This window comes from Dendropsophus ebraccatus, chromosome 5, assembly GCF_027789765.1.
Source record: "Dendropsophus ebraccatus isolate aDenEbr1 chromosome 5, aDenEbr1.pat, whole genome shotgun sequence".
Lineage (NCBI taxonomy): Eukaryota > Metazoa > Chordata > Amphibia > Anura > Hylidae > Dendropsophus > Dendropsophus ebraccatus.
In genome coordinates, this window is record NC_091458.1 from 26111338 (window position 1) to 26255516 (window position 144179).

At 43.2% G+C, this 144179-nt stretch overlaps 3 protein-coding genes across 3 annotated transcripts in view; 2 read left to right on the top strand and 1 right to left on the bottom strand.

The window, feature by feature from the left end:
- The first annotated feature begins 17440 nt into the window (after positions 1-17440).
- RAB30 (RAB30, member RAS oncogene family) lies at positions 17441-92406 on the top strand. Its single transcript, XM_069969715.1, has 5 exons — positions 17441-17606; positions 85359-85459; positions 86377-86460; positions 90308-90491; positions 91242-92406. The coding sequence occupies exons 2-5, from the start codon at positions 85367-85369 to the stop codon at positions 91490-91492; spliced, it is 612 nt and encodes a 203-aa protein (XP_069825816.1). The 5' UTR covers positions 17441-17606; positions 85359-85366; the 3' UTR covers positions 91493-92406.
- Positions 92407-115519: 23113 nt separating this feature from the next.
- On the bottom strand, positions 115520-126500 carry DDIAS (DNA damage induced apoptosis suppressor). Its single transcript, XM_069972010.1, has 5 exons — positions 126435-126500; positions 124845-124973; positions 124373-124528; positions 120068-120170; positions 115520-117593 (listed from the first exon to the last, which is right to left on the bottom strand). Exons 2-5 carry the CDS (start codon positions 124955-124957, stop codon positions 115587-115589), a joined length of 2379 nt encoding a protein of 792 aa, XP_069828111.1. The 5' UTR covers positions 124958-124973; positions 126435-126500; the 3' UTR covers positions 115520-115586.
- A 7485-nt stretch (positions 126501-133985) lies between these two features.
- Positions 133986-144179, top strand: part of PRCP (prolylcarboxypeptidase) — a 23886-nt gene continuing 13692 nt past the window's right edge. Inside the window, exon 1 of the mRNA XM_069969716.1 lies at positions 133986-134152. Coding sequence (XP_069825817.1) covers positions 134045-134152 — 108 coding nt within the window. The 5' untranslated portion in view covers positions 133986-134044. The remainder of the gene's footprint in view (positions 134153-144179) is intronic.

Genomic DNA, 144179 nt, shown 5'->3' on the forward strand with positions numbered 1-144179 from the left:
CATACCACCCCACCAGCGGAAACATATACCACAGCGCAGCACAACATACCACCCCACCAGCGGAAACATATACCACAGTGCAGCACAACATACCACCCCACCAGAGGAAACATATACCACAGTGCAGCACAACATACCACCCCCAGGGGCGGTCTTGGCATTTCTGGGGCCCCAAGCGAAGTTATGTCTGGGCCCCCCCCTCGACACGTGTTCCAAAACAATAGACCGCTGTGTGTTGCCCCCAGTAGTATATACCCCTTGTGCGCTGCCGCCAGTAATATATACTCCTTGTGTGCTCCCCCCAATCGTATATACCCCTTGTGTCCTGCCCCCAGCAAAATATACCCCTTGTTTGCTTCCCCCAGTAGTATATAGACCCCTGTGTGGTCCCCCAGTTATATATAGCCCCCCCGTGAGCTCCCCCAGAAGTATATAGACCTCCTGTGTGCTGCCCCAGTTGTATATAGACCCCCTGTGTGCTGCCCCCAGTTGTATATACCCCCTGTGTGCTCCCCCCACTAGTATATAGGCCCCCTGTGTGCTCCCTCAGGGGTCTTTAGCCCCCCCCCCCTGTAGTATACAGACCCCTGTGTGCTCCCCCAGTTATATATAGACCACCTGTGTGCCTCACAAGTGGTATATAGACCCCCTGTATGTTCCCCCAGTAGTATATAGACCCCCTGTGTGCCCCACCAGTAGTATATAGACCCCTGTGTGCTCCCCCAGTAGTATATAGCCCCCCTGTGTGCTCCCCCACTTGGATATAGACCTCCTGTGTGCTCTCCAAGTTGTATATAGACCCCATTCTGCTTCCCCAAGTAGTCTATAGCCCCCCTGTGTGCTCCCCCAGTTATATATAGTCCCCTGTGTCTTCCCCGATATATAGCCCCCCTGTGTGCTCCCCCCATTTATATAGACCCCCGATGTGCGCTCCCCCAGTTAAACAGACCCCTGTGTGCTCCCCCTCCCATATAGTATATAACACAATAAAACAAACACTTATACTCACCTGGGTCCTGGCGTCTCCTCTTCTTTTCACTCTTGTGGCCGCAGGAAGGGTTTTCCCTGTGATCACAAGAGGCCGCACTCCCCTTGTCCTGGCGCCGATGCTCCGGTGATGTCACTGGAGCGCCGGCACCACAAGGACAAAGCTGCCACTTGTGACCGCAGGGAAAACCCTTTCTGTAGCCACAAGAGTGACTGACAGGAAGGGAGCCAATGTCTCCCGCCCTGTCAGTGCTGCTGCATGTAACCATGAGCGCTCATTATGAGTGCTCATAGTTACAGTTCAGATGGCAGCAGCGAGCGGGGCAGCGGCCCTGTCCAGCAGTCTTGAGCACAAGAGCGGGGCGGGGGGCCCCCCTGGATGTTGGGGGCCCCAATCGATCGCTTGGGGTGCTTGGTGCCAAAGACCGCCACTGACCCCACCAGAGGAAACATATACCACAGTGCAGCACAGCATACCACCCCACCAGAGGAAACATATACTACAGTGCAGCACAGCATACCACCCCACCAGAGGAAACATATACCACAGTGCAGCACAACATACCACCCCACCATAGGAAACATATACCACAGTGCAGCACAATGTACCTCCCCACCAGAGGAAACATATACCACAGTGCAGCACAATGTACCTCCCCACCAGAGGAAACATATACCACAGTGCAGCACAGCATACCACCCCACCAGAGGAAACTTATACCACAGTGCAGCACAGCATACCACCCCACCAGAGGAAACATATACCACAGTGCAGCACAATGTACCTCCCCACCAGAGGAAACATATACCACAGTGCAGCACAACATACCACCCCACCAGAGGAAACATATACCACAGTGCAGCACAACATACCACCCCACCAGCGGAAACATATACCACAGTGCAGCACAATGTACCTCCCCACCAGAGGAAACATATACCACAGTGCAGCACAATGTACCTCCCCACCAGAGGAAACATATACCACAGTGCAGCACAACATACCACCCCACCAGCGGAAACATATACCACAGTGCAGCACAATGTACCACCCCACCAGAGGCACCATATATCCCAGTGCAGCACAACATACCACCCCACCAGAGGAAACATATACCACAGTGCAGCACAACATACCACCCCACCAGAGGAAACATATACCACGGTGCAGCATAATGTACCACCCCACCAGAGGAAACATATACCACAGTGCAGCACAATGTACCTCTCCACATTTCATCTCTACATATTCAGGACTTGTAATTTTCGGTATGACCACCGTGGGGCAGGCTAGGCCTAGATGTAGCGCAGTCAGCTGGTGCTATGCAGGGTACATTCCTTCATCTCATTCTGCTTCGCTCTCAGACGCTTTGATACGTTTGTGTATTTAATGCGTGTTTGTTTTTAAGAGTTATTTTGCCGGAGGCGTCGTGGCACCACCGCTCAGCAAGTGATCAAAAATACACAAGAGCAATGCTGCTTTCCTCTGAGGAGAGAGAGAACCTCCGGCTTGCTGGATTATACCAATTCCCAATCCTCACAGGTCTGTAGTTCTGAAAGTGCATTATGCATAGAATACCCATGCCGTACAGTATACAGCGTGCGCCTGTCACCATGTCTACTACTAGGTCTATGGGACTGCAGGGTGGGGTAGATAGCACGGTAGGAAGCTACTACCCCCAGCAGGATAATGTATAGTATGGCGTATTGCTGAGCCCTTGTCTTGGTAGGACCCTGATACATCCCTACAATACCTGTAACCTGAAGCTTCTGGGCCCCAATGTCAAATTAGTGACCGGGCCTTGACAAGGAACTTATGTTTGGGACCTCAGCCCACCATAACTATAAGCTGCAATGTTCCTCCTGTAAGTTGTCTAGCTAGTGAGCGGCCAGTTAGGGACCTAAACAACAAATACATATTAATATACAGCACTATAAACCAGACATGTGGAGCCATATAGCAAGTAATGAAGGGATAACTGACTGTAATTGGTGGTTTAGGGCAGTGGAGGGGTTAAAGGGGTACTCCGGAGGGGGGAATGCTTTCAAATCAACTGGTGTCAGAAAGTTATACAGATTTGTAGATTATTTTTATTTAAAAATCTCCAGCCTTCCAGTACTTATCAGTAGTGATGAGCGGAACTTTCGGACTTTCGGTCCGAAAGCCGCTCACTCCAGAGCGATGCCTGCGATCCCGGGTGCATAGTTGTGCTCCCGGGAATCTGCGGCCGGGATCTTCCAGGGAATGTATCTTGAATTCCCTGAAAGATCCTGCCCGCAGATTCCCGGGAGCACAACTATGCCCTTGGGATCACAGGCATCACAGGCATAGTAACCGGCATCGGACCAAAAGTCCGGCGGTTAGCTCATTCCTACTTATCAGCTGCTGTATGTGCTGCAGGAAGTGGTGTATTCTTTCCAGTCTGACACAGTGCTCTCTGCTGCCTCCTCTGTCCATGTCAGGAACTGTCCAGAGCAGCAGCAAATCCCCATAGAAAACCACTCCTGCTTTGGACAGTTCCTCAAATGGACAGAGGTGGCAGCAGAGAGCACTGTGTCAAACTGGAGAGAATACACCACTTCCTGCAGGACATACAGCTTGTGAGCAAGGTCCTCACTCCTCTTGTGTCACTTCTCAGTGGCCCAACATAGCACCTTGTTGTTTCTAAACTGACTATAGTGTTAACATTGTAACATTGTAAACTAACGTAACCTTCTACACTACCCAATGATACAGCCATCTAGCAGCAACGTCCTCTGGTAACTTACCCCAGAACAGCATCCTGTAATAACCTATCCAGCAGCAACGTCCTCTGGTAACTTACCCCAGAACAGCATCCTGTAATAACCTATCCAGCAGCAACGTCCTCTGGTAACTTACCCCAGAACAGCATCCTGTAATAACCTATCCAGCTGCAACGTCCTTTGGTAACCTACCCCATCATAGCATCCTGTAATAACCTATCCAGCTGCAACGTCCTCTGGTAACCTACCCCATCATAGCATCCTGTAATAACCTATCCAGCTGCAACGTCCTCTGGTAACCTACCCCAGTATAACATCCTGTAATAACCTATCCAGCTGCAACGTCCTCTGGTAACCTACCCCAGTATAGCATCCTGTAATAACCTATCCAGCTGCAACGTCCTCTGGTAACCTACCCCAGTATAGCATCCTGTAATAACCTATCCAGCTGCAACGTCCTCTGGTAACCTACCCCATCATAGCATCCTGTAATAACCTATCCAGCTGCAACGTCCTCTGGTAACCTACCCCAGTATAGCATCCTGTAATAACCTATCCAGCTGCAACGTCCTCTGGTAACCTACCCCATCATAGCATCCTGTAATAACCTATCCAGCAGCAACGTCCTCTGGTAACCTACCCCAGAACAGCATCCTGTAATAACCTATCCAGCTGCAACGTCCTTTGGTAACCTACCCCATCATAGCATCCTGTAATAACCTATCCAGCTGCAACGTCATCTGGTAACCTACCCCAGTATAGCATCCTGTAATAACCTATCCAGCTGCAACGTCCTCTGGTAACCTACCCCAGTATAGCATCCTGTAATAACCTATCCAGCTGCAACGTCCTCTGGTAACCTACCCCATCATAGCATCCTGTAATAACCTATCCAGCAGCAACGTCCTCTGGTAACCTACCCTATCATAGCATCCTGTAATAACCTATCCAGCTGCAATGTCCTATGGTAACCTACCCTATCATAGCATCCTGTAATAACCTATCCAGCTGCAATGTCCTATGGTAACCTAGCCCAGTATAGCATCCTGTAACAACCTATCCAGCTGCAACGTCCTTTGGTAACCTAGCCCAGAATAGCATCCTATAATAACTTATTCCAGGTACGTTGCATTTAGTTACCTACCCCAGTATAGGATTCTATAATATGCTATCCAGCTGCAACGTCCTTTGGTAACCTACCGCAGTACAGCATCCTGTAACACCTTATTCCAGGCACATTGCCTTTGGTACCTTCCCCAGTATAAGATCCTATAATACGCTATCTAGCTGCAACGTCCTTTGGTAACCTACCGCAGTACAGCATCCTGTAATACCTTATTCCAGGCACATTGTTTTTGGTACCTTCCCCAGTATAGCAGCATCCTGTAATAACTTTTGCAGGTACAGAGTCCTCTTGTAACCTGACCGCACTTTGTAGACATTATTCACATATCAGATACAGAATAATTTTGTTGCTTCCATTTTTTATGCCACATTTTGAGATATCAATGTCATCATCATTCCATCAGAAAAAAAAGAAGACCGAATTATCATCTTTTGGATAAAAAAAGAATAATCACCTCATCTAAATTCTGTTCATACGCGTCCTGCTCCAGGCTACTGGGGAGAAGCTGATAAACTTACTTATTAACAATGAGATGATCTGGGATTAGTCACGAGTAACGAGATCTCCCGCTTTTCCAGAGGCAATTTAGATAAGTGTCCTCCGCAATGCAGCGATGGAGTACACACTGTCATATGCACTTGACCAGAACTATAAAGTAATCTTACTGTAAAGTGGATAAAAAGAACTTTTAAAAATACACCCCCCCCCTTATTTCTGGATACAATTTAACACTAAGGTGGAGCACGGAGGGAGCCACTGTCCCCTTGCCCCGTAATTCTTTCTTGAATGCCATAGGTCTTGAGCCTTCCAAATGCCACCAGTGCCATGTTGTTGACAGCACAGGCCAGGAGAGGCTTCAAGTGACTGTACCCACAATCTGCCCTCCCCAAACCGCTTGTGCCTTCAGGTAGCAGCTTTTAATCCAAGATCTGTCCTGGGGTCCATTTGGCAGGTGATGCAGTTATTGTCCTAAAAAACAACTTTAACCCCTTAACGACCGTGGGCATACATTTATGCCCCCACTGCCTGGGCCTTAACGCAGGAGGGCGTAAATGCACATGTACATGTGCAGGGAACAAGTGATGATTAGGAGAAATCCTGCCTGGGGCAATCCTAATGATGCACAGGATGGGGAGGAGGGACGGAGAGGCGTCACAGGCCTAGGGCACAGACACTCTAGGCCACGCCAATTGGACACAGGGCTGCAAGTTTAAAAGTAGTTTTTTAGGACAATAACTACATCACCTGCCGAACGGACCCCAGGACAGATCTTCGATTAAAAGCAGCTATCTGAAGGTACGAGTGGTTTATGGGGGGGGGGTCAGATTGTGGGTACAGAGTCTCTTTCAAACTTCTTGTAATAGGGAACAGGGAGGGGTGAATATAAGTTTTATATGATCAGGTCAAAGATGTCTGGGCAGCAAACTCTGCAGTGGGTCATTCATTAGGAGAAGTTTTATGGTGACCTGGCTTTTATAAAAAAAGAAAAGAGTGACGGAGGTGATTACAATTGTTTTTTTATTTATTTTAAGGGGTTGTCCATTTTCATACATTATATATAAATATATATATATATATATTCAGGGTGGAGAGGAGCTACAAAGAGCATCTCTCACTCTGAAAGACCTGATCTGTCCTGCATTACATGGATAGCCCACAGAGCCGCGTCATGCCCCGGTCATGCGGCATGGGGACAGGTGAGAATACTTTCTTTTTTATTTCCCCCCACCCCCGTAATGATTTTTGACCCCCACCCCACCGGACTTGCTTTGTTTTCTCTGTAGTGGCACTGCAGGAAGATGAAACCCTCACCTCTAGGATATTCACAGATTACAGCTTACTGCTTGGGGTCTCATCTGGGATGCCATGTGATAGTTGTCTCAAGGCCCTTCTAACAAGCAGAGATGATCCAACATGGATGGAGAACCCTTCAACTTAATGTGTAGACATTGGAAGCCAAAAACATAGTTCAGCAAGAGGGTGCTTGCTTGAAACCTTTGCAATGAGAACAACAGTGTATTAAGATGCCCCTGAATGACCCAACATAGCGCTGTCTGATTTTTATCTTTTTCCAAAGTTGAACAAACACCTTAAAGGGGTTAAAATATATGTTGAATAATCCCGCCTACTGGAGAGCAACAATTCCTTCCACACTTGTTATTATCTATTCAGTCTCCTTTCCCCAGTTCTAAGCTGCTGCTTTCTGCTGAAGACACAGAAAACTGTGTGTGAACTTTTCTCTCTGTCTCCTCTCCTCGTCTGTCCCTTCTGAGATGGCTCACGTAAACAGGGTCCCTGGCCAGCGCACTCTGTGATACAGGCAGGATTAACTACAGTAAGGTCACAAGAAATTTGACCTTAGATTAACCCTCCTGGCATTATAGAGTGCAGAGACAGACAGACAGGGACACTGTTTACATGAGGGAGGAGGGGCTTGAGAGCAGAAATAACAGCTCACACACAGTTTTCTGTGTATTCAGTGCAGTGCAATGCAATGCAGCTCAGAACTGGGGGAAGGAGACTGAAAAGGTAATGCCATGTTTAGTATAGAATGAATTGTTAATCTCTAGGAGAAGGATGCTTCAATATGTATTTTACCTAACCGGATAACCCTTTTAAAGACTTGGGGTTCCAGTTTGAGGACCATATAGGAAGAAACATCTAACAATGGCTTCTTGGGAAGGATACATGTTTTATGTTCCATGAATAGAATCTACAGAATATCAATTAGATATGTGTCTGATTGGTGAAAATCATGAGAATGAAGGAACCGCTGCACACCTTTTGAGTAACCACTTGTTTGGGCCATATTGGTCAGGAATGGAATGGGAAGAAACCGGGGGCAGCATCACCTTCTATATTGGGATCATAGTCCCAGTGGTCAACCCTTACAGATCACTTGTGGTCCCAATGGTCTAACCCCCACTGATCACTTGTGGTCACAATGGTACAACCCCCACTGATCATTGGTGGTCCCAGTGGTCTAATCCCCTGTTCAGATAGTTATATAGTTAAGGAAAAACTCTTTTACAACGTGGATTCCATTTCTTGGTCTACGAGCTCTCATTAGAGAAGACAGGCTAGTTGAATAATGATGAGCGAGTACTAAAATGCTTGGGTCAACCTCAAGAAAATAGTGCTGTCGGTAGTGGTTGTCGTTGTCGTAGTCTTTGTGTAAGTGGTGCTATATGATGCATGCCACCTCTTACACAGGACAATGAGCAGTGAGGTTGGATATGGCTGCACTAAAAAAGAAAGCAACCCAGTAGACTGGCTGCAGATGACAACAGATATTGGTCAGACTAGTTTTTGGAGGTTGTCGTATAGAGTCTGTGTGTAAGTGGTGCTATATGGTGTATGCCACCTCCTACACCAGACAATGGGCAGTGAGGTTCTATGCAGCTGTACTACAAATCACAGCAATACAATGTACAACAGCAGCAGCACCAGCCACAAAAAATTAATAGTACTGAGGACTTCTTTGGGGTCTGTATGCAACACCTGCTGTCCCCTTTCTGCCAGCAGTCGATCACCACAGTGTGCAGCGAAGATCGTGGTAGTCCCAGCCAGCAGTCTGGAGTATTTTAAAAAAATAAATAAAGATTTTAAGCCCTTACAAGGGCTGTTGGGTTCTTTGTCTAGTATCCCTGCCTACTGGAACGCTAATTCCCTCCCTAACGCTCTCCCTGACAATCAGCAGCTCTCCCCCTATTCTCTTCCAGCATGCATGTGAGGCGAGCACCGCCGGCCCAGATTGCAGGATGTACCAAAGAATCTCCTGCATGTTGATTGGCTGAGAAATTGCGCCCAAACTTGCAGGAAAAGGATGATGCCATTTTCTCGAGTATCGCGAGATGCTCATCCGAGTAACGAGTACCATTGAGTACACTAATACTCGAACAAGTACCAAGCTCGGACGAGCATGCTCGCTCATCACTAAAGTTGAACAATAGATGAGTTTCAAGATCTTCTCTGCAATATAGATCCCCGTATTCTTCTGTACAGAAATAACTTTAGCCCGCCAGCATTAATTACATAGCAAGAGCTGAATTTGCTTTCTGTTGTCTTCTCTGGCATTTAGGAAGCTTTGTCCTTGCGTCTCGTTGCCATGTTCCTCGCAGGATATGAGCGGCTGAAATGTGAAATGGTCAGGAGGTTAAACTGTTGTTTCTCCCCAGAGTCGGGTGCAGCCTGAGGTTATGACTGTAAACTCGGACATCTGAGACTTGTTCTGAAAAAAAGGAAGACGTCTGCAGGATTCCTCACATATGTTTGTCTGCAGCATGTATGGATTAGCATAAAAGTAACATTTCTCGGGCCTACCAGCTAGGAGTAGGCAGTTTCCTATAGGTACCCAACAAATCTCACTTGTATATCCACTCTATATATCTATAAGAGGACCTCACCCACTATTTGTCTTTTATAATACAGGGGTCTTCTCATAGGGCAGATGAGCCTTTGGGCTTTTCAGACACCATAGCCCAGGTGCATCCCTTATAGCTTTACAACTGTAGATACTCTCAGACATCATATCTGATACTCTATTCAGCTGGTTTTGGTTAGAAGAGGAGATAGGAGACATGAATCATGACACAAACCGGACTGGTGAGGTTAGGCAGGGCCTAGAGATACCCCTTTGTTATGACAAGTCCCTATGTTTGAAATTGGGGCGAGGGGGGGGAGAGACTATCATGATATTGTACATAGTCACTGGGTAAATTAAAGGGGTACTCCGTGTGGGGGGTTATTTTTAGTATATGGCCGGGGAAGGGGTGGATATAGAAGCCAGCGGTCACTTACCTCCCCGATTCCAGGCTCGGGTCCCGGATCGCGTCACCCCGTTCTCCCATCCGGCCGCCGCTTCCTGGTCTGAGCTGCGGCTTGAGATGTGACGTCTTAGGGCAGCTCAGCTATTAAGTGGCCGAGGCGGGACTCCAATCTGACCGCTGAATGGCTGAGCTGCCTTGAGACGTCACGTCTCAAGCTGCAGCTCAGACCAGGAATCCGGGACCCGGCGCTGGAACCGGGGAGGTAAGTTACTGGTGGCCTCTATTTCCACTCCTTCCCCGGCCATACCCTAGAAATAACCCCCGCCCGGAGTACCCTTTTAATTAGGATGCAAGATGAAGGAAATTTAAATGGTATTGATGGAAACAAGGGTTTCCTGTCCTATTAGGGTGACACAAGCCAGAGACCTTGTTACCTGAGTTGAGCAAGGTAGCCAAATTACTTGGTTACACCTGCGCTGCGAGATAGAGTACATAGGCTTGTAGCAACTTTGCTCTATTCGGATCAGTTCCTCTTGTTTCAGGTTACTGTCCTGCACTTTTAGAGATGTTCATGATGTGGGTTGGGGTGATCTCTAACTTGTCCTCTCTCAAGTAGTTTAGCACTGCATAATTGGACCAAAGATAGTGTCTAAAAGAAAAGTCTCTCCGTCTCCCATGTGTGTCTGTCCACTACCACACTCCTGACTAGACTACACTGGATACTGACTGGAGGGGGGACCTGACAAAGCCAGGGCCCAGCTGGACCACAGCAGGGACCATCTTGTCTTGTGTCCTCTCTCTACCAAAACTTGGGTAAGACTCACTAAGTGTGGGCGCGCACTTCCTCTCCCCGTGTGACAACTTCCTACAGGAGGTGTAATGTCCTCTGTGAGTGGTGGAGAAGAAGCGTGAAGAGAAGAAGGAAAATAGAGATAGGTGAAGAAGAGAAGAGAGCTCATATTGGTGCACAGATCATAAACAAGCAATAACCCCTTGTTCACTACAGCTGTGCAATCAGGGCCGTATTTACCACTAGGCACCCGTGGTCCGGTGCCTAGGGCAGCACCTTGATGGCGGGCAGCACCAGAGAGCAAGGGGAAGGAAACAACTTTTTTGTTTGTTTTTATTTTTTTAGTCTCACACCTCCCGTTCAGACTTGTCAGTAAATCTGGTGTCTTTTCGAGGGGGGGAGGGGGTGTACGGTGGTTAGACTGATCAGGTATCAATATGATGTTCAGAAACTAGAAAATCATGATGCTAATGGGTGAAGGAAGATGGGGCGTCTTCAGGTTTAGTGCCTAGGGCAGCAGCAGCTGTTAATATGGCCCTGTGTGCAATATCAAGTGCATATACAGATAATAGTGACATCTAGTGGTAAAACTTAAGTATCACTTCATTACCATGCTAACTTGTAGTACAGGCTTTTGCGAGGGGTGTATAAAGTAATAACACCCGTGGTGGGATACCACACCCTCTCATCTCAGCAGCTGAAGGGCTTAGTGTAACTCCTTCCTTCCTTTCTGCTGATAACACCTGCAAAAATTAATAATTTCTTCCCCTCCCACCCATCATCTACAGTAGTAACTGTAGTAATCTAATCACAGTACAGTGCAGCCTGTTCATTATTTAGGGAAAGCCTTGCTGTCCTGGAATTTTTCCACTTCTGCCTACAATGCACATTGCAAAAACCTAGTGCATCAGTAACCCATTCTCCTGCACATGCCATCTATAGTAGTGCCCTGTCAGTCCAGCACAATGCAAGCCTCTTCAGTGCCTTTTCACTAGTGCTATGTCATAGCGTAGCAGAGAGGACAATGTGATGGCATGATGTTATATAGCTTTGTAACAGTAGTCCAGCCATACACTAAGTAACACAGCTTCACATCAACGTCTTGTTCTTCTACAATAAATCTCCAATTACGTTTCCTCAGCTGCCGACATAAGGAAATACAGTACGTGTAATCCTCAGGAAGTCTTACGGCTTCGGTGTCCCATGCTTCAAGAATTTCGCTGCTCGCTTCACGAGACAAACACAGTTACCAGCAAATCCACTAATTGGAGAACATTGGCTTCTAAGATGAAGGAACGTCAATGTATCAAAGAGAATTAATCCCCGTTTACTTTTATACTTTTTATTTTTAGACGCGCAAAGGACGGGGCTGTCGATCCCTCTCGACAAACAATCACCCATGGTGGGAACGCTGCTTACATACTGCAGTCACTTCTGTCGGTCCTGCCATAATCCCATGTACTGCAGCCAGGATTCAGATGGGTAGAAATTATAGCCAAGCTCATCCAAATCTTCCTGGTTCATGAATGCATTATAAGTTAGGTTTACTGTGGCACAGGAGGCGTAGTCGCAGATCGGTGTCTTCGTGGATCGACATGATAAATAGTAGTTATATTGTGTGCAGGGTGAGTTCTAGCTTTCTCAGGGATTTTGCAGCTTTCTCTTTGTTCTCACTGTCTTTGAGCGGACAACAGGTTTACTAAATCACCGGCCATGAGGTGCTCTGAGACGCTCTAATTACATCCATTGTCGCTGGCTAGACATGTGCACTCATTCATTGTTTAATCACATGGTTAATCCCGCTGTTCACAAAGAGAAGAATCCAGAGGGGTGTTGTGATGTTCTGAATACGGAGATGTGCAGTGTATTGTCTCCCACAAGCTTAGTTGCACAGCTTTCCTGAAATACTCTGCACTGCTGGGGCTCCTACTTTTTTTTTTTCTATGTATGGATTTCAGTCAATATGAGCACTAATCTACAATCATATGAGTACTGGGCATCCAGTTCCTATATTTATAACCACACACTTACCCCCACTGTCCTCACATGCAGGCCCTGTCCTTGCCTACACCATCACATATGACAGGTCACTGCCCCGACAAGATCAACTAACTCCTCTCTTGCTGCTGTCTATATTCTCTTGACCTCCCCATTAATGGCTATAGCAACATTGTGGAGCAGCGATTGGCCACAGAGATCCCATGACATAACCTTAGGAAGAGCAACACGGCATTGCTTCAGAAATGACATAAAGAAGACTCTAAATACAGTGTAGGAAGCAGCTTGTGTAGTGAAAACTTTACCTGCTTGGCATTGCAATAACAATACAGTATGTGCATATGATCGGCTTCATCATAACCCTAAATTATTACAGACCCCAGACTAAACCACTAATAAATACAGACCCCAGACTAGACCACTAATAAATACAGACCCCAGACTAGACCACTAATAAATACAGACCCCAGACTAAACCACTAATAAATATGGACCCCAGACTAGACCACTAATAAATACAGACCCCAGACTAGACCACTAATAAATACAGACCCCAGACTAGACCTCTAATAAATAGAGACCCCAGACTAGAGCTCTAATAAATACAGACCCCAGACTAGACCACTAATAAATACAGACCCCAGACTAGACCACTAATAAATACAGATCCCAGACTAGACCTCTAATAGAGACCCCAGACTAGACCTCTAATAAATACAGACCCCAGACTAGACCACTAATAAATACAGACCCCAGACTAGACCACTAATAAATACAGACAATAAACCAGACCACAAATAAATACAGACACCAGACTAGACCACTAATAAATACAGACCCCAGACTAGACCACTAATAAATACAGACAATAAACCAGACCACAAATAAATACAGACACCAGACTAGACCACTAATAAATACAGACAATAAACCAGACCACAAATAAATACAGACCCCAGACTAGACCACTAATAAATACAGACAATAGACCAGACCACAAATAAATGTAGACACCAGACTAGACCACTTATAACTACAGACAATACACCAGATCATCAATAAATATAGACACCAGACTAGACCACTGATAAATACATACCCCAGAGTAGACCATCAATAAATACAAACCCTAGACTAGACCATCAATATATACAGACACCAGACTAGACCACTAATAAATACAGACATCAGACTAGACCATCAATAAATACAGACCCCAGATTAGACCAATAATAAATACATACCCCAGACTAGACAGTACACTTGGAGTGGTGTGTTGTGCAGCAGTAGCGGTGTGTCAGTGGCAATACCCGATCAGTTCCCACCACAGAGGTTTGTGGCAGACAGGCCCATATCTCCCCCTACCGCTGCCACTCAACATATAATAGTAGATAAATAGAAAATGATGCATTTAGTTTAATGTAATATAAGTTTATTAGAATTTTTTTTTTTAGTATTACACTCCAGACTACCCCTTTAACCCTTAATAATCTGAGATATTTTCCCTTTAAGAAAGTGTAACATGGACGTGACACTACTCCTTTTACACAGATGGACGGTGGGATGATAACAGCTTAATCAATTGCAGGTCGGGCCCTTAGAGTTTGGTACCAATAGGTGGCGCTAGAGAGACAGCTTTCTCCTTTTCAGAGAACATCTATTTTACGTGCTAGGAAGAAGAAAGCCTTAATTCAACATTAAAACAAATATGTGTAATTTTACAACACAGAACTGAGGAGAGAAACTTTCAGATAATAAATCTGCCATAATACGTCTCGATTCAGATAAAACAAATAGTTCAGTTAATGTGACTTGGGGCGTTTTCTCAGGATTCCTATTAATTTCCTTGATGTTCAGATCTGGCTGTCTTCAGACGCTTCACAGATGAATATCACCACGTTCTATTAGAATAACATCATTAGATAAGAACTTCCATCGCACATTGGATTTTGTCTATTTGAAATATTGCAGACGTCAGCCGTGTTAGATCAGATGTCTTCCCACTTTACACAGTATTTATTGTCCTCCGCGCTAATTTCTTTGACTCCTTTAACTCCTTGACGAACTTCTTAAAGGGGTAGTCACACGACGGTTATCTGTAAAGACTAAAGATGAGCAAATTTTGAGCACGCTAGGGTCCGTCTGAACCAGAGCGTGCGACATTTGATTACCAGTGGCTGAAAAAGTTGGATGTAGCCCTAAGGAGTCCTGTATAATTTGGATACAGTCTATGGCCTATGGCTGCATCAATGTTTTTCAGGCAGGCCTAGGGCTGCAACCAACTTCTGCCGTTCCCTAAATGATTCAGTAAGATCCTGTTTAGTGTCACAGATATCTGGAGCCATGATGTCTGCAAAGCATATTCCAGCTGCTGGGGGCAGTGTCAGACTGGCCCACCAGAAGACGGTAGGGTCCTCCGTTGGGCCCCCAGCTTCAGTCCATAGAGAGAAGGTGGTCCCATAGTCTTTGTCATGCTCTTCCTACCAACGTCAGACATTTTTAGTCATGTGTCATGCTGTGTCTTGCTGGAAGAACTCATCCGCCCCCAGTGGAGACAATCAGCATGTATGGTTGTATGATGCATGTATTCATACCCAGGTCAGCTGAGAACACCTCCACATGGATGAGTGACCAGGAGAACATCCCGCAGAGAATAACGCTGCCCCCACCAGCTTATGTTCTTCAACCAGTAACTGCAGGGTGTTCGTTCTCTGATGGTTTTTGCCTAACATACTCATTGGAGAAGGCAACACCCTGCCTATAAGCGGAGGTGTTAGACACATCTGGTAGCCCCCTGGTTCATATCAGTGGAGAGCTGCTCTACTGTAGGGGGTCGATCTGCCCCCATGCACCTTGGTATCCTGTTCACCTCTCACACATGGTTTCCATGCCACTTACTCACAATGGTGCCATTTGTCCATACACTGGCACCACAGCAGCACAAACACAGATCATAAATTCTACAATGTCAGAAATACCGCCACCCTTGGCGCAGAAGGCAATAATCATTGCTTACTGCAGCTATGATAAATTGCCCCTTTTACCCCTAACAGCGATGAGGGATATGAGTACTATCTATTATACCCCTCATATACCCACCAACCACATGACTAGAAATGAGTGAAACTCGAGCATGCTCAAGTTTGTCTGAACCCAGAAGTCTTAACCCAACTTCTTCAGCCAAAAGCTCCCTAGGGCTGCATCCAACTTCTTTAGCCACTGGTAATCAATAGAGTTGATCAAACCGGTCCGTGGAGAAGGAGGAGACTTCCCGGGTACCGCCTAGAATTCCGGGATTCAGCCTACTACCTAGGCTGAATCCCAGAATTCCAGGCGGTACCTGGGCAGTCTCCACCTTTCCCACGGAACGGGAAGGCATCGGGAATCAAATAGAGAAGGGTTTGTGAATGTTCGAGTTCGATCGGACCTAGGATTTCCCGAGGTTCGATCAACTCTAGTAATCCAATTCCGAGCGATCGGACTTTAGCATGCTGGAGTGCTGCACTGCTTCTAGTAAGGATAAATTACAGCCCTTATTGGAGTTTTCCTGTTCCCAGCCATAGTCATTGTCACTCAGACTTCCTACAAACATTTTGATAATTATGCAAATACCCCAGATCAAAATCTGTATAAGGGCCCAACTATCACATTTAATGTATTGGTATTGGTCCCCTCATAGGGATAAGGAACCTTTAGGGCCTCCTTAGGCTACAGGGCACAGGTTTCGACTTTAAAGGAGAACTCCAGGCTTGGGTGATTTTTGACAGAGTGCTGGGGAGGATGAAGGACGTAATATGCTCTCACCTCCTCCGCTCCAGCACTGGTGCGGGTATCCCACAGCTCCGGTTCCCCGATCCCGGACGCTTCTAGGTCTGAGTGGGGACCTGGGACGTGACACGTAGGGCTTGCTCAGCCAGTCATTGGCTGTAAAGGGGTCCTTATAGTTGTACTGCAATGGAGGCCATACTTATTGTCACAAAGCTCTTCCAGAAACAGATACAACTAAGAGACCACTGAATGGCTTATTGATACTGGATGGCGAATCTGTGGAAGGCCATGTTTTCACATCGTTTTTGTGTATTGTAAGGCATAAAATGCCCATTTACACCTCAGATAACACCTATTTCACGTCAATTTTTTTCTCATTGAACTGCATTATATTCAATCTTGTAACCACCCGACAGTTCATACATTGGTTCATTTTACGGCCGTAATTAAACCAGCCACAAATGGATTTGTTCTATGTCTGAATTTCTCTTTTGGAAATTGTAGATGAAAGACCTTATTAGCAAAAAAAAAAACAACATGTTAGACGCGCAACAATATGCTAAAAAAAGGGCTTCATGAAATAAAAATAGGTGTAAAAATGCTCAAAAACAATAAAATAAAAGCTTAAAAATTCGAGACTTTCTATTCAATTTTGCTACTAAACAAGCTTAGTCTTCACACCGGTGGGAACGCAGCTTATTATGTGTGTGGGGGGGTTATTAATGGAAAGTTACATCAGAGCTGTAAGATGCCAAGAACACATTTAACTATAGAATTGCTGAATACATTCTTTTTGCAAATTTAAGAAAAGCAAATCTGCATGGCGGATAAAGTGATCCAGTCACCCAGCTTTCCCAGGAACAGATGGAACGCTTTTACTGGATGATTTAATTTCTTTTATTATTATTATTTTTTTTTTTATTCTTAATTTAAAGGGCATGTCTTTCACTCTTAATTACAACCACGCGTCCTTTGCTCCTCCACATTATTCCATATGAGGAAACTTCTCAGCTTTTCCTTTGGCTCCGCTCAGCCTCCTAGTTCAAAATGTGTGAGCCTCCTCCTGCTGTCAGGATGCTGAATGCAGCCTCTCCTGGGAGGTGTAGTCTTCCCGCAGCCATCCCCCATTATGCCAGACTAGGAATTCCAGCCAGCTGCACTACACCTCCCACAATGCTATGCAGCAGGCTTCTCCCTCAGCACATTGATTGGCTTGTGGTCCTGAGGAATGATGTCATTACAAGAAAGCAGAGAGAGAGAGAACTCCAGTGCATTCATTGTGCATGGAGCAGAGGACAGGGCTTGATCTGCATTGACAATACAGCATTGTCCCTATAGCCAGGAGCCTCCTTGTCACCCCATGACCTGCTGATCCCATCTTTTTCCGCCCTGTTCTTCTCGTCGTGTATGCATCCCACTCCAGGTGAGTCATGCATGGCTTTGTCTTGGAGCATTTTGCATGCAATGATGCTGCTAAGTTGCCCTTGCAAGGCTTGTCATTCTGGTCAGTGAGATGCCTGGCAACTTCCATGAGCCAGCTGCTTCTCTCTGCAATGCTGTGGGAGCCCCTGCCTGGGCATTAAAGGGGTCTCACTGCCTTTCCCTTCACCAGGCAGAGAAATATTTGGCTGCAGGATCCTTGCCAGGCAGGAGGAGTGCAGCATCTGGATATCCTTAGGCTGTCACATTGTTATTATTGGTGTAGTAATAGGCAGCTCCCTGGTACCCAGTGCTATGATCAGGGGGGTACTTACTTATTGCTGGGCTGCGTATCACGTGTCATAGACTTAATACAGAATATATAGTATTTTTGAGGTCGGCGGATCCATGGAGGCTGAGCTGCATGTGGTACATGATAGATAGACAGCTGTCATTACATGTGCAGGAGTTAAAGGGGGATTCTGGACCCACACATGGACGGAGGTGGAATTATATGATTATTATGACTTGGGTTCTGTTCACACTAGTGTTATGATTCACGACTAGTATGATTTGTTTTCATACGTATCATGACGAATCCCATCAACGGGCCAATGGGGTCCATTATGTTTCCATTTGGGGGGGTGCTGGTAGTTTTGACACTGCGCCAATATAAACAAGAAACCCCAATGGACTGGCAAGAATGCTTAACAGAGGAGGATTCCTATTATTATTATTATTATTAGCATTATTATATGTATATGTATTATTATTGTTATTATTATTATTTTATTTTTGTGTTATATGTTATTATTGTTATATGTAATTGATGTAACTGTGTGATTTAGATTTTGGCTTATTGTTACTTTAATTATATATATTTTTTCTTTTTGTACTTTTTCAAATAATATTTTAATATAATTATTTTGTCTTATATATTTTTTTCATAATGTGTTATATTATTATTGTTGTTGTTATTATTATTATTATATTATTATTTTGGCTTATTTTTTATAATTATTATTTTGGTTTGTTTATTAGTAATATACTTTTTTATATTCTTATTTAGTTTTTTTTTAAATCATTTTATTTATTTCATTATTGTCACTTGCAATTGTGTTTTTATATTTTTTTACTAATTGTTTTTGTTTTTTGTAGCATTTAACTTATTCACATTTTATTTACTCGTCAAGTTATCGAGGTATTTATTAATTTTATTGAGTTTTTTTGCCATACTTGCATTAAAAATATTGCCGTTTAGTCAGAAGGCCATAGTTGTCAAACCCCTGACTTCCTTTTTGTGACACCTGCAAAGAGTTGGAAAAAGGGGACACACGTGGCTACATGGCGACTTACGATGCAGTCACATTCACTATCATTTGTTGCAGTGTAGCTTCTATAACAATCTATCTTATGTACGGTAGTCCTGACTGTATTGGAGCCTATTAGATGTCTGGTATTCATCCATTATTTTATACTCATTCTAATATTTTGTCTTTTATTATGTATGTTTTCATCGTAATCTGTATTATTATTTTGACTCATTCTTATCATTAGTTTTATTATTCTCGCCATTGTTTTGACTTCTTGGGTATCATCTCCGTAGTGTGTTGTCTTCTGTTTTCAACCTCAGGTTTCTCACTGACTTAAAGGGCTGTACCACTCTTACTCAATGATGTGAGGGGGATATAAGGTTTCCTATAGCATTCAGAAACGGTAACTTAGCTCCATAACTTTGAGTGCCAAACATGCATGTGGCATCTTATAGGTCAGGCAGTGAAACATATGCAAAGTAGCTTTCCCCCACAAGAAGAGAACTTGCTCTCTGGTGCCATTTATTGGAAGCAGCATCCAACTTACTTTTGGATGAGATACTGGCTTTTTCTTTTGGAGAAGTTTCCGGCTTGCCTACTAATCCCCAGTCATGTTTTAAGGCTCTTGAAGGGGCTGGCTGAGCATTGACCTGCAGGAATGCTGCTTCCAACAGGTGGCGCCAGAGAGCAGACTCTTCCTTCTTCCTTCCTTCCACTGGAGACAGCACAAGTTTTGTCTCCAGTTCAGGTTTGGTTTGAAATCAAAGTGAATCCGTACTCACCCACCAAACCCTTGGTACCATTTGATTACTGACAATCCTTCCAATCCAGTCAATCCTTCCCAGTCGTGTGACTGAAAATTTGCCTGGTGCCATGGTTGGGGTGAAAAACCTTTATTTATGAGTAGTGGTGTCAATGAGGTGTGGCTTATCCTGTCCGTGCCCTAGGCCTGCTACGCCTGTTCAATTCCTTCCTCCCGACCCCCTCATCTATAGTTCTGCACCTGGCTATAATTCTTCTATTCGGCCCTGGTTACAATACTGCGCATGCACCGAAGCAATTGGAAGCGGCACAGGCGCACTGCCGCAGCAAAGCTTCTTGTTGTAGGCTAACATGTCTAGTGGGCCTGTGCCGTCTTCACCAGCATCAGAATCAGTCATTTGTGAAACGCTGTGACTGCAAAGTGGAGTCCGTACCTCTCACAGCGATTTTGAGTCACATGACCAGGAAGGATTTACTGTTCGCATCGAACATTACCAATGGTTTGGGGTGGGTGGGTTGGTGAGTATAGATTTGCTTTAAGCTCCATTGACTTCAATGGAACTGAGTCGCAAAACCCCACTCAAATTGGAGACAAGAGTGGTGCTGTTTTATGCTGGATAACCCCTTTAAATCTTTTTGTATTGTCATTTTTTATTTCCAGTACATCATTATTAGGACAGCCTCATCTGTTTTAAACAGCAGATAGTCACATGCTTTATGGCAAGCCTCATAGACATAGACACAGTGAATATCTCCAGACCCTATTCTTTGTATAGGACACATTTGTAAGCATGCTCTGTAACCCCTGTGACCTGTGCAAAGGTCATTCAACAAGGTGGGGAGACTGACCTGTGAACATCATCTATTGTCTCTGCTATCTACTAGTGTCACCTTTTGCTGTAATTCTGTGCAGATCGCTTTACAGTACCCCCCAACTTATCATCACAGACAAAACAGGAAGTCTCAGCTTAGTTTTAAGCCTAGTGGACAGAAAGAAAACTGCCTGATTTCAGGATTGAAAAAATCACTTTACACCTATCTCATAGGTGAGAGTATACACACAGAGGTAGATTTATCAAATATGGTTTAAAGTGAAACTGGCTCAGTCGCCCCTAGCAACCAATCAGATTCCACCTCTCATTCCTCACAGACTCTTTGGAAAATGAAAGGTGGAATCTGATTGGTTGCTAGGGGCGACTGAGCCAGTTTCACTTTACACCATGTTTGATAAATCTCCCCCACAGTGCTTGAGTCAGTTCTTTGGGCCAATGGCGGATTAAGCTTAAGAAATTCATTAAGTCAATGGGACAGGCGGAAATTCGCTTAAAATTTCCGTGCGGCCTTAGTTTGTAATTTCCTCGAGTATTCCGTAGTGTGAACATACCCTAAAGCTGATCTCAAGGTTCACAGTTGCAGAGTATGGGAATTTATACAATTACATACAGATGTAGTAGAGCTGAGAATGCTGTTTGGCTTTGATTTTACATGTTGGTAAACCTTATACATTATCATTAACAAAGTGCATAAAGGAAGCCAACAAATTCAGCTCTGCTACACAATCTCCGTGCATGCTGTGTGTTCTTATGCAGATGTGGATAAATAAACATTGAACTGCCCATCCCCCTTCTCTCAAGCTGCGCCCCCCGAGATCTGATTTTATTTTTAACTGAGTTTACATTGCATTGTTCGAATGCTTGCGAGCCGAAAGGGGGAAAAAAAACACTTCCATATCATGGTTCACATGAAAATAGTTATTACTACATAATTAGATGTAGCTGAGCTAAATATATCTATGGTATAAGGCTGTGTTCACACACATTGCAGTTTCATGGCAGTATGGTCGTAGTACTGCAGCATTTTAACTGAAATGGCGCAGTACCGCGACTGTACTGCGATGTGTGATGAAGCTTAGGGCTGAGATGACAAACTCTTCTTTACTCTGCTCTGTCAAATACGTTTCCAAAATATTCCGGACTGTTGTATTGCTTGAGGGTGGAATGTTATATGGAGTAAAGTCTACTCAGGGTTGTGAGTAAAATATGTCTCTTTGCTTCTCTGTTACTCGGGGGTTACTTTTTAAATACTTAACTAGTTTTGAACTGATTTAAAAATATTTCAGGTTGTTTATCTCTATTCACATCCAAAGCTGTATTCAGAAATCTTTTGGTTGCCCTTGGAAACAGACAGCAGCTTAGTCCCACTGCGTTGTCAGACATGTGACTTAACAGTGTAGCTGTGTGCTGTCATCTTAGCTCTCACAATGCACTGCCATCTGGGTAACAGGAAACTAGGACTGCTGAAACTGTTAGATGGCTAGCTGTTGGGTCAAGGAGACACATCATACCTTTCATATATCTGTTATAGTGCAAAGAGTCATAAAATGTCTGTTTTTCAATGTGTTTTGTGCTGTTTTCATATTGCATATTGCATAACAGCATCTGCTGTTGTGAGAAAAAAAATAATATAATAAACATTTGAAAAAAAAACATTTCAGAAGAAAATAAAAAAATTCAGCCTTTTTTTTTATAAAGCTGTTTTTGAAAATATAGACAAAAACAATTTGTGGGAACATGGTCTGACTCATCATTGGTTTGATTCTAGTCTTTTTTTTCTTCAAAAAAAAAAACTATATGAGCAGGATAAAAAAACAAAACAAAATATAAAATTAAATTCATATGACCTAAAGGGGGTTATCATAAGATCGTAAAGTATCTCCCATCCACATGATGATTGGTGGTGGTCCAACTACAAATCCTGAGAGTTTCGGGCGTCCTCTGATCGTTGTGGGGAGCAACGCTCTGCTGCCGTCACCCCGGTTAATAGGAGCAGCAGCAGCGTGTAATAGCGCCAGCAGCGAGCAGGGAATGAGTAGCAAGCGAGCACCTGACCTGACACATTGGCGCCTGCATGCTCCCAGAGATTGCCCCGGTAATATGGGCTTTAGGATCGACAATCAATGTTAGATTGGTGGGGGTCCGCCCTTCAGGGCCGTAGGAGATCATCACAATGAGTGGTGCTGAGTACGGATGAGCGAACCTGGAGCATGCTCGAGTCCATCCAAACCCGAACTTTCGGCATTTGATTAGCGGTGGCTGCTGAACTTGGATAAAGCCCTAAGGCTATGTGGAAAACCTTTCAGCAGCCCCCGCTAATCAAATGCCGAACGTTCAGATTCGGATTGACTCGAACCCGAACCCGGTTCGCTCATCTCTAGTGCTGAGCTAAGGTACCAAACATACCCAAGAACATGGGTAAACACTTAAGCCCCTATTAAACGAGGCGATCTCTGGGAGCAAGCAAGCGCCGACCTGTCAGGTCAGCACTTGCTTGCTTCTTGTTCCCCGCTCGCTGCCAGCGCTATTACACCCACCAACAGTGAGTGGGTAAGTGCAGGGGGGGGGGGGCCACGGGGAGCTGCGGGGCGGGGGGCTCCCTGGAAGATTTTCATATCGATCAAGGAGTTCATAGGAGATAGCGGCAGCTTGCTCCCGCTGCTCCCGACGGCAGCGGATCGTTGCTCTCCACGTTGTTTATCTTTTAACATGTTAAAAGACAATGAAAGACAACGATCAGCCGACATTATTTATATCGGCTGATCATTGCCTTTAGGGATGGTCCCAATCCGCCGAGGTTCGGGTTCGGATGAACCCGAACGCTCGGCATCGGATTCCCGCTGTCTGCCCGGGAGGACCGCCTGGATCCGCCCGCTGCACGGAGACAGCGGGAATCATTACCGAGGGTTCAGTTTCATACGAACCCGAACCGAACTCGGTTCGTACCATCCCTAATTGCCTTTTATTTCACAAAGCAATTATCGGCTGTAATGGCCGTTAATCAGCCAAATATGGCCGATATTAATGTGTAATAGGACCTTTAGTAAGCTCTGCTGTCCTTTAGTTCTGATAATTAATAGGGGGTCTCATTTGTCGGACCCCCAAAGAGCATAAACCAGAAGAGCCCATAATCCACCACCTATCAGGTCACACTGATGCTGAATAAGGGAATTTTCTCTCCTCTGCATTAGTCTAGAGTGAGCAGTCACATCTCTGGCTGTATTTGGAATATTTCTGTAGACGGCCCAAAAATCTGCAACCAATTAACCCCCTGAAGGCTGTGCTGTGGAGTAGTCTCCCTCTCCCCAGCCATATGGTGGGAGGTCTTCAGCTTAATGAAGCTTGTGGTCCCCTCAAAAGTCACATTCCACAGAAATTGCTGAATCTTTATGAGACTGAGAGGTACATGGCGACCGAGGAACAATACATGGTCCTTTTCTTCTCCATTTCCTTCTAAAGCTAAAAATACAAAACCAGAATATTTTTAACTCCCTAAAGGGATAGTCCTGGAAAAAATAATTGATAGACTTTTCACAGAATAGGCTATGGTTGACACCCAGCACCCCCACTGATCTGTTGTTCGGCACCAGTACTCCTTGTAGTGGTGGCGTCAGGATACCGCAGCATTGGCTGAATGTATCCAGTCTACTCTTTTCCATTGCTGTCTATGTCCCTGAGGCTTGCTGTAAAGTATATCACTATATGCTGTTAAAAATAGCTCAGGCAAGATGGCTTCTCCCATAAAAATGACTAAACAAGTAATTTAAGTTAAATTAAACAAAATCTAGGTGATACATTCCCTTTAAATTCCCTTCAAATATCTAGAGGTAGCGTCAGTGGAATTTTAATGTAAAGCTTTCAGCAAATCACCTGGCAGTGTTATTATAAGGAGGATGTCTCGCCAGGACGTGTGGAGGACATTTAGATGTTTGGAACCTGAAATATGTGATACTTTCCTGTATACACAGTACGGTTCAGGAATGTAAGAGATGCAGGAGGAGAGGCCATTTTGATTTAATCTGTTGCATTCTTTTTTGGAATATTTAGCATGAAGAAAAAAGGTAGCGTTCACTTTATGTATTCACAAGAATTCATATAAGATTGTTTTTTTAAAGGGGTTGTGTATAGGAATAGCCCTAGGAGTATATTAGTATGCTTTAATATAAGAGCAGCTTCTGCTTTGGAAGACCCATTTATGACCATTCATGTAAATACAATGTAATACCACATTTCTCCTATAGTGGCCGCTGCAGGAGAACCATACAGCCACTGCAGCTGTCCAGCTGATCACTTAGATAATCAGCAGTGATCCTCTGATTATCAGTTAATCCTAATTCTCACAAAGTGTTGTTAAAGGGGTTTTGCAGCCTGTAAACTTGTCCAAGCCTAAAAACTAGATTGGTGTTGGTCTGACTCCTAACTCCCGTGGCGATCAGTTGTTTGAAGGGGTTGCACCAGGTCCTTGCATCACTGTACTATTTGTACTATTCCTGTTGACTTCCCCTTTAAAGGCATATTCCCATCTGACACAGTTATCTCTAGACATGAGCATGCTCGAGTCCGATCATTAGGCATTCAGATGCCTGTGGCTAAAGAAGTTGGATGCAACCATAGGGAATACGGAAAAAACAAGGATACAACCTATGGCTATGTTCACACACCCTATATTTCGTAAAACTGTGATTGGTCACTGTGGGCAGTTTGCACCAGTCTAAATTTTACACCCTTTGATAAATCTCCCCCATAGTGTACAGTGTATTCATTAAATAGCGACCGCAGAAAACCATGCCAGTGCACACTGTGGAGAGAACGGCTCCGGCTGCAGGCTCCATAGTGTGCTGTGGGGAGTTCTGATGCGGGCGCGCACGGATGCGTCTGCATCAGAACACTACGGTCGAAAAGATCATCTGCAGTACCGGCCAGGATGATCTTTTCAGAGACCGGCCGTTCCGTGACCAGGCCGGGTCACGGAATGGCCGGTCTCTTACACTGTATGAGCATAGCCTATGACTGTATCCATGTTTTTTTTCAGTACCCCCTAGGGCTGCATCCAACTTTTTCAGCCACTGGTATTCAACTTCTGGATGATCGGACTCTAGCATGCTTGAGTCACCTTCATCCCTAGTTATCGCCTATTCGCAGGATCGGGGATAACTAGCTGATCGCAGGATGTCTCACCAATGGGTCTCCCGTGATCTTGAAAATTGTGGTTCAGTCTCCCATTTGAATTTGTTCTCTATGGGAGCGACAGAAAGAGATGAGTACAGTGTTTGGTAGTTTTTAGCAACGGCCATAGGGAATGTGTAGAGAGTTCTAACGTAAGACTGGGGTCCTTTTCTCGAGATTGCAGGGGTTGGAGGTCACAGTGGTCTGTGATGTGATATATAAGAGCCAATATAGGAATACGTTGATTCATACAGTCAAATATCATTCGGTGTCTCGAGTTGTAAGACGGAGCAGATAAATATTCATCTACTTGAGATGCTGGTCATGTGACCTAAGTGTCCAGCGCTACATTGTAAAGTTCCCGTCCAACATGTTTCCTGCTTTCTAATTGTAGCTCCTCAGGAAACTCCTCTGTGATTAGTGGGTGCTTTAGTGGGAAACCTCAGACAACATTAAGACAACCTCTGGAAACTTGTGGTAAACCAGCGGCGGAGATGACACTGGAGGTGCGGAACCTGTGCCCTCCAGCCAAATAAAACACTACAGTCTGTGTTACTTAAAGATTGTTAACAAAGATGTTAACCCCAGTATAATCCCATCCAATGTCACACTTACAGGGTCCTAGAAAGCTGAGATATGAATAACTGCTTATTTTGGTCCCCACTATTTTAGCCACGGTCTAGACATGGAGGCAACAGTAAGGTCACGGTTTAAATATCCACATATGTGCCCATTTTTCTTAAAGGAGAAGTCCGGCGAAAGTTTTTATTTAAGTATTGTATTGCCCTCCAAAATTTATACAAATGACCAATATACACTTATTACGGAAAATGCACATAAAGGGGGACATTTATGAAAGATACGCCCGAGGCATACGCCAGGGAGAAGGGGCAAATCAGGGAGATGGGCGGGCTGGGGGAGCTTGGGGGGCATGATAAGGCGGGGAGGAGGCGTAAATCATGATCCAAATTTAGTACGCTGGGCGCCCGGCCTGCTGGATTCACTAAGAGGCGTGCGCCTCTTAGTGAATCCTGCCGGGGGAAAGGGGGCGGGGCCTAATATAAGACCAGCGTACTTGTACATCGGTCATCATCAATCCCCCCAAAGTGTTTTTTTCCCTGCACTTACTACTACATCAAGGCTTCAGTACCTGGATAAAATGGGGATGTCACGACCCGACTCCCAGAGCTGTGCGGGCTGTGGCTGCTGGAGAGGATGATGGCAGGGGGACACTGAGGGACACAGGGCACTGGAGGGACACTAAGCATCCCCCTGCCATTATCCTCTCCAGCAGCCACAGCCCCCACAGCTCTGGGAGTCGGGTCATGACATCAACATGTTATCCAGGAAGTGACATCACCATGTTGTCCAGGAAGTGACATCACCATGTTATCCAGGAAGTGACATCACCATGTTTTCCAGGAAGTGAAGCCTTGATGCAGGGAAAAAAAAGCTTTATCTGCATTTCCCGTAATAAGTGTATGTTGGTGATTTGTATAAACTTTGGGGGACAATACAATACTTTAATAAAAATTGAACTTAACTGAAACAGATGACCTCAGAAGGTGAATTTTGGTTAGAAACACTATGGTGACTATGATAGAGACCTCAGGAACCAAGTAGGTTGGTTTCATGTGGCCATAATATGTCCCCCCCTCTTTTAAGGTGGTACCATGACACGACCATGGACACTACACAGGGTTTTCATGAGATGCTTTGATGGGTGGGGGCATTGAATGGCAGACATTGTACAATGGCCTCAGGTAGCTGGCATTACCTATGTCAAACCTGAGTTTTCCTACCACATCTTAATTCTTACACAGTGTTTACTTGAGTGCTCCCAATAGGTCACATGAGTAACTACAGCTTTCCTCTCTACAAGATACCTTCTAATCATGACCAAATGAGTGTCTGTGTGGACTGTAATGGAGAAACCCTGCTCTTGAAGAAGAAAGGATGTCAGTATAACTTGGGTATACATGGGCATAACCATGCCATAGCAGCCACAGTGGAGCCTTGAGGTTGATGGGGCCTATTTGGGTGCAAGAACATTGTACTTTTGTGTAGGGAAGTTGGTGGGTCATGTTATATAGCAGTACTGTAGGGGTTTTCAGATACATGGCACTATTATTTATACCTTTAATTATTGCTACTCACACTGCTGTTAGGTGGTGGGGACCATCTTATTTATCAGAATTCTAATTCAGCCCCTGAGAACGTTTAATTAGATATAGCATCAATCTCTGGTTGATCGGAGGTTCAACCATCACAACCACCACCATGGCCAAGAAGGAGCTATGATGTCTTTTGTGTTGGTAACAGTGCTTGTATAGTTTTCAATTCATGGCCTTGGTGGCCTCGTGGTGGGACCCACTCATAATTTTGTAAGAGATTAACCCCGCATCTCCTTCTGCCATCTTTTGATGCCAACCAAACCTATAGAAGTTTAGTAGCAATGTAAAGATAATATGTATGCATTAGGAGAGTAAATTGAATTCCCCTTTAAGATTTCCGTAGTTGAAAAGCAAAATACTAAAAGTTTGGCTCAGTATTTTGTTGGATGTCTTGAAGCACTTTGTGGTATGAGATTTATGCACGTTGTAGCAGGTGACAGCATGGATCTGAGAGATAGGATGTTAGAAGAGTTAGAAGCCTTTGCTGAGCTTGTTGCGTCCCGCCAGTTTGTAATGTAACCTGCCTGCATTTTATGTATAATTAAATGATACAATGTCATGTGGGCGCGTTACGAAGCTCCTCAGCGTGCTCACAACTGACAATAGGCTTTGAAGAGCGTGCTGTGATTTCTAAAAAGACTTCAGATCCATCCAGGGGAATATGATTCAATGCGTTCACATATGCAGCTTTTTTTTTATCTTTGGTCCACACGTCACTGTGCTGGGCTGATGGGCCACCAGGGGAACCAAAGATGCTTCTATGGGCCCAAGTTAGCACAACAGGGTCTATCAGGTCATCAAAAAGATTGGACTGGCCCATCCAAAGACTGTAGGATCCTCCGATAGCCTCAGGTTCCAAAATGATAGAGGTAGTTGTCCAGTCTGACTAGGGGCTTAGAGGACCATCAGTGGTCATTTAAGGTAGAACTGGGTTACCAGAGAACCTAAGGATCCTCTTAGGGCTCTATTCCACCGGACGATTATCGTTTGCATAATCTTTAACGATTAACGATCTTAAACGACCGCTATTGCGAAAGACCTGAAAACGCTCACTCATTTCCATTGAACGATAATCGTTATTTATGATCGTAATTGCGATTTTTCTTCGCTATTTCTTCGCTATTGCGTTTGTATCTATTGCCAACGACCGAACGATGTCTTATTCAATGCGAACGTTTTGCGAACGAGCAACGATAAAAATAGGTCCAGGTCTTATAAAGCGATCAACGATTTCTCGTTCGGTCGTTAATCGTTAACTGCATTTCAAACGAGCGATCATCGTTTAGATTCGAACAATTTAACGATTATCTGAACGATAATCGTCCGGTGAAATAGGGCCCTTAAGGTCTGAAGGTCTGATGTGATAATGGGACTTGTCCAAGCACGGCTGAGTCAATCAGGTCCTGCATTGATCGAGCAAAATTGGACTGGTCCATCCAAAGACCCTTGGAACCTCCATGGAACCTCCATATGTTCAATGTTCTTACGTGACGAGGACTCATTCAGCTAATACGTGGCTCACCAGAAGATCAGTCAAGAATTGATTTGTTACATACACATTTACCTCTCAACAGACCCTTTATTTAATGGATGGATGGTAGTCCGCCCTCCTAATGTAAACAGGCTCAAATACAGTTCACTTTTGGAGCACGTTAGAACCCCCCAATCCCCCGCTCCCGCCTTCCTGGCTACCGGGGTCTAGAAAGAAATGAAGAAACGACAACTGACTCTCCGGCTTGATAAACAAAACTTCTTACATCTTTATTGAAACATAGATAAGCCGCCGTGTTTCGAATCTACTGACCCTTAATCATGTCTGTATTGAAAATTACTTTGCAGTGATTTTCGCATACATGCATATGCCTGACTTTGTTTCTATACAATGCAGGTTGAGGGGACCTGATCCCCAATTGTGAACCATGTGCTGCTGCCACTGGCATGTATAGGAGCAAGATCAGCCGTATGCATGTATGCGACGTTGGCTGAGAAGTGACTTTTACTAGAGCCAGGATTACAGGTCAGTAGACTCGAAACGCGTTGGCTTATCTATATTCCAATAAAGATGTAAGAAGTCCCATTTGTCGAGCCAGAGAGTCAGTTGTCGTTTCTTCAGAACTTTATATGTCGCTAATAGTTGCCATTAGTAGTTGCTACCTATAGAAATGAAGAGGAAACAAGACACTTGACTGAACAGGAAGGAGATTCAGGAGAATGTATTCAATAAGAAGGTGAAGAAGGTAAAGTTTACCAAGAAAATTATCATGTGTCACCCACACAACCACTGGTTACTTCAACTATCTTATGTCATCTAAGAGTGTGAGGTACATACACATATTATACAATATGGTTAGTGTGTAATGCAGTCTTATGAAAATGCATCTATACACAGAAGGCCGGCGGGTTAGTAAGGGGATGCTGAGCCATAATGTGCTTGTATTATAGTAGTTATATTCTTGTATATAGGAGCAGTATTATAGTAGTTATATTCTTGTATATAGGAGCAGTATTATAGTAGTTATATTCTTGTATACAGTATAGGGAGCAGTATTATAGTAGTTATATTCTTGTATATAGGAGCAGTATTATAGTAGTTATATTATTGTATAAAGGAGGCAATATTATAGTAGTTATATTCTTGTATATAGGAGCAGTATTATAGTAGTTATATTCCTGTATATAGGAGGCAGTATTATAGTAGTTATATTCTTGTATATAGGAGCAGTATTATAGTAGTTATATTCTTGTATACAGTATAGGGAGCAGTATTATAGTAGTTATATTCTTGTATATAGGAGCAGTATTATAGTAGTTATATTATTGTATAAAGGAGGCAATATTATAGTAGTTATATTCTTGTACATAGGGGGCAGTATTATAGTAGTTATATTCCTGTATATAGGAGCAGTATTATAGTAGTTATATTCTTGTATATAGGAGCAGTATTATAGTAATTATATTATTGTATATAGGAGGCAGTATTATAGTAGTTATATGCACAAGCCAAAAAGACAGAAATGGCTGCACATCGTACCCATGGCTGACACGAAAGCTTATTCAGCTGCATTTAAAATCAACATCAGAAGTTAGTATATAATTTGGCCAAACCATATTGCCTCATGTACCACGTGCAGGTCTTCTGATACACATTTTGGTTAGGGACTCATGTGTATCAGAAGACCTGCACGTGGTTCATGAGGCAATATGGTTTGGCCAAATTATATACTAACTTCTGATGTTGATTTTAAATGCAGCTGAATAAGCTTTCGTGTCAGCCATGGGTACGATGTGCAGCCATTTCTGTCTTTTTGGCTTGTGCATATTATAGTCGTTATATTCTTGTATATAGGAGAAGTATTATAGTAGTTATATTCTTGTACATAGGAGCAGTATTATAGTAGTTATATTCTTGTATGTAGGAGCAGTATTATAGTAGTTATAGTCTCGTATATAGGAGGCAGTATTATAGTAGTTATATTCTTGTATATAGGGGGCAGTATTATAGCAGTTATATTCTTGTATATAGGAGAAGTATTATAGTAGTTATATTCTTGTACATAAGAGCAGTATTATAGTAGTTATATTCTTTTATATAGGAGGCAGTATTATAGTAATTAAATTATTGTACATAGGAGCAGTGTTATAGTAATTGTATTCTTTAAAGTGGTATATAAGTCATCCCCTTCTCTATATTACAATGGGTATAATCTGCAGTATATTAATCCTTTAAGTGAAATGTATTTTAAATATTCCTTACCGTGTAGTTTATAACACATTATAGCTTAGCTGTTAATAATACTGATAACCAGTGACTAGAGTTATTCTTTAGGACACTGGGTGAGTGGCCCCTCATGTCACACACTACAGAGCTGAGCTGTGATAACTGTTTATCCGACTTCCGCTGGGGCTCATAAACAGGACTGGGACAGTGTTATGAAACCTTCTGGCAATGTACAGTAGTTCAGGAACCTCTGTGTGCAGTGGAGGTGACAGATTGCAGCACTTCATGGATCAGTGTTGGGGGTTGAGATGAAGGGAAATCACTATTCATACATAGACTGGATAAACAGCGGCTGCAGGCAACCTTCCATTCATACAGACATCCCCAGTTCCTTCCCTTCCTAGTTATACAAAACACCAGAAAGTAACCCTGTGTCTTATGGGGTCTCATTTCCTTTATGTGACCCTTGACTTTGTTTTCTTTTGTTTTGTTTGAAACTTCATAATTGTAAATAAAACATTAGAATGGAACGTGACATTTAAAGGGACGGTAAAGTCAGGGGGGTATTACACAGAATGATTATTGTTCAAAAAATCGTTAAATCATTCACATTTGAACGATAATCGTTTAGTGTAATAGTAGACAACGATTAAACGACCAACGAGAAAACGTTGGTCGATCAATAGAATATGGACCTATTTTTATCGTTTATCATTTGCAAATCGTTCGCATGTAATAAGACATCATTTGGTCGCTCGCAGTAGCGGCGAACGCAGTGTCGATGACATGACGAACGCAATAACCAATAACCAAGTAATGATCATCGTTCTGTGTAATTGGGTGAACAATTTCAGGTTGTTCGCCATAGCGGTCGTTTGAGTTCGTTTATCATTAATTGTTGATCGTTGAAAAATCTCTTCATGTAATAGTACCCTTAAGGATTTGAATCTGTATAATCTGGAGGAAAGAAGAGAAAGGTGGGACATGATTGAAATCTATATATATGAGACAGGAGTGGATAAGGTTCAGGAGGGAAGGGTTTCTAGAAAAAAAATGAAGCCAAGAACAAGAGGATAGAGTGAGAGGTTAGCTGGGGAAAGATCAAAGCAAGAAGCAACGTGAAAAAATATTACTTTACTGAAAGAGTAGTAGATGCTTGGAATAAACTTCCAGCAGATGTGGTTGGTAAATCTACAATAACTGGACATAAACCTATCTGGGAAAAACATATATCTATCCTAAGATAATAAGAAGGGAAATACTACTAGGTCAGACTAGGGGGGCTTTTTCCGCCAATAATCTTCTATGGGGGAGATTTATCAAACATGGTGTAAAGTGAAACTGGCTCAGTTGCCCCTAGCAACCAATCAGATTCCACCTTTCATTTTCCAAAGAGTCTGTGAGGAACGAAAGGTGGAATCTGATTGGTTGCTAGGGGCGACTGAGCCAGTTTCACTTTACACCATGTTTGATAACTCTCCCCCATAGTATGTTTCTATGTTTTAAAATAAAGGAGGCGGTGTGCTGCTCCTTGAAGAAAGATGTTGTATCTTTCCATCCCTTAAAAGCTAGTACGAAATAATATACACACATATGGAATATTATTCTTTTTAACACATACAACGAATTTATCGTACAGTTTATACCTGTAGCGTTAAGGGGCAGCCTTAGGGCTTAATAAGGCCCCTGAGCATCTAGCGAATCTTCACACTTCTTTGTGACACTAGCCTTAAAGTGAAACATTACCCCTTTGGTCCCATGCAGGTAGGCCTCTCTGAAGCCAGGCAGCATTTTGCTCTATACTGATATGGGACAATAGCCAGATATCTATAGATAGGTGACCTCTCCTTCTAGAGACTTTTCTGGCTTGGCTTAAATCCAAAGTCATATTCTAAGGCTTCTTATCTCACAGACTTAAAAAAGATTTGAAATCCTTGCTGATAAAAACTGTATAAGGGTACAAACCCACACACCGTATACGCAGCAAATACGCAACAAATACGCAGCAAATACGCAGCAGTTTGATGGTGAAGATTTAATGCTGAGTTCAGTTATTTAGATCTAATCTGCTGCGTTTTTGTTGCGTATTTGTTGCGTTTATGCTGCGTATCGCAGCAGTAAATACGCTGTGTATACGGTGTGTGGGTTTATACCCTAAAAAAGAGTCTTCACATAGTAGTGAATTACCTATGGACATCAACACCTTTAAATTGGATTTTATGTAGATTCCGGCCCAGAATAAACATTTAAATCTAAGCGGAATCCATTTAAAAAAACAGTGTAAACATACCCTTAAAGGGTTTGGCCACCTTATAGTAAAATTGCTCAGTATACAGTATTAGTAAGTGTACTCACTGTATATACTGACAGCAGCTCACTGTGTACCTCATAGAGCTAATATCAGACTCCTCTCCTCCAGGCTGTGCTGTCCTGCTCTGTGGTGTTTCTGTCCATAAGATGGCCGACATGGAGGAGCATGTGACCATGCTCCGCCCCCAGTGTCCACCACTGAGCCTGTATACGCCTGTGGAGAACCCTGGGGGCGTGGTATCGTCACATGCTTCTCCATGTCGGACATCTTTTGGACAGAATCACCACAGAGCAGTGCAGAACAGCCTGAAGGAGGGGAGTCTGATTTTAGCTCTATGAGGTACACAGGGAGCTGCTGTCAGTAAGTAATGTGAGTAGAGTTACTTATAAGGGTGAAAGCAGCTAGGATTTGGAATTCTCTAGGGTTTGTCCACGATTTGACAAGCATGGATCTTTTCTTCCAGAAACAGCGCCACATCTGTCTATGGGTTGTGTCTGGTATTACAGTTTAGTCCCATCAAAGTAATAGCTCAATTGCAGTACCATTCCCTTCCTGCTATTTTTTGGAAGGAATCAGCCATGTTGTTCTTATCCTGGCCAGTCCATTACATCCAGAACCAGTGGCGTAGCTATAGGTGTCGCAGGGGTCGCCATGGCGACCGGGCCCCTACGCTAGGGGGGCCCGCACGGCCCCCCTTGCCACTTCCTCCTGGCCCGGTCCCCACCGTGCAGTTAAATAGCCGCGGCCGCCGGACCTCTTTCAGTTCGGTGAGCTTCCGGGATGCCGGCCCTGGCCGGAAGCTCACTGATGCAGGACCGCGGCGCCGGGACTTCTCCTCCTCCTCGGCAGCTGACGTGGGTCTATACTGGGTGGGGGGCTGCACAAGGGGTCTATACTGGGTGGGGGGGGGGCTGCACAAGGGGTCTATACTGGGTGGGGGGCTGCACAAGGGGTCTATACTGGGGGGGCTGCACAAGGGGTCTATACTGGGTGGGGCTGCACAAGGGGTCTATACTGGGTGGGGGGCTGCACAAGGGGTCTATACTGGGGAGGGGGCTGCACAAGGGGTCTATACTGGGGAGGGGGGCTGCACAAGGGGTCTATACTGGGTGGGGGGCTGCACAAGGGGTCTATACTGGGGGGGGGCTGCACAAGGGGTCTATACTGGGTGGGGGGCTGCACAAGGGGTCTATACTGGGGGGGGGCTGCACAAGGGGTCTATACTGGGTGGGGGGCTGCAGAAGGGGTCTATGCTGGGGAGGGGGGCTGCACAAGGGGTCTATACTGGGGGGGGCTGCACAAGGGGTTTATACTGGGGGGGGCTGCACAAGGGGTCTATACTGGGGGGGCTGCACAAGGGGTCTATACTGGGGGGGCTGCACAAGGGGTCTATACTAGGGGGGCTGCACAAGGGGTCTATACTGGGGGGGGCTGCACAAGGGGTCAATACTGGGTGGGGGGCTGCACAAGGGGTCTATACTGGGGGGGGCTGCACAAGGGGTCTATACTGGGTGGGGGGCTGCACAAGGGGTCTATACTGGGGAGGGGGGCTGCACAAGGGGTCTATACTGGGGAGGGGGGCTGCACAAGGGGTCTATACTGGGGGGGGGCTGCACAAGGGGTCTATACTGGGGGGGGCTGCACAAGGGGTCTATACTGGGGGGGGCTGCACAAGGGGTCTATACTGGGGGGGCTGCACAAGGGGTCTATACTGGGGGGGGGCTGCTTAAGGGGTCTATACTATGAGGGGGGGGCTGCACAAGGGGTCTATACTATGGGAGGGGGGCTACACAGGGGGTCTATACTAGGAGAGGGTTACACAGGGGGTCTGTACTGTGGGGGATCTACACAGGGGGTCTATACTGTGGAGTTTTGCAGCATTTGGCTCTTCAGGTTGCAGCACTACAACCCCCATCATATCCAACTGGCAGTTCATGATGAGAGTTGTAGTTTTTTAGCTGGAGAGTCAAAGATTGGAATACAATGATGAGACAATGACACAGTACAGTCCATTAATTATAGGGGGCAGTAGTGCAGTACATGAGGTGGAGGCAGTGACAGGGCATTAGAACATGGTGGCACATTAGAGTAATTGGATATAACGTTAGATAGGACTTCGCCTGATCGGGTGAGATGGGGGGCCCCAAGCTAACATTTTGCACCAGGGCCCATCAGCCTTTAGCTACGCCCCTGTCCAGAACATTATAGCCTTTTAACCCTAGGTCTGCCATATTTGTGGATCTTGTTTGTTGCCTGACTGTAAGAACCCATCATCCTAGGCAAATACAGTTTCACCTTTTTCTCTTCTTCAGAATGGTCCATAATGCTTCAGAATATAAAGATCCCCATGGAGTCATTTTACCATCCGGTATCTGCCGTCAGCCTATACGATGGCCCCGTCCTCAGTTGCCTGTAGACATGGGCCTTTTATCAAAGAGCTGCAGACAAATTACTGTTGCTCGAAAACGAATGAAGACCCCCGGGAGCAACTCTCTGTAATTTTCCTTTAATTTGATCTAGGGGGTTTGTTGCTGAAAATGATCCAATTTAGCTGAAAATTGGCTGTACAAAAACAAGCAGGAAACTTTCATTGACTTCCAATCAGAGTAAAGTAAACATTAACCATTTGTGATACACACACCTTTAAATACAATGTAAGGCTATGTTCACACGTTGTAAGACAACGCCTGTTCCGGGTGGGTCACGGAACGACCGGTGTCAGAAAAGATCATGCCGGCCGGTACTGCAGTACCGGACGGATGATCTTTACTGCCGCTGAATTCGGATTCGGATTTCCCACTGCTGACAATGAAGCGTGCGGCCGGTGCCGCACGCTCCATTGTGTGAACTGACAGGGTTTTCTGCGTCCGCCATTCCGCTAGGGATCCCAGCCGGAGTGTATACCATATGTATACAGGCCAGACGGGATTTCTTAGAAGGCAGCACTACATAAGTTTCGTAGCAATCATGGCCGTTGTTACGAAACGTACACAGTGGGAACATGGCCTAATGCTAAAGGCCCTTTTACATGGTTTGGATATCGGCAACGAGTGTTCCTAAAAAAGCTCATTTAGACAATTGTAAAAGTGCCAGCGATCAGCCAACGAGCAAGTGCTTTCTGGCCTTTGACTGCAGGTTAAATCTATTGTTATTGGCACTTGGATAGCCAAAGATCGCTACAGGTAAAAGGACCCTTAAAGGGAAAATATTGGCTGGTTAGAAACATCTCACCTACTGATATGTCCCTAAAGCACAAGGGGAACGGAGGATATAGGTGACCGTCTTACCTTCATCTTCAGCACCATTTTTGGGATATTTGAAGTTTACTTCATATGCTAATGAGGTGTTTGGTGTCCTGGGGGCGGGGCTACTGCTCTTAAGCTATAGGGACATATTAACAGGTTACATGCTTCTCATGCTTTACCTTTAAAGGAGAAGTCCGGCGAAAATTTTTACTAAAGTATTGTATTGCCCCCCAAAAGTTATACAAATCACCAATATACACTTTTTACAGGAAACGCTTATAAAGTGCTTTTTCCCCTGCACTTACTACTGCATCAAGGCTTCACTTCCTGGATAACATGGTGATGTCACTTCCTGGATAACATGGTGATGTCACTTCCTGGATAACATGGTGATGTCCCTTCCTGGATAACATGGTGATGTCACTCCCAGAGCTGTGCGGGTTGTGGCTGCTGGAGAGGATGATGGCAGAGGGATGCTCAGTGTCCCTCCAGTGCCCTCCAGACACAGCCCGCACAGCTCTGGGAGTCGGGTCGTGACATCACCATTTTATCCAGGAAGTGACATCCCCATGTTATCCAGGAAGTGACATCACCATGTTATCCAGGAAGTGAAGCCTTGATGCAGTAGTAAGTGCAGGGAAAAAAGCACTTTATAAGCGTTTCCTGTAATAACTGTATATTGGGGATTTGTATAACTTTTGGGGGGCAATAAAGTACTTTTGCTGGACTTCTCCTTTAGGGTCGCCTTACAGTTTAATCTATCTAAGCTATCTAAAGTATATGGAGATATAGAGCCTCCTGGCTCTAAGGGCAATTATCGTGCAAACAATCGTTATATTGGTCACATCTAAGTGAGAATCTTTCCAAGAAGGGATCGCTGGGAGATTTCAGCTTTGCAGCCTGAAGAATTGTGATTGCTGCTCTGGAGTACAACCCAGGATATAACTCAGGATCAGTGCTGGATAACAAATGTAATGTATGTACACAGTGATCCCACTAGCAGAATAGTGAGTGCAGCTCTGGAGTATAATACAGTTAGTTACTTAGGAACAGTACAGGATAAGTAATATAATGTATGTACACAGTGAAGTGACCTCACCAGCAGAATAGTGAATGCAGCTCTAGAGTATAATACACAATATAACTGAGGATCAGTACAGGATAAGTAATGTAATGTATGTACACAGTGACCCCACCAGCAGAATACTGAGTGCAGCTCTGAAGTATAATACAGGATGTAACTCAGGATCAGTACAGCATAAGTAATATAATGTATGTACACAGTGACCCCACCAGCAGAATAGTGAGTGAGTGCAGCTCTGGAGTATAATACAGTTAGTCAATTAGGATCAGTACAGGATAAGTAACACATAATATTATACGGCATGTCCAGCAGGTAGAATTTACAGAAAACCGCAGCACTCACCAAATGCTAATCTTCATGCTTTATTGTAGCCAAAATTGTGGAAATTCAATCCAAGGATACATACAGGTGAGGGAGGACGAACAAAGGGGGAATATCAGCTGATATGCACCCTCTGTTCGTCCTCCCTCACCTGAATGTATCCTTGAAATGTATTTCCACAATTTCGGCTACAATAAAGCATGAAGATTAGCATTTGGTGAGTGCTGCGGTTTCCTGTATATATCTATTCACTTCCATTTTTATTGCTACACATTTTTCCAGCTTCCATTTGAGTCTTTTAGATGCTACCGCAGTACCTGCTACATTCTAATGCGATTTGGGTTATGCCGACCTATACTTTGTCTTCTCTTGATGTTTGGACACGTAATATTATGTAGACTAGTATACAGCGGTGAACATATGCCGAGCATTTGGAAAGCTTTAGTATTTCAGTAGCATAGTGAACATCTGCCCCAGTTATATAAAGACCTTTTCTTCTGCAACTTGAAATATTTTATGTTTCCTGGTTCTAGTAGCTCTGTAGGTTTTCCACGTGTTTATATGCAGTAGACTGAGCGCAGCATATGTTCCATATAGAAAGCAGGCAGACCTCCAGAGAAAACACGTGGCGAGGGCAGAATAATACATCTACTACAGTATCAACAGGCCAAGTCCATAGCAGACTACATCTAGAGGTATATATACACATATATCAGTCAGCCAGATCCGGGTCAGTGGGAGTACATTTAAAGCCGGGAGACCATAGCAGGTGGACATTGGCCCTGTATTCCCAATAGGCATGGAAGGTAAGGATGGTGGAGCCTCTGGGGAGCACCATACAACCAGGTTGACCCCCATATAGTGCAGATGTCTTGTAGTTCTCCAATGAATCCACATTTCTAGTGAACCCAGAATTCCCGACCCCAAGGCCGTACAATCCTCAAGTGTCTGTCTCTGCCATTGGGGCACCAGCCAGCTCCACCTTAAGAAGAATGTTCCTGCTGCGTTCTCTCCCTGTCTCTCCTCCTCCATTTTTGTTAATCGTTACAGCTCTGACTAATTACTTAATTAGATCCTCAGAAGGTTGTGAAGAATAAATCCTGAGTCAAAATACAGTTTTGGCAGCCGCAATGATTCTGGGCGCAGTTATTGGCAGGAAGGGTTCACAATCACTAATAGTAATGAAGCAGCAGGATAAGGATGGACGGAAACCACGGCATTCCAAGAAAACGGAGCGTCTGATCTGTTATATAAGGGAAAATTATATGCAAATGAGATCCAATATATGTATTATTATTATTATTATCATCATAATTCATAAATTACATGCTGAATTCACCACAGAGTAACAAACATTATCAGAATTTCTCCTTAATTTATATACATAATTCTTTCTTTAATTTGATTCCTTAGCTGACACCAAACTGGAGAACCACTATAGGAGATACAATATATATGTCTACTGTACTGTAGTAGTTATAACATTGTATATTGGGGGCAGTATTAATATTCTTGTATATAGGAGCAGTATTATAGTAGTTATATTCTTGTATATAGGGGCAGTATTATAGTAGTTATATTCTTGTATATAGGAGCAGTATTATAGTAGTTATATTCTTGTATATAGGGGGTAGTATTATAGTAGCTATATTCTGGTATATAGGAACAGTATTATAGTAGTTATATTCTTGTATATTGGAGCAGTATTATAGTAGTTATATTCTTGTATATAGGAGCAGTATTATAGTAGTTATATTCTTGTGTATAGGAGCAGTATTATAGTAGTTATATTCTTGTATATAGGAGCAGTATTATAATAGTTATATTCTTGTATATAGAAGCAGTATTATATTAGTTATATTCTTGTATATAGGAGCAGTATTATAGTAGTTATATTCTTGTATGTAGGAGCAGTATTATAGTAGTTATATTCTTGTATGTAGAGAGCAGTATTATAGTAGTTATATTCCTGTATATAGGAGCAGTATTATAGTAGTTATATTCTTGTATATAGGAGCAGTATTATAGTAGTTATGTAAATGGAGTGAGAAATAAAGAAGCGGGCACTCACCGGTAGTATGCGTCTTCTGGTAGCTTTAGTCGGGGTTCACTTCAAACATGCAGGGAGGGGGGAGTGAGGAGCGGGCACATCTTCACTGATAGACTAAAATTGTTTCACGTTCAATTACGCTTCTTCCGGTCTGGCAGTATTATAGTAGTTATATTCTTGTATATAGGAACAGTATTATAGTAGTTATATTCTTGTATATAGAAGCAGTATTATAGTAATTATATTCTTGTACATAGGAGGCAGTATTATAGTAGTTATATTCTTGTATATAGGAGCAGTATTATAGTAGTTATATTCTTGTATATAGGAGCAGTATTATAATAGTTATATTCTTGTATATAGAAGCAGTATTATAGTAGTTATATTCTTGTATATAGGAGCAGTATTATAGTAGTTATATTCTTGTATGTAGGAGCAGTATTATAGTAGTTATATTCTTGTATGTAGGAGCAGTATTATAGTAGTTATAATCTTGTATATAGGAGCAGTATTATAATAGTTATATTCTTGTATATAGAAGCAGTATTATAGTAGTTATATTCTTGTATATAGGTGCAGTATTATAGTAGTTATATTCTTGTATGTAGGAGCAGTATTATAGTAGTTATATTCTTGTATGTAGGAGCAGTATTATAGTAGTTATAATCTTGTATATAGGAGCAGTATTATAGTAGTTATATTCTTGTATATAGGAGCAGTATTATAGTAGTTATATTCTTGTATATAGGGAGCAGTATTATAGTAGTTATATTCTTGTATATAGGAGGCAGTATTATAGCAGTTATATTCTTGTATATAGGGGACAGTGTTATAGTAGTTATATTCTTGTATATAGGAGCAGTATTATAGTACTTATATTCTTGTACATAGGGGGCAGTATTATAGTAATTATATTCTTGTATATAGGAGCAGTATTATAGCAGTTATATTCTTGTATATAGGAGCAGTATTATAGTAGTTATATTCTTGTATATAGAAGCAGTATTATAGTAGTTATATTCTTGTATATAGAAGCAGTATTATAGAAGTTACATTCTGGTACATAGGATGCAGTATTAATAATAATAATAATAATAATAATAATAATATTTGTATAGCGCCAACAGATTCCACAGCGCTTATTTAAATATATAAATACATTACAGGTTATATATTAAATTATACAATGAATAAATTACAATAACAAATTAGTGACCTGCTCTCAAGAGCTTACAGGCTAGGATGACTGGGAGTAACACGAGAGGCAACAAGTGCTTTATTTGTCAATGTTTCAGTCATTGTACATGGAGTCTCTAAGTGCCTATAGGCGGCTGGGCAAGCCAGTCACATTCCATTTTCTAAGCTCAGATAACAAGGACAGTGTACCTAGCACCAAAGAAGTTATAGAGAGGGGATAGCAAAGGGAGACGAGATTACGAAATGTTATAAGCACGCCTGAAGAGATGGGTCTTCAGGGCGCTCTTGAAACTGGGGATGTTGGAAATAAGTCTGAGGTCTTTGGGTAAAGAGTTCCAGAGAACTGGTGCAGCACGAGAGAAGTCTTGGAGGCGGGAATGAGAAGTTCTGATTAAAGAAGAGGTTAGTGTAAGATCATTTGCAGAGCGCAGAGCACGGGAAGGATGGTAGGTGGAGATGAGGGAGGAGATGTATGGAGGGGCAGAGTTGTGGAGAGCTTTATGGGTGAGGGTGAGGAGTTTGAACTGTGTTCTATATTTAATGGGTAACCAGTGCAGTGACTGGCACAGAAGGGAGACGTCGGTATAGCGGCTGGAGAGGAAGATTAGCCTGGCTGCTGCGTTCAGGATAGACTGGAGAGGGGACAAATTATTGTACATAGGATGCAGTAGTATAGCAGTTATTATCTTGTACATAGGGGCAGTATATAGTACTCATATTCTTGCGCATAACTAGTAGTGTTAAAGTATTTATTTTCTTGGACATATTTTTGAAATCATATATATATATATATATATATATATATATATATATATATATATATAATTTTATTTTTTTTACTGTCTTGTGTTCTCTTGTTATAGTAGGACAGGTGTAGTAATGAGAATCCTGACTGTTGTAGAATGGGAAATTAATTATCACACTTATCAATACAACTAATTATCAATCCATGTGAGATTTCACCACCCCTCAGCCCTTCACATTCCAGCCCCCAAGGGGGTCAAACATTAACATAACCAGCTGAGAATCTGTCATCCCGAAGCATAACCCTGGGGAACATTCCCTTTGAAGCTGTGAGTGACACATTCATCTGCATTCACATATGTAGACAAGATGTCCTCAGTGATTATTGTGCAGGAGCCCATCCGTCTTACAATGGCGGCAAATGCCTAAAAATTCCAACATTTTTGAGACTTTTCATTATTGTAATCTCTATTTTCTAACACTGCATTGAATAGAATGATTGATTTTTCCAGAGAAATTTCCTCTAAACTTAAAAACTGATCAATTCACTCATCAAATTATATATATATATATATATATATATATATTATATATATATATATATATATATATTATATATATATATATATATATATAACCAAATAGTATAATCAAGCAGCACAACACAAAGTCCTGTTATACATTATATATATATATATATATATATATATACATTTTCTCATGGCATATCAGACCATATAGATCTGCATTTCTTTTGCTGTGTCCCTGTTTTTGTCCTTTTCAAGGTCCTATGATCACCCAGATAGTAATGTGCCAGAAATCATTAGCATCTGTGTGACTGCTTCGTGTCGTAACGATTTTCAGAACTGCTTTCCAACCCATCACGTCACAGCAGGCCGCCGCTATGCTGCTATTAACCCAGATATTTAAGAACTCAGACATGCAACCATCAATAATCCCTGCGCTGATCATATCCCTGTTAAAGAATCTCAAGCACTGTACTTAAAGAGACATGGAGTCAATCAGAAAGTTCAGGGATGGGCAGCTAAACAGAACAAATCCTTTATATCCTACAGCGCCCCTATAATCCAGTCACATGTACATGTTTAAAGTCTAAGTACTCTCATAATGGGGGAGGCAAAATTTTTGACTTGCACCACTTTTCAGAGAGCCCCCCCATTACAAGAACACACTGAGTATCCTATTAGCAGTTCTGTGTTGGCAAAGACTTCAGAAGAGAAGGATTTAGGGGTAGTGATTTCTGACAGACTTAAAGGAGATGTCTGGCGAAATTTTTTATTTAATTATTATATTGCCCCACAAAAGTTATACAAATTACCAATATACACTTATTACGGGAAATGCTTATAAAGTGCTTTTTTTCCCTGCACTTACTACTGCATCAAGGCTTCACTGCCTGGATAAAATGGTGATGTCACTTCCTGGATAACATGGTGATGTTACTTCCTGGATAACATGGTAGTGTCACGACCCGATTCTTAGAGCTGTGTGAGCTGTGGCTGCTGGAGAGGATGATGGCAGAGGGATGCTCAGTGTCCCTCCAGTGCCCTGTGTCCCTCAGTGTCCCCCTGCCATCATCCTCTCCAGCAGCCACAGCCCGCACAGCTCTGGGAGTCGGGTCGTGACATCACCATGTTATCCAGGAAGTGACATCACCATGTTATCCAGGAAGTGACATCCCCATGTTATCCAGGAAGTGACATCACCATTTTATCCAGGAAGTGAAGCCTTGATGCAGTAGTAAGTGCAGGGAAAAAAGCATTTTAAAGCTGGGTTCACACACTGTATACTTCAGGCAGTATTTGGTCCTCAAGTCAGGTCCTCATAGCAACCAAAACCAGGAGTGGATTGAAAACACAGAAAGGCTCTGTTCACACAATGTTGAAATTGAGTGGATGGCCGTCATATAACGGTAAATAACTGCCATTATTTCAATATAACAGCCGTTGTTTTAAAATAACAGCAAAAATTTGCCATTAAATGACGGCCATCCACTCAATTACAACATTATGTGAACATAGCCTTTCTGTGTTTTCAATCCACTCCTGGTTTTGGTTGCTATACAGCCTCACAAATACAGCCTCAAATATACATAGTGTGAACCCAGCCTTAAAGCATTTCCCGTAATAAGTGTATATTGGGGATTTGTATAACTTTTGGGGGACAATACAATACTTTAATAAAAATTTTCACTGGACTTCTCCTTTAAAATAAGTCATTAGTGAAACCAGATGGTAGGGAAAGGAAATGGTATGCTGGGCTGTATATATATAAAACGGTATGCTGGGCTGTATATATAATGGTATGCTGGGCTGTATATATATATGTTGGTATGCTAGGCTGTATATATATAACGGTATGCTGGGATGTATATACATATATATAATGGTATAATGGTATGCTGGGCTGTATATATATAATGGTATAATGGTATGCTGAGCTGTATAACTAGAGGTATAACCAGTAGGAAGAGGGAGATTGTGATCCCGCTGTATAGAGCTCTGGTGACATCACATCTAGAATACTGTGTCCAGTTCTGGAGACCTCATCTACAAAAGGATATTGATAAAATAGAACGGGTCCAAAGACGGGCTACAAAAATGGTGGAGGGTGTCAGGCATAAACCATATCAGGAAAGACTTAAAGGGGTTGTTCAGTGAAAATCTTTTTTTTTTTTTTCAAATAAACTGGTTTCAGAAAGTTATACAGATTTGTTATTTACTTCTATTTAAAAATCTCAAGTCTTCCCATACTTATTAGCTGCTGTATGTCCTGCAGGAAGTGGTGTTTTCTTTTCAGTCTGACACAGTGCTCTCTGCTGCCATGTCTGTCCATGTCAGGAACTGTACAGAACAGAAGAGGTTTCCCATGGGAATTTGCTGCTGCTGTGGACAGTTCCTTTCTTGGACAGAGGTGGCAGCAGAGAGCACTGTGTCAGACTGAAAAAAACAACAACTTTTCCTACAGGACATACAGCAGCTGATAAGTACTGGAAGACTTGACATTTTTAAATAGAAGTAAATTACAAATCTGTATAACTTTCTGAAACCAGTTGATTTGAAAGAAAATTATTTTTGCTGGACAACCCTTGATCTAAATCTGTATAGTGTACAGGAAAAAAGAGAAAGGGGGGGGGGAGAGGAATGCTCAAAACCTTTAAGTAAGTTACAGGACTTAACAAGGTTCGAGAGGGAAGAAGCTGAGCACAAGAAGAAGGGGACATAATTTGAGATTTTTTTTTTGGGGGGGGGGGGGGGAGGGAGATGAGAAACAACATGAGAACACTTTACTGAAAGAGTAGTAGATGCTTGGAGCAAACTTCCAGCAGAAGTGGTAGGTAAATCTACAGCAACTGAATGTAAACCTGACTGGGATAAACATTTATCTATCCTAAGGTAATAAGAATGGAAATACTAATATGGCAGACTAGATGGACCAGGGGGGCTTTTTCTGCTGACAATCTTCTATGTTTCTAATTCTCCTTAATAGAGACCGCCGCAGTGTCCTCAAAACACCCTTCCTATAATAGAGACATTGTGCTATTCCCCCTATTTTGTCTCATCCTGAGACAGGGAAAACCACATCAATTCATTAGAAAAACCCTTTAAACTTGTGAATAATCACAATGGGGGACTGGCTTTCTTTCCCTGTAACGTCTACATTGTTGGCAGTGAGCACATAACTCCGAGTATATAGTCCTGTATGTGATGAAGCTTTACTGATACCTAATGTCCTGTAGCTAATGGCTTCCAGATGTCCCCGCCGTCCCCTCGTGTCTTCTTTCTGTCTCCTGTGCGGTTGCTGTTCTGCTTCATTATTTGCAGCAAATTGGGGCCATATTGTACTTAAAGTAAACGTTAATTCAGAGGTGGCCGTTTTGTGTTTAGATTATTATTCTGCGTCCATATACCGTAATGATAGGTGACGTGTTGTGGTCTTAAAGGGGTACTTCAGTGAAAAGCTTTTTCCCAGTAATTGAAACACATTACAAAGCCGGTGCCACGGTCCATTTTTTGAACCGCAACCCGGTTCCTGTGTACGGCGCCGTTCTATCCACGTGTACCAGGCCGGGGCTGAAGCACTGGAGCCGCCCCCAGTGGGAGGAATCCCCACCCCTCTATGACGCGGCTCCATTGATTCTAACGGTACCCATGGATAGAACGAGACAGGACCTATCTATTGCTGCATATGGTGCATGCTGTAAAGCATATGTCAAAATGCTGTTAAAACAGATCCAGCAAGATGGCTGCCCCCATAATAATGTACAAACAAAAATTAAATGAAAAAAGGACAATAAGAAAATAGAAACAAATTAGAAAAAAAGAACATTTCTCAGTACCTGGCTTTGGTCCATAAAAATTAGGTGATACCTTCCCTTTAGTTCTTGACTTTTCCTTTAAGAAAACTTTGATACTTTTTCATTGTTTCCTCCACTGGGATGTGTATAGGGTTCAGGCCATTTATCTAGGCAGGAAATGAACTTTTTCCTGCAGAAACTGGAGAATGATTGGAGTCTGGAGTTCATTCACCGAAAGGAAAGAAATATTTCTGTGCAGCGTTTTGTCAGATGGGAAGGAAAAAAGTAATGAAAGTTTTGTGTATGAGAGAATAGCGAACGCTCGGCCCAGACAGCGCGATATTTACAGATACGTTTTGTTGCCGTTATTCTTTATTGCAGCGATAATTTTGTGTTTGCAACAATTTTTTGCCGCGCAGTGAAATTTTCCCTCTCATTTGTATATTTTGTGTGCGTCAGCAGCCTGGGCCGCGGCTCGGAGATAGATTCATTAAAAACATGAATCATCAGTTCTAGGTGCAAACCATGTGCCGCCTTATGTAGAAAACAATCATAGTGATGGCACAGAAAAATGCCCTTTTGTTCTTCTTTTATTTGTTATATATGGCATTCAACATAACAAACCCAGATGGTAACGACTGGGTAGAAATCTGTAACTGAGCCCCAAACCAAGTGGCAGTAAGGTCCTGTGTGCCACGACCCCAAGGGTCATCAGTGGGGTCTGATGGGCTAGGTGGGTGGAGCACAAGCTGTCATCTATATGTGAGCAGGCACAGTATAGGGCCTTATAGTAGCCAACATGAGGCTGATGTTGGGATAGAGCTTGTTTTCACGTTCCGTAGATCACGAATGCTATGAAGTGTGAAGCTGCGGGCCGTCATCGGGAACTACCAGCGTCATGTATTAATATGATGCCGGGGAAGCTGAAAGTAATCTTCGTAGGACTTCACTGACACAGCCACACAGCTGGTCAACGTCAGTATGCTGGGGTCCTGTCTGTATCTTCTAGTACTGTGATGTTACTTCAAAGAAATAAAAAACAGCTACATTTTATAGTTTCAAGTTTTAAACCACGTAATACTACTATGCCATTGTGATAAAACCAACATTAAATGACCAAATAACAAAATACCCCACAAAATAAAGCAAAAATACTCCACCAAAGACCCTCATAATGCTGCCATTATGCTAGCATTAAAATACTAAATAATACCACCATACACTATTAAAGAATATCATTATACACTGCTAAATAATACCACCAATTACCACTAAATATTACCATTATATACAACTAAATAATACCATGGTACTCCACAATGTATTACTATGTCAATAAATAATTCTACCATACACTGCTAAATAATACCACCATAAACCAATAAATAATGCCACCATACACTCCTAAATATTAACATTATGTACTACTAAATAATACTAACAAATACCATAAAATATTAACATTTCATAGTACTGAATAATACCACCATAAGTTCATAAATAACACCACCATACCCCTTTTAATACTATCATGATACACTGCTATATACCACCAAACACTAATCACTACTAAATACCATCAAACACCACCACATACCACTAAATAATACCAATATGCACTGCTAAATAGTACCACAATACACCCCTAAATATGACCATTATATACAATTGAATAATTCTACTATAATTCACAGTTGAAAACTGCCATACACTAATAAATATTACCATTATATTTTACTAAAATATACCACCATACACTGCTTATATTATCATTAAACATCGCTAAATATTTTTACCAAACACCACTCACTACTAAATGAAACCATCATATACCAATAAATAATACCACCATAGACCAATAAATAATACCACCATAGACCAATAAATAATACCACCATAGACCAAGAAATAATACCACCATACTCAAATAATAACATCATATACCATTAAATAATACCATCATACTCTAATAAATAATACCACCATATACCAATAAATAATACATCTATACTTGAATAAATAAGACCATCATACTGTGATAAATATTACCACCATATACCAATAAATAATACCACCATACACTGCTTATATTATCATTAAACATCGCTAAATATTTTTACCAAACACCACTCACTACTAAATAAAACCATCATATACCAATAAATAATGCCACCATAGACCAATAAATAATACCACCATACTCAAATAATAACATCATATACCATTAAATAATACCATCATACTCTAATAAATAATACCACCATATACCAATAAATAATACATCTATACTCGAATAAATAAGACCATCAAACTGTAATAAATATTACCACCATATACTAATAAATAATGTTACCATACTCCAATAAATAATGCCACCATACAGTACATTCCTGAATATTACTGGGTGATACATTTTATTATGGTGACCAACTAAAACCTAATTTGAGACCACAAAGAAGCATTCTTCAGTATATTATTGCTAGTTGTAGCCAGTGGTATTTTGGTTGGATTTACTCTTTGTGCCTCCCAACAGGGAGCATGGTGAACAGTTCTCCTACCAGTATATTAACCTCATTATAACCCTGAGGAGTGACAACCACTCAGACCTCCATTTTCTGTCGGTAAGTTGTCAGTGACCTTGGAGGAATGTCAAGCTGTGACAGATTGTTGTAACATTTCTGATTGATAGGGAAACATGCAGACACTTTATCCCTCTCTGCCACCCTTAATACATTGTTTCTGACTGTATCAGACACTTTGGGTGGAGTTCCCCTTTTATTTTTCCTTATAACCGGTTGGTTTGTTCCTAGGGACTGTGATGTTCTTGGTGTCTGTGTTTTCGGAGCAGGGCTGCTGGGGATGTTGACAATCACTTCCCTGTGTCTCACATTCTTTCTGCAGCCGGCTGTAGGAGGCCTCGGCTTCCTCTGTATTCCAGGCCTGGATGTTAGGTGCAGGATGACTGGATGTCTATGTGAGACCCTGAACACACCGCACTTCTATTTTTATCTTCAAATCTCCGGGGAGTGGTGGAAATAAATCAATTTAGTACTTAGGTAAATGACTTTGATTGGATTTTTCATGGTGCCTTTAAAATTTTTATTCTCACGGTTAATGGGAAGAGGTGCGTGCCAATCCGTAGTGAATTATCATTCAATGTTTTCAGGTATGGTAAAAGTATTTCAATCCAGAATCAGACAGTCCTGGGATTTTTAGGGTCTATATACAGTATAACCAATTTGCTGGCACCTGCAGCGGTAAATCCACTTCAAATTATGCAGGTTTTAGTGTAGACGTGTTGCACATCTGCCTTTGTGGATTTCCCTGTGGATTAGAAAAAGTCAATGGTATAGGTTTGCTATTGTTGTTGTTTTTTGTTTTTTTTTTTACCCTGTATTGTAGGTTCCTACCTACCTGGTTTATTAATCAAGTGAACGTAGCAGCAAAATTGTGGAACATCGATAAAAAGTGGAGCATTAAGAAACCACCATTAATCTTTACATTTTCAGCCAGTTTTAAAGGGGCATTCCACCCATTAAATTCCCTTCCGAGATGGAAATGTGATACCTGACTGGTCACCTGCTAAGCTTTTCCTGGTGACGCCACCTCCGTGGTGGTTGGTCGGTGATGTAGTACAGCTTGGCCAGTGTTAGGAATGTCGCGACGCCAATGCTAGTTTTTGACCTGCCGGGTTGTGATGGGTCTCTTGGGCTCTTATCACAGTGGTCTGGTATGTGCAGGTGCTGGTGCAATGATCACTGAGTCACAGTAGAATAAATAAGATGGCTTTACTAATAATCTCTAGTGATACAGGATACGTCGGTAACAAATAACTCCTTTGGTACAGACTTGAATTCACTGGATCTGTGCTGAGAGATACTTTAAAGTGCTGAGGTAGAATAGCTTAGTGTGAAGCAGTGAAGAGAAGAGGAGAGGTGTTTGTCGTGAGAGCCCAAACCCAGGGTAGTAGTGTGTTCTGCCGGAAATTTAGAGAGATACTTGAGAGAAGAATACTTGTGCCCGTGTTTCACTAACCACCTTTTGCCCTGCAGTGTCCAGGTACCCATCCTATTAGGGTGATACAAGCCCCAGTCTTGGTTACCTGAGATGAGCTAAGTGTCCGAAATTATCTGGTTTCACCTGCGCTGCGAGATAGAGTACGTAGACCTTTGTTACAGTTGCTTTGCTCTATCTGGGTCAGTTCCTTTTCAGAGAGGTTCACAGCATGGGCTGCGGTAATCTCTGACTTCAGGGATCCAACACTGCATAGTGTCTGTAGTTATACTTTCAGAAGTAAAAGTTTCTGGGTTCTCCATACATGTGTGTCTCGACTCACAGGTGGACTGTCCTGAACAGGGATCCTGGCAGAGCCAGGCCCTGTCTAAGTTCAGCAGGGATGCCTGTTCTGTGTGTGTCCTACTACTCAGAGAATCAGAGGGAAACTGATTCTACACTTCCACTCCCCAAGTGACTACTTCCTACAAGGGTATGTAAGAGTCCCTGTGAGTGTTGGAGAAGAGAGCAAACAAAGAAGCATAGAGATAGCTAAAGGAAATGAAGTATCTCCATTGGGCCACAAGATCACAGAATACAAAGAAAAACAGCAACCCTATAGTAACTACAGCTGTGCAACACACATATATATAAGCTCATACATAAAATACTGACATCTAGTGGCGAAACTAGAAAATGCACCTTCATCCCCACTTTCCTTTTGAGTGCTAGGATTTTGTGACAGGTGCCATATAAGGAACACCCGTGGTGGGTCACCACAAATAATAAGAATATATATATTTTTTCCCCTGTTATTATTCTGTTTTTAGTTTTCAAAATTTTCTAACTTTTAAGGTTGGGGAAAAAATTACAATGATAATAATTTTGTTGGATTTTGTGAAACAGTGGCGGATGCACCCAGTCAGCTTAAAAACAGTAGTGAAAACACCATCCCATATACCGTACCACGCATCAACTGTATCATAGAGTGCTTGAATAATGACCAAACTGAGCTCCACACATAACATTATCTAAAACCAGGGCTGTACAATTTCTCAAAAATACGGCTATATAGTTAATATTGGTGTTGTTCAGAATCTTTAAGTGCCAGGTGGTCAGAGATGCGTCCCAAGTGACTAAACAGGTCACACACCCTTAAAGGGAACATTTCATGCTCAAAATGGAGTCTATTCTGCAGGTATTATGTTACAGAGCAGAATGAGACAAACAAATTGATTTATAGGTTTAAAGCAGGGATGGGGAACCTTCGGTCCTCCAGCTGTTGCAAAACTACAACTCCCATCATGCCTGGACAGCCAAAGGCTGTCCAGGCATGATGGGAATTGTAGTTTTGCAACAGCTGGAGGGCTGAAGGTTCCCCATCCCTGGTTTAAAGGATATGCAAAAAAGCTTTCTCACCACTTAGGCAAAGTGGTGTCTCTTTAAGTCAGTATTTCACTCTGTCTAGGAGTCTTAGAACATTACACAGTTAGTATGGTTGAAAAAAGACACTTGTCCATCAAGTTCAGCCAAGGAGGGGATGGATTAAGGAAAGGGGTTGGATGACGGGTAGATTCTGGGGATCTATGCCAAGCCAATCTCTCCAAAAGAAAAGACTGCCCATCTCTAGACAGCTGTTTCAAGGTTTTTGCCCCTTCATCACCGCAGAGCAATGTTTTAAGATTCCGAGATGGAATGAAACACTGACTTGAAGGAGCAACACTTTGTCTAAGTGGTGGGAAAGCTATTTTGCATATCGTTTCTTTCCAGAGTTTTCAAGGAAACAGGAATGGCCACTAGGTCTCCATATGTCTTTATGGCGGATTCTCCTTGAGAAGAACTAGTATCCCTGTGACCCTCGATGTATAGGCTTAAAAAGATTGAATATAACTTGTATTTATTGATCTAAACCTCTGCTTAAGAGTCAACTGGGATGTCCTAGTTAGTGAACGACATCTCTGTATACCCACAGGACTCCTAATCCCAGAATGAACAAAGGGTTAATCAATAATTTACAAGTTAAGCTCAATACTTTCCCATAAGACTATATATCAATCTGTTCAGCTTCTCCTGATCTATAACACACTGCAATCAGAAAGGACTGCTTCCCCTTTAAGACTGGCTGCAACAGTATTTAAAATAGCAATGGAATGAACTATTTTTTTTAATTATTTTTTTGTTTACAATGTTTATTATATTTTAATATTATTATGTTAGATACTGCATCCTTAGGGACTATCCAACTCTATGAAGCGATTTAGGGGGAAAAAAGTCAGCACATAGTGATAGGGAAAGACGGATAGGTCTTCATTTATGAGGTTACACTGCAGGAAATACTGATACACTGTGTTCCGCTTAATGCAGGGCCTAATAGGATTGTGTTCTATCGCTGTGTTCCTTCTAGAGATACGGTCTGTTCCCTAGAGTATCTAGATAAACATGCTTTACATTTTTCTCGTTGCGGGTGGTGTAGACAGGAGGACGACTGTGACTCTGCTACCCACGGGCCCCCTTCACCTGGAGCTGGCCTTGCCTGTTGACTCTCTGTAATACAACAAGTCTAGTTCTTTTCTTGCAGACAAACACATGACATCAGATGACACCGACTCTGTACATAGTCCCCATTGAGCAGCAGTTGCGGTTGGCTAGTTTTGGGCTAATGTTGATATTCTCACGGTTTGGTGCGATTGTTTTGTCTCCAGCTTGTTTTTTTTTTCTTTTTGTGTTTTTTTATTTTAGAAGATTGATGTCGCGGCGGGTTTTGTGATTGTAGCTCAGCTACCGGAGAATTATGCCCAGTCCTTGCTTTGCTCTGTATAAACATCTTGAAAATGAGTCTCTTTATTGCTCCAATATGAGTTGAAGCCAGTGCTGGGAAAAGTAGAAGATAAATTGTAAGACATCGTCTTCACGGGAGAAGCCTCGATATTTCCTTGTTGGGAAAGAAAGAAGATAAATAAGATTTGCAATAGATTGGGTCTTTGCTTTTTATCACCGTGTCATATTTACGTCTAACATTCTGTGTTGTTTAATTTACTAATATATTCTCTTGCCATTCCCTCTTCTTCGTGGTACTCGGCCAATAGTTGAGATAGTCATTGACACCAATTCTGTGGTGTACAGCTAGTTACGGTGGTTGTCGTGACGCCAGTGCTAGTCCAGCACACAGGTGGGATGTTGGTACCTGTTTTGTAGATAGCCGTTTGTGTCCCCCAAATGGTCGGTAACCTTCCGGGTTGTTGTGGATCCCTTGGGCTCTTGGGACGGCAGTCCTGAGTGGCAACTGACCCACCAGGACTGTCGTTACAGCCGCCCACAGAAGGCGGAAAAATAACCCAAGGTGTGCGGTTGTGTGTATAGGTGCCGGTGCGGATAGAACATGACAGAGTCCCGGTAGTATAAACAATATAACAGCTTTATTGTTAGGCTTTTCTTTATAACAGTAAACGGTTTTCACAGGTAGATAAATCTTGGTACACTAGAGTGCTTGAGCTTTGTGCTTGGAGGAGTTGCTTGAGAGTAGCAAGAGAGAGAGGTAATTGTCGTGCTTGTAGAGTAGAGTAGAGGAGTTTGCCAAAGGAGCCCTAATCCAGTGTAGCTATGTACTCCGTCAGAACCTGGAGATATCTTCAATAGTGAAGTGTTACTTGTACTTGTGTATAGACTTTGGTCTGACCACCTTCTGCCCCCTGGTATCCGTTGCAAACCCGTTGCAGTAGGGTTGTACAAGCCCCAGCCGTGGTTGTCTGGGTGTAGCTAGGTGTCCAAGGTGTCCTAGTTACCTTCTTACCTGCACTGTGTGATAGGATACGTAGACCTTCTGTACGGCAGCTTTGTCCTATCAAGGCTAGTCTCTTTGTTTTCAGGATACTGCCCTGCTCTTTTCGGACATGTTCCTGGCATGGGTCAGGGTGTTTCTTGGTTACCCCTCTCTTTGGTGTGCTTAACACTGCATAGTAGATAAAGTAGTGGTAGTAAACGAACTGTTGGTCTATAACTGCATCTGTACACTTCAGTGACTAGACTCAACTGACTAGCTGTCCCTGACAGGGGTCCTGTCATTTGTGCAATACATACAAATATAAAACACTGACACCTCGTGGTAAAACTTTAGAATATTTCATCACCACTTTAACCTGAGAGAAAAAAATATTTTTGACAGGTGCATAGGAGGGACAAAAACACCAGTGGTGGGACACCACACCAGTATAAAAATAGTGGAAGAAGCTTCCACCTATTTATATATGTGTGGGTGCGAATATGGCTGCCATTGGAGCTCACACAGGGAGTAATGATTGTGTTTCTATGTAACTTAAACTGTTTTTTTTCTCTGAAAGTTTGGTGAACCACTGGGAACAGCTATAGACATTGGATGAAGCTATGCCCTACAGATTTGTAGAAGCTCAAAGTAATCTCGGTACACATGTCAAGATAGAGAGGAGTCCAAGTGCCCAAATACTTCTGGTGCACATCTTAGACCCATATATGAATTCTATACTTTTTCAAGCAGAGAGAATCCAGGTAAGCTTATGAGGAGCAGTCATAGTCCTATAGTAGGCTTCATTGCAAATAAAATCAGGCACTTGATGGTGGACCTCAGGAAAGGTACAGAGCAGACCCCAGAACACAGCAGGATTCTAGGGTGGTAGAAGTATTGTTTAGCTGGAAGTCGAAGTAAGAAGTCTTGGTTATCTGACAGAAGAGGTGAGAAGTCTTGGATAGCTTAGAGTAGAGGTGAGAAGTCTTGGTTATCTGAGAGTAGTGGTAAGAAGTCCTGGTTATATGACAGTAGTGGTAAGAAGTCTTGGTTATAAGAAAGTAGAGGTAATAAGTCTATGTTATCTGAATGTAGTGGTAAGAAGTCTTGGTTATCTGAGAGTAGAGGTAAGAAGTCTTGGAAATTTGAGAGTGCGGGTGAGAAGCCTTGATTATGTAAGAGTAGTGGTAAGAGTCTTGGTTATTGGAGAGTAAAAGTGAGAAGTCTTGGTTACCGGAGAGTAGAGGTGAGAAGCCTTGGTCAACTTCCCTACAGTGCCCCCACAGGAGAAACAGAGTTTTACACAATGCCCAATAATTGTAATGTCCTTTCTGTGTTTAGATGTTACTGTATGTCTTCCAGAAAGTTCTCTTTGGGCCAATAGATGAAAATCTGAAAACCAGACAATCCTTTTAAATGCAGAATAACAAGTCAGGTGGTTCAATTTTGATCCATTTCCAGGTTTTTACAAGGGCTCTGTACAGGTTATGAACTAAGACAAAGCTACACGAGGGTCCTGAGTCATCAAAACATAGGTCATCACTTCTGGGAAGAATATGAGTGAAACACATTTGGGAGGAATATGGGTGAAACGCGTTGTTCTGCAGCAGTAGAGCCAAGTCATTACAGTCAGATGGTTCTGGAGCCAGAGCACTCATTAGGCATGCCGTGTCATCTCACCGCACTGCCTGCTGCTGGAATCCACCGGGACATGATTAATTCCTACCTTGTGTTTTAATAAAATCTATTCATAGATAATTATTTAAAGGAGTAATACACTTTTTGCCTCTCAGTCCTCTCCAATATGCACGTTTGCAATTCATTTTCAGATTTTACAAATGCCTCCAGAGCTGAAATCTCCCATAGCGCACCTCTCTTATTACAGGAAACTAGCAGAATTCAGCTTTGTGTGAGCACAGAGGACCTCATACCCATCACCTTCTGTGTTCTACAAAGGGGGGGGGGGTTATTAAATGCCTCTCCTGTTTGTCGGAATTCATTGTCAGCCACTGACCGGTCTGTGCCTTGGCTCTGCCCAGCATGGGATCCACACAGGCGGCTTCTGGGGCTCCGTGAAATGAATCGATAAGCCTCTCGCTTTGTTTTGACTATTTTTTTTTTATGTTTTGCATGGATGAATAGAAATAATTAGTGACCCCTACCGTGTTTACCGGAAATGAAGCCAAATATTCTGTATTTTGCCGCCGTCGTCATGTGGATGAGCTATTTGTATTGTAGTCTGTGAAGCATGAAGCACGTACGTTCACGCTTCTTAGGTGCTGTCTGGCTTATTATTGCGCTGGCTCCTCATTACGGGACTAAACGTTCAAGAAAGGGCTGTAGAAGGGTGTGAAGCCGCAAGTCCAGTCAGGTGACATATAGACAGGGATAGTTAGAACAAATAATTAGAATAAAAAAGTTCTACTTTTTCTACTTTTTTCAGCTGCTGTAAAGCGAAGTTTTTTTTATAGAGTGCGCCACCTTGTGGTTTATATTGTATGTTGATTGTTGATCATAGTGATGAACCTAAGTACCTAAGAGGCACTGTCCACTTTAGACAACTCTTTTTTATTGGACACATACCCTGGTGGTCTACTGCTAGTAGCCCCCCACAGTCAGGACTAGCGCAGTATGATGTATCCATTGAATCAATGATGGTCCATTGAAAGCAGGGATACCAACTATCTATCAGGGGAGGCAACAGTGCTAAACATTGAGTCACTGTGTCCATATTTCTTATTAAGGTCTTTGAACATTATAAAATTAAGACCTTGAGGCCTGTCAAGGGCGCCAAGCTCTTCCACTCTTGAAGAAGTTGTCTATTTTATTAGTTGGCGGCCCCATTTCAGCACCCACAGAATAGAGAAAGTCTACAATGAGCATCTTTGGAGGACTCATGTCCATATGGACAACCCATATAATACCTGTGTAATACTTCAGATCTCCTGTGGAGGTGCTGCAGAGAAACTAAACACTGCTGTCTGGTTCCTCCACAGATTACAGTTGATTGCTGAAGATTGCAGCGGGAAATACATTTTTTTTTTGTCAGTGGACCATTGTAATAAAACCACTTGAACCGTCGGATAGCTGCTTTTAATCCAAGATCTGCATCGGGATGGGAATGCAGTTATTGTCCCAAAAAAATACATTTAAATTTACAGCCCTGTGTCAAATTGGTGTGGCCTAGAGAGTATGTGCCCTAGGCTTGCACCGCTTCTCCGTCCCTCCATCCCACCCTCTTCACCATTAGGAACGCCCCAGGCAGGATTTCTCCTATTCATCACTTGTCTGAACACTGCACATGGGCCTTAACTATCCAGCACCTGTGCAGTGTTCAGACGTGATGATTAGGAGAAATCCTGTCCAGGAGCATTCCTAATGATGAAGAGGGCGGGGGGGAGGGATGGAGAGGTGGTGCAAGGCTAAGGCATAGAAACTCTAAGCCACGCCAGTTTGACACAGGGCTGTGAGTTTAAAAGTTGTTTTTAGGACAATAACTGCATCACCTGCCGAACGGACCCCAGGACAGATCTTGGATTAAAAGCAGCTATCCGAAGGTACAAGTGGTTTGGGGGGAGGGGAGGCAGATTGTGGGTACAGAGTCGCTTTAAGGTCTGAGCTGATGGGGGTGTCACAGGATTATTATTTATGCCTTGCCCCTTGAATATAACCGATTCTGGAGAAATGTAGATTTGGGGTGAAATGTACTTGTTACACCGTCCAATTACAGAGTAAGGGGCCATTCAGATGGGCTAGTGGGGGTCTATATCTTGCTGATTGGCAGCACCAACACAGGTAATCTGAAGTATTACACGGTTTGATGGGTTGTCCATCCCTGCTATGTGGCCGAAAACAGTGATTTTATTGGCTGCACAAAAATGGCTGGCTCCTTACAAGCACTGATCCCTAGGAACACTCATTTGCCCGATGGTCGGCCTTTACTTACCTAAGGGAATGCGCTGAAAAAATCCTAAGGAAGCTGCAGATCCTGCCAAATTATCTCCTGTAACTGATCTAATGGATGAGCTTGTTTTCCCATCTGTAAGTGCTGTTTGAGCAGGCAATAAATTATGAGTCATGCGTGGACACAAATCAGCAGAGATGATGTGATGAAGCGTGTGCAATGTACACGCGGCCTGAATCATCCCTGGCTCTGCATCTCCGAGACGTAGAACAGGGTCAGACAGGCACACCACAGGATCTTCTAGTGGGCTCAGTGCTGGTCCATGAGGGTCGGCAGATGGAAAACCCACCTCAAGCTAACTATGCAGCAGATGCCATGGCGGGGAAAGCAAGACTCATATACTTTCTCTATGTGGGGGCATGAAAAGCAGAACTCACAGGTTTTCTCAAAGGGTGAGCAGGAGAAGCAGGACTCACAGGATTTCTTTATGGGTGGGAGGGGGAAGCAGGACTCACAGGCTTTCTTTATGGGTGGGAGGGGGAAGCAGGACTTACAGGCTTTCTCTATGGGTGGAAGCAGGACTCACAGGCTAATTCTATGAGTGGGAGGGGGAAGCAGGACTCACAGGCTTTCTCTATGGGTGGAAGCAGGACTCACAGGCTAATTCTATGAGTGGGAGGGGGAAGCAGGTTTCACAGGATTTTTCTAATAGCGGGCAGGAGAAGCAAGACTCACAGGCTTTTTCTATGGGTGGGCATGAGAAGCAGGACTCACAGGCTTTCTCTATGAGTTGGAGGGGGAAGCAGGACTCACAGGCTTTCTCTATATGTGGGAGGGGTAAGCAGGACTCACAGGCTTTCTCTATGGGTGGGAAGGAGAAGCAGGACTCACAGGCTTTCTCTATGAGTGGGAGGGAGAAGCGGGACTCACAGGCTTTCTCTATGAGTGGGAGGGAGAAGCAGGACTCATAGGCTTTCTCTATGTGGGGCAGGAGAAGCTGGACTCACAGGCTTTCTCTATGGGTGGGAGAGAGAAGCAGGACTCACAGGCTTTCTCTATGAGTGGGAGGGAGAAGCAGGAATCACAGGCTATCTCTACGAGTGAGATGGGTAAGCAGGACTCACAGGCTTTCTCTATGAGTGGGAGGGAGAAGCAAGACTCATAGGCTTTCTCTATGAGTGGGAGGGAGAAGCAGGACTCACAGGCTTTCTCTATGAGTGGGAGGGAGAAGCAGGAATCACAGGCTATCTCTACGAGTGAGATGGGTAAGCAGGACTCACAGGCTTTCTCTATGAGTGGGAGGGAGAAGCAGGACTCACAGGCTTTCTCTATGAGTTGGAGGGGGAAGCAGGACTCACAGGCTTTATCTATTAGCGAGCAGGAGAAGCAGGACTCACAGGCTTTCTCTATGAGTGGGAGGGAGAAGCAGGACTCACAGGCTTTCTCTATGAGTGGGAGGGAGAAGCAGGACCCATAGGCTTTCTCTATGTGGGGCAGGAGAAGCTGGACTCATAGGCTTTCTCTGTGTGTGGGCAGGAGAAGCAATAAAAATAGACATTCCTTTTATACACAGTACAAGAAAAACTCCTGCCATGATATCTTCTCTTACCATTGAATGTGAAGCCAGTGGCTGGCAGTTTTGTAGTAATCCATGCCTGGTTTATGCTTTGGTCTGGCCTTGAGGTGTCCATGGATTTGCCATTAAAGTACCTTAGAAATGAGTCTGACCTCTGGGACCCCCTGGCCTCCTCTGGCTCCATATTGTGTATACAGATATATGTACAGTATATATAGTCATCCATATATCTTTGTATATCAGGACCTACTCTGACATTGTCCGGCATCATCTTTAACATTCAGGAAAACAGGAAATGAGTTTGGATGTTGCAGCTAAAATCTTGCCTGACCTCATTAGTCCTGACATCTATTATCGCCAGCTCCCAAAATGTACGAGTTTCTGTCAACACTTCATTGCCATTCCAGTGGCAGAGGGTGAAAGTCTGTCCTACAGCCTGCCGGTGCTAGGCATGAGCCGCTCCTATGAAGAAGACTGCAAATACAAGACAATGCTCTGGAAGCTAAACATCCTGCACGCCACACTGATACATTGTAACAAACTATCAGGGCAGGAGAGCGAGTTGCACTGCTGATGTGTTAAGGCTAGAGACACCTAGGCTGGAAAAATCTCTTGGGCCCCATTCACATTGATGGAAGGACATACACAGCTCATCGAAGGCTCTTTCATACCTCTGTAAAGTTGTACAGTGCAATTCTGTGCAAGAATGAAGCCCTGGGAAACTCTGATGATGTAAATGTCCGTAAATGGATAGTTACCATATATGGACAACTGGAGGGTCCCAGATTTGACACCATTGATTTAAAGGGGACCTGTAGCCAATCCCACAAAAATGACATCTCACTATCCCGAAATTGCCAGGGGTGCTCTGATCACACACCATTTTACAGTTTCTTGATACGCCCATCTGTTCCTGAGATATGTGGGTTTATATTTTGTTAGACAATTTAGTTAATAGTCAGATGGGCGTGAACTTAATTTAAAAAGTGGGAGTGAATACCAGGTGGCCGGATTACACAGGGTGTGAGAATATTTTACATTGAGGAGTGTGTATACCTATTACATACTCCCTGAATGTATAATCACACCCATCACCTGATCATCTTTTTTATAAATATTAAGTTAACGCCCATCTGACTATTAACTGAACTGTCAGAAACTATAAAGCTCCATATCTCAGGAATGGGAGGGCGTATCAAGAAACTGTAAAAAGGTGTGGAATTAAGGCACCTTCCACTATTTTATGATATTAATATCTCAATTTTGGGGGGGGGTTGACTAGATATGGAATCATTTGATCTGCTATGCTATTCTATGCATCGTTTCTCACAATGTACATCCAGTTGGAAGCCAAAAAAGTGTCTGATAATAGACCCCTTGATTCTCTACTTTATTTATGGAACTATAACACTGATCATCATTGTTACTATATAGCCCTGGGATCTGATATCCAGCTGGCTGTCTAATGCAGATACCAGGTAGTGGTAGTTGCTGGGCGAGCTGTGCGCCTCCTCCTCGTGTTGTCGTCTGTCCACCCACACTCTTCTGTGATACAATGCCCGCTGCTCTCTGCAGTAATTGAATGGTCAATGTGACATGATGGAGAGATTGATTAGTCTGTTCCTGTAATCCTGTACATCGTGGTAAACGGGACGCCAGGGCATCGCTTCCTTTTGTCAATCAAGGTACCGGTATAGTAGAGATCAGTAACCCCCATCCTCACCCATATACACTGAGTATCTTATATACAAAATTATAATCAATTAAAGAGGATCCTTATCGTAAGACCTTGAAATTCCTTCAATATGGCACCCAATAATCCAGAAATTCCTGTATTTTGCATAGAACTGCAGAATCGCCTTGAATTTTTACAAAGCCAGAAGCAAAGACTGAGCAGAGAAACCCAAGTAGGTGTTAGAGTAATAAATGGTGTATTTTGCATTATTTTATATAGTTTTTCTTTTTTTTTACCTAGCTAGTACGCTTACTCTGATATAATCTGGGACTAATCAGTTTCATGAATTTTACAATGTTCAATATATCTTAACGTATATCTTGATTCCCTCTCCTCAAAAGAGATCAGAAGTAACAGAATACATGATCTCAGACCCAAATTAACATCATGACTTTTATAGCTATGCTTCGGTAACCAATAAAGAAGGTATGCCAATAAACATAAACGCAACTCGAGCATTCTATGGCTATGGTCTGTGGCTGCATCCATGTTTTCCAGGACTCCCTAGGACTGCATCCTACTTGATATTGATATTCAAATGCACGCTCAATGTGCACTCATCTCTATATGTTGATGTAAACTGGAATGTGTATGCCCATTGACCCTAATGGACCACATGTAGCCTAATAGTATACCTAGGAATTTGGACTGAATGTTCTTGTGGGGCCTGAAAAAGTGTAGGCAAAACAATTAGTCAGCTTGTTGACATATACAGTACCTGTGAAGCATGTAGTGTGAAGGGCTACTTAACGTTACCCCTCTGCGATTGCGAGTAGGGAACGTCTTGAACAGCAATGACCTGTTACTGTACTACTAACAAACTAACTATGCATTGTGTTTTTCCTCTGTCGTTCTTCCCAGAAATGATTGAATAAATTAGCATTCCACTTGCCAGTGAGTGTGTTCCTACATACTTTGACACAATCAGTGCTCATAGCATCAGGGGGTGCAAGGAAAGACCCTCCTGACAGGCGGAATGGGATGATCCAGTTGTAAATGTATTCTTATATTGCCAGGAGAAATAAGAGAGGACTAGAGATGAGCAAACCTCGGGCATGCTCGAGTCCATCTGAACCCGATTGTTCGGCATGGATACAGCCAATGACTATATCCACGTTTTCCACATAGCCTTAGGGCTTTATCCAACTTCAGCAGCCACTGCTAATCAAATGCCGAACGTTCAGGTTCGGATGGACTCGAGCATGCTCCAGGTTTGCTCATCTCTAGAGAGGACTAAAAAAATGCAGACTACTTGACCCTTCTCCTAGTGCCCTGGGTCCCAGAATATACCCAGCTATCACTGATCGTTTAATAAAGCATCTTAGAGGGGTATTACTATCTCTCATGTTATTCCATAGCAACAGAATAGGGGCTAAAATTCTGATTGGTGGGGACCCCCATCGACCAAAAGAATGGGGACCAAATTGTCTCTTGAACAAATGGTGTTTTCTGTAGGGTACCAAACTTTTCTGAATGCAACACTTGGAAATGTTCGGCACCCCGTAGAGAATGAATGGAGTACACTCTGATCAGGGACAGAATTTTCCCCAGTGGTCACACCCCCACCGATGCCCGTCCTATGGATAGGGGATAACATACTTATATGGGAAAACTCCTTTAAGAGTCTCTCCACTTGACATCCTACATAAATAACCTGAGCTCTCTGTAAGAGTTAATTCTCTGCACGTGGCAATGAAAATGTCATGTTCCCACTCCCTCCTCCTACCCGGTAGAATATTTTATATTCCATTTAATTATATCGACGTCACTTTCCCTTTAATTCTGCAGAATATGAACGTGGCCCCAGAGCCATTGCTTTGTACCCTTTAAGTGTTGTCCTATCTTTCAGCATTGTGCAGTAATTGCCTTGACAATGCAGAGAGGGAGAGAGAGGAGGAGAAGGAATCCATGTGTTAGAAGTGTCGGGGCTGGTTATATCCGCGGCAGATGACACCAGATATGGGAAGATGCTCCTAAAAGCATGACGTGGCTCTTGTCATAGAAGCTGCGTGTAGGATCCTGTCAGCACATGTAATATTAATGACTGGTTTGGTTGCACTGAACAATAATAGGTCTGCATTGCGGGGGAAGACAGCAGGGGATTGTGTGTAATGAGTGAATACAAATATGATGTCATATACTCATCTCCGCACTATTATTACATATAGCCAGTGCTTAACTTACAACACCAGTATATATAAGTTCTATTAACTTATGAGATGAGAAGGGTCATCAGGGGGATTCTATGAGGAGCCCACAAGGTGGGGCATCAAAACATTCACCTTATGCCCCGCCCTTTTATATAGGAACACCCCCCTGCCAAATTACAGTATTTGAATTAGAAGTAGTACATGTGACCCAGACAACAGACCCTCTAAGCAAATACATATTACACACCAGACCCAGTAAATAAATACAGACCCCTAAATACAAAATCCACCAGATCCACAAAGCTAATAGACCCCAAACAAGAAAAATACAGATGCCATTCAGTACAGACACAAAAATATAAACTTAAAAAATACAGCAGACCAGACCCCACCCCCTTTTTTTCAGACACCACACCCTTTTTTGTAGACACCAGACTAGACCTGCCCTTTCATACAGACTGCAGATCAGACTGCCTTTTATAGAGACATCAGACCTTTTATACAGACCCCAGACCAGAGACCCCTATTAGATAGACCCCAGACCAGAGCCCCCTATTAGATAGACACCAGACCTCCCCTTTTACACAGACCCCAGACCAGAGCCCCTTTTAGATAGACACCAGACCCCCCTCTTTTATACCAACCAGACCCCCCCCCTTTAGATAGACACCAGACCAGACCCCTTTTACACACCAGATACCACTTTTAGACCCCTTTCTCTATTTCACATTTTTGTGAAGGTCCTACCCCTTTAGGATTGACCAGGTGCTCCGGTTCCCAGGTTGGGCTACTTTGTAGACACAAAGGACTCTTTACTTTGTCTAGCTGAGTTACAGCTTGTAGCATATGGAATCTCTTGTATGTGTCCTTTCACCTAAAGCCTGGAGTCCTCCGATAAGACAAGACTCTACTTCTCCTCAACAGAATTCTATTATCTTAATTCTTTCATAGCTTGGGGAGGGGGGGGGGGGGGGTCTGGGCCGTTTATGTCATGAGAACTGTTAAAACTGAAGACATTATTTAACACTACTACAGCTACAATGGTGTTTGCAGGTCGGAGTTACCCCTAAAATGGACGGGAAAGGGAGAAATGTGGGGGAGGGTTAGGGGAAAATATAATTTTTTTTTGATAGGTAAGAAATTGCTGACCCCAACAGTCAGCAATGGAGCTACCCGCCATATATACCATATAGTGATCAAGAAAACCATCAACACAGGGAAGGTCACCCATGCGCGATGTGCAGTATTCATTACAGGGACAATCAGGTCCCTGTTCGCAGTATCGGAGGTGGTCCCAGTGAACAAACCCCCTTCGATTAGCTTGTCATTCCCTATTCTGTGGTGGCGTTTTGGAGGCATATACATCTGTAGTTGTCACCTGGCAGTTACACCATTACTGAATGAAAATTTTAACCGGTCCTTGGTGTACATTCAAAATGTGAGAAACATACCCTAACCTATTAAGGACCCATGAAGTACCGGTATGTCATAGGAGCCTTTCACTTAAGGACGAGGACCGGCAGCTATCAGTACCGTTACTGACAGGCAGCTGCGCTCATGCTGCCGCCCATCATTAACCCCTTAAACGCATCCGATCGCTGCATTTAAGTGTCAGTGACAGTCACGGCTCCTGTCACTGAACAATCCGGACCCCCCCCCCAATGTGACTGCGGGGGTCCCGATAGTTTTCCCTGACTGCTGGAGTTAAACTACTTATCTCTATGCAGTCTGATCGGTGATCTACTAATAGAGTCTGCCTCAGGCATTAAAAAAAAATGACATAGCCCCTCCCCCAATAAAACTTTAAATTACCCCCCTTTACCATTTTATATATAAAACACATAAAATAAAGAAAGATATTATATAACGTAGCATGTGTAATTGCCTGGTCTAGTAAAACATAACAATAGTGTTCCTGTACGGTGAACGATGTAAACGAAAAGAAAGCAAAAAAGGGCCAGGATTGCTTATTTTTTTTTGTTACATTATATATCAGAAGAAAATGTATAAAAAGGAGAAAAATATATATATTATATAATAAAAACAAGAGATCGTGGCGGAAAAAATGACTACCCAACCAGCCCTACAGGTGGAAAAATAAAAGCGCTATGGCTCTTAGAGGACAAGGAGGAAAAAACTAAAATGTAAAAATGAAAATTGGCGCCTGGTCATTAAGGCTAAACTCCACTATGTCCTTGAGGGGTTAATATCTTACTTCTAGGCTCAGATAAGATAACTTGTATTTACATGCCCAAAGCCTGAGGCTGCACCACTGAGAGATTCCAGGGACCTCATTGATACCTGATCTAAATCCTCCCTTTTGTAAGTTACAGGTGTATGTGTGAACATTGATAGATTTGGTGTTCCAGCACTACACAACACATTGGGGAGATTTATCAAACATGGTGTAAAGTAGAACTGGCTCAGTTGCCCCTAGCAACCAATCAGATTCCACCTTTCATTACTCACAGACTCTTTGGAAAATTAAAGGTGGAATCTGATTGGTTGTTAGGGGCAACTGAGCCAGTTTCACTTTACACCATGTTTGATAAATCTCCACCATTGTAACCTAAACAGTAGTGGATCCTCAGGCTTCGGGCCTATAACTTTGCTGAGACCATATCTCAGCATAGACATGAGGTATTATAAAACACTTTAAAATCTATCATTTGTACTATTCACTAAACCGCCTCGTGTCTTAAATAAGAAGCAGGGTTTGTTCCCCCCCCCCTTAGAAATAGAGCCTTGCCTTGTGCCGAGCCCGCACCATGACATCACTGTATACAAGCTAATAAGCTGATTATTTGCATATATGTAAATACTTCTAATTGTAATTTGCACAACACTCATCTACAATACAGAGCGAACCTGTCATTTCCACTCTCATTCGTGACTTGCCTTTAAATGCAGGGAGATGCCTATTGATTTCCCGCATCGATCCCTTGGCACTTTGCGTGCTAACCACAGTAGTGTCCAAACAGTTTAACCCCTTTGGTGCCAGAAGCCTCTGGGTGGGGAAACCATTCATGAATTCTTTAGGATAAGAATGGGACCTAGGGGACACTGCACTAGGGTATTGTCACTTTAAGAACTCTGGTCAGCAAATTATTGGGTCTTGGGCCGACAAAAAGGGGGTATTAAAGAGGCCTGTGCTATAATGTGGAGCGAACTCGCTGAATCAGCGAACTCTACATTATAGTGGCCTAAGGGTTATCACCCAGCTTTTCTAGCTCTCTGAATGGCAAATCTATCTAGTTGGGTGGCTGGATGACAGGGGGCTGTTCCTGCACTTATATTGGTTGACATCAAGATACTGGAACCTTAGACTGTTGCTAAAAAAGATGGAGGAAGCTTAAAAGGACAAGTTATACACTAAATAGAAGGCTGCGGCAGCTCCCTACTCCACCGCAGATCAATCCGCTGCGCTGAGTGATTATTGAGCGTGTTGACAGGTCATTTTCACATGTTAAATGGTGAAACTTCTCCAAGGCGCCATCTACACAGGTAGCAATCAAGCGCCTGAGCGGGCGGCTAATGCCTGGTCATCCTGATTACTCCACTAGGTCACATGTATTTGCTCTGCTATAACGTGAAACTGCTTAAAGGGGAATGTGTCATCAGAAAATTACCTATTGTTCATATCAAGTTTTTAAATCTAAATTTAATTTTACTATCAATATTATAAAATAATGATCCGAAATCTTAAGTCACTAGGCTCAAAACTAGGCTGGGACTTCCTTTTCTGTCTGTGATGATGATGATGAGGAGGAGGAGGAGGCTGTTCGAAAGTAATCTGTACAGCATTACAGAGGAAGTTGACAGGAGTAGATAGCAAAGATAATAGCGGCTAGCCCTCCCCCTAGCTGTAAAACTATGACCTATGTACAGGTCACAGAGCATGCTTACAACATAGATGCCAACAATTCCAGTTTTAAGAAGATATTCCAGGCAAATTTATGTTTGGAATATGTCCACAGAAGCCCCCTCCACCCTGGCTCGCCCCATAAGCTTTTAACTATTAGCATTCCTAATGAACATTTATAGTTAAATTTTAACTATAATTTAACTATAAATTTTAACTATAAGTGCTCATCAGGAGTGCTTATAGTGAGGGCCAGAAAAAAAGGAGGGTATTTTCTCTTGCTGGCTCAATTCTCGCAGCAGCAAATCCATTCCTTTGTATACCCACATAGATACTCCACTTAGTACCTTAAGGCAGATATTGGGGGAATTTTGGAAGGTCTTAAAGCGACTCTGTACCCACAAGCTGTCCCCTCCAAACCACTTATACCTTCGGTTAGCTGCCTTTAATCCAAGATCTGTCCTGGGGTCCGTTCCACAGGTGATGCAGTTATTTCCTAAAAAAGCAACTTTTACACTTGCAGCCCTGTGTCAAATTGGCATGGCCTAGAGTACCCATGTCCTAGGATTGCGACAGCCCTCCATCCCTCCTTCCTGCCCTTCTCATTATTAGGAATGCCCTCTTCACAATTTTTCCTATTCATCACCTGTCAGAACACTGCACAGGTGCCTTAACGATCCATCTCATGTGCAGTGTTCTGGTGAGGGAGGGAAAGAGGGACGGATGGGCGTCGCAATCCTAGGGCATGGGTACTCTAGGCCACGCCAATTTGACACACGGCTGCAAGTTTAAAAGTTATTTTTTAGGACAATAACTGCATCACCTGCCGAACAAACACGAGGACAGATCTTGGATTAAAAGCAGCTATCCGAAGGTACAAGTGGTTTATGGGGGGGTTAGATTGTGGGCATAGAGTCGCTTTAAATTGCCCACCTAGATTATGCTGAATCTCGGGGATGAGGCAATCCTGCAGCAGGGACAAGCAGCGGCATCTAGTGGAGGAATCCAGGCACGGGCACAGTAAGGGCTCGTTCCCACTGAGGAAAGGTAGCGGAATTCCGCGACGGAATTGTCCGCCGCGGAATGCCGTTAGCCTCCCGCTCATAATGGGAGTATATGGGAGGCGCGCGCTCCTGCCCTGTCCGCGCTGAAGAATGAACATGTTCATTCTTCAGCGCGGACAGGGCAGGAGCGCGCGCCTCCCATAGACTCCCATTATGAGCGGGAGGCTAACGGCATTCCGCGGCGGACAATTCCGTTGCGGAATTCCGCTACCTTTACTCAGTGGGAACGAGCCCTAAGCTTCACCACCACCCCTGTAAAGATCCAGCACCAGAACTTCTTTCTATTCTGGTGCCAGCTGCCCTCAGGAGGCCTGAATAGTTGGGGGCCTGGATACAGATTTTACATTATGACCACAAAGCTAGTCTTCTGGGTTCTGGAATGATACACGTCTCCATCTATTACTCGTCATTACTATAATGTAATATACAGTGTGGAGAATGCAGAGAGATCATGGAGAAGTCACCTTGCCGTGATTGGACTTGTAGAAGAATGTAGAGTAGAACAGATCTCCCCCATTGTTCTGTTGTAACCACTGGTGAAATACTTTGCAGAATCAGGAATGTGGCCATCGCTGGCAGAACATAAGATTTGTAAGCTCTCTGGACGCTGACGATTCATTTTACAGAGAGATTTTGTCATGCTTAAAAAATCCTTCACTCCGCACCCATAAGATGTGCTGACCCTCATGATCTAGATCTGGACAATTCCTTCTGTAATTAATCAAAGAGGTTGGGTTCTTAAAGGTCCAGTTCCCTTCATCAATAATGAATATTAATATTATTAATGCGGTAAACATTTCTAGGATACATAGCCAAGGTGATAAAATATAAATGTGTTCTTTGTCGCCCCCTTCTAAGTAGATAACATTATACCAGATGACAACTGCTCTGAGCGTAGAGAAAAGTAGTTCTCACATTGAAAACTCAGATAGCAAGTCTCTAACAATATGGGTATATTTACTGCCTTCTATACACAAGAATATAGCTACTATAATACTACCCCCTATATACAAGAATATAGCTACTATAATACTGCCTCCTATATACAAGAATATAACTACTATAGTACTGCTCCTATATACAAGAATATAACTACTATAATACTGCTCCTATATACAAGAATATAACTACTATAATACTGCTCCTATATACAAGAAGATAACTACTATAATACTGCTCCCTATATACAAGAATATAACTACTGGGGGGGGGGGCATTATGGGTCTGGTCCTGTGGCATGGAGGTTGCAGGGCCATTCCATGGCCTCCCTTCCCTGCCCATGCACGCCTGCGGGGGTGGTGGTCACTGACCGGCACAGTGTGGACTTAGTGTAGGGACCCATGTGTATCAGATACCGGCACGAGGTACATGGGGCAGTGTGGCTTGATCAATTCATACACAAAATTCTGATGTTTTTTATGCAGCCAAGAGGCACTAGTGTCAGCCATAGGTGTGAGGTGCAGCACTCTTTTTCTTCCCTGAACCATAACTACTAGTATACTGCTCCTATATACAGGAATATAATTACTATAATACTGCCCCTATATACAGGAATATAACTACTATAATACTGCTCCTATGTACAAGAATATAACTACTATAATATAGTCCAGTAGCAATGCGAGCGAGCACCAACGTGCATATATGGTAGTCAGGACCCTCTGGGCTAGGACAATCGGAGTAGAGGATATTAAGGCATAGGAATAGGCAGCCAGGTGCTGCATATAGCTGAAAAAGGTATATCAAAATCACATCCAGAAGCAAAAAGAGCTAGCACTCACCGTATGCTGCAAATATAGTCCTTTATTCGGGGTAATTCAGCATGATCATAGGGGAGGGAGGTGAAAGCAGGAGCGTGAAGGCGACAGGCTGTTTCACTCGCAGTATGCGTACTGCGAGTGAAACAGCCTGTCGCCTTCACGCTCCTGCTTTCACCTCCCTCCCCTATGATCATGCTGAATTACCCCGAATAAAGGACTATATTTGCAGCATACGGTGAGTGCTAGCTCTTTTTGCTTCTGGATGTGATAACTACTATAATACTTCCCCTATATACAAGAATATAACTACTATAATACTGCCTCCTATATACAAGAATATACCTACTATAATACTGCTCCTATATACAAGAATATAACCACTATAATGAACAAGGATCAAGAAACAGAGTCTCGCACTCACCGGACTGAAGATGCAAGTGGTTTATTTCCGATACATCAGAGTAGGCTAGGCGGGGAGAGGGGAGATGGTGAAGCAGGTGTGTTCAGCAGGAGCAACAAAATGTTTCACGCCTACAGAGGCGCTTCGTCGGGCTAGGAACGGGTTCCTAGCCCGACGAAGCGCCTCTGTAGGCGTGAAACATTTTGTTGCTCCTGCTGAACACACCTGCTTCACCATCTCCCCGCCTAGCCTACTCTGATGTATCGGAAATAAACCACTTGCATCTTCAGTCCGGTGAGTGCGAGACTCTGTTTCTTGATCCTTGTTCATTTATCCTGCCTTTTTTGTCTCTGCACCGCCGCTCCACGGTTTGGATACAGTCTGTGTGCTATATACTCCAGTCCCGGGTTTCCCACATTGGGTGTACCTTGTAGTTAGTGCCGGCCGGAACTCTCACCATACAAATAACCACTATAATACTGCCTCCTATATACAAGAATATAACTACTATAATACGGTTCAGGGAAGAAAAAGAGTGCTGCACCTCACACCTATGGCTGATACTAGTACCTCTCGGCTGTATAAAAATCATCAGAATTCTGTATGTGAATTGATCAAGCCACACTGCCCCATGTACCGCGTGCAGGTATCTGATACACATGGGTCCCTACACTAAGTCCACACTGTGCCAGTCAGCGGCCACCACCCCCGCAGGCGTGCACAGTCAGGGAAGGGAGGCCATGGAACGGCCCTGCAACCCTCATGCCACAGGACCAGACCCAAAAATGCCACACCAAAACCCAGCCAGCACCACCGGCGGAGGAAGCTGCCCCCAAACAGCACAAGTCTGGATAAGGTATTGCACTCACCATAGCTATCAAAGATAGAATGGGACAGACAGGAGGGATTAAAACCATGAGCACTCAGGTGTCTCCTGCTAATTGCGGTCATGTGGGTCTCACCAGGAGGAGTGCAAAACACAGAGAAAAGAGAGAAACAAAATACGGTTCAGGGAAGAAAAAGAGTGCTGCACCTCACACCTATGGCTGATACTAGTACCTCTCGGCTGTATAAAAATCATCAGAATTCTGTATGTGAATTGATCAAGCCACACTGCCCCATGTACCGCGTGCAGGTATCTGATACACATGGGTCCCTAAACTAAGTCCACACTGTGCCAGTCAGCGGCCACCACCCCCGCAGGTGTGCACAGTCAGGGAAGGGAGGCCATGGAACGGCCCTGCAACCCCCATGCCACAGGACCAGACCCAAAAATGCCACACCAAAACCCAGCCAGCACCACCGGCGGAGGAAGCTGCCCCCAAACAGCACAAGTCTGGATAAGGTATTGCACTCACCATAGCTATCAAAGATAGAATGGGACAGACAGGAGGGATTAAAACCATGAGCACTCAGGTGTCTCCTGCTAATTGCGGTCATGTGGGTCTCACCAGGAGGAGTGCAAAACACAGAGAAAAGAGAGAAACAAAATACGGTTCAGGGAAGAAAAAGAGTGCTGCACCTCACACCTATGGCTGATACTAGTACCTCTCGGCTGTATAAAAATCATCAGAATTCTGTATGTGAATTGATCAAGCCACACTGCCCCATGTACCGCGTGCAGGTATCTGATACACATGGGTCCCTACACTAAGTCCACACTGTGCCAGTCAGCGGCCACCACCCCCGCAGGCGTGCACAGTCAGGGAAGGGAGGCCATGGAACGGCCCTGCAACCCCCATGCCACAGGACCAGACCCAAAAATGCCACACCAAAACCCAGCCAGCACCACCGGCGGAGGAAGCTGCCCCCAAACAGCACAAGTCTGGATAAGGTATTGCACTCACCATAGCTATCAAAGATAGAATGGGACAGACAGGAGGGATTAAAACCATGAGCACTCAGGTGTCTCCTGCTAATTGCGGTCATGTGGGTCTCACCAGGAGGAGTGCAAAACACAGAGAAAAGAGAGAAACAAAATACGGTTCAGGGAAGAAAAAGAGTGCTGCACCTCACACCTATGGCTGATACTAGTACCTCTCGGCTGTATAAAAATCATCAGAATTCTGTATGTGAATTGATCAAGCCACACTGCCCCATGTACCGCGTGCAGGTATCTGATACACATGGGTCCCTACACTAAGTCCACACTGTGCCAGTCAGCGGCCACCACCCCCGCAGGCGTGCACAGTCAGGGAAGGGAGGCCATGGAGCGGCCCTGCAACCCCCATGCCACAGGACCAGACCCAAAAATGCCACACCAAAACCCAGCCAGCACCACCGGCGGAGGAAGCTGCCCCCAAACAGCACAAGTCTGGATAAGGTATTGCACTCACCATAGCTATCAAAGATAGAATGGGACAGACAGGAGGGATTAAAACCATGAGCACTCAGGTGTCTCCTGCTAATTGCGGTCATGTGGGTCTCACCAGGAGGAGTGCAAAACACAGAGAAAAGAGAGAAACAAAATACGGTTCAGGGAAGAAAAAGAGTGCTGCACCTCACACCTATGGCTGATACTAGTACCTCTCGGCTGTATAAAAATCATCAGAATTCTGTATGTGAATTGATCAAGCCACACTGCCCCATGTACCGCGTGCAGGTATCTGATACACATGGGTCCCTACACTAAGTCCACACTGTGCCAGTCAGCGGCCACCACCCCCGCAGGCGTGCACAGTCAGGGAAGGGAGGCCATGGAACGGCCCTGCAACCCCCATGCCACAGGACCAGACCCAAAAATGCCACACCAAAACCCAGCCAGCACCACCGGCGGAGGAAGCTGCCCCCAAACAGCACAAGTCTGGATAAGGTATTGCACTCACCATAGCTATCAAAGATAGAATGGGACAGAGTGTGGAGTTAGCGTAGGGACCCGTGTGGACCAGAGGACCTGCGCGGTGGTACACGGGGCAATATGGTTTGATCAATTCATATACAGACACTCTGGTGTTGATTTTTAATATAGGCCTAGCGGCATTAGTATCAGCCATAGATGGGATGTGCAGCCGTTCCATTCTCTCCAGTTCGTGTTTTACAATTCTCCCTCTCTGAACAGCTAGCACTCCTTTATAAGACCCACATGACCAAAATTAGCAGGATATGCCTGTGCTCACATGTCTGGACCCTATGTCTTCCCCATTCTGTGAGAGCAGCAATGGTAAGTGTAATACCATATCCATACTTGTGTCGTTTGGGGGCAGCCTTCCCCGCCGGTGGTGCTGGCTGGGTTTTGGTGGGGCTTTTTGGGTCTGGTCCTGTGACATTGGGGTTGCAGGGCCGTTCCATGGCCTCCCTTCCCTGCACGTGCACGCTTTGCGGGGTTGGCGGTCGCTGACCGACACGGTGTGGAGTTAGCGTAGGGACCCGTGTGGACCAGAGGACCTGCACGGTGGTACACGGGGCAATATGGTTTGATCAATTCATATACAGACACTCTGGTGTTGATTTTTAATATAGGCCTAGCGGCATTAGTATCAGCCATAGATGGGATGTGCAGCCGTTCCATTCTCTCCAGTTCGTAACTACTATAATACTGATCCTATATACAAGAATATAACTACTATAATACTGCCCCTATATACAGGAATATAACTACTATAATACTGCTCCTATGTACAAGAATATAACTACTATAATACTGCCCCCTATATACAAGAATATAACTACTATAATACTGCCCCTATATACAAGAATATAACTGCTATAATACTGCTCCTATATACAAGAATATAACTACTATAATACTGCCACTATATACAAGAATATAACTACCATAATACTGCTCCTATGTACAAGAATATAACTACTATAATACTGCCCCCTATATACAAGAATATAACTACTATAATACTTCCCCTATATACAAGAATATAACTACTATAATACTGCCCCCTATATACAAGAATATAACTACTATAATACTTCCCCTATATACAGGAATATAACTACTATAATACTGCTCCTATATACAAGAATATAACTACTATAATACTGCTCCTATATACAAGAATATAACTACTATAATACTGCCCCTATATACAAGAATATAACTGCTATAATACTGCTTCCTATGGACACGAATATCATTCTGCTTCTATTACAGTGAGAGCTACTATATAAGCTTCTTCCGAGGACACACGAATGTGAATGGGAAGGTTTCCATAGTGTCCTGTGCTATGTGAATGTAGGATGAGTCATTAGAATGTGCTATCTAGTAACACGTATACGGGGCTGTGAAGGCTTCTCTGTTATTCTTCTCTGCTTGTTATGACAGATGAATAGTTGTGGTTTGGTTTTCATGTCCACATTAGGCTTGTGGGTAGAAATACTGCGGGGTCAGAGGTTTGATTATTCCCTCTGTAGAAGGAAACTACACAAGTTCCTTTGATTATATGTGTCACATGACTGCGGCAGCGGAGCCTTCTCTATTTCTCTTGCTTTTATTTTTCTTGTTAAAGTGCGTCCCCTGGAGCTGCTGCCCCCCAGATCAACCATCAAGTCTGTGCATATCTGTGAATAATCCTTTAACAATGCCCCCACGATATAGAGGTGTGCCCCTTGTACAATAAACCCGGGTATCTAAGGCTAGTCTTGTTGTTTGTGGTCAGAATGAAGAATCTGATTTTCTTTTACTGATTTTCCCTCATGTTCGTTGGTTGGGGCTGACAGTTTACCATATTCTTATGTAATAAATGGAGGTGAGATGCAATACCAGACACAGCCAGTACATAAGAGTGGCACTAGAGGACTGGGAAAATTGTCAGCATCAAGGTCCTAAAAGTGTTTTAATTATATGGTACATGTGTGGATTATTTTTACTGTGAAGACAGAGGTGTAACTAGAGAGGGGGACAACAAGCCATTGTTGTGTGGCATTGCTGTATCATCTTATGTATTGGTGCATATTAAAATTTTTTGATCCCCTATTAGCTATTAAAGCCTTAAAGCGGTATTCAAGACACTAATGCAGCCCAAAGCAAAGAGAAACGGACAAAATAAATATGTATGTATCCGTGCTGTCAGTTTTCAGATCACACAAGCGGTGCATACTAACCTTCTGTGCCACTGTGTGATCCGGCATCCAGCTCTCCATCTCTCCTGCTGTTGCTGTATCTTAAGGCCGCTGCCTCCTCCAGAATGATTGACAGCTAGAGGAGCTGGGGGGACCTGAAGATACAGTAGCTGCCGGAGGACGGAAAAGAGCCGGAGAGCGGGATGGTGGATCACACAGCAGCGCACTAGGTAAGGGCCCTATTATCCTGTGAAAAATTGTTATATTGTTTAAAATTAAACTATAACCGTTCTGTGTAATTGCAGGCAACGATCAGAAAATCGTTTGTATGTCATTGATCGTTGATTTAGATCTGAACCTAAAATTATCGATAATCGTTCGCTCTAATTCCACATTCGTTCGCTCAAGTTCCGCCTTTTTTCACTAATCGTTCAGTGTAATTGCACATTGTTCATTGTTTTGCTGGAATCAGATGGAGTAAACGATCATAGTAACGATTGTAACTAGCGACCATCGTTCTGTGTAATAGGGTGAACGATATCAGGTTAATGATAAGCTTGTTTGCGATCATTTATCGTTAGTCGTTAATCGTTAAAATTCGCTTTGTGTAATAGGACCCTAAGTATGTACTGCTTGTGATCTGGAGGCTGACAGCATAGATATATGCATATCTCTGCTGTCAGTTTCCATGGCTGCACAAACGATACAAGGATCATTCATGCAGCCTGATCACTCAATCTGTTTTGCCATGTAAAGGCACTGCAAGCGAGCACCGACCTCGCTGATTGTGTCCTTGCACGGCTCCATATCTGTCCATGTAAAGGGACCCTAAGGATTCTCCTTGAGGTGAGTTTCTTAAAGGCCTTGCTTGCTCCTTTGGAATTATGGGAAACAAATATGCAAATTAGCTCTCCGGTGCCACCTACTGGAATGTAGCTTCCCTTCAAGTAATTTTAATGATCCAAGTTAGAATGTTTTTATCTAACTATATACCCAGGCCAAGGATTGTCCTGTGCCAGAAAACATATACAATATACAATTTTTTTATCTTTATGTATAAAAAGTGGAGAGAAAAAAAAACAGCATCAGTGTATACATTATGCAGTATGAGCAGTCAGGTTGTCATAATATAATAACGTTGCTATAGGATCGATCATATAAAGATCAGCATGTCACTTGTATTCCCTGACTCCTTTAAGAGCGCAGTAGAAGGTTCCTATTATTGTGCAGAACATACGGCATTGTGTGTATCCAGGCAACAACTTCATAATGAGATCGTTCTCTGCCGAAGAATAATTATGAGGTATGATCCCTGTACAATGAGGTACAATGAGGACCCTAATACGTGCGCGCTTTCATCTACCGCTATCTCTAACCAGTAATGTGCGTCGTATAGAAATATGAATGTAAAGGCCTGGATAAATTAAAGGGTTTCTCCACCAACAGATGTAGCAACACAGAGTCAGGATAGGATCCACCTTTAAGCCACGTTTACACAACGTATATTTTGAATTAATCAAGACCGTTGTTGCAATTTGCAACAACGGCCGTGATGAATTCAAAATATGCATTGCGCTGAAATCAATGGAATCCTGGATGGAGTGTATGGAGCCCCACCGGCCGCAAAGAAAACAGGCATGTTATTGAATAGCGTCTGTCAGTTCACACAATGGAAAGTGCGGCTCTGGCCGCACTTCCCATTGTTTGTTATGGTGAATTGGGATGCGCCCGCATTCCCAGTGCAGCACAAATGAAGATTATCCGGCTGGTACTGCAGTACCAGCTGGGATGATCTTCACCGACATCGGCCGTTCTGTGACACGGCCGGGTCACAGAACGGCCGGTGTCCCACGCTGTGGGAACCCGGTCTTAGGCTGGTTTTACACTGCCTTAAAATCCTGGAAAAATCCTAATAAAAACACCATGGTGGTTTTTGCAATGTTAGCTGGAAGTCAATGGAAGCTTATGCTCAGTCTTATACACATGGGGGGAGATTTTATCAAACATGGTGTAAAGTGAAACTGGCTCAGTTTCCCCTAGCAACCAATCAGATTCCACCTTTCATTTTCCAAAGAGTCTGTGAGGAATGAAAGGTGGAATCTGATTGGTTGCTAGGGGCAACTGAGCCAGTTTCACTTCACACCATGTTTGATAAATCTCCCGCCATGGTGTTTTTTTTGGGGGGTGACGTTTTTCTCTCCTTTCTGGCGTTTTTGAGGCTCTATGGCAGTTTTTCCAAAACGCAGCATGCTGAGGGTGTGGCGTTTTTTTCTGCAGACTGTGGAATTTTTTTCTCCCATAGACTTCAATAGGATTGTTCCGATTGTCTCAAAGACACCATTGCTTTGTGTATGTTTTTTTTTCCTGGCATTTTTGTCACCTTTTGTGGTCCACCAGCTAATGTCATGTGATGGCAGAGGAAAAAAAAAAAAGTTCAGCACACAAAAACGACTAAATCACAAACAAGATCATTCAAACATAAAGTCAAAAATGCCAGAAAAAAAATGCAAGCGCATGAAAAAAAAAAAAAAAAAGAAAAAACGCCATGCACTGCATTGGTGTTTTCTATGTTTTTTTTGGGGGGGGGCATTTTTATTGGCCTGACAAGTGTGTTTGAGGGCATCCTTATTTTGCTTCTTGCAGTATGTCAGACGACTACAGGTAACCACCTGACTTCCTGTCCGGGTGACCATAATGTGAATACAGGTGACTGAGCAGGAAGGAAAGTCAGCAGGGAACCAGGAATATGAGAATGGAGATCTTGGATGTCCCAAACTTCTATGTCTGTGTGATGTATTAGGTTGGAGAACTACAAGGCACATGTTACCCATGCTTTGGACATTCAACGTTATAATAAAGGGGTGCTCAGAAGAAAATATTTTTTTTTTTTTTTTAACAGAGAGCTGTTATAGCAGCTCTCTACTGCCACCTTTGTCCATGTCAGGGACTGTCCAGAGCAGGAGAGGTTTTCTATGGGGATTTACTACTACTCTGGACAGTTCCTGACATGGACAGAGGTGGCAGCAGAGAGCACTGTGTCAGACTGGAAAGAATACACCACTTCCTGCAGGACATACAGCAGCTGATAAGTACTGGAAAACTTTTAATTTTAAATAGAAGTAGATTACATATTTCTGACACCAGTTTATTTGAAAAAATGTGCAAAGTCAATTATATATTTTACACGTAGTCCTGTTCAGCAACAAGTGGATACAGTTGTATCCAGTGTTGACAATGCTCAGCGAGCTAAACAGCCTGGACTCCAGACTGATACATTCATGGCCTTGACCTGGAACATTGAAGATCCGTCTTTCTGGTAGTCGGTGACATGTTGTGTAGTTAGAAAGCCCCTTTAACTGGCATCTCTTAGAGTCAGGGTCGCCGTTTATGGCAGACAACATCGCAGGTTATGCTTTATCCACTTAACCATATTGATGTATCCTTCATCAGCGGTAACTAAAGGCGTAATCTGCGCGCCACACGCTCGGCTAAATTAAACAGTTTAGCAATTACGGGAAGATATTTATACCCTGAAACGCTTTGCTCTCTGAAATGCCTCATTGATTCATTAACGGAGACATCAGATGTGTCTTGTCCCAGCTGGGAACGCAGCGCACTGCTCATCCCCCCTGTACCAGCTCCGCTCTATTATAGATTCGCTCAGCTCCAAATAAGTCTGGATAATTTACCCTCCGGCTCATCCATAATCAGCCTCGAGTGAGCGAGAAAGCGGGAAAGGAACTGATTGTCTTAGATGAGAGTGTTGGAATGTAGAATTGATGGAAATGCTGCCAAAAAGTTGAGGAAACTCCTCCAATGGTCCGCCAGAGATTGAGAATAGGTCCACAATGGTCTGTATGAGTAATAGGGTCAATAGTCATGAGCTTGGTAGTCTGGTCTATTGAAGAGGTTTATAATAGGACAAGTGAATATAAGAAATTTATACTGTAAAAAAAAATACTGTAAGGTATCTTATCAGAGAAAAATGCCTGTTTCTCCCTTTATCAGGTTCTTTTTTTTCCACAGTTTCTTTAAAGTGTACCTGTCATTTAAATTATTATTATTTTTTTTTTTTTGCAGAAATCAATAGTACAGGCGATTTTGAGAAACTTAGTAATTGGGTTTATTAGCCGAATAATGCATTTTTATCATGAAAAAGCAGTTTGACGCTCTCCCCCCTGTCTTCATGATTTTCTATGGAGAGGGGAGGGGTGGAGGGAGATGAGGCACCAAAACAGGGCAACAAAGAGTTAATTTACAGCTACATCACCAGGCTATCTCCTCTGACAATCAGCACTGACCTCTCTGACCTCTGAATATCGGCTTTCATGCAGCTCCCGCTGTGTAATCCTTTGTTCTCTGCTCCCTGCTGGTTACTAATCTCCTTCCTCCTCCTCCTCCCCTCTCCATAGATTACACAGGGCTCGACTGAAGTAAAAGAGTAGAGATTTCCTGATCATGAGCAGTGGATGAGAGAGAGGAGGGGGGGGGGGGCTGGGGAAAGTCTTTTCGAATGCAGATAATGGCATATTTGCCTAATAAAGCCAATTACAAAGTTTCTTAAAATCGCCTGGACTATTGATTTCTGCAAAAAAAAAAAAAAAAAAAAACACAACAGTGACACTTTAAACTTACCATTCACACTGAAAAACAGCTCAAAACTGTCTTGAGATGGACTCAAACAGGGGTCAAGTTACATACTGCCCCATTCAGTCTATGGAGAGGGAAGGTGTGAGTGGCTGGAGAAAGACTAATTATAAAAAAAACAGCGCCACCACCTGTCTACAGGTTGTGTGTGGTATTACAACTCAATCCAATTCACTTGGAGCTGTGCTAGCGTATAAAACACAAAAACATATGCGGCACTGTAATCTTTCCCCAATACCCCTTGATGTGATCACCGCAGACAGCAGTCCAGATCTCACTGTCTGTTCTTACAATGATAGCCATTGAGAATTCTTACAAATTATCTTTCATATCTGACATAGGAAGGTGTCTGCAGGCGGCCGGGCAGAGGCAATAGACTGTTAGAGGGAAATTTCCTTTGATATCCAACAATTTCCAGGCAGACATCTTGCAGAATAATAACTGGTTTTGAGCAGACTGTGTCATTTGTTAGTAATAATGATGACATCTGTGTGAGAGCCGCCATATAATCGGGGGAACAGACAGACGTATCATTACCCATGATGCTGACTCCTCACTCCTGTACATGGCGTCCTCTGGATACTACCGTACATACCTTACAGCACCCCTATATGGCTCCTATGCAGTGACCAAGGTGCCATACATTGCTCATGCTTTTATAGTACTTATAGAGTTAACACTGAGATTATATTAATCTGCCCATGTACCCAAAGAGATAAGTGTACAGCACTTGAATGGTTAATACCCCCCCCCCCCCCCTCATGTAATAGTCTATGTGATTCCCAACATATTTGTGAATTGTTTCATTTGCCAAAATGACTCTAAAGTCTTGGGCACCAGGTGTCTCACTTTCCTGCAATATGCTGTCCACTGTCTGTTGTCTGGCCTTGTATTCTCTAGTAACAGAGAGAGACAAAGACAGGACACAGGAATGGGGAGGGGCTTAGCTCCTGCTATGTGTCTACTTGTTGTGATCTGTGAGACTGTCCATACTGTAAATGAAAGACTTCCCTCTTCTCTTAGTGGTGGGGTGGGGGGCTAGGGGTCTTTTACACGAGGCGATTATCGTTGAGTGATGCCAGAAACACTCGTTTGGCCAATAATTGGCCCTTGTAAAAGTGTCAGAGTTCAGCGGAGGAGCGGGAAAACACCTACTTAATCATCATGTAAACAAGAGATGTACGGCCAATAGCAATGTATTTAAATGGCCGCACCTACTATACAGGGATAGTTTGTTCGGCCTGGCCACTCGACTAGATGTGCCATTTTAAGGTACTGCAAGCATGCGCCAATCTCTTCGGCCAGCTAAAGATCGCTCAGTGTAAAAGAACCTTCAGACAGGTGGTTTATAGTCTATGACTCATCAGTAGAGGGAGCATCACATCTATTCACCTCACTGTGTCTAGAGTGCTATCAGCTATCTATCTATCTATCTATCTATCTATCTATCTTATATCTATCTATCTATCTATCTATCTATCTATCTATCTATCTATCTATCTATCTTATGTCTATCTATCTATCTATCTATCTATCTATCTATTATCTATCTATCATCTATCTATCTATCATCTATCTATCTTATATCTATCTATCTATCTATCTCCTATCTATCATCTATCTATCTATCTATCTATCTCCTATCTATCTATCTATCTATCTTCTATCTATCTATCTATCTATCTATCTATCTATCTATCTATCTATTATCTATCTCCTATCTATCATCTATCTATCTATCTATCTATCTATCTATCTATCTATCTATCTATCTATCTATCTATCTATCTCCTATCTATCATCTATCTATCTATCTATCTCCTATCTATCTATCTATCTATCTATCTCCTATCTATCTATCTATCTATCTATCTATCTCCTATCTATCTGGGTGGGTATCGTCTTTTTGGTGACTATATTACGATGATGTCACCGGCTGTCACTCTTGTGAATGCTGTTTCCACGGTTACCTGGTAAATCCCAACATTTGTTATATTAAATGATACGGTCTCGCTGCGTACTTCATCACACTAATCCCATTGACGGAGTAAAACAAACTATTTACTTAGCGGACTAATAGAAATCTGATAGTGTGGGATTTAGCGGAGCGGCTGGTTGATGAGGAGTTTGTCAGCTCTTATTAGGGACATTATATTCAATCAGCAAAACCAGACTGGCGGCCGTGGGACACACGCCGCTTACGGGAACCTGTGTCATAAGTAGTGCAATGGAAACGTAGAGCTGTTGCCCATAGCAACCAAGGAGTATGCTTGGTTGCTATGGACAATATCTGGATTCTGGTTGGTTGTCCGGTTATCCAGTATCCGGTTTGTCATTTCAATAGGGTTTCTATTTGGAAATTTAAAATAACTCCATTCAGAAACGAAGATGATGTGCAGGGTGCCCCCTGTTGGTTGCCATGAAAGTGTCCCTTTAAAGGGGTTATCCAGTGAAAATCTGGATAAAGCTGGATAAAGATTCCTGTGAAAATATAACAGTGACCATTATAGCGGCCACCCAGCTTTCTAAGACTCCTAAACAACCATTTTTTCTAGACCTTTGGTGATACAGCCTTCCATTCTCATACAGCTGCATAACTAGACAGATTTGGTGCTTTAGTTTATTGGAAGAATGTATAATGGCAGCCAAATTGGTTGTCACCCGGCTTTCCCAGATTCCTGAACAGCAGATCATCCAGTAATACAGTCAATATTGCTGTATGACAAGACAAATCTAACATTGTGATATCTAGGAAGGCTGTGTAACCATTGCATTATTGGTTGTTGCCACCCAACTTTCCCAAACACAGGTTGATACATCTCCAACTTTCATAAAGTTTCATAATTAGGCAGATTTAAGGGTGCCTTTACACAGAGAGATTTATCTGACAGATTCTTGAAGCCAAAGCCAGGAACAGACTATAAACTGAGATCAGGTCATCCATTCCTGGCTTTGACTTCAAATCTTTGGCAGATAATCTTTCTGGGTAAAGGCACCCTTATGGTGCGTTTACACAAAGATTTATCTGACAGATCTTTGAAGCCAAAGCCAGGAACAGACTATAAATAGGGAACAGGTCATAAAGGAAAGCCTGAGATTTCTCCTCTTTTCAAACCCATTCCTGGCTTTGGCTTCAAACATCTGTCAGATAAATCTCTCTGTGTAAACACACCATAACTCTGCGGTCTTTAGAAAAGTTGTGGATCTGTTAAGGCCAGTTCACATGGAGTAAAACTCTGTGTCATACTGGCTGTCTATGGGAGGGCTCGCGCTCGCGGAGAGGGGAGGCGTGCAAGCCCACCCATAGCCAGTATGACACGGAGGCTGGCAGAATTCCGCCAGTTTTACTACGTGTGAACTGGCCCTTAGAACTTAAAAGGGGTAGTTCAACAAAAATGTTATTCCATTAAATCAACTGGTGCCAGAAAGTGCCAGAAATATGCAATTTACTCCTATTAAAAAAATCTCAACTCTTCCGGTACTTATCAGCTGCTATTTGTCCTGCAGGGAGTGGTATATTCTTTCCAGTCAGGAGAGGTTTTCTGTGGGGATTTGCTCCTGCTCTGGACAATTCCTGAGATGGACAGAGGTGGCAGCAGAGAGATCTGTGTCAGACTGCATAGAATACACCACTTCCTGCAGGACATACAGTAGATAATAAGTACTGAAAGACACAAGATTTTTTTAATAGATGTAAATTACAAATCTCTGGCACCAGTTGATTTGAATTTTTTTTTTTTTTGTGAACAACTTCTTTAATGGTGGCCATATTGGTGTCAACCCAGCTTTCTCAGAGTGCTGAACTGCAAAGCTGTGTAATCACATAGCTGTATAACAAGGCAGATTTCCACTCCGCCATCAATGAGGTCTGTATATTGGGGTGATATTGCTTGCCACCAAGCTTTCCTAGGCTTCTGAACAGCAGATTTTTCTGATCATTTGTTTGTTTGAGACATCCTCCCATTCTCACATGACTGGGCAGTTCTGCCATTCTGGCATCTAGGTTTCCTCTAAGAGCGATAATGGCGGCCATATTAGTTTCCACCCAGCTTTCCCAGAAACAAAAGCTCTTGTTAGTAGACAGTCAGTGACTTGATGCCGGCAGCAGTGGATTATAATAGGGGCGTTCTGGGAGGCAACCGAGGGCCCTGAGCTCCTGGGGGGCCCATGACCACCCAAAAAGACTTATACTTTCAATGGTGTACTGTCTCCTGGCTACACTTCCGCCATGATTTACAAAAAATCACAGTTTTTTTATGGCAATTTTGCACAAATCAGGACATCATGACATTATCTGTCCTGTACTATGAACGCCAGGCTAGTGCCGCCATAGTTATAGTGGGGTGGGGGGGCCCAGGCTTGGTGAACAGCCCGGGGCCTATGGTAAAGTTAATCCGCCCCTGGATGCCGGCAGCCTGATCTATTTACTGTAATGCTGTAAATGTACAGAGGCCGGATCTGTCCTAATGACATTACCCAATGCGATTATCGGTCCCATGACGGGGCGCTGCAGCGTCTGCATTAGAAGGAGACCTTTGTCCTGTTTACTTGGAGGGATAAAGTTCCCCAGTGATGTCACAACAGCCTCAGTCTCTATGTAGTAATCGTCAGTCTCCAGACCACATCGCGTCCTGACCATCCCTCTCTGTCTCTCCACAGCTGTGTAAATGAGTATGGAAGATTATGACTTTCTATTCAAGATCGTACTTATAGGGAACGCTGGCGTAGGGAAGACCTGTCTGGTGCGGCGGTTTACTCAGGTAAGGACACCTCCATTTATTATATACATGTCATGATGGGTAATAGTGTGCGTCCTATAAAAAGACGTGAGTATTACAAATGGCACATGGTAGACATAAGGATGGTGAACCTACAGCCCTCCAGCTACTGCAAAACTACAACTCCCATCATGCCTGGGCAGACAAAGCTTTGGTAAAGTGAATCTATCTGCTGTATTTGCTTCTAAGAGCGGCAGGCACCTTTGGATAGCTGTCAGAGTATAAAAGCAAACTGTATCAGTTCTGGAGCTGATGATGATTGCCAAAATTATACAATTGCCTTTTAATTTCTCAGCAAAGTGTCAAGGAGGTGGAGCTAATCTGCTCAAGTGCCACAGACTAGTATGCTTCCTCACTTACCCTCACCTTCCTTGATTGAAATACAAAGGCCTGTAAATCAAGGAGGAGCTGGAAGGTGAGGAGGTATTCTAGTCTGTGGCACTTGAGCAGTTTAGCTCCGCCTTCTTGACACTTCACTGAGAAATTAAAAAAGGAGATTGTATAATTTAGGCAACCACTATCAGCTCCAGGAACGGTACGGTTTGCTTATATACTATGATATCCAACAGAATCTGCAGCTTTTGTCAGCAAATACAATTAAAAGTTTCACTTCAATATTGTCCCTTGTCTGATTGGAATCCGGGACCCCAAAGGAGCCAACCCCTAAGCCACCGTGCCTCCTATACACTTCAGAATTTAAAGGGTTATTTTGGCAAACAGGACAAATTCCAATCCTTTCAGCCCATCCCCCAGTATACCTCTGCTCATTGCTTATTTCCGAAATTTATTGACATTCCATGTGATGCCGCAGCTGCTGCAGAATCTCTTCTTGAAGAGAAAGCAGTTGTTCCATAATGTAAATCACTCACTGATCTTTTACTGACTGTCTTGTTCTACAGGGTCTCTTCCCACCAGGCCAAGGGGCCACCATTGGGGTAGATTTTATGATTAAAACAGTGGAAATAAAGGGTGAAAAAATAAAGGTGAGATTACCATTAATATTGTTACCACTATTATTATTATTATTATTATTATTATTACTACTATTATTACCATTTATATTGTTACTATTATTATTATTACTACTATTATTACCATTAATACTGTTACTATTATTATTAATAATATTACCATTTATATTGTTACTATTATTATTATTACTACTATTATTACCATTAATACTGTTACTATTATTATTACTACTATTATTACCATTTATACTATTATTATTACTATTATTACCATGTATACTGTTACTATTATTATTACTATTATTACCATTTATACTATTATTATTACTATTATTACCATGTATACTGTTACTATTATTATTACTATTATTACCATTTATAATGTTACTATTATTATTACTATTATTACCATTTATACTGTTACTATTATTATTACTATACAGCATTGATGATAGCAAAACATAAGTCTAGATTTATGAATGCTGCGGTTTATTCACTACTACTGACGTGTACAGTATAGCTGTACTATTCATGGGTACTGTATGGCGGTATATAGTGGTGTGATTTTTGGAATAGAAAGCAGCCATGTATTTTGTAATCCTGGACAACCTCTTTGTTACTGTCATTTATGTAAACTCTCGACATGTTGCCCAGACATATCAAAAGTTAAGATTGCAAAAGGATTTCAGTCCTGAGACCCAGTGTCAGCCATTCGGAGGGTGATGTGCAGTACTACACTCTTCACCCAGCTATACTACGCTTCAAAGCACATGACAATTTTAAAATGTCAAGCCTTCCAGTACTTATCAGCTTTTGTACATCCTGCAGGAAGTGGTGTATTCTTTCCAGTCTGACACAGTGCTCTCTGCTGCCACCTCTGTCCATGTCAGGAACTGTCCAGAGCATCAGCAAATCCCCATAGAAAGCCTCTCCTTCTCTGGACAGTTCCTGACATGGACAGAGGTGGCAGCAGAGAGAACTGTATCAGACTGGAAAGAATACACCACTTCCTGCAGGACATACACTAGATGATAAATACTGGAATAATTGAGATTTTTAAAAGAAGTAATTTGTAAATCTATATAACTTTCTGACACCAGTTGCTCTGAAAAACAATTTTTTTTTTCCTCCGGAGTACCCCTTTAAGGGGGTTATTGTTTAAGATTGCTAAAACACCCTACTAACCTGTAGTATTATAATCTTATAATAAACAAGTAAAAAAAAAAAAAATCAAAAACACCTTTTCTGGGTTGGTATTTCTAGTGTTTTTTTTTTTTTTAATTGTAGACTCTTATCAAAAAATTATACATACCCTTTAGGTCAGTAAAGGGAAACCTGTGGCCCTCTAGCTGTTGCTGAACTACAATTCCCATCCTGCCTGGACAGCCAAAGCTTTACCTGTCCAGGCATGATGGGAACTGAAGTTTTGACACGGCTGGAGGTTCCTCATCACTGTCTTAAATGGTGTGTGTATATATATATATATATATATATATATATATATATATATATATAATCTCTTTTTTTTTTTAAATATGGATGTGCTGACAGAAATTTGTTTGGCCCTTAAGACCCAAAATAAGCTGGTCCTTAAGGGGTTAAGGTGTAGTGTAGTCATGGAGACCATATGCGGATGAGATCCTGCTTTAATTAATGATAGCTGTGGGGTCGCTGATATGACTGCGCACAAGGTCTCCGTGACGATAGTGCTGCTGACAGAAATGTCAATAGGATCTCAGTAGTGCAGCCTTAGGCTTTGGGCCTGTAACTTTAAATGATAATTTATCAGTATAAATACAACATGTAAGAAAAGGTTAAGCCTAACCTTAATAGAAGTAAATTCTTGATGTACGCAGCCATCACATATCAGCTGTATTACAGTCCTCTGTATGGTTGAGGTGGTCTTCAGCTTCAGGCCTAGTGGAAGCTGCAGCCTGTACTACTACCACGGCCACCTACACACACATGATGATGTTAGTGGTGATACTTCTCAAGACTCGAGGACCTGATTTCTTCTTCTTGTCGAGCTGTTTTGTCATCACGTATCATAATAAAGAGTATTGGCAGACATCCTTATAGCACGGCAATGATTACTGAATGATTGCGGATGATTTGCTGATTACATCAGACGCCTTTTTATTATTGTCGGAGAAAGTTTATCAAAACAAGATATTTCATGTACAATCCTTTTTATTGTGGTGTCTAGAATTTTCATTAAAATGTAGGAAAATGTGACACTGGTTGTAAGTAAATGATCCCTCGTGTATGTACAGATCTGATCTGCCTTTACTACGGCCATGCACTACCAAGGGCCGTATTACACGGCCTGATGACTTAATGTAAGTGAACACCACATACAGCAATGTATGGCTTGTATGCCCCAGTATGCCAATATACAGGCTGGTATGCCCAAGTATGCCAAAACATAGGCCCTGCATGCCCCTGTAGGCCAATACACAGGCCTGTATGCCCCAGTATGCCAATATATAGGCCCTGTGTGCCCAAGTATGCCAAAACATAGGCCCTGCATGCCCCTGTAGGCCAATACACAGGCCTGTATGCCCCAGTATGCCAATATATAGGCCCTGTGTGCCCAAGTATGCCAAAACATAGGCCCTGCATGCCCCTGTAGGCCAATACACAGGCCAGTATGCCCCAGTATGCGAATACATAGGCCCTGTGTGCCCCAGTATGATAATATACAGGCCAGTATGCCCTAGTATGCCAATACACACGCAAATATGCCTCAGTATGCCAATATACACGCCAATATGCCTCAGTATGCCAATACACAGGCCAATATGCCTCAGTATGGCAATACAAAGGCGGGTACGCGCCAGTATACCAATACATAGGCTCTGTGTGCCCCAGTATGATAATATACAGGTCAGTATGACACAACACAGGCCAATATGCCTCAGTATACCAATACAAAGGCCGGTATGCCTCAGTATGCCAATACAAAGGCCGTTATGCTCCAGTATACCAATACATAGGCCCTGCGTGCCCCAGTATGCCGAGTATTGCACAGGTCCGGCATAACTCTACCAACAACCTAAATGGCAATACACAGGCAAGATATGCCCTTATTAGGCCTTGTATACCAACACATTCCCAGTATGCCGCTATCAAGACCATGTATGCCATTACACAGGCCCAGTATGCCCTCTTTTAAGACTGCCAAGAATGCCAATACCATAGGTCATGTATGCCTGTACCTAGTACACCAAGGAGGTCCAGTATGTTACTAAAGACTCTGCATACCAATAAATAAGGTCCAGTATGTCCCAGTATGCCATTACACAAGTCTAGTATTGTTCTGTTAGGTTGAGATGATCCTCTACTGTGGCCCAGTATACCAGTACTCAGGATCAGTATGACCCACTCTCGATAAGACTTGACTCAGTCGTCTCCATCCAAAACTGGTGTCAGTTTTTTTTTTGGTTAAGACAAACAGTTTAGTTCTACATAACGCTGTTGAGTCACGAGTTCTCGGTATAACCGGCGCCGTGGAACTGATTGGGATTTGTGTAATATTTTGTTGTTCCGATAAGATCCGGCCTGTTCTGGGCACATCAGAAAGGAGCCGCTCCTTGTTTTGCTGAGTGGGGCTAAATTGCTTATTCTAAGAGTCACTACAAATCTTGCAGCTTTCAGGCCAGAGCAGCTGGATCGTATTATCACGGTCTCTTTTTGATTATAAATCTTGAAACGCGTGGAGAAGGACCTGCCAGCTGGATTCTGTAGGAGCTTAGTGTAGTTTTTTCTTAAGCAGACCATTTAAATATATCTGCTGTCAAGCTTAGAAAAGACTCATGTTAATTTTTTCCCTTATCTTTATTTATTTTTGATTCCTTAGCTCCAGATATGGGACACCGCTGGCCAAGAGAGATTTCGCTCCATCACCCAAAGTTATTACCGTAGTGCCAACGCATTGATTTTAACCTATGATATAACATGCGAGGAATCATTCCGCTGCCTTCCGGAATGGCTGCGGGAAATTGAACAATACGCTAATAATGAAGTCATCACTGTGCTTGTGGGTAAGTCAGCATATCGTAACCCTGCGACTGGCGAATATGTAACAAGATATACCCTTATATAACTATGACATTGATGTATCGTCATAGAAAAATAAGTACCATGGCATCATATGAAAATCTACCACACTGCCCCTAATGGCTGCTCTTATGCTTTACATGCTTTCCGACAATTTTTGACAAATAATTTTGCTAATGTGGTGAATCTACTAACCACTGAATCTTTCCATTACAGATTAATTGTAATCAAAACCCCAGACTTTGGCTATACATGCATTGCCCTATAACCCTGCACAGTAGCACCAATCACCCATTGGCATTGTGTTTCACCAGATTCTCCTCTAGATTTTGTATGTCCATCCTTCAGTACCTAAATAGGGGTCAAGATGTTGAGACCGCTACCAGTCACTGAAACGAAGGTTAAGGAAATCAGCTGGGCTCTTTGCCCCTTTGTTTCTGATTGGCTGATGTGCTTATTTAGTACTTTGAGTACTCAAGGGTGTAGTGAAGTGACACCCTTGAGCACTCAAAGTACTAAGTGAAACTTTTTGTATAATTATATGATATTATAAAGCAGATCCATCTAGGATATTCTGTTTTCTACACAGTAAATACAAACCAATTTAGTTTAATAGAAATAAGACTCCAGTTAATATGAGGGTGTTACCTTGAATTTTAGTTATACCAAAATGTTGCCTTCCATTGAGTGGCTTTCTGAAAACATCCCACTTCATTCTCTACCTGTAATTACAGGAAACAAGATTGATCTGGCAGAAAGAAGGGAAGTCTCCCAACAAAGAGCTGAAGAATTTGCCGGATCCCAAAACATGTATTACCTAGAAACTTCTGCCAAAGAGTCGGACAACGTGGAGAAACTTTTCCTGGACTTAGCATGTCGCCTCATTAGTGAGGCCAGGCAAAACGCATTGGTGAACAATGTAGATTCCTCTCTACCGGGAGAAGGGAAAACCATCAGTTACTTGAACTGTTGTAATTTCAACTAGTGGACCGGAAACTCATAAAAACAATCCCTATGGGCTGAAGGCCTTTTCGCCAGATAGATTTCCTCTGGTTGACGTTGCTACATTTCTGGCCATGGTGTGCAGAGGACCAATCCGGAAGTTACCAAAGTTTGGTGGCAGGCGGCCAAGAGGAGGACACAAAGTTGTGAGTCCTGTCGACAAGTCTTGGGTACAACTCAGAACATAAACCCTCTATATACATATATATAGCAACATGCTGCATACCACGCTGGGTTTATGTTCAACTCCCCCCCCCCCTTTATAGTAGATAGAAAAGCATCTTCAGTGAAGCAGAAGACAACAGTCGTAGTTTATCAGACTATAACTGAACAAACAGAAAACTTTTTATAACTCAATTATTATTATTATTTGGAATGCTAGCTCCACTTTTAATGCAACTTTTTGAGACGGAGGTTGTCCCAACTGGGATGGGGATTCCTGAAATTTTATTGATTTCCTATGGACACCGATGGAAGGAAGAGCAGTTTTCATTGACTTTCTTAAAAAAAGAATGAACATTGAATCTTGTTTTGCATTTACAACCCTCCAAAAAGATCTCCAGCGTAAAAACCTTGGCTGCTAGTATCCATCTTTGTTTTGCCAAAAAGAATTAAAAATATTCTTTTGTTAACAGTTTTAAGTAGAGGAGCCATTGTGTGTCGTACAGAACCAATACGGGATGGAGGGGTGCGGTGAGGGTGTAGCGTTATGGTTGTTATGTTAACATATAATGGTTTTCTGGGGTGGACCTATCAAGACTAACTGGTTATGTCTGTAAAATTTTGCAAGCAGAATATGCACTGTAACCCATAGCAATGGGACTTTTTACTATTTCACAATGGCATCCCCTTGAAATAACGAATAAACACTTGTATGGGCTTCAGATTCCACCACTATTATAGAGGAAATATTTATCTGGCATGCATGGTTTGGTGATATTACACATATAAACTTTAGCAGTATGGCAAACTATAAATATTTTCTCCAAAGGCCACCATGTAGCCTCACGGGCCACCAATTAGCCTATATGTTTAAGTATAGCATTACTTATATAGGTTTATAGGTCAGGTCATCATAATCATGTCTTCATGGTCTTGGGCTTCATAACTGCCTCAGGCCAAAGTTCATAGTCCGGCCCAGGTGACTCCATACATTACATAGTACATAGAAGTATTTCCCATCATGCTAGATTTGTATGTCTTCTAGGCTCCAGTCTTCATAGGGTCATCACAGAGACCACTCATCACTCACATAGGTCCCTGTCCACGTTTGGGCTCCCAATCTTAATTCCACATTAACCTATAATTATGTTTTGGGGGTATAGGAGGAAGCCAGAGTATCTGGGGTAAACCCATCTAAGCACAGGGAGAACATACAAACTCCATACAGATGTTGCCATTGGAATTTTTTGAGTCCAGGACACTACTGCCATAGGGCATAGGGCAACAGCAGTAAACATTGAGCTACCAGTTTCTTGAGACCCATACGAGTTTAGGCCTATTTTATATCACAGACTCATCTAGGCTAACATAATTCTGCAAGTCTGCAAGGACTCATTTTTAAAAAGACATAATTGAATAACAGGTCTTCTAGGCTTCAATCTTGTTAGTCCACCATGTCTTCACAAGTCTTTCGGGACTCAGTCTTCAAAGGCTTATAAGCCACCATTAATTCCCTTTTTAAGCGAATATCGACTCATATGTCTTATAGACTTCAGTCTTCACATGTCACCATTATAAGTCTTCTAGGTCACAGTCTTCTTAAAGAAGTACTCTGGCCATGGAAAACTTTTTATATATTTCTGCCCTTCAGTAGAACATAATAAAGATCCTATTCTTACCAACCCATGCTCCCCTAGGTCCTCCTACTGTGTCTTTGAGTACTCAGCTGAGCGCTTCTGCCGCCACTTCCGAGACATGCTCGCCTCAGCAATAATAGCCCCCTCAGCAAGTCTCTGACTGAAATGGTACAATGTTGCGGCCAGTAATTGACTGAGCGGGCTGTCACTGTCAAGAAATGGCAATGGCAACGCTCAATGGGGGACATGACAGAGGACATCGGGGGAGCATGGTAAGGTAAGTATAGCATCATTGTAATGTTCTACTAAAGTGAAGGAATATATAAAAAGTTTTCCTTGGCCAGAGTATCTTTTTAAGCTACCATTGATTCACATGTCTTTTAGGCCCCAATACTCTTAAGCCACCATCGATTCTTATGTCTTCTAGGCTTCAGTCTTTATTAACCACTAAAATTTCATGTGTCTTCTTGGCCCCAATAGTCATAAATCACATTTGATTTATGGTATTAGATAGCTTTATGTGACTCCATAGGTTTGTCTATTTTCCAGACGTGTCTCCATGGGTTTATAAGCCTAAGTCTCCATATATTGTTGTCTTATAAGCCACCATTGATTCATAGGTCTTCTAGATATTAGGTATTCATTTGCTTATATGGCACCTCGGTTTCACATCTTCACACTTTAACCCTTCTCAATATATCCCTAGGCTAGTCTCGATAGCCTTGTATTACCATGGTCGGACAAGGAACTTGTAAAACTCGTTTGGTCACTGTTGGTACATGACTGCTTCATAACCTCATGTGTTATATATATTTTACAGCACTAACCAAAATAATCCTGTTGATGATACCAAGGAGGTTTGGAGACCATTAAGATCCTGTCAAAAACTAGTCAAATTGTTCATGAGATCTCCATCCTAAAGTCTAAGACACCATGACCCTAGCCTACGTTGAGCTTACCACCATATTTCTGTTGGTCATTTGGTTCAGATTTAAGGACAGTCATAAGATCTATGCAATGTGCTGCCCCCATGATCATTTAAAAAAATATTTTTTAAGTATTTCTATTTGGTAGATTCAAAATGGACTATATGAAGTGGTAAAGGTGCCGAACTGCAAGAGGTCCTAAGGACTAGATATTGTGAAGCATGGCTGGGGTCTACGTATGCTTACGGAGCGATGTACACTGAGGTGGCCATGTAAGTAAATAGTCTATAGTGGTTCCATACGAATTAGCCTTAGTATTCAACTTATTACTAGGTCAAGGGTCTGAAAGACTTTGTCGTCTTTACATAACAGCATTTTTTGGTGCAGCCATGGCTCAGTTCTTTTGGTTTAGCCCGACAATGGGGCCACATAGGCGTTTGGAAGCACTCACTATTGTTAAGAGAGTTACACCATGCTTTAGAGCCTAAAGCACTACTGTCATTTATCAAAAACATTTTGACATGTCAGGCAGACTAGAGATTCTGCCTTCCCGTTCTGTGGGGAAGGTGGAGACAGCCCGAGTACCGCCTGGAAAACAGGGATACAGCCTATTACCTAGGCACTAAAACCCTGACCCCCCCCCCCCCCCCGCCCATTTTTGAAGAGCAGCTTCTGACATTGTTGATACTGATATCTCATTACAATAATCACTCTTAGTTAAATTGAAAGGGTTCTACTTTATCCTTCTTTTCGTTAAAGTGTTTGTTACTCCCATCATGCATCAGAAAAAGCACAAATTTATTATTCTTTTTCCATAGATAGGTGCTTTCTTCCCGGGGGCGGATTAACTATGGGCTCAGGGCTGTTCACCAAGCTTGGGCCTCCCCAAACCACTGTAACTATGGCGGCACTAACTTTAGTCTTTTTCCTCCATAATGCAGCTTGTAAAGGACCTGTGGTGACATCATTGTCACATGATAAGGTCCTTCAATATATTCTCTAATGTTACTGCATTGTCTCCTGGCTGCAGTTTTGCGCTGATTTGTGCAAAATTGCTGCAAGAAGCAGCGTTTTTTATGCAAATCATGGCTGAACATAAGTCTGTTTGGGCCATAGGCCCCTCAGGAGCTCAGGGCCCCGGACTATTGTCGGAAACTGACCTATTATAATCCACTACTGTTTTTTTTGTGCTTGATATTGCCCCTGCTTAGTAGTAGACTAACAAAAAGAACAATAGGGGAAAGAATTGACAATTCTAACGAGCCATAAGCCAGAGGAGCTGAAGTAACTGCTGCCCCCTATGGACAAAAACATGGCTACAGATCACATAGATATCATATATAATTGGAGGTACAGTCTTTGTAGTAGGGGTTGCCTTAGTATCATTCTATTAGGATTCTAGCAGTAAGGAAAAACATAAAACAGATCTGTTCTTGTTTTTCATTGTAAAATATATGAAGTGTAAACTGGAAAATACAACTGTGTAATTGAGCATTAAAGAGGACATCCAGGATTAGAAATACACGACCTTTCCAAAAATAGTGCCACACCTGTCTATGGTTGCCTTTGGTTTTGCAGCGTAGTCCTATTTACCAAATTGGAGCAGAGCTACAGTACCAGACAAAATCCAAGGACAGGTATGGCACTGTTTCTGGAAGAATCATGTTTTTCTAATTCTGCAAAAAAAAAATTCTAATTTCTATAAACTGAAGTGAACAAAATATAGATGTAGCAGAGCCAAATTTGCGCATTGATTGTGCTCCTTTATAACTCATGGTAGTTCCAGATATGTCTTTGGCCTATGTCTCCCAGAAGGTGGAGAGAGGGCGATTTGGTTGCTTATATAACTGTATGTATGAGGTCTTAATCCTCTTCTTCACAGCTTCTGGGCTGGGTGACACAACGAGATGTGTAATTGGATATGCAGGGAGTTTGCTTGCAGCCCTTGTTTGAAATAACATACTGAGTACTGCTACATCTATACTTGTGTTTTATGTGTATTGTATACTATGCATCTGTATTTTATCAGACTAAACTCTTCATACGTCCGATCAGTGCACTCTCACCGCGTGTCTACAAGATCTCTTCCCTATGGAGTAGCTCCACCTAAAGACTGTTTGCAAGTACTGCAGCCTAATGGAATTTTAGCCAATCTCTTCTCATTTTTCTAATAACATTGGATCATTTATGCCTCAATCGCCGGAAAGTCCTTTTATATTACAAACAAAAGCCATAAACAAACACAATAGAAGGAAACTTTCCTCATTGGTGTCAGCCATTGATAGTAATGCGTCCTTCTTCACTACTGTGCATAGATATATGACTCCAGATCATGTATGTTCAGATTACATTCCAATGGGAAAATTGTTAAAGTCTTGTCTTTTTTCCCCCCCATAATTTGCTATGGAGATTGTTTTGTATTGTGTGGCATCACTACTTAGCTCCAAATCTCTCACTGTCACGCTAAATGCAAAAATTTTGCTTGTCTGCGAAGACAGGTTGATTATTGAGGTACATGAGAGCTGTATACATGTGGATGCAGTATGCTCCCTCTAGTGGTGGCTGCAGGCGGTCAGCCGGTAAACTATGGCCAAATAGAGGGAAGCATAGCAGTGGATTTGGAACTCTGTATTAAAAAAAACTGAACTTAAGGCCCCTTTAAAAATAATAAGCAAGCACTGAGTGTTTAACCTATAAACAACAGCGTAACCTTAAATCAATAAATGTTGAGTAAGATGTGCCAAAGAAGTGCACACATCAATGAAATTTTGCACATCTAAGACGGTCTTTAAGCCTGTGCTAAAAAGGTAAAGATATTTGCCACTTTTTGTCCCATTCTTCAGCTTAAAACGCAATACGTGTTTCATGCCGTGCCATTAATTAGCATGCCCCTCCTACTAAGCCCCACCCATGAGTAAATATGCAAATTTTGCAGGAATGTGGCTTGTACCATAGTTTGTAATTTTTGTATGCCTCCCAAAAAATAGTGAAAATTTAACAAATTGTAATGTTAATGCACAGTTGACCTTATGAGGAAGGGAATTTTGACCTAGCTCAAGAATGGACAGATATCACCAAGAAAATTGTAACTCGGTCCTCACTTTGTGCCAAGTTTTCCCGAAGGGTCATAGAGTCATACAAGATTGTCAGCAGAAAAAGCCCACCTGGTCCATCTAGTCTGTCCTTACTAGAGATGAGCGAACCGGGTTCGGGTTCGAGTCGATCCGAACCCGAACGTTCGGTATTTGATTAGCGGTGGCTGCTGAACTTGGATAAAGCTCTTAGGTTGTCTGGAAAACATTGATACAGCCAATGACTATATCCATGTTTTCCACATAGCCTTAGGGCTTTATCCAAGTTCAGCAGCCACCGCTAATCAAATGCCGAACGTTTGGGTTCGGAGCGACTCGAGCATGCTCAAGGTTCACTCATCTCTAGTCCTTACGTTATTTCTTAAGATAGATATATGTTTATCCCATGCAGGTTTATATTAATTTAGTGTAGATTTACCAACCACATCTGCTGGAAGGATGCCCGAGGATCTACTACTCTTTCAGTAAAGTAATATTTTCTAATGTTGCTTCTGATCTTTCCCCCAATAACTTCAGTAACCTAGTGTCCCCTTGTTCTTGTGTTCAGTTTCTTCCTTTATGAACTTTATTAAGCCCTTTAACAAATTTTAAGGCTTCAATCATGCCCCCCCCCTTTCTCCCAGACTATACTTTTTTCGATCCTTAAAGTTTCCATGTGCTTCCATAACATGGAAAAATGCTTTTATTCTCACGTTCAGTGTCAAAGACCTGTTCCCAAGTTTCTAAAGTGCTAAGGGCTGTAACGCCTCCTTGCTCCCCCTCCTATCCCTTGATTAAAAGCTTTCAACTCCTGCTATCAAATCTTGCTTTTGCTCTATGCATACAAATTGTGTGCAGGTGTGAGATTTGGAAGCAGGCATAAAGATGGGAGGGGGAATGAGATCTTGTTATAACTTTCAGCAATTCGGCTGCTTGGTAACGTATTTGGGAATATATTTTTCTATAGTATGGAAGCACAGATGGGTATATAAAAGGTACCATGTGTCTCCTTGACCTAACAGCTATCTAACAGTGTCAGCCGTTTGGAATGTACTTTGCGGCTGACAGATTCCCTTTATGTATTTCTTGATAAGTCTTCTGCTTAATTCATGGTTCATTGGGTCCTGAATAGAGATGAGCGAACCGGGTTCGAGTCGATCCGAACCTGAACGTTCGGCATTTGATTAGCTGGGGCTGCTGAACTTGGATAAAGCTCTAAGGTTGTCTGGAAAACATGGATACAGCCAATGACTATATCCATGTTTTCCACATAGCTTTAGGGCTTTATCCAACTTCAGCAGCCACCGCTAATCAAATGCCGAATGTTCGGGTTCGGATTGACTCAAGCATGCTCGAGTTTCGCTCATCTCTAGTCATGAACCAAACAGAGTTGAGCCTATGAGTGTGTAAGTTTTCCATAATTTGGAGATGATCTTCATGGCCACCTCTACATAGAACATGGTAATGGCACCCGGTAGTTCTCGAGACTTGTGGTCGAGATTTTCCCGCAAAGTGTATTTCTAAAATTTGGGGTCAGCAATGTTCTCCAAACCCAATCGCTCGGTATTTAACTCCAGGCGTCTGGAGTAATTAGATCCTGTCCTAGGGCTTCTAGGAAAACATGGATTCAGCCTACGGCTGTATCTACGTTTTCTAGAACTCCCTAGGGCGACATCCAACTTCTCCAGATGCCGGGAGTCAAATACCGAGCGATCGGGTCCGGAGAACGTTGCCGAACCCCAACTGTTCTCTAACTCCACTCAACACTAGTGGTGGGGGACTGGTCTTCAACTGCAGAATGTGGTGAGGAGAAAGTGATTGCCGATAGATCTTATTTAATCCCTAAAATGACCATGCTAAACTCCACAAGGGAATCTGTCAGAAGGGTGTGTTGTTAGGAAACAAACCAAAAACTCTAGGTACAGCCTAACACTTTTAGGATCTTAAAAATGAGGGAGTCCCAACAACCTCTAAATTACAAGTTCTAACACTACATTTATTATCACCTCCTTAGCTGAAGAACTGTGATGTCATCCCTTCGAGGTGGTTAAAGCATGATGTAAGCACTACATATAAGGATATTTCTGTCCGGTATGTCTTTGATTTCTCCATAGTTCATGGGGCCAGCATTCCAACGACACCTCTCTCAATGTCATCTTGCCATTGATGACCTCTTTCCTTACCTGACGTTTGACATTGTCCAGACCATTAAACTCGGAATCATCTGTAGGAACGTAGAGCTTCTAATGATGGATTTAACAGTAACAAGCAGAGAGCGACAGAGTCCGACAGCTGTTATATCCTTTGTATTATTTTGCATTTATTATGAATGTATTTGATATGTATTTGTCTGTTCCTTGAAGCTGTATTATTTAGGAGCTTTTGATCACACTTGTCTTTTTATATATAAATTAAAAAAAATCACAAATAAGTTTGTGAAGCCGTGACAATGGCTGTGCGTGATTTTCTTTTTTTTTCTCCTTTTTATTGAACATTTGCAATGCCTTTGCTGAGGCATGTTCACACATAGTATTTTGGTCAGTATTTTCAGCCAAAACAAGGAGTGAAACTGACAAAGTAAAATATCATGGAAAGATTTGTACCGTTTCTTTGTTTTTGATTCAATCCTTGTATTGGGTAAAAGTACTGACCAAAATACTCACCAAAATACTGATCAAAATACTATATCTGAAAATAGCATAAGGGTGCCTTCACACCTACCATATCGCAGTAGAAAATCCGCTGCGGATTTGCAGCAGATCTGCAGCAGATTTAACTAACTGAATGAACACAGCATTAAATACGCACTGTCAAATCCGCTGCGGATCCGCAGAAGATTTGTAAGTGCGGATTTAGTGCTGTGTTCATTCATTTAGTTGGATCTGCTGCGGATCCGCAGCGGATTTTCTACTGCGATATGGTAGGTGTGAAGGCACCCTAAAAGTTATACATGCACCCTGATAAGAGTAAGGTGTTAGGATGCAGATCAGGAATATATTAAAAATACAGTATATATTTTAGGGTGGGTTCAAACGTACAGGATCCACAGCAGATTTGATGCTGCAGATTTAAAGCAAACCAAATCTGGACCGTCAAATCTGCTGCAGATTCAAATCTGCACCATCAGATCTGCTGCAGATCCTGTACGTGTGAACGCACCCTAAGACTCTCAAACCTTCCACTGCGATATTCATGTTTTCCAGGACTCCCTTCGGAGAAAGTTGCTGAAGCTGAACAGTTCAACATCTCCACTCAACACTAGTACTGGTTCCTATTTGTTGCACACATTCGCCAATAGTGACTGTCATCAGCAACCATGATAATGTCAGTCATTTAACCCTTTAAATACTGCAATCAATAGTGATCGTGGCGGTAGCACTATGTTATCAGTTTTATTTGCTCCGCTAAAGTACATTTTGTGAAGTAATTTTTTACACACAAAATATTATTTTGTGTCATAGAGTTTCATTTTGTCACAAGGAGGACATTTTGTGCTACAAAATACATTGTGGACAAACGGCACCCCATAGGGACATACATAAAGCCACCGCTCACATAGTGTACAACTACCTGGATTTTGCTTAAAGGAAAAGCCCACCAATTTTTAAAATCCGGCAGCTGGCAGGGGCCTCCAGTCACTGACTGGCTGGGCAGCCAGTCCATTAGCCGGGACAGGCATTTTTTGTCATCACAACTCGGGGGACAATGATTTCCTTTGGGGGGTCCTGAGGCTGGTACTGCCACACCACGGGCACGGGGAGAGGTAAGTTTGTACTCCTGATCAAATTCCCCCCTGCCAGCTGTCAGATTTTAAAGATGGACGGACTTCTCTTTCAAATTTGCCAATATAGAGTATTACGGTACAAATAAAATTAATGCTCGTATAGCAATCTTTTGAAGGCAGAGTTATAGTAGGCTTTTCTGAAGAGATGGGTTTTTAAGATGTTTTTTTACTTTTTTTTTCTCCTAAGCTTGCCTATGTCCATTCTGGCGGGGAGGTAAAAGAAAAGTATAACTTTTTTGTAACAAGACGAAGCACGCGATGCCGGCCACTGATGAAATGTGATCAATATAACACACTGGCCTCAGACACTCTCACGGTTAAATCCAATTTGAAGTCCTATTAAACGTGTTTTCCGCGGCGTGTGAATGCCAAAAGAATTGATTACAGATCTCTGTGTCCGTGAATATAAATGGAGCCATGAACATTAAATAAATTGTTCCGGGGAAATGAGGCAACAAATTATAATTGTGATGGATTAACTCATGGCGAAACTAAATATATGTGTGCCGTGAATAACATTCCTGATCTCTAACGGAGTGGTATATACTATTTACATCACTTGAGGTCAAGTAGAACAATATGGCTATGTGGTGTGCTACTGATTGATGGATGTTATCAGTAAAATTGTACAGAGATTGTTTTGTCGTGACGCCAGTGCTAATTCAGCACACAGGTATAGTGCTGGTACCTGCTTTGTGTTGTAGCTGGCTGTAAGATTTCCCCCAAATGGTCGGTGACCTGCCGGGTTGTGATGGGTCCCTTGGGCGCTTGTCACTGTAGTCCTGAGTGGCAATTGACCCACCCGGACTATCGGTACCACCACCCACAGAAAGGGGAAAAATAACCCAAGGTGTGTGGTGCTGTGTGTATAGGTGCTGGTGCGGAGGAAAGGATGACTGAGTACCAATGATGTGAGGAGTTTGTAGAGGGATTCCTAACCCAATATAGCAATGTACTCTGACGGAAGTTGAGACAATACTTGGAGAGAAGTTACTTGTACCTGTGAATAGACTATAGTCTGACCACCTTCTGCCCTACAGTGTTGAGTGACTCGTCCTTCTAGGGTGATACAAGCCACAGCCTTGGTTACCTGGGTGAAGCTAAGTCCCCAGGGATGTCCCAGTTACTTGCACTACGCGATGGGATGCGTAGACCTTCTGGTAGTATCGTCCTATCCAGGCCAGTTATTCTTTTGTATCTTTTGTGGGCTAGGTTGTTCCCAGACTTTTCTCCCCCTTGTAGTGTTTAGCACTGCATAGTAGATATAGTATAAGTAGTAGTGAAACGAGTTGTCTCTAGCTGCTTCTGCATACACACTCACTAACTGAACACACAATAAACTAAACTGTCCCGGGCGAGGGTTCTGGCAGAGCCAGGCCCTGGCTTGGCTACAGCAGGGACGTCTGCTCCGTGTGTCCTTCTTCCACGAGAATCCGAATCTGAATGCTACACCTCCTCTCACCAAGTAACTTCCTACAGGGGCTAAGCAAAGTACCCTGTGAGTGGTGGAAAGGAATGTGTGCAAAAGAAAGAGAAGAAGAAATAAGCTAGAGGTAAAGAGCATCTCCTATAGGTCAGCAAAAGCACATGGTATACATCAAACAGTAACCCTTTCCTAGCTTCAGATGTGCAATACATAAGAGAATACATATAAACTACTGACATATTGTGGTGAAACTCTAAACAGCACTAGATCACCACTTAATCTGGATTGAGAAACTTTTGAGACAGGTGCACCACAGCTACACAAGTCAAAAACATCATGGAGAGGTTGAAAATGAATGTAAATCTGTATAAATAGCACAGTGATACGAAGACATTACCATAATGTTGGCAAAATTTGGCGATGATAACCATGTGGGTACTATTTGACTCTATAAATGCAAAGTATTGGACTCTCTCGGTATTGGTACTATGTGAGTGAAGTATGGCACTTAGTAATGTAGAACTCTAGGGCACCTTATGGAATTCTTTAGTCACTGGCCTCCTCACCTTGCCCTCTCTATCCGTTGTTGTCCCTCAAGGCTTTGTTAGCTTTCCCTCTTCACACTCAGTCAACCACCACAGCTATTAATCAGAATCAATGATTACACCCTTTCCCTAGTCCCACAAGTTTAGTGCCTCGGGGTACCCTTTGATTCTTCCCACTCTTGCTCCCAGCCCCTACCTGTCTCCAGCTGCACCTTGCCCACCACCGCTAGCAAGCCAAGCGGGGTAGCGTCCTGGGGGGTCGCCTGCCGCAGCAAATCCATCCCGCCTTGCGGTGGGATGAATTTCTACCCTATTGTGTATAGTAGTAGACTATATAAATTGACTTCATCTCAGGTACACGTACAGAGACCCTCTGTCTCTAAGGAAATCACCGCCATATACCTCATTATGACACGATCACCATGGGGGTTTATTGTTCCCTACCCTCTATGGGATTGTCATCCTTCCCATGATCCATGTGTTCCTGGTAGTCTTTCGATATGAAAATAATAAGTTCTGTGCAACGCTGATAATAAATCTGCTTACAATGTAGATTTCGCTCATTTTGTGCTCGGTGACAGGTTATTATTTCAGTCTGTATTTGTTGCTCATTTCACAGTATATGTAATGGGACGGCTGCTCCGTAATAACATCTCCCTGTAATACGCCTCTGTAGATGTATCGGGGCCCTTACTTCACTTCACTAGGAAATATTGAGATCAATTATCTTTCCACCAGTGCCTATCCATTCTACAACAAATGTTCTTCTGTTCTGCAGATCCAGATACAGGCGGTAAAATATAAATATAGCTTAAGAACTAGCTGCACTTAAAGGGGTTATCCAGGATTGGAAAAGTACAGCTGCCTTCTTGTAGAAACAACGCCACTCTTGTCCTCAGCAGAGATGTAATACCACACACAATCTGGGGTGGTGCTGTTTTTCAAATCCCAGATAACCCCTTTAAATGGTTATTCCCAGCTCCTAAAAATGGCTTCCCTGTCTCCTCTGGCTTGTTTTCAGGGCTATGCCAACTTTTACGAAGCTGAGTAGGAATAATCCAAATAGTTTGGGCTGTTTTTGGCTTCTTGTCCACTTCCAGCAGCCGCTAAGAGTTAGGATTTAGACCTATGTCCAAAGAACTCTTAGGGCCTCTTTATAGAGGCCGATTCAGCAACAAACGTTGCTAGAAAGAATAATTTGGCTGATAATTAGAGATGAGCGAATTTGCTGAAGTTCGAGTTCGTATTAACCTGAACTATCGGCTTCTGATTCCCACTGTCTGCAGCCTCCGTGAACAGGGTGGATACAGCCTTACGGACCGGCCGGAAAACTGGGATACAGACATTGGCATTGGCTGGTCCTTACGCTGTATCCACCCTGTTTACGGAGGCTGCAGACAGTGGGAATCAGAAGCCAATAGTTCAGGTTCATACGAACTCGAACTTCGGCAAATTCGCTCATCTCTACTGATAATGCGCCCATGTAAAAGTGTCAACGATAAGCCAAGGAGTGGGAAAACGCCCACTCATCAGCTGACTGCATCTTTTGAGCAGGTCGATAATTCATAATTTACCAGCCACACATCTTCCCAACAGGGGATCTACGACTGATAACAATGTATATAAATGGCCGAACAAATGATGTAGTGATCGTTCGTGCAGTCCAGCCACTCAATTAGTTGTGGCGTCTAAAGGCAATGCAAAGAAGCAACGATCTCGCTGTTGGGCACTCGTTTGCGGCTGAGGACGGCTGAAGATTACTGGATCTAAAAGGACAAAGAGGCAGAAAGACAAAATGAAAAAGAAATCATGTCTCCAATGATTCTGATTAGAAACTTTTTAGTCTTCTGATAAGAACATGAATGTAAGGGTCCTGAAACTTGATGGGTAACATGCAACAATTTTCCTCAGGAAAAAAAAGCCTTTATTTTGCTTCCATTTCGCTTTTTTTCTGAAATTTTTTCATCAACCCTGGAACTACAAGTCCATGACATTTATGAGGAAAGGAACAAGACTTGTAACTAATATTTCAAGATCGGGAACAAAGCCTGTGGCCTCTTTTGGCCAAGTTTGATGAATCTACCGTTCTAATCAGAATTTCGCGTCTTGGAGACTGATAAGGTAGCCAACATTTTTTCCCTTTAAGACATTGATCTTTAAAGGAGGAGGATACTTTCTCTTAAATATTTTAGGAACAAACATAGAAAAAAGATCCATTCTGCAGCAGATCCAGCTTCCCTGGACACATCAACGATGCTCGGGAGCGGAAACACCCTAAAATAATTCAATTTCCCATCTAGAAAAAAGGTGCTGTCTCTTTAAGGGCAAAGGCATAGGTTTGAGAATGTCGGCAGTGTTGCTAGTATGTATCTTGGTGGACTGGACACTGGCCATAGAAACATAGAAGACTGTCGACAGAAAAAGACCACTCGGTCCATCTAAACGAGTAGACTAGATGGACCAAGTGGTCTTTTTCTGCCAACAATCTTCTATGTTTCTATGGTACAAATAAGCCGAGGGGTCATTTTCTTCGCTAAGAAGTGAAGGAAAGCCTCCGGGTTGTGCTATTGTGGAATTATTCCTTTTGACTGATCTCAAACCCATTGCTCACCTGCAATGCAGACAAGGCAGCAGTCAGCCTCGTGAGCTTACCACATCAGCAAAATCTTAATCCGCCAATACACAGACCTTACTGTCTACAGGAAACTTTCAAACTGCAGACAGCGCACAACCTCAGCCAGGACAATCACCTGCTACAACCACAGTCTCTAACGTCTGCACTGCCGGGATCTTACGGCAGACTATTCCATATGCGATTTCCATTTACTGCTTATGTGCCAAGTGACTGGGAAACAAAATGGCCTCAAGAAATTTGTGCTGTGAAACCAGGAGTGACACTTTCAATTTATCCTCTGAGATGTCTAATTTCTTTAGAGAACTGATATTATAACCTAGAATGAAAATATTAGTCAGCATCCTTGGTTCCAGGGTTCTGTACAGGTGATGAGGGCTTAAAATACGTAATGTAAAGCTACTACAATAAACATGAATGAAGTAGATAACAGGCTGGTACATTGAGAGAAAAGAGCCTGCTCATAAAGGGTTACAATCTACAAGGTGAAGGGACAAGCAGTCCATGTAGTAGTGTCATGGCAGCAGGTTGTAGGCTTCAATGATGGTGGCTCGGAGAAGGATGTGTTGGGGTAGTGAGTTCTAGAGTATGGGGAAAGCTCAGGAGAAATCTTGGAGACGGTTGTGTAAGTAGTGGATAAGGGGAGAGCATAGACGTAGGTCATGGGAGGATCGGAGATTGCATGAGTAGTTTTTGGAGATCAGGTCGCAGATGTATGGAGGGGACAGAGCATGGGTGGCTGTGCATGTCATTGCTAACAGTAAGCCAGGGAAGGGACTGGGAGAGGAAGAGGAGTAAAAACAGGGGTGGAGCGAGGGGAAAGGTGGATAAAATGGGTTAAGGGTGGAGTGGGAAAAAGTAGATTTGAGAAATATGTTTGAGGTGGAGGCAGCAGTGTGTGGTAAGAGAAAAGAGGAGCAGTCGTGGAGCACAATCAACGGTTATCTCAAGACCTGTGGGACTAGGGAAACATTGGAACCACAGTCTGTCCTAGTAAAGGTCTATGGGATAGTCCAAAATTTGCAGACGTTATGGAAGCATGTCTGTAACATCAGCAAGTACAGATTCGTAATTGTGACATCCTAGGTGTAGCTCCTCCTGGTAGCCATCAGGAAATAGCTTCATATGTGCTCAAGAACCAGCTACAGCCAGGAGAAATGGATGTAGGAAGCTCAAGTATTTGTAGAGAGCTGAGTGTTTAGTTTGTCTACGAGACGCTCCATAAAGCAATACGATCTTTGAGTATGGGGGGGGGGGGGGGGGGTAACAGCATCTGGACCCCCCCACCCCCATGATCAGAACTCATGACATATCATATAAGGCATCTTCCTTTGACGCTCCCTTAGTTGTGCAGGTAACCCAACACTTCATTACTATGGAAAATGAGTGCTGTGGTCATGAATGTGTTAACATTTAATACCTTCCCCCTCATATTTAATTCACTTAAAGCTGCTTCTGAAGTGAAATTCTATTAACCTTTCTGGGCCGCTTTCTATGTCACATAAAGCATCATGGTGCCTCCAGGAATCCTGCGTCTATGTCTGACTCATGCAGTTTGAAGGTCATCGTGACAACACAATGCAATAATATCACCCTATCTGCTGCCTTTCACCATCATGTATCAGGAGATAATGCTGAAAATGTTCTCTGGTTCTAGCATCCCGACATTAATATACAGTAAGTCCATGACACATGAGCCGGGCTGCAGACGTCAAGGAGCTTGTTTTTTTTTACTTTCAAGTTGTAGCTGAAATGGACTGATGCATCTACAAAGCATCCAAACTCCCATCATGCATCATTCTGTGGTGCTCCACCGCTGTGGTGGACGACTGGTCACTTGCCAGATGGCGAAGCTTGACTCCACTACAGTAGTGGTTGGTCGGGGAATAGCTCAGCCAGGTGTTATGCTGTTGTGATGCCAGTGCCGGTTGGGCACACAGGTAGGGAGGCACACCTGCTTTTAGTTTAGTGAGGCTGGCTATACCATTTCCCCTGTGGTCAGTAACCTGCCGGGCTATTTGGGGGTCCCTTGGGTGCTTATCACGGTGGTCCGGAGTGGAGTCGTGACCCACCCGGACTATTGGTACCGCCACAATAAATAAACTCTTCTTTACTGCAGGAATACTTGATACAATGATACACAATAGGCTTTTGGCTTGATAACCCTTGGACTTTAGTAACCAGATCTGTGCTGAGAGCTTGAAAAAGAGTACAGCCGTGCCGACTGAGTTGCGTGCTGAGAGGTAGAAGAAGTTCAGAGAAGTAGAGAGGAGGATGTCGAGAGAGTTCCAACCCAAAGTAGTACTGTGCTCTGCTGGAACTTAGAATGAAAGTAGAATAGATAGAAATACTTGACAGTAGAAAGTATACTTGTGCCAGTGTTTTGACTCTTTTGGTCTTTGCACCACCTATAGCCCACCAGTGTCGGGTGACCCATCCTAGAGGGTGACACAAGCCCCAGATCTTGTTACCTGGGATGAGCAGAGTGGCCAAGGTTTCCTGGTGACACCTGCGCAAGATAGAGTACGTAGGCTTCTAGGAACTTTGCTCCACCCTGATCAGTTCCTATTTCTTCAGGATACTGTCCTGCACTTTTAGACTGGTTCTCGGCGTGGGCTGGGATGATCCCTGACTTGTCCTCTCTAAGTGTGTGTTCAGCACTGCATAGTGTATAGAAGTGCTGCTTTCAAGAAGAGAGTTCTCTTGCTTCCCATGTGCGTCTGTCCACTATCACACCTCAGACTACACTGGACACTGACTAGTTGTGTGTCCTCTAACAGGGGACCTGGCATAAGCCAGGGCCCAGCTTGACCGCTGTAGGGACCGCTCTGGATTGCGTCCTTCCTCTACAGAATCCAGAGTAAGACTCCCAAAAGTGTGGCTACAGGCTTTTGCGAGTGGTGTAAAGCCAAGGAACACCGGTGGTGGGACACCACTCCTTAGAGGACTTTCCAAGGAGATTTAAAGATTAAAGGGGTATTTCCATGTGGACATTTGTGGCACATCTATTTTGAGATCCCCTCCCCATCCAGGTTAGCTTTTGGCCACCACTTTGGCCAGCAAACAGTCATAGGTGTTCATGGTCTTGTTGAGGACCCTCTTAGCTTTCTGGTCTCAGGAGCTGGTGTGGTTAGGGTTGACAGCAACAAATGAATTTGCTAATCCAACCAAGCCATGTTTTTAAAAGGATTATTCTAATTTAAAGTGGACCTATCAGCAGCTTTTTGTGGACTAAAGTAAAGACAGTGCACACTAGGGCTTCTCACCTTGAATCAGGAGATAAAACTCTTATTTCAATCTATTGCTCCAGTGCTGAGATAAAGGCTTTAATAGTGTTAAGCAAATTAGGAGACCATGGGGTGTACTCAAACGTGTTGATACTCAATCCTGTTAGAATCAGAAATCAAAGGTTCAATGGGTGTACACTCAGCAGGGGTCCTGAGGGGTCTTTACAGTGCAATATATGGACCTAATCACTTTTATATTTTTCAGAGTCCTACTACCGGGATTACGGTGTGGGGTGGAATTATATACAGTAACCAGAATGCTCTTCATTCCTGTATAGAAATCCAATTCCACAGCACACCATAAGTTCAATTCACATCCAACAGTGATTTATTGGTACATACAACCATGGCGCTACTTTTCACTCCTCACAATGAGACCAGTGATATGGCCATTTCTTCAAAGTGTCCCATGATGCCAGGGCACATCTTTCTTGAGCTACTATGAGCAACATGCGTGGTCTTAATGTGCTTCCATGGCTTGTTGCGTCTCCAAACTTGTGGTCTCCATCAACCACTTCTGTGAGGTCATTGGTCAGCGACTGCTAAGGGAGCTAGCTGATGATTATAAGTGAATTCAGTGTGGCAGAACGTTCCTCAGACAACCAATAGCTCTCCAGCCATGATGGGAATTGCATTGTATTGCAACTGCTTAGGAGTCACCGATTCTCCATCATTGTTCTAATGCAACCATCTGACAATAACTTGGCGGTACAGGCACCAACCAGCTCTACTGATATTCATCAGCACTCAACATGTAATGTAAACGGATGGATCATCAGTTTGCGGTATTGCCAGTGACACGGCGGAGGTGCCAGCAGTGGCAGATGCTTCACACATGGTCTCCACTCCTTTACGTCTCTCTTTGTCAGTCTTCACTGCAGTCCCGGCATTGTATTTATAACCAACAGCTAATAGCAAAACCTTGAGGAAATGTGGATCTGGTTCGAGAAAATAACATATAATATCATCGGTCTGCAATCTACAGAGACTTTAATGCTAGGAAATAATGGTTTTTTGATAAAAGAGGAACAATAGATCAGCACTTCGAGAGTTGGAGATGAATCTCCGGTCATCACACAAAACATAAGACAAGCGGAGATGGAGAGATTCGTCCGATGGATGGCTGCGCCTTCTGCGGGCTCCATCCTATCTTTCTCTATATAAAAGGACAGTGAAGGCTGCCCGGATAGATTTCTGGCGAGGCGGCCTGGCATCGAACCCATTCAGCATGTTTCTGCTCACATGAGGGACCTCCCTGGATTCGTCAATGCACCGGCATCATTTGGGGACATGCCAGCCCCTTTGTTTTACCCAGAATTTGGCTGCAGATAACACGAGGACTGACGTACCATCCGCCCATCCCCGAACCCCGTCCAAAACCACAACAATTGCTCCAGCAATGTAAACCTGGCTTCATCCACGATTTATAGATCTGCCTTAAAAAATAAATGTCCCTGGGAAGCTTGCTATAACTAGAAAACCTTTACATTGTCTATCCACCTTTATGATTTTTATTTTATTCTGTGCTTTTCATAATAATAGGGGAGAAGCTCTGCTTTTATGATACTGAACACAAAGTCCCTGACTATGTTACCATTAAATATAATATTCATTGTATAGATAATAAAAATATATGTATATTTATATATTTCACTTATCCGGTAATATTTACTTACAAAATATGCTGCCACCTGGTGGTGAAGGTGTATAGCTATGTGCATGTCCACCTACTAAGTTGAGTATTGGTGGACACACATGCTCAATCACTGTACGCAGTCATCTTCCATTGGAAATAACTTTCTTCCCTATTTGTTGGGGGAAGGGCATTGAAATATAGCTGAGAAGACTCCTTCTGCGTAGGTTATAAGCTGCCAGATGACCCCATGTCATGTCCCCAGCTTATATTCCAAAGATATATATATATATATATATATATATATATATATATATATATATATTTACTTATATGATATTTTGAGATTGATCAGTAAGAATTGAGATGTTTTTTGATTGATGAACAAAATCAATTCCTAAAGTTTTCAAAGAGCATCAGGTTATATGTACAAATCTGACAGCCCCTATACACAGGAGTCCAGAAAGCTTTAACAGGTGTTATCTCTGGTGAGCAATCATGTGTTCTGAATGGGGAGGGTAAGCCGCTGCCACTTCTCTGGTAGTGTCTTATCTCCCCAAAAACAAAAGGATAAGAAATCTAACATGCCCAATCTTTCTCTCCCTCTGAGATAATCTATTGAGTCTAGTGGCCATTTTTATAGAAAGCTGGCTCCTCCAAACTATGGGTTTAGTCGAATGTTTTGCTAATGTGGGGAGACCTTAAAGGAAATCTGTTAGCTCTAAATCACGCTGACATTGACAAAAGGAAGGTAAAAAGAAAGAACACCTGGCTCTTGGCTGATGGTTGTTTGCAAAGTTGCACAGTGCTTGCTGTGTACTGGGTTGGTGTTTGCACTGCCCGGGTGGACCCTACACACAGCAAGCACTATGCCATGGGACCAACTCAGTTTCCTAGCAGGTTTAGCTTCTTTTTTTTTTTACAACTTGGAAGACAATCCACCTAGAAAACATCACAATGTATGTCTAATAATCGCTGCTATAATGCTTTGATTGATGCTTTGATTGTGGTAAGGCCGAGAGGCATCTCATTTCACTGCTATGGGAACTATCAGTACCCATAATCCTGTTGATGGAGGTACCAACAGGTAACGTAATCAAATTAGCTCCCATGGTGACTACTGACCGTGGCATCTAAGGGGTTAAAACAGCTGGCTGACAGTTTTAACCCCTCAGATGCTGCAGTCAATGACAAGGTATCTAATTGATTGGACAGGGAGGGGCCAAGTATTATATGCCATGGATATGATTGTAGTACAGTCTATGGAAAGAATGCTGTTGTCGAAATATCCCCATACAAATGATCAAGGGGCAAGTGCGCTGGTTAACACGCGGTTAACAATCAATGTAACTGCACTGGTCTATGATAAAACAGCAACGTCTCTGCTGTCATTCTTCTCTTACTAGTCTTAAAGCTTCTTGCCCTTTCGATGTAAATGAGAATGTTCCCGTTGACCGACAGTAAGCAGAGATGTTTAAAAATTAGAAAGCTGATGAACTTTTCATCATACAGTAAGTGAAGCCAACCATTACAGGAGATTGGGGTTGGGAGATCCTGTTGTGTTCCAAGATGCCGGAGGGGTCTGGCAGCGGCTTATGTTCCTACATCCATAGAAATGATATGCCAGTTTGGATGCTGTGTGTGTATGGGGGCTACAGCTGTCCAACTTCGTCTGGATTCTAGACCGCAGGCTCTCAAAACCTATATTCTACCATCAACTTTCAGATACTTAAGGAACCTGAAACCCTAAGTACACCAGCACAAAGCATTAGTAAAGGTTGAGGTTTCTACCAGCCAAGAATAAGGCTCATGCCAGCACATTCTGCATCCCGTCTGGCTGGAGGTCTGTACACCAGGAATGTTGGCCTATGGAGTTACCCACATAAAAAAAACAAGGCCACTTTCTTCCAGAAACAGCACCACCCTTGTCCTCAGTTTGGGTGTGGTATTACAGCTCGGTTCCCTTGAAGTGAATACAGCTGAGGTGTAATACCAGACACAACCTGTGGCGCGGTTGTTGGAATAAAGTAGCTGTGCTTATTCTAATCCAAGATAACTCCTTTAATTTATTAATATTTAATGATAAATTGGACACCTGTTTGCAATATTTTATGAAGGTGTTGCTGATTTTGCCTACGGCTCCCCTATCAGCATATTCATAGATGCAAATGCACCCGCTGAGGTTGATCCTTGTGACAGATTCCCTTTAAAGTAAACTCCATCTTTGATTAACATGAATTATGAAATCAGGAAATGTAAAATCTTACTAATCCATGTTAACAAATATGAGCAGCTCCGCACACAATGGATGGAAAGGGAGGAGCGGCGCTGTGAGGGGAAACAGCTGACGGCACTGCAGTCTGTTCGTCCTTGGCCGAGGTCCCAATGGTCAGACCCCCATGACCGTAACATTATAGCACATGCTAGAGAAGTTTTCCTTCATTCTGGAGCATATACCTACTTATAAAGACACAAGGGACATATATTCCACATCTTGAACTTTTATTTTCACAAGGCATCTTAGGCTGCGCTCAGGAGAAATCAGACATTAATATACTCTCCATTGCCAAGTTTGAAGCAAAGTTGCCTGAAGGTGCTCAAGAGTATAAAGTGCTAAGTGGCGTACTTACATTTACAGCGATATTTCTAGTGTCAGAAATATGGGTATGAGGATCTAGAACTTTTTTTTATTTTTTACATTTTATATTATCTATTTATTATTTTAAATCTTTTTGTGTATTGTATCTATTAACCCCTTTATGACCTGGCCCAAAAAGGCCGTAATGACCAAGCACCAATTTTCATTATTGTATTTTCCTTCTAAAGGCCATAGCACTTTTATTTATCCATCTACGGGGCCATGTGAGGGCTTTTTTTTTTTTTTTTAAGAACAATAGTACTTTGTAGTGGCGCCTTTAAATCTAACCCTGGGGGGGGGGGTTATTAAATATAATCATTAGATTGCATACACTGGTCAGTACTATGCCATTGCATGGCATTGATCAGTATTATCAGCGCTCTTCTCGTAGAGTCTGACTCTATGAAAAGATCGCCAATCTACGTGTGACTCCTCCGGTAGTCAGGAAAACCAGTTGGGACCCCCACCATTACACTATAATGGCGGGGGTTCTGATTGGTAAGAGACAGCAGCTGCTTCTGTCACTTACACTTAAATGCCGTGTTTAAGGGTTAATGAGGGGCTACAGCGCAATTGCTGCTGCTGTCATTAACAGTGATGACCTCACCCGCTATGAAGCAAGCTTCATAGCTCCACAGTTAATAATGGCGTATGGGTACGGCATGGGTCATCTGGTCACAGGCACCTGTGCTGTACCCGTATGCCATAGGTCGTTTAGGGGTTAAACAGGTTCCTAGAAGAAAAAAATGTTTATAACTCAATGGATGCCAGAAAGTTATATAGATTTGTAAATTACTTCTGTTAAAAATCTCTTCCAGTACTTCCAGTGCTGTATGTCCTGCAGGAAGTGGTGTATTCTTTCCAGTCTGACACAGTGCTCTCTGCTGCCACCTCTGTCCATGTCAGGAAATGTGCAGAGCAGTAACAAATCCCCATAGAAAACTCTTGCTTGTGACAGTTCCTGACATGGACAGAGGTGGCAGCAGAGAGCACCATGTTAGATTTTTAATAGAAGTAGTTTACAAATCTGTATAACTTTCTGACATCTGCTGAGTACCCCTTTAATGGAATTGTGTTAAAACTTAAAACAGCAAAACCTAGCATAATCTGGGCTAGTGGAATTAGTTGGGAGCTAATGAAATGAGACCAATTGCACTGTCAGTGTTAGGGCCCTATTACACAGAGTGATTGTGGAACATACAAGTTAATATGTCCCTTTGTAATACGACTGGTGATCAGCCAATAGATGGGGCATTCCCTTAATAATTGGAGTTCTGCTGTTCCTAAAGTTATCATTTATCGGCTCCAGGGAGCATTTATAATAGGGTCAGTAAATAAGCGACGATCTATGAGATGAGCGCATGTTTACTAGGTGCTAGGCTATGTAATAGGGCTCCATGATCACATTCCCACGTTCCATCTATACAGTCAATGCTTGGACTGTAAGCTTGGAACTCACTGCCTCGTAATTTATTGCGATAAAGTGAGCTCCAAAACAGTTAAAGTGTCACTGTCGTTTACATTTTTTTTTGCAGAAATCAATAGTACAGGCGATTTTAAGAAACTTTACATTTGGGTTTATTAACCGAAAAATGCATTTTTAGCATGTAAAAGCAGTTTGAAGCTCTACCCCCTGTGTTCATGGTTCTCTTATGAAGAGGAGAGGGGAGGGGTTGAGGTACCAAAACAGGACAACAAAGAGTTAATTTACAGCTACATCACTGGTTTATCTCCTCTGATGTCAGCACTGACCTCTCTGACCTCTGAATACCAGCTTTTACACAGGTCCCGCTGTGCAATCCTTTGTTCTCTGCTGGCGACTAATCTCCCTCCTCCATAAGTTACACAGGGCATGACTGATGTAAGAGTCGAGATTTCCTATTAATGAGCAGTGAATGAGAGAGAGGAGGGAGGGGGGGGGGGCCTGGGGAAAGGCTTTTTGGAATGCAGATAATGGCATATTTGCCTAATAAAACCAATTACAAAGTTTAAAAAAAAAAAAAAATACGACAGTGACACATTAAAGCTCTGCACTACTGTACTGATATAGCTATATTAGTCACTTAGGGTGCTGTGTAGTGTAGGCGCTAAACAGTTAATTTGTGGGGGTGCCAGGTGAAGGCACTCTACCGATCAGTGACTGATCACCGATCCTGTGGGCAGCTCATCAATCTGTTTTGCCCCTAAAAGATCTATTAATAGCAGCTTGTTCAGATGGGGGATACGTGCTAAATATACAGTACACAGATGGTATATTATATATATATATTTCATTGGCCCATTGTATAACAATGTCAATCCTTCCATAAACATAATACTATAACACTTATTTTTTGTTAAAATAAACGCCTCTGCAGAGAGTCACTTGGCTGAGATATATCTGACTTTCCGGAGAACAGTTCTGGCGACCAATCGCTTGGAAGAAGTTGTTCTGCAGAACACAGTCTGTCTTCACCTTCCTGCATTGAACGGTTCACAGGAGACAAATTCTCCATGTTATCCAGTGTATCCACACAATACTTGAGCGATTCTTCTCTTCTAGCATTGCTAAAGTCCGTCCTCTGTACTGTACAGGTCAGAGCAGAATTGGGCCCTTTACAATGACATGGTTGGTTATCACAATTCTCTTTGTTTTCCAAAGCGGTCCCTCTCTGCCAAGGCTTCTGGGCCGACATTGTCCATCTCTTCTTTGGCATCAGAACCATTGACTCCTCAGAAAAAGAAGACATAGTGGGTGACCAAAGGGAATCGTTCTCAGAGAGTCCATAGAAAATGGTGGATTTTCGTTGCATCGTGTTCTTGAGGAGGACGTGCTTAAACGTTCTACTCGATTTAGTCCTTATGGAAATGATGGACGACTTGGAACCGGATGCCATATTAGAGCACCATGCGTCACCAGTAAGTCTACCGGTCCCTGAAAGACGTCTTAGTACTGGAGTGGACTGCAGATAAGGGACAAAGTCTTCCACCCTGAGTTTACTCCATGTCTTATAATTATCAGACAAGGAGCGGACATTTATACTGGAACGTCTATGCCGATATGGAAGGACATCTGTACGGAGAGAATCAGTCACAGAAGCCACGAGTCTTCCTTGAGATACAATATGTAGTGACTGTGAGGTCTCACCATCTTCTGGATTATTACTACTGGCATCAAAGAGATCTGCTGACGCGTTGTACAGGTCTCCAGCCATGAAGCATTTTGGCCTTTCCACATCCACAAATTTTGGTTCATCATCATTATCACTTAAAGTTCCATCTTCTATAGAACTACACAAGTCCAATCCACCATTGATGTATTTTGCATTTGAAATCACCTTTGTTGGACTTTGTCGAAGCCACACTTGGGTTAAATCATCAAATGGACTGCCCGTTTCTAAGGACTCCCAGAAGTTACCTGAATCCACCGATGGGAAGGTTAAACCAGTGTCATCCCTCCCGCTGATTTCACATGTATGGTTTAAGTTGTGCACACTGCTATAGCACTTATCAAAGTTGCAAGGTGACGCAACTTTCACGATCGTACAGTTCTGGGTTGGCTTTGCACCAGGTAGATTTAAGCTGCATGTTGTTCTCTCTATGCTTGTCGCTGCTTTGCTTTCTGTAGGCCTTTCTCTCTGGTCGTCTTCAATTTTTGCTATAAACTCGCTCAGGCTTTCGGAGAATGGGAAATCTTCCCAAATTTCCTCCTTGGCTTGATGGATTTCAGCTTTCTGGGGAGGGAGCTGCGTGGTGCGTGCTGAACAGCTTTGGCTCCGGCGACTTCCTGACTTACAAACGTTCTGCAAATACGATTCTTGTCCAAGAGGCATTTCTGATTTGGAAGAGAAGCTATTGAAATAGGAGGAACCTGGAGGACTGTGGGTATTTGTGTTTGTATGTTTAGCGGATGAACATTTAACTCTCGGAGTACCGATGCTCTCAACGCTAGAGGAATGGATGACCAAGTCTGTGCATACTGCAGTGTTTTGAGACATTGGTGTTAGGGGATATGGAACCTGCTCTGCCCCCCTACATTCACTTTTCCTGCATGTGTTGCTCGAGGGTGAGGATACCAAGCCAAAGGACTGCTGCCAGTAATCAGCATAATGATTCCAGCTCTGAGGAAGGCTGGAGCTGCTCTCAGAAAACCCCACATCACTCAGATCCCTGGTTGTAGTGTTTGCAGAGACGTCAGTGTGTATAGAATTGTTGCTCAATACAGATGCCACCAGGCGATTGAAATAGCTTAGGATGGAGCAGCTCATCGGGTCCTCATGGAGAAGAATAATCTGACAGGCTACAATGTTTCGATGCAAATTAGAGTAAGAAAAGGAATTGTATCTGTCAAAATTCTCAGGAATCTGAATTAAAAAATAAAATAAAATGTACAATAAGAAAATATAAAATAAGTCATCATTTACTTACACAGTAGGGCACCACCTGGCATATAGGGGGAGATTTATCAAAGTGAAACTGGCTCAGTTGCCCCTAGCAACCAATCAGATTCCACCTCTCATTCCTCACAGACTCTTTGGAAAATGAAAGGTGGAATCTGATTGGTTGCTAGGGGCAACTGAGCCAGTTCTACTTTACGCCATGTTTGATAAATCTCCCCCATTGTGTATAAACTGTGCACCTACTGAGCTGGAGGACGCACATGCTCACTCACTCCCCCTATAGCCACGGCTCTGCATAGTGATCACTTGTTCACTGACAGCAGCCAATAGAAATACCTCTCTGCCCGTCCAAAAAAAAAAAAGTTTTCCACTCATGATTAGTGGTTGGGTGAAGCCATTTATTGTCAAACTACTTTTCTCTTTTTAAATCATAATGACAACCACGTTCTTAATACCCCAGCCCCAGATTTTCCATTTGTTAATTACAGTTTGAACCCTGCTGACTGGCATTATCAATTCATTCGATTTCAGAACAAAGTGAAGGTTCTGGAGTGGCCATCTCAGTCTCCTGACCTCAATATCATTGAGCCACTCAGGGGAAATCTCCAGCACACAGTTCACGCAAGGCAGCCCAAGAATATACAGAAATTGGAGGCTTTTTGTTGAGAAGAAGGGGCAGCTTTACCATCTGAGAAAATAAAGAGCCTCATCCACAACTACCACAAAAGACTTCAAGCTGTCATTGATGGGGGCACTACACGGTATTGAGAACTGTGGTATGTAAACTTTTGATCAGGGTCATTTGGATGTTTTTGGTTGTTATGATTTAACCCTTTGAGGACCAGGCCCAAAATGACCCAGTGGACCGCGCAAATTTTGATCTTAGTGTTTCCGTTTTTCCCTCCTCCCCTTCTAAGAGCTCTAGCACTTTCAGTTTTTTATCTACAGGGCCATGTAAGGGCTTATTTGTTACAGGAATAGTTGTACTTTGTAATGGCGTCTTTCATTTTACCATAACATGTATGATGGAATTCCAAATATATTATTTATGAAGATATAAATTGGTGAAATTGCAAAAAAGAATGCAATATGGTAACGTTTGGGGGGTTCCTGTGTCTACGTAATGCACTATATGGTAACAGCGACATGATACAATTATTCTATAGGTCAGTCCGAACACAACCATATGCAGGTTACACAGATTCTCTAATGTTATAAATTTTTTTAAATGAAATCCTTTTTTTTGGCAATTAATTATAAATAAAATGGGCCTATTGTGACACTTATAACGGTTTTATTTTTTCACCTACGGGGCTGTATGGGGTGTCATTTTTTCCGCCATGATCTCTAGTTTTTATTAATACCATATTTGTGAAGATCGGACGTTTTGATCACTTTTTATTAATTTTTTTTATATATAATGTAACATAAAATCGGTAATCTGCGCACTTTTTTCCCTCTTTTCGTGTACGCCGTTTACCGTTCGCAATGACGCTTGTTATATTTTAGTAGATCGGACAATTACGCACGCTACAGTATATTATATGTTTATTTGTTTATTTATTTTTATATGTTTTATTTATATAATGGGAAAGGGGGGTGATTTAGACTTTTATTGGGGGAGGGGTTTTGGGGTAGTGTATTGGTGTTTTTAACTTTTTTTTTTACACATTTGAAGTCCCTTTGGGGGACTTGTACATACATTAGTTTGATTTCTACACTGATGATTGCTATGCCATAGGCATAGCATCGATCAGTGTTATCGGCGATCTGCTCATTGAGCCTGCCTGTGCAGGCTCAGTGTAGCAGATCGCCGATCGGACCGCACGGAGGCAGGTAAGAGACCTCCGGCGGTCTGTTTTACCGATCGGGACCCCTGCAGTCACACTGCGGGGGTCCCGATCGGTAAGTGACAGGAGACTCCCCCTGTCACTTACACTTAAACGCCGCGGCCGCGCGGAGATCGCGGCGTTTAAGGAGTTAATGACACGCGGCAGCGCGATCGCTGCAGCGTGTCATTACCGGTGAGGTCCCGGCTGCTGATTGCAGCCGGCCCCCACCTGCTGTGAAGCGCGCTCCGCTCCGGAGCACACTTCATAGCGGGAGAAACACCCAGGGCGTACAGTTACGCCCTAGGTCGTCTGGGGACAGATTTCCATGGCGTAACTATACGCCCTGGGTCGTCTAGGGGTTAAAAAGGGAAAACACAGTAGTCTGACAATAAATGGCTTCACCCGACCACTATCTTATAGTATAGTATAAGATGGAAACAGCTGATGTATACACTAGAAGACTCACCTAGTGCTTGCATCATTCAGGATGTATGTAGAAGAGTTTGAGAATATGGGGCATGTATAGATGTATTCAGAGTATACAGAAAAATACAGATCTAAAATATGTGATGTGAGTACAATGTGAACGAGGGCAGAACTACTCACCTTGACAGCAAATATGAAGCTTTTGCCAATAAGACAATGTTCAGCCGCCTGGAGAAGTAGTTCCTGAGCTCTGTCATGTTCTACATCCCGAACCTGTAATTGACTATAAAAAAAAAAAAAAAAAAAAGGGAAACAAGCATAGAAGTAAAATGATATACGGTTGTGTATTTAAAGGGGAATGTAAAATACATTAATTATATATATTTATATCATTTAAACTAGACAAATATTCTTTTTTTCTAATCTGTTTTCACTATGTTTTATACGGTTTTCTATAGAGTATTATGAGTGCGATGATCTCACAAAAGCAGCTGCTACATAAAGGGGAATGGAGATTAAAAAGAGAACAAAAAAAGAGCCATTCAAGTAAGACTGGGTAATATGGCAAAAAAAAAATTAAAAAAAAATGCTATTTTTCTTTAACATTATAGACGATTATTAAATAAAATCTCTTTTTTTTGCTAAATAAAAAGCACTTTTGTCCATTTGCAGGCACCTTAGATACCACTTTCATGGTGTTTGAGCCTGTAGTACCGCCCCTTCCTTTTGTAGGCAATCTCCATGTAGTAAGAGCCCCTGTAAATTAACCCCCATCTCCTGTAGGCAATCCCCCTGTACATAATCCCCCCTTTTTAGGCAATTCCCTTGTGCCCTGTAGGTTAGTCTCCTGTAGTTCCCCCCCAGACATTTCCTTCTGCAGGTAATCGCCTTTGTAAAAATAAAAAAATAACAAACACACATACTCACCAGGCTCCTGGGCAGTCACCTGTGTCTCTTTTTCTTCCAAGACCTGCAAGCCAGGGAGCTGAGGGAGAGCGTCCTCTTGTGGCGGCTAGGCAGAATGCTGCCTGCAGCAACAAGAGTGACTGGCATGGTGGGGAGCCAATGGTTCCTTTCTTTGTCAGTGCACTGTACTCAACTATAAGGGCTTATTAGGGCTATAAGGGCCCTTATCGTTAAAAGCATAGGTGCATCACCTAGCAGCTGAGTGTCCCCTCTTAACCCTTTCTGTACTGAAACCTGTAAGTGACACATAGTAATGAAGTTCTGCATCACAGAAAGGGTTTACAGCAGGAAACTAAAGGCTACAATGCATCGGCTCCTGCATTAATGAGCTCTAACCTCCACACCTGAGTCCCGCCCATTTTTGTCTACTTGCCGGAAGCCTTGGAATGGAGGTCAGGGGTCATCAGCAGGAAACTACATGCTTCACCTTCCTGCCCTGACAATTAGATCAGAAGCTGATGCAGAGAAGTGTATAGTTTCTTGCTGTTAACCCTTTCTGTGCTGCAGCAAGTAATGCAAAGCTTATCTACTGTGTGTCACTAACAGACTGTAGCAAAGAAAGGGTTAAAGAGCAGGATTGTCGGATCCTGCACTGTGTCCCCCTGCACAGTCCCGTCCCACACTTTTTTAAATGACAAGGGGCAAAAATCTAATTTGATTTATGCAAAAAATTAATTGTGAGCCCTCCCTAAGGTTGAAATAATTCGATTAATTGCACAGCCCTACATTCAAGTGAAGTATAGCACCAAGATAGAGATCAAAGAGTTAAGGATCGGCCATATTCATTAGTCAGGACAACCCTATATGTACTCGTTCAGGGACAGAGATACAGTGGCCCTGCCGCTATTGCAAAACCACAATTCAAAGCTTTGGCTGTCCATGCACGATGGGAATTCTAGTTTTGCAGCAGTTGGAAGGTCCCTTATCCCTGTATTAGATGATAGTCTGGTCCTGGCAAAACTGTCAGTTTTGGTGAATGTTTACCTTACGTGTATGGCATGTTAAAGGCCACCATAAGGTGCACAGAAGGCTGCTAAGGGGTTACAGACAAAGAGAGAGAACTGTCGGGAGAATAAGTTTATTTGCAAGAAGAAAGGCAGCCAGGGAACAAAATGTAATAATACGTGAATCTACAAATCACTGCAGACACAAAGCGGGAAGCGTAACAACCAGACAATCAATATGGAAATGAATGTACATCTACCATAACAAGTAAACTCATGGTGTGACATATTCCTTATCTACAGGGTAAATGCCGATTCTCATCCTGAATAGGAGAGAACTGTTAAGTCCTCCGTGCACATTAGGGAAAAAAAGGTGCTGGTACCAGCTGAGTATCTAATACATTGGTGTCAAACCTGTGGCCCTCCGGCTGTTGTAACACTACAATGTCCAGACATCATGAGAATTGCAGTTTTGCAATGGGCAGAGAGCCGCAGGTTTGAACCATGTGGTGTCATGTGTTTAGGGGTCTCCTGACGCAAACGTTTTATCTCAAAGTATCAAGCACGTTGGACTTCAACTGCCCGATTCTTTTTGGGGAGATAAGGTGCTGCCAGAGGAGTTATGGCCCCATACCCCTCCTCTCTCCATTCAGAAGGCATAAACATGGATAAGCTGAACATTCAGGTGTATGAACATAGGACACCCTCTATTACCTACTGCGGAGAACAGCCACAAACAGTATGGAGAGTCATGAATGAACGCCTTTATTTCATGAGCTCCAGTAAGCCATATAAATGCTGAAGAGGGTGCTCACTGCTTGGGACCCAGTTTCAGATCCTTGACTGCAGGCTGACAAACATGTCGGGGAAAAGTAAGATGCATTTTTTTTTTTATGAGTACATAAAAAGTTGAGAATTAGTGTCTGGATTTAATTATAACTAGAGATGAGTGAACCGGGTTCGGGTTCGAGTCGATCCGAACGTTCGGTATTTGATTAGCTGGGGCTGCTGAAGTTGGATAAAGCTCTAAGGTTGTCTGGAAAACATGGATACAGCCAATGACTATATCCATGATTTCCACATAGCCTTAGGGCTTTATCCAACTTCAGCAGCCACCGCTAATCAAATACCGAAAGTTCAGATCGACTCGAACTCGAACCCGGTTCGCTCATCTCTAATTATAACCCACATTCTCTGTGGAATATCCCCTTTACTTAATTGCCACCAGAAAACTAGTCCGATCCTGTTAGCATATTAGTGCGTCATCATTTTCTGGTTATGGAGACAACCTGCATTAATGTATTACAGCCTAGAGTCCCATCCTGACAGTGGGTCCAACCACCCACATTGACATCATCCAAGTTCCCTATGATAGTTCTCTATGATGTGTTCACGTCATTAGACCTGCGGTTGTGTCAAGACTTGCAATCATAATACAAATATAGAAATGTCCTAATATGTTTGAAATATATGATTGTACTGCAATGAAAGAGTTAATAAAAAAAATTATCTGATTTAAAAAAAGAAATGTCCTAATATTAAGCTTGTGAGAAACGTCAAATGTTTTAACTGGTTAGGGTCTCAGCATGGAGACCCTCACTAATCAATGGGACAAGCATATGGTTGAGTGCTTTACTCACCTGTGAACTGGAATCTCTGTCCATCTTGACTAAATGGACTCCATCTAGTGCAACTGGACAGGGATCGCAGCAAGCCGGGGAGTGAAGCGCACAACCACGCACTTCTCCCCACTTGAACTAATGATCAGTAAAGGTCTCAGCACTAAAACCCTGAACAATTACAAACACACTCATTTTATTAAGGTGGTCCCTACCTGTGGAGACACATGACTGTGACATCATGATCTTCATCTCCAGTACTGAGTTAACCTTCTTATGGGACTTTTACTGGTAGGAAGCTGGATGCTTATCCAGATTCCTCTCCTCCCCTCTTCCAGATCTGTACAGTCATAAGTTGCTGTACAGTTGTAGGCGCTTCAGGATTACAAAAAGGCACAGCTAATTTCTTGCAAAAACAGCGCCTTCCCCTGTCCCCAGGTTGTGTGTGGTATTACAATTCAGCTCCATTCACTTCAATAGAACTGAGCTGCAATACCACACCCAAACTGAGGACATGTTTTTCTAAGTAGTCAGGGTGGTCTGACAAACACCTAATGCTACGTTTACACGGAACGATAATTCGCCCGATCGTACGATTAACGACTTCGAAGTAACGATTTTTCTTTTATAACGATCAGCGTTTAGACGGAACGATATATATCGTATGGAAAATTCGTTTTGCGATCGCTTAAGCCTATCTTGCAAATAGGTAAAATAGGTGAACGACTGTTTACACGGAACGATCTGCGAAATTTTTGTGAACGACGAACGACGATTTAAGAACATGTTCAAAGATCAAAATGAACGATTTCTCGCTCGTCGTTCGTTGCGTTTACACGTACGATTATCGTTCGAATTCGATCGTTATCGTGCAAATTCGCACGATAATCGTTCCGTGTAAACGCAGCATAAGAGCAGAATATATCCTGATCTCCAGTGACTAGTTACTATCTCACCTGTGCAAAGAATCAGCGCTCCCTCCAAAAACCTGTTCCAAACATTTGCCAAAGATGGTGATGACATGAAGCCTTTGCTCCTCTGAGACCTTCACACACAGTTTATATCGATATGAGGCGTCTGTAGAGGTGCTGCCACATTTATGGCACTCGTACCTAGCAAATATAACAGAAAAGAGGTTCTCAGTATAGATTCTAACACCAGCAAATCAAAGGAGGAAATACACACAAGGTGGTTACATAGACAGATGCAAAAATAGACCAACAAACTAATGGATACATAGTGCACCTTCAAACACCCCACAGTACTGGTGCTAATTTAGAACCCTCACCACAGTACTGGTAACAATGATTCTGTAATTTCTACCATTGGATATTGCAGAGAGCTCCCGCTGAAGCTACATAGTAGAGCTGACCTCTGGTGGCCATATTATAGAATGACAAGTGGAGAGCGGCTGATATGCTGCGCTACCTGCAGGATGTCCGGATTAGCCGGGAGCAGCAGTTCTGGCAGGCTGGGTAGATGAAGCTGCTGTTTTGGATGGAGAGAACCGTGCCCAGAAGAAACCTCCTCCTTCCATTCATAAAGTCGTCACTAGCGCTGCAACAATAGAGAGACATTAATGTTTCCTGTCACTGTAAACTCACTGAGTGGCCACATGTAGCTGGTGGGACTACTTTTGTCCTTCAGGACTGCAGTAATTCAACATAGCACAGAGTCTTGGAATCCTTTCCTGCAGTGGAGTCATGTGATCTCATGGTGACCTCCCTAGAAATCACATGTGTTTCTGTGCTCTCTGTGGTGACACCATCCTGCAGACCCAGATACTGTAATGAAATGTATGTATGCAGCAGAGCTGGGATGAAACGGCTGACCTCTGTCCATCTAAGTCAGGAATGGGGAACCTTTGGCCCTCCAGCTGTTACAAAACTACAATTCCCATCATGCCTGGACAGCCAAAGCTGAGCTTTGGCTGTCCAGGCATGATGGGAATTGTAGTTTTGCAACAGCTGGAGGGCCAAAGGTTCCCCATTCCTGATCTAAGTGTTAGCCATTTTTAGTAAATCTGGGCCAATGAGTTGTTTACATCCATTGTTAGACGTGACTCCTCAATCCCACTTACAGAAAATGATGCAGTTCTGTCTAGTCTAGACTACAGATGATCGAACAGCGCTAATTTTCAGGTTCGTTCGAACTCGAACCATCGGTATTTGACTCCCGCTGCCTTCCCGTTCCGTGGGGAAGGTGGAGACAGCCCGAGTACCGCCTGGAAAACAGGGATACAGCCTATTACCTAGGCTGTATGCCTAGTTTTCAGGCGGTACTTGGGCTGTCTCCACCTTCCCCACGGAACGGGAAGGCAGCGGGAGTTAAATACCGATGGTTCGAGTTTGAACGAACCTGAAAATTAGCGCTGTTCGGTCATCTCTAGTCTAGACCTGATGACCCAGACTTGTTCCAGGTAAATTAGAACACTGGATTTTCCCATCTATTGTGGATTTCCACCTCCAGGATCACCAATCTAATGTCCATACACATAAACTCCTAACATGTAAGGACAGGAAGCATTCACTGTATATTATGTAATCTACTCTAATAGAATATAATATACCTGCTTGATATATATACATTCTGCAGCCAGGGTGATATACAGAACATGTATGTTTGGCTGGTGTTGTGGATACTGAGTAGTTTGTAAAGCTGCCGCTAGGGGGCGCTGGATGCTATGTATTTGTATTATCCTTATTGACTTTAATGAGAACTGTGGAGATATGTAAGGAGCGAGCGCCACCTAGCGGCAACTGCATCTTATACACTTATCCAGCCAATCAAACCACTCATAAACTACAAGACCCAGCATGCCGTTCTTTCATGGGACCTTACAGATCTGCAATAGAGGTTTGTTTAGCATGCTGGGATTTGTAGTCCCACACAAAATAGGAAAAGGTTTGCAAACACGCTAGGACTTGTAGTTATACGGTAGACTCTCGGACAGCGCTTTAGCTCTACTCGAGACTCAGAAAAACGTATAGGTAGCTACAAGAAACCGGAGGCGCGTACAGATGCGGCCTGGCTGCAGTGCCTTCTGGGACACTATCTGGGATGCAAAAACAAGACACAAGTGGGTCAGCGCACCGTACACTCACCTCACCCAAACACCACCGCGGCCTTGTCCTCCTCAAGTTTTCAAACCAGGCGCCCACGTGACGTTATCACCTGGATACGGCTGGGAAATCCCCTCTACCAATCAGAGCGTACCTTACTTAACATGAAAGTGTAACGGCTGCAGCCATTGGATGAGGTAAAAACAGCTGGGTTTTACAAGAGGACAATTGTCACGTATCCCTACAGTACTAGATTCCGGCGCCATGTTGTTGTAGCCGCGGGCATGGCTTAAACAGGAAGACAGTCTTCAAGAAAATGGCGTTCGCCATTGCTTTATAGTTGCATAAACGGAGACAGGTGATGTAGGATTGCTTGGTATTGAGTTAAATATAGTGAAATATGATGTGAAAAAAAAAACACGTAATTTTAACCCCTAAATGACTGCGCCAATTTTCATTTTTGCGGTTTTGTTTTTTCCTCCTTGCCTTCTAAGGCCTCGTTCCCACTGAGGAAAGGTAGCGGAATTCCGCGACGGAATTGTCCGCCGCGGAATGCCGTTAGCCTCCCGCTCATAATGGGAGTCTATGGGAGGCGCGCGCTCCTGCTCTGTACGCGCTGAAGAATGAACATGTTCATTCTTCAGCGCGGACAGGGCAGGAGCGCGCGCCTGCCATAGACTCCCATTATGAGCGGGAGGCTAACGGCATTCCGCGGCGGACAATTCCGTTGCGGAATTCCGCTACCTTTCCTCAGTGGGAACGGGGCCCAAGAGACATAACTCTCTTATTTTTTGATCTACAGGGCCATGTAAGGGCTTGTTTTTTTAAGGGACAAGTGTACGCTGTAATGGCACCTTTTAATCTACTGTAAAATGAACAACGAAACCCCAAAAATCTTATTTATGGGGTGAAATTGGGAGAAGATGTAGGGTTTCCGTGTTTACGCAATGCTTTACTCAACGTTTGCTTTTCTAACGTTTTACTATATTTTTTTTAACAGTAAAACTTTTTTGTTTCAAATAGGTTTGATTAAAATTGCCCTATTACTCCTATAACTCCTATAACTCCTGTAACTCCTATAACACTTTTATTTTTTTCACCTATGGGGCTGTATAAGGTGTACTTTTTTTTTGTGCCACAATCTAGTATTTATTAGTATGATATTTGTACATGTGGGACTTATTGATTAATTCTCATTCATTTTTTAAAATATGAAATGTAATAAAAATCATCAATCGTGTTTCTTTTTTTACAGCTTTTTCTTTATTGGTTCACAATGCAGGAACAATATAATTTAGTTTTAATAGATCGGACAATTACGCATGCTACAATATATAATATGTTTATTTATTTTATTGTGGCAGACTCCATCAAAAGACAGAAGATCAGACTGCGCGGAGGTAAGCAACATACCTAAGGCAGTCAGGCAGTTCAAACGGGACCCCTGCAAACACGCTGCGAGGGTCCTTGGTAATTGTTAGGAGCAGCAGGAGAGGGACATATTTGCACAACTGTTTTTGGCTTCCTGACTAGAGATGAGCGAACCTTGAGCATGCTCGAGTCCATCCGAACCCGAACTTTCGGCATTTGATTAGCGGTTGCTGCTGAAGTTGGATAAAGCCCTAAGGCTATGTGGAAAACATAGATATAGTCATTGGCTGTATCCATGTTTTCCAGACAACCTTAGAGCTTTATCCAAGTTCAGCAGCCCCAGCTAATCAAATGCCGAACGTTCGGGTTCGGATAGACTCGAACCCGGTTCGCTCATCTCTATTCCTGACTACTCCTGGTGGCTACAAACATGCTGGAGGGGGCGAAGTAGGCCTTGATCCTAAGATCGGTCTTTGTATGGCTATTAGAGATGAGCGAATCGGGTTCGGGTTCAAGTCGATCCGAACCCGAACGTTCAGCATTTGATTAGCGGGGGCTGCTGAACTTGGATAAAGCTCTAAGGTTGTCTGGAAAACGTGGATACAGCCAATGACTATATCAATGATTTCCACATAGCCTTAGGGCTTTATCCAAGTTCAGCAGCCACCGCTAATCAAATGCCAAAAGTTCGGGTTCGGATCGACTCGAGCATGCTCCAGGTTCGCTCATCTCTAATGGCTATACCGCCATAACATATGTGCTACACTTTGATATAGACACTAGCTACAAGCTGCAGCACAATTTCTGCATCCCTTACACTAATTTTTGGCATAAAATAAAGTAGATCTGCAGGCAACCCCCCCCCCCCCCCCCCCCCCCCCCCACACACACACACACCGTTTCCGTGTCAGTGGTGCAAAAGATCCCCCCAAGTGATAGGCAGAGATCCCATATAATATTAAAGTGACTCTGTACCCACAATCTGACCCCCCCCCCCCCCCTTGTACCTTCAGATAGCTGCTTTTAATCCAAGATCTGTCCTGGGGTCCGTTTGGGGGGTCCAAGTTTTATTTCAGTGGTGCAGGGAGTCAATGAGGTAGGGCCTAGAGCATCCGTGCCCTAGACCTGCAGAGCCTCTCTCCCGGCCTCCATCCAGCCCAAGGATGTGCCAAGATTGGAGAGGGGCTGGGAGAGAGCTGCTGCAGGGTTGGCACTGACTTCCAGCTTTGCTGCCGAAATAAAACTTGTTTTTTCCTAAAATCCTGGCCCCATGAGAAAGGCCAACCCTTGGACCGGACATTGTGAGATGAAGTGTACAAAATGGTACCAGCAGTTTGGGGGTGGGTACCAGCTGGCACAGATTTCCTTCTGGACCTGAAGAGTCACCACCGAGTAATTCAGAGGAATTCTTAATCTTAGGGGAAAAAATAGTTCTTTCTTGACACTGCATGTGGCGATTGGATATAACCTTGGATCATGTCTTTCATTTGCCTAGTGTGTGTGTTGGGGGGGGGGGGCAAACTAAGGGGTGCAGACCACTGGACTTTTGGACCAGTGCCCCAGGTCTTGCACATGCATGTATTTCTGGCAGGCTTGAGAGGAAGGGGTGGGCAGGTACTCTGGGGCATTTGTGGCTGCCATGGCCAAGCCTTCCTGTGTTCTCTATGGGAAGGGATAAGCTACAGCCAGAGAGCTCTGACTCTGGCTTATCTCTCCCAGTGCAAAGGAGTTGAGTGATGATTTTTTTTTATCACACCTGACCCCTATCTCCACCAAGGTCATCTGTTGGTGGTTGGTCGGGAGAGCCCAATAACTGTGCATGCTGTGGATACGCGTACGTTAAGGTGTATGGGGACCTTTTGTAGCAGATATGTAGCTCATTTCTATCTTTAGATGTTGGTGTGGGTGATCTATGTTATATACTGTACCATCTGATTATGATCAGTGTAGTATTGGTGGTTACAGTCTTTGGGGCTCCCCCGGGGATAGATGATCCTTTGTTTGGCTGTTCACCCCAATGACTGGGCGAGCAAGGCTTCAATGAGTGTAGATCAACCTGAATATAGTGAGTTATCTGCCCATATAAAGGGACCCTGAACTGGTCATATACTATAACATTGACATAGTGGGATCACAGCTATGTTACCGCAGGAGCTGGCTTCCATCTGGATAGGGATGACCTCCATGTGCTCCCCGTTCATGTGACTTGTCAGCACTCACAGATAGAGAGCCGTCCGCCCCATCTACTGCACACAATGTTATTTACAAGAAACAAAAGCAAGTCACCCCGTCCTGTCACGGGTCGTCGTCATCATCTGTCCCTGGGGCCCCGCAGACCGCAGCCACATATATCACATGGTATGTAGCAATAGATCAGACCCGCCAACATCTAAATATGGTAAAATGCGGCATCTCTACCTGCTATAGACACCTGTTACCTGGGATGAGTGGAATGGTTAGAGTTTCCTAAGTACACCCACGCTGTGAGATGGAGTTTATTGACTTTTAGTAACTTTGCTCCACCCGGATTAGTTCCTAGCTCTTTAGCTCTCTTGCGGATACTGTCCTGCACTGTGGTTACTCCTAGTCCTTCGCATGGGTTGAGGTGATCTGTAGGCTAGTCCTCTCTTGAAGGGCTTAACAGCGCATCACACAGCGTGTGTGGTGCTTCTAGGAAGAAGTTTATAAGAGTGCTTTGTCCAACTTCCTACCCATGCGGGGTACTAAGAACTAACTGGTAGGGGGGACCTGGCAGAGGGCCAGGGCCCAGGTTAAAACACTGTGCAGAGCTATCTGAGCTGCCTCCTTTCTCCACTAAAGCTCGGCTAAAACTCCTCCTTCACCCAAGGGACTAACTTCCTTACCAGTGTGTAAGATGCGCTGTGGTTGGGTGGAAAGAGTGCAATGGAGAAGGGGAAAAGAAAGAGAGGATAGAACAGAAGAAAGGGGTGATCCTACTGGTTAACAGAATCTGGTACATACACATACAAATAACCCTTTAGATACTTCAGCTGTGCTGCTTCTAGACTTTAGTTACACAATACAGCAACATCTAGTGGTCATCTTTGGTAATAATACAGCTAAAACAAGACTACAAACACATACAGACTTTTACGAGGGGTGTGAAGAATAGCAACACCCACAGTGGGACACCAGACATAGATGGCATAAAGTGCATATGACAGATGCCTCCAACCCCTCTTTCCCCTGTGTCAGCCACAGATGCCCCCAAAGTTCCATAAACACATGCACCACTGAGTGCCTGCCACAGATGCCCCCATAGTGTCTGCCACAGATGCCCCCATAGTGCCCGCCACAGATGCCCCTAAAGTTTATGCCACTATGCCCCCAAAGTTCCTGCCACAGATGCCTATATAGTGCCCACCGCAAATGCCCCCAAAGTGCCTGCCATAGATTCTCCCATAGTACCTGCCACAGATGACTTCATAGTGCCTGCCACAGATGCCCCCACAGTGCCTGCCACAGATTTTCCCATAGTACCTGCCACAGATGTCCCTCACAGGACCTGCCATATAAGCTCCAATAAGAATATAGAGTTATAACTCTCAGTTCTGAGGAAAGCTGGGTGACCCCTGTGACGGATACTGAGGTCAGAGGGGCAGATCACACGGGCACAAGGTGTTCTTCAAAGGTTAGAAACATGCATTAAAGCTGTGCCAGCATACACAGCACTGGGCATCATATCACTGTCACCAGGTGAGATGGGAGTTTGGTGGCATATACTCACCAGAGGAAAATGGTGGGAGTCCTTGGCAGGAGAAAGATTTGTTCTGCTGCTGGGCACTGATACATTGTAACAAACTCTCAGCCCTGCTAGCAGGATAGGTTTCCAGCTTCTGGTTGTACACATTCACTGTCTGCAATCAGAGATCTTGAAAACCATGATAAATGCTGTGTATATGGCCTCAGAGCTGGAGGTATTGTACCTTCTATGGGGTCATGTGACTGCTGCATGTTTGACTCCGTAACGTTGAAGAGTCGCTGACCAGTAACGAATATGTAATAAATTATTCATAGGACACTGCAGGGATTGTGGAGAGAGTGCTAGATCCCGAATCTGTATATAACACCCCAGCATACTGATGCTTTACAACACATAGGACTCCACTGTCCATGATTAACTACAAGTCCCAGCAAAGCTTTCTTATTTTTCTTATGTAGAACTAGACGTCTCCTCGTTGCTGGCAGCTTCTATATATAACCAGTCTAGGGAATTACCAGCCTGTCACATGTTACTAGTAACCCGCCAGTATATACTGGGAACATACTGTAGGTTACATTTATATCTTTACAGCGTCTGGTGTACAGATGACACTCCCAGATGTAATGTATTACATAGTGACTGTACATAGCGAGTGCAGCTCTGGAGTATAATACAGGATGTAACTCAGGATCAGTACAGGATAAGTAATGTAATGTAATGTATGTACACAGTGACCTCACCAGCAGAATAGTGAGTGCAGCTCTGGAGTATAATACAGGATGTAACTCAGGATCAGTACAGGATAAGTAATGTAATGTATGTACACAGTGACCTCACCAGCAGAATAGTGAGTGCAGCTCTGGAGTATAATACAGGATGTAACTCAGGATCAGTACAGGATAAGTAATGTAATGTATGTACAATAACTCCACCAGCAGAATAGTGAGTGCAGCTCTGGAGTATAATACAGGATGTAACTCAGGATCAGTACAGGATAAGTAATGTAATGTATGTACACAGTGACCCCACCAGTAGAATAGTGAGTGCAGCTCTGGAGTATAATACAGGATGTAACTCAGGATCAGTACAGGATATGTAATGTAATGTATGTACACAGTGACCCCACCAGTAGAATAGTGAGTGCAGCTCTGGAGTATAATTCAGGATGTAACTCAGGATCAGTACAGGATAAGTAATGTAATGTATGTACACAGTGACCCCACCAGCAGACTGTTAAAGGGGTACTCCAGCATTTTATTTTCTATCAAATCATCTGGTGTCTGATAAGTTATACAGATTTTTAATGTACTTATATTTTTTAAAAAAGCTCCAGTCTTCCAATACTTATCAGCTGCTGTATGTCCTGCAGGAAGTGGTGTATTCTTCCCAGTCTGACAGTGTTCTCTGCTGCCACCACTGTCCATGTCAGGAACTGTCCAGAGCAGTAGCAAATCCCCATAGAAAACCTCTCCTGCTCTGGACAGTTCCTGACATGGACAGAGGTGGCAGCAGAGAGCACTGTGCCAAACTGGAAAGAATAACCACTTCTTGCAGGACATACAGCAATACAAAGAGGCTACAATGTTGCAGATAAAACCTGCCAGAGACTTGTTGACATCAGCTGTCTCAGAAGAGAGGGGGGAGGAGGGGAGACAGAGAGTAAAGCTCAGACAGATTTTTCTGTCTTCAGCAGAAAGAAGAAGATCAGAACTGGGGAAAGGAGAATTGATAATAGTATGGAAGGAATTGTTAATCTCACCATGCGCAACAACATATAAAAAGTTATGTTTGAGTGGAATACCCCTTTAACTCTCGCTGGACCAGGCATGATGTGTGGAGCTGCTGGGGGTAAACACATGTGGGTATACTGCTATTTGCCCAAATAAACCAAATAGAGATAAAGGGGGAGATTTATGAAACATGGTGTAAAGTGAAACTGGCTCAGTTGCCCCTAGCAACCAATCAGATTCCACCTTTCATTTCTCACAGACTCTATGGAAAATGAAAGGTGGAATCTGATTGGTTGCTAGGGGCAACTGAGCCAGTCTCACTTTACACCATGTCTGATAAATCTCCCCCTTTAAAATGTGGAGTAAAAAATATTTATCCTGTACATAGTTTTATTCAGTCTTCCTTGCATACTATTGTTCCCTGTTATCAGCCATTTCCCCTACCTGTCCATGTGATTCCTGCCGAGTGTCACTTATGTGCACTGCCGGAGACATGACATGTACGGTATATGTGTGTGACACTATATGTGTGTATAACGCTGCGGCACCAGTATAAGCTCCAGAGCTTCAGGTTACGTTCTTAAAGGATCATTTAGCTTTGTTATTTTGTTTCGATTCTCATAGCGGCAGTGATGGAGTTAAAAGGGAGGAGGCTGGGACTCCTCCTCCCCAGGATAGTCCTTCCTCCCTTCAGTCCATCCAGCCAGGGAATCCCCTGCTCTGAGACAGTAGAGAGAAGACATGGCATCTCCAGGGCTGTCAGGCTGGGGCTTCCTGCTGTTGTCTTGCATTGCGGGCTCTGTAGTGCAGTCGGATCCAACCTATGAAACCTTCTACTTTGATCAGAAGGTAAGAGGCGCCATTATGTTATTATGGGAAATCCAGGGTCTATTCGGAGGCCGTGTACAATAATAAGGGGTCCGGTTAATCTCTGTGTATCACACTGCTCACAGCATCCTAGGTTGATGTTCCCCTTTAAGGGTTAAAGTGACATCTCCCATCACGAGTCTACGCTTTCCTGTGTTTCGTAATCCGCTCTGCTGACATTTGATTCTAATTTCCTCCCTGCAATAGTCAGCAGAGAACTGAACTCAGCTGACCCAAATACCTGATGGAGAATCGCTCCTACAGATGTAGCAGAGATGGATTTGTCATTGGACGCTTTGAGTTGAGACGAGACCTGGGACACAGAGGCGGATACCTGCAGTACGGTGTGAACCATGACTAATAAACTCAGCTCTGCTACATCTACATCTGAAACCTGTTCATCCAGACCAGATGTCTTGTGACCAATGTAATTTGGGGTGGTGGGCGGAAAGAGGCTTCGCTGTATACAATTTGCTATGGATTGAGACATGTAACTGGAGTTTGATACATTGTAGATCTCCTATATATTGTTCCATTCAGTCATTGTGTCCTTTAGCTGGGGATAGCTATGCTGGGTCCTAATGCAAAATGTTATAATACTGGGGTCTTCTTATTAAAGGGGTTATCCAGCGCTATAAAAACATGCCCACTTTTCCCCCCTCTCTTGTCTCCAGTTTGGGTGGGGTTTCAAACTCAGTTCCATTGAAGTAAATGGAGCTTAATTGCAAACCACACCTGAACTGGAGAGGAGAGGGGGGAAAAGTGGCCAAGGAGGCCTCAAACCCTTTACCTGGGGCTGTGAAAACTACAATTCCCATCATGCCCTGACAGACATTTATTCCCTATAAGACTTCCAAACAATGCAGGGTTCAAAGCTCAGCAATGTTGGGGAGTCCAATAGACTTAGTATTGGCTGGGCATGTGTGTTGTAGCTTCATTCAGTCGAGGGACAAGGGGACAGCGAGACCCCTCCCCCCCCCCCCCCAATGATCAGCAGGTTACATAGAGGATATTTTTTAATCTTTAACAACTTTAAAATTTGCCTCTTCACTCCTTGGACTGTAGTACTTTGCCTCCCGGACTGGCCCTCTGTATCTCATCTAAGGTCACATGATCGGGTTGTATCACGGTTTGTAACTGTGTCATTTCAGTTTCCAGTAATGGGAGAATATCCTTACAGTACTGGAAACTGCAATGTAACCTGATCCTTATAGACTATACACACCTCATACCCCTTCCATATGTCCCTCTGCGCCATGTTCATGTTTTCCTCATAGATTTCTATACAAGTTAGAGGTGGGAGATGAAGATTGGAGGATGGGGACTTTTTTAAGGACTTCTATATTGATGACCAAAGGATAATTTAATATTGGATAGGGCGCTCCCATTACCTGTTTACCTTCAGGGGGCTCATGTGAGTGTTGCACTATATGGGCATCGTTCCCTTTGCAGAGGGTCCCCCGCTTTGTTCTGGTGGGATCAGATACATAATAAAGGTGTCCTTATACCTTTTTGACTTACAAGTATCTCATCTGGTCCCAATATAACACATAATTGTCCATGTCTTCCGGAGAAAAGTTGCTGCCAGACAGCTCTGGTGGTGGCTTATCTCCCTGAAAACCAACATTCCCCAACATCATCTGTCAGGGAAAAATTCTGGAGGCTTTCATACATATTAGACTAGGCCGACCCCACAAAAGACAGCAGATTTGGCTACCTTTAAACTGATGTGCGTGGGGTTATGCAGTGTTGAAAAATGGCCACTCTCTTCCAGAGACAGCACAGCTCTTGTTTCAAGTTCAGGTGTGATTTGCAATTAAGCTCCATTCACCTCAATGGAACTGAGTTGCAAAGCCCCACCTAAACTGGAGACAAGATTGGTGCTGTCTCTGGAAGAGAATGGCCATGTTTTTCTACGGCTCGATAATCCCTTTAAAGGGGAGAGAGCCCCACTCTTGTCTCCAGCTTGGGCGGGGTTTTGCTGCTCAGTTCCATTGAAGTGAATTGAAGTGGAATATAATATAGGATTACCAGAACTGAACTGATACATTGTAACAAACTATTAGAACTGGAGACTAGACTGTCAGTGTGTTTAGCTTCCAGAGGATTGTAAAGTCTGGATACAATTGCATTAACCCTGAGCTATGAGAATAAGGTCTGCACTGGTCTTCAGCTTCTAGTGTGGTGAAGGAGTAGAGGTAGCGGTGTTGTTGTGACCGCTCAGCCAGAGATGTTAGTTGTCGTGATGCCATTGCTAGTCCAGCACACAGGTGTGATGTTGGTACCTGCTTTGTCGTGTGGCTGGCTGTGTTCCCCAAAAGGTCAATGACCTGCCAGGTTGTGATGGGTCCCTTGGGCTCTCATCACGGTAGTCCTGAGTGGCAACTAACACACCCGGACTATCAGTACCGCCACCCACAGAAAAGTTTACGGCTTGTGTGTGTATTGGTGCTGGTGCAGACAAAGTATGATGGAGTCCCAGTGATATAAAAATAGAACAGCTTTACTGTTCAGTCTTTCAGTAGTATAACACACTTTAATAGAATAGATAAATCTTTAGTGCTGGAACTTGTTTGTGCTTGAAGAAGAGAGGTAGTTGTAGTGGTACTTGGAGAGTTGAGTAGAGGAGAAGAGTTGGTCGAAGGAGTACTAACCCAATGTAGCAATGTACTCTGCCGGTACTCTACTTGTACCCGTGTTTGGACTATGTCTGACCACCTTGTGCCCTACGTTGTCAAGTGACCCGTCCTAATAGGGTGATACAAGCCCCAGCCGTGGTAATCTGGGTGAAGTTTCTGGGGTCGTCCCAGTTACCTGCACTGTGAGATAGTATAGATAGATAGACCTTCCTTTGGTAGCTTTGTACTATCCAGGCTAGTCCTTCTTGTACTTAGGATACTGCCCTGCACCTTTTAGATTGGTTCATGGCATGGGTTAGGGTGTTCCTGGACTCTTCTCCCTTAAAGTGCTTAGCACTGCATAGTAGATATAGTATAAGTAGTAAAGGAACTGGTTTTCTCTAGCTGCATCTGAACACACTCGTGTCTTAGACTAGACTCCTCTGCTCACTTCCTCCCACATGAAGCCAACCAACTCCTACAGGGGTGAGTGTGTGTGTAGAACAGGTAGAAAGAAAGCAAGCACCTCCTATTGACTGGAACAGAACACATGGTACACTAACATTAACCCATTCCTAACTTCAGCTGTGTATGAGATAACATGACTTATAAATAACACTGACACCTAGTGGTAAAACTGTAAAGTACCCTTCATCACCACTTAACCTGGAGTGAGAACTTTGCAACAGGTGCCTAAGGCATTGAATAGTGGGACATCTGGATATAACCAGAATTATGTTCCCGGTCACTGTCAGCATGCAGAGATATATCGAATAGTGGGGAATGGAAACAAAAAAGCATATTAAGAATGTGTAGAACTTCTCCTTGTGCAATGCTTCAGCTCTATGTACATAAAGAATACTGGAAAACCCCGTTCAGCTTCTGTATAATACATCAAGAACCAAGTAGCTACTGAATAATGCGCCTGACTGCAGCTTTGTTGCTGGAATTCATACATTATACACTATGGAAGATGGAGAGAATCCGAGCAGAATAAGACTCTGCACAGCTCTGTGTCTTCTTAGAGGAGATACATGACTTATGTTGCCTCTTGTGCCAGGCTTCACATGGCACATGTCACTGTCCAGCTGTGCCATCACCGGCTGTGACATCATTGCCTTATACTGATCAGTGCATTGAGGATCTAAGCTATATGGTTCATGAATCAGATGTGATGTGACACCTACACAGGCACTGCAATAGAATAGTTGTCCAATTGTCGGGCAAATTAAAGGGGTATACCACTCAAACATAACTTTTCATTTGTTGCTGCCCATAGTGAGACTAACAATTCCGTCCATACTGGTTGTTATGTATTCAGCCTTTTTCCCCCCAGTTCTGAGCTGCTGATTTCTGCTGAAGACACAAAAATCTGTGTGTAAGCTTTTCTCTACATCTCCCTCCCACCCTTCCCTTATGAGACACCTAATGTAAACAAGTGCCTGACTGGATTTGGACTTGTTTACATCAGCCATCTTCGAGGGGAGGGGGGAGGAGGAGTAGACGGAGAGAAAAGCTCACATACAGATTTTTGTGTTTTCAGCAGAAAGCAGCAGCTCAGAACTGGGGAAAGGAGACGAAATAGATTAATAATAATGATGGAAATAATTGTTAGCCTCACCATGGGCTGCAACATATCAAATGTTATGTTTGAGTGGAATACATCTATAATGTTCCCTGGAAAACAGACCTGTGTAAAAGGGCCAGCGATCAGTTGATGAATGAGCTAATGCCCATTTGGATCTTTTGTATGGTACCACATGGTATAGTGGGTCCATGCAACATCTGATGTGGCCAGTCTGTAAAGGACAGTGGTGAGGCATCTATGGAGGTGCAGCACTAATCCATACAAAGTGAATGGTGCAACCTCTGGGCGTGGATGGCTGTTGTGAGGTAGAGCTTCTGGGAGACCTATGGTGGCATAGCAGTAAAAGCTAGACTAGTAAAAGCTGAGCGGCCTTTGGCAACATTTTCCAAACCGGAACGCTTGGTAATTAACCCCCGGGGCCGGAAAAGTTGGATGCCATTGGCTGTATCCATGTTTTTCTGCCATCCATGTCTCCAGCAGTGAGCTGGGGAGTAAGAGTTTCCTCTGGCTTTGTCTAACAATTGGTGCCCAGTTAACAAGTCCTATAGGTAGTGTTAAGGGGGCTATCTAGTGCTACAAAAACATGGCCTCATTCCCACAGACAGCATGACTCTTGTCTCCAGTTCAGGTGTGGTTTGCAATTAAGCTCCATTCACTTCAATGGAAATGAGTTATATAACCCCACCCACATTGGAGACAAGAATCATGTAGTCTCTGAAAGAAAGTGGCCATGTTTTTGTAGCTCTGGATAACCCCTTTAAGGCCAGTGGTTATGTCTCCTTTACGTCACCCAGCCTGATTGAATACACAATGGATCTCTGGTGCCATCGCTGGTAAGTATAACGTGTATATTGTTCTGGTAATCAGTGTAGCTAATGTACTTGGCACGCCTTGAATGAGGATTATAATAGCGCAATAGAAACAATGGGCTCGATGGAGAAGACAATAGACTTTGTTTGTCAATTGGGTAAAATAAGGAAGTACTTGTAGGGCGCTGCCAGTGAAATGAGATATTTTTATGCACTGCTGATCAGAGGGTCACCCGGCAGACGGCACTTTCATACCCGCTCAGGAAGCTGTAGTCCCTTCCTGCCCCGGCTTCCTACAATCTACTCAATTACCTGGAGGGACACAGTCACAACGCGCCTGACATTATACAGTGCCAGGCAATTATTATTGCAGATGTTCATAAGAATTGGATCCTGTGTTAGTAGCAGATGATACTGGCCCCTACCCCATGGCAATAGGAAGAATGGGGGGGGGGGGGGGGGCTGCATACTATAGTAGTGGTCTAAGGCATAAGACACCAGAATAATAAATGGCACAAGGAGGGCCCAGGGGCTTGAAGGGGCAGTCTGGGAAAAACAGGTTTTAATATAAACTGGTGTCAGAAAGTTGTACAGATTTGTAAATTACTTCTATTTAAAAATATCATCTTTCAGTACTTATCAGCTGCTGTATGTCCTGCAAGAAGTGGTGTATTCTTTCCAGTCTGACACAGTGCTCTCTGCTGCCACCTCTGTCCATGTCAGGAACTGTCCAGAGCAGGAGAGGGGATTTGCTACTGCTCTGGACAGTTACTGTCTTGGACAGAGGTGGCAGCAGAGAGCAGCGTGTCAGACTATAAAGAATACACCACTTCCTGCAGGACATACAATAGCTGATAAGTACTGGAAAAAAAAAAAAAACTTTCTGGAATACCCCTTTAGCTTATGTTTACACAATGTATTTTTACGACAAGAGCTGCTGTTGTCATGTAGTAATTTTTTACATAAAAAATTGGGTTGTATTGAAATCAGTGTAAACAACGGCTGCCGTTCACATACTGTATTGAACAACGGCTGTTGTTTGATACGGCTGTGGAAATAATTGACATGTCAATTATTTCCGGCCATTGTTTCCAAATAACTTACAGTTAAAGTGTCACTGTCGTGAAATTTTTTTTTGCAGAAATCAATAGTCCAGGCGATTTTAAGAAACTTTGTAATTTGGTTTATTATCCGAAAAATGCATTTTTATCATGAAAAAGCAGTTTGAAGCTCTCCCCCCTGTCTTCATTGTTCTCCTATGGAGAGAGCTAAAGAAAAGACCAAAACAGGACAACAAAGAGTTAATCTACAAATCCCTCACCCGTTATCTGTTCTGACCATCACCAGTGACCTGTCTGAGCTCAGATTACAGCTGTCACCCAGCTCCGTGCCTGTAATCCTCTGTTATCTGCTTTCTGGTGCCGGCTAACTCCCTCCTTCCTCCTCCCCCCTCCCCTCTCCCTAGAGCAGACAGGGTACGTCTCCTGCAACAAGTCACAATTTTCAGATTTTTCAGAGTGGATGAAAAAGAGGAAGGAGGGGGGGGACCTGGGAAAAGGCTTTTTACATGCAGATAATGGCAGATTTGGCTAATAAACCCAATTACAAAGTTTCTTAAAATCGCCTGGACTATTGATTTCTGCAAAAAAAAAAAATACGACAGTGACTCTTTAACAGTGTGTGGCTGTAATGCCGGCCATAGTGTGCATGGAAATCAATGGTTAATTTCCAGATACACCCATAAGGCGAGCAGATTTCAATGGGCTTTAAATAATGTTCCTTTGGCCCATAATGCAGTATCGACAGGAGGAACACGCTTAACAGCGGCCGTTTTCTGACACTGGAAACAACGGACGCTGTTTTAACAGCTTGTGAACATAGCCTTAAATGGGTTTTCCCAGGAATAGAAAAACAGAGTTAATTTGTTCCAAAAACAGTGTCACCCCTTTCCTCATATTGTTTGTGAAATTGCAACTTAAAGGAGAAATCCAGCGAAATTATTATTAAAGTATTGTATTGCCCCCCCCCTCCCCCCTAAGTTAAACCCCCAATATACACTTATTACGGGAAATGCTTATAAAGTGCTTTTTTTTCCCTGCACTTACTACTGCATCAAGGCTTCACTTCCTGGATAACATGGTGATGTCACTTCCTGGATAATATGGTGATGTCACTTCCTGGATAACATGGTGATGTCATGACCTGACTGGACTGCTGGAGAGGATGATGGCAGGGGGACACTGAGGAACACAGGGCACTGGAAGGACACTGAGCATCCCTCTGCCATTATCCTCTCCAGCAGCCAAAGCCCGCACAGCTCTGGGAGTCGGGTCATGACATCACCATGTTATCCAGGAAGTGACATCACCATGTTATCCAGGAAGTGAAGCCTTGATGCAGTAGTAAGTGCAGGGAAAAAAAGCACTTTATAAGCATTTCTCGTAATAAGTGTATATTGGTGATATCTATAACTTTGGGGGGGCAATACAATACTTTAATAATTTTTTGCCGGAGTTCTCCTTTAACTCCATTCACTTCAATGGAACTGAGCCGTGGAACTGTTTTTGAAAGAAACCAGTTTTTTCTATTCACACCTTTTTATTCTCAAACAACCTCCTGGATTCTGCTTTTCATCTATCTTGGTTCCTGTGGCCTGGGCTATCCTGTGTACACACAAGCTTGTTAGACAGGATTCAGTAATTATAATAGAATGAGCTGATAACCTATTTGGTTCTTCAGGATCTTGACATTGAGAATCTTCCTATGATTGATAGGATCTCTCAAGTTTCCTTAGTTCCCAGCTCTCATGACTTCACAACAACTTCTAGAGTCCTGATTGTGAAGTCTATTACTAGTAAAGCAGATGTGGTACAGAATCTTATAATGTTGCAGGAGTCTGACTCTTCCTCAGTATGGACAATAATGGACTGAAACGTCTATGATTATGGGTCTACCTACTAAGACCCCTGGCACACATCTGTAGGAAACAGTTTGGATTTGCAGGCTCCACGACTACAGACGACCACTCCATGGGTTGTCTGTACCAATAGATCTGTGATTTGCTGAGCTTAAAGAGATACTCCTGCAAAAAAAGAAAATCTTTTCAAAAAGGTTATATAGATTTGTAATGTATTTCTATTTAAAAATATATCAAATTTTCCAGTACTTATCAGCTGCTGCATGTCCTGCAGGAAGTGGTGTATTCTTCACAGTCTGACATAGTGCTCTCTGCTGCCACCTCTGTCTATGACAGGAACTGTCCAGAGCTGTAGCAAATCTCCATAGAAAACCGTTCCTGTCATGGACAGAGGTGTCAGCAGAGAGAACTGTGTCAGACTGGAAAGAATATGCCACTTCCTGTAGGGCATACAGCAGCTGATAAGTACTGGAAGACTGGATGTTTTTAAATAGTAAATTACAATTTTCTAACTTTGTAACACCAGTTGATTTGAAAGAAAACATTTTTTGCTGGAGTACCCCTTTAAAACCATTACGGCTGTGTGTACAAGGTCTAAGCATCCCCGCTCATTGGCTTTTAGTATCAGAGTGAAAAATATTTAAAAGTCTTTGGCTGGGCCTGGCTGACACTGATTGGAGTGCAGAACAAAAAGTTAATGTAAAGCATAGAAAGCACATATTAATACTATCAGATAACAAGAACAGCAACTAACTTGGTAACAGAAACCAGAAGAGGAACAACTACAAAGGACTGACAAGCTATTTGTCTATAATGCCTAAACAACAAGCAGGCATTAGGACCCAGAAGTAAAAGCAGAACTAAGAGCCGAACCAACAAGTTACCGAAATTAAAAACAGCAATTTAGCAACAGGAGCCGGGGAGAGATGGGAGCGGTGACAGGAGATGGGAGCGGTGACAGGAGATGGGAGCGGTGACAGGAGATGGGAGCGGTGACAGGAGATGGGAGCGGTGACAGGAGATGGGAGCGGTGACAGGAGATGGGAGCGGTGACAGGAGATGGGAGCGGTGACAGGAGATGGGAGCGGTGACAGGAGATGGGAGCGGTGACAGGAGATGGGAGCGGTGACAGGAGATGGGAGCGGTGACAGGAGATGGGAGCGGTGACAGGAGATGGGAGCGGTGACAGGAGATGGGAGCGGTGACAGGAGATGGGAGCGGTGACAGGAGATGGGAGCGGTGACAGGAGATGGGAGCGGTGACAGGAGATGGGAGCGGTGACGGGAGATGGGAGCGGTGACGGGAGATGGGAGCGGTGACGGGAGATGGGAGCGGTGACGGGAGATGGGAGCGGTGACGGGAGATGGGAGCGGTGACGGGAGATGGGAGCGGTGACGGGAGATGGGAGCGGTGACGGGAGATGGGAGCGGTGACAGGAGATGGGGAGAGATGGGAGCGGTGACGGGAGATGGGAGCGGTGACGGGAGATGGGAGCGGTGACGGGAGATGGGAGCGGTGACGGGAGATGGGGAGAGATGGGAGCGGTGACGGGAGATGGGAGCGGTGACAGGAGATGGGGAGAGATGGGATGATGGCATGGATGATGTGAATGCACACACAGGATTTAATGGGCCCTAAAATTGTCTGTGGTCGTGGATCTGGGAGCACTGATAATTTTACGGGACGTGTGAAAAGCCCTAAGGGCCCTATTCCACCAGACGATTATCGTTCGCATAATCGTTAACGATCTCAAACGACCGCTATTGCGAAAGACCTGAAAACATTCACTCATTTCCATGGAACAATAATCGTTACTTATGATCGTATTTGCGATCGTTATTTCTTCGCTATTGCGTTCGTATCTATTGCAAACGACCGAACGACGTCTTATTCAATGCGAACGTTTTGCGAATGAGCAGCGATAAAAATAGGTCCAGGTCTTATAAAGCGATCAACAATTTCTCGTTCGCTCGTTAATCGTTAACTGCATTTTAACCGAACGATTATTGTTTAGATTCGAACGATTTAACGATAATCTGAACGATAATCGTTCGGTGGAATAGGGCCCTAAGGCATT

Coding starts and splice junctions, on each gene's coding strand:
- RAB30 (XM_069969715.1), top strand. CDS start 85,367: ATGAGTATGGAAGATTATGACTTTCTATTCAAGATCGTACTTATAGGG. Junction 85,460..86,376: donor TGGTGCGGCGGTTTACTCAG/GTAAGGACACCT, acceptor CTTGTTCTACAG/GGTCTCTTCCCACCAGGCCA. Junction 90,492..91,241: donor AGTCATCACTGTGCTTGTGG/GTAAGTCAGCAT, acceptor CTGTAATTACAG/GAAACAAGATTGATCTGGCA.
- DDIAS (XM_069972010.1), bottom strand. CDS start 124,957: ATGAATGGAAGGAGGAGGTTTCTTCTGGGCACGGTTCTCTCCATCCAA. Junction 124,529..124,844: donor CTAATCCGGACATCCTGCAG/GTAGCGCAGCAT, acceptor TATATTTGCTAG/GTACGAGTGCCATAAATGTG. Junction 117,594..120,067: donor GCTTCATATTTGCTGTCAAG/GTGAGTAGTTCT, acceptor TTTTTAATTCAG/ATTCCTGAGAATTTTGACAG.